The 140,619-nt window shown below is 53.1% G+C and overlaps 3 protein-coding genes and 1 non-coding gene across 12 annotated transcripts; 3 read left to right on the top strand and 1 right to left on the bottom strand.

Annotated features, from left to right (window-relative positions):
* The first annotated feature begins 28,405 nt into the window (after positions 1 to 28,405).
* ANGPT4 (angiopoietin 4) lies at positions 28,406 to 70,621 on the top strand. Of its 5 annotated transcripts, XM_026503195.4 has the most exons (10): positions 28,440 to 29,267; positions 52,075 to 52,230; positions 53,013 to 53,078; positions 53,752 to 53,873; positions 56,614 to 56,846; positions 59,122 to 59,237; positions 61,426 to 61,527; positions 63,007 to 63,173; positions 67,591 to 67,721; positions 68,623 to 70,621. In XM_026503195.4, the coding sequence occupies exons 1-10, from the start codon at positions 28,959 to 28,961 to the stop codon at positions 68,781 to 68,783; spliced, it is 1,563 nt and encodes a 520-aa protein (XP_026358980.1). In that variant the 5' UTR covers positions 28,440 to 28,958; the 3' UTR covers positions 68,784 to 70,621. The 5 variants fall into 5 exon arrangements, with proteins under 5 accessions (XP_026358981.1, XP_044241682.1, XP_057168596.1 ...); XM_026503196.4 differs by lacking the exon at positions 53,013 to 53,078 and having other exon boundaries at positions 28,406 to 29,267; XM_044385747.3 differs by lacking the exon at positions 67,591 to 67,721 and having other exon boundaries at positions 28,435 to 29,267; positions 68,623 to 68,731.
* A 5,182-nt stretch (positions 70,622 to 75,803) lies between these two features.
* FAM110A (family with sequence similarity 110 member A) lies at positions 75,804 to 111,259 on the bottom strand. 3 transcript variants are annotated; one of them, XR_008959385.1, is made up of 4 exons: positions 111,042 to 111,259; positions 81,405 to 81,519; positions 79,740 to 80,078; positions 75,804 to 78,768 (listed from the first exon to the last, which is right to left on the bottom strand). XR_008959385.1 is itself a non-coding variant. In XM_026503198.4 (2 exons), exon 2 carries the CDS (start codon positions 101,139 to 101,141, stop codon positions 100,254 to 100,256), a length of 888 nt encoding a protein of 295 aa, XP_026358983.1. In that variant the 5' UTR covers positions 101,142 to 101,236; positions 111,042 to 111,259; the 3' UTR covers positions 99,698 to 100,253. The 3 variants fall into 3 exon arrangements, 1 of the variants encoding a protein (XP_026358983.1); XR_008959386.1 differs by lacking the exon at positions 75,804 to 78,768 and having other exon boundaries at positions 81,405 to 81,522; XM_026503198.4 differs by lacking the exons at positions 75,804 to 78,768; positions 79,740 to 80,078; positions 81,405 to 81,519 and adding an exon at positions 99,698 to 101,236.
* Positions 111,260 to 126,506: 15,247 nt separating this feature from the next.
* LOC113258866 (small nucleolar RNA SNORD124) lies at positions 126,507 to 126,579 on the top strand. The gene has a single exon (XR_003317388.2). It is a non-coding gene; the product is annotated as a small nucleolar RNA SNORD124 (small nucleolar RNA).
* A 2,296-nt stretch (positions 126,580 to 128,875) lies between these two features.
* Positions 128,876 to 139,926, top strand: SLC52A3 (solute carrier family 52 member 3). Of its 3 annotated transcripts, XM_057312611.1 has the most exons (6): positions 129,456 to 130,143; positions 134,498 to 134,573; positions 134,729 to 135,339; positions 136,954 to 137,459; positions 139,078 to 139,201; positions 139,694 to 139,926. In XM_057312611.1, the coding sequence occupies exons 3-6, from the start codon at positions 134,773 to 134,775 to the stop codon at positions 139,904 to 139,906; spliced, it is 1,410 nt and encodes a 469-aa protein (XP_057168594.1). In that variant the 5' UTR covers positions 129,456 to 130,143; positions 134,498 to 134,573; positions 134,729 to 134,772; the 3' UTR covers positions 139,907 to 139,926. The 3 variants fall into 3 exon arrangements, with proteins under 3 accessions (XP_026358988.1, XP_057168594.1, XP_057168595.1); XM_026503203.4 differs by lacking the exons at positions 129,456 to 130,143; positions 134,498 to 134,573 and adding an exon at positions 128,876 to 129,317; XM_057312612.1 differs by lacking the exon at positions 134,498 to 134,573.
* Positions 139,927 to 140,619: the final 693 nt, after the last annotated feature.

The following is a 140,619-nucleotide window of genomic DNA, read 5'->3' as shown; positions in this document are numbered from 1 at the left end:
AAAAGCCCTGGCACATAGTAGGGCTTCACAGTGGTAGCTTGTGATACTATAACTCCTTTCATCTCTTCGTTTGCTCATCAATCTCCTTGACTCCAAATCATATCTGTCCCAGGGCACCTGGGTGGCTCAGCGGGTTAAGCGTCTGCCTTCGGCTCAGGTCATGGTCCCAGAGTCCTCAATCCAGACCTGGACGGAGAGCCTATTTCTCCCTCTGCCTCTGCCCCCCTCCCCCCAACCTGCGCGCGTGTGCTTGCTCGCTCGCTCTCTCAAATAAATAAAATCTTTTTTAAAAAATCATGTCTGTCCTGCAGCATAGATGTCCCTCCTCCAGGAAGCGTTACCTGATCCACTGTCTCTTCCTGGTAGAAGTTTTCTTCCTTGTGTGACTCAGTCCTCCCTCCTTCCACACTGTCCGATACCCTGGGGAATGGCTTGGGTGCTATAACTCTTTTGGCCAGGAGAGGGCAGCACTTCCCGGGAAGCCAGAGGGACCAGGCTAGACAACACTGCAGCAGGGCTGGTAGCTGTGACGCCCTACTGTGTGCCAGATATCACTCTGAGCGCTCTGCTTACTTTAGCTCACTGGACACAGGCGCTACCCTGGCTGCCTTCTGCCATCCCCATTTTATCTCCCCCCCCCCCTTTTTTTAAACCGTGGCTGTCTAAAGAGTTGAGTTGATCATTCTCAATTCCGGCAAACCCCTCTCTTGCTTTGTTTAATTTCCCTCTTGATGCCCCCTGTGCCTCCCCTTTCCCTTCCCACCGGGTACCCACTCTCACAAGTTTGTTCTGTGTCCTTTCGTGTGCGTGAATCCCTGGGTTTGCACATTTTTATTTACAGAAATGGTTTGGGGCCACACAGAGTCCCTCCTGTCTCCTTCCGCCTTTCATCCCCCCCCCCCCCCCATGTTTCTTAGATCTAGTCCTGTTGCTGGGTCGCCCGCTGGGGCTCACTCACCCCGGCATTAGACGGGGCTCCCTCCCTCCAACTATGTCACAGTCATCACTGCCTCTCGGGGCCCCTTTCTGGGCCTGCGGGAGAATTTCTCTGGGCTACAAATGCAGGGCAAGGGTGGCTGAGCCACTGGTATCCTCCTGAGGACAAAGCAGAAACTGACACCCCGCAACCCCCCCCCCCCACCATGGGATGTATGTGACATTCCTCAGGCACTCCTGGCTGCCCTAAAGGACAAAGAAATAGTTAACCTATAGAGACCACAATCCTGCAAGTCTTGAGTCTCCCTCAGTTTACAAATGTCTTAGGGTCTACAAGAACAAAGCATTTCTATCAATAACCTAGCTTCCGGAAGGAAATGTAGATACAATTAAACGTCCTTATAATCTGCAGCCTCCAGGAAGTTCCCGACTATCTTCATGTTAACGCCTTACTAGAGGGGTAAACAACCTTAACGTGACAACGGCAAGGCCTCGGGCATCCTGTGAATCTTCCTTAATATCTGAAAGTACTTTCTCAACCTCCCTTTTTCCTTACCTCCCCCAGCCCTATAGCATATAATCGGCCACCCCTCACAACCCAGGGCAGCCGCTCTTTCTGCTCACGGGTCCTGTCCCCGTGCTTTAATAAACCACCATTCTGCACCAAAGACGCCTCAAGAATTCTTTCTTGGTCGTTGGCTCCGGACTCCACCCCACTGAACCTCACCTATGTCCCACAACCTCATCACTACCACCGAGGATCGGGCCCAGACGGTAGGAGGTGGAGACCCCCCCTGGGCCTCCCCTCTAACAACAACAGTAATGCATTCACTTTCCACTCAGTTGATGACTTTGCTGGTTCCTTCAAGATCTCCGGGAGCTGTGGTCAAGGGCAGTGGCTTTGTTAACCCAACAACGTGCAAGAGAACAGTGCGAGGACCTGGGATTCCATGTAAAGGGGGTTCAGGAAGGGTGGGCCTCATTGCTAGATGGGCCAGGGCAGGCAGAGGGGCATCTGGAGAAATCAGGATGGCCAAGGTGCCAGTAATATTGATGAACACAGAGGAGGAAGCAGGAGGCCAGGACACAGCAGGAACAAGGATCTGGGGGCATCTTGCACTATGTCAGGACTAGTGCAAGCTAGGTTATTTCTCCACTCCTAGAATAAAATCCGTACTCCTCCCGGCCACAAGATCCTATCAAATCAGCCCCTACTCCTTCTCTGACCTATCTTCTGACCTGTCCTCCCTGCCCCCTCCAGCTACACTGGCCTCATCTTGTCCTGAAACTCACCAATCTCATTCCGGCCTCAGGGCCTTTGTACTTACTCTCCCGAACCCTCTGCCCAGAATGCTCACTCTTTAGATCTAGATCTCCATGTGGCTTCTTCCTTCTCTTCTTTTTAAAAAAGATTTTATTTATTTGTTTGTTTGTTTGACAGAGAGGGAGAAAGAGAGAGCACAAGCAGCGGGAGCAGCAGAGGGAAAGGGGGGAGCAGCAGAGGGAAAGGGAGAAGCAGGGTCCCCAACCTGAGCTGAAGGCAGATGCTTAACTGATGGAGCTACCCAGGCACCCCCTTCCTTCTCTACTTCTTAGTTCAAATGTCGCCTTTTCAGAGAGGTTTCCTGAACAATCTTATCTAAATAGCCCGTGCCCGCCCCGAGGCATTCTCTGCTTAGTGCCTGTTTAAATGTTTCTTTGTAGCCTTAATGTGATTTAAAATGATCTTGTTTGGATAAGAAGGCCATCCAGCTGCAACATCTGTCACCCCTTTTGATGAGGTCGGGGAATATAGGTGAGGTTCAGTGGGGTGGAGTCCGGAGCCAACGACCAAGAAAGAATTCTTGAGGCGTCTTTGGTGCAAAATGGTGGTTTATTAAAGCACGGGGACAGGACCCGTGGGCAGAAAGAGCTGCGGCCCCGGGTTGTGAGGGGTGGCCGATTATATGCTATGGGGTTGGGGGAAGGTAAGGAAAAAAGGAGGTTGAGAAAATACTTTCATATGTTAAAGAAGATTCACAGGATACCGGAGGCCTTGCCATTGTCAAGTGAAGGTTGTTTTTCCCTCTAGCAAGGCGTTAACATTAAGATGGCTGGGAACTTCCTGGAGGCTGTAGATTATAAGGACATTTATTTGTATCTACATTCCCTCCCCGAAGCTAGGTTGATAGAAATGCTTCTTTCTTTCTTTTCTTTTTTTTTTTAAGATTTTATTTATTTATTTAACAGAGATAGCGACAGCCAGCGAGCGTGGGAACACAAGCAGGGGGAGTGGGAGAGGAAGAAGCAGGCTCATAGTGGAGGAGCCTGATGTGGGGCTCGATCCCATAATGCCAGGATCACGCCCTTAGCCGAAGGCAGACGCTTAACCGCTGTGCCACCCAGGTGCCCCGAAATGCTTCTTTCTTGTCAACTGCTAAGACATTTGTAAACTGAGGGAGACTTAAGTCTTGCAGGACTGTGGTATCTATAGGTTAACTATTTCTTTGTCCTTTAGGGCAGCCAGGAGTGCCTGAGGAATGTCACATACGTCCCATGGGGGGGGGGGGTTGCGGGGTCTCAGTTTCTGTTTGTCCTCAGCTTGCCTTCGGTTCCCCCTTCACTTTGATCACCAGGGTTGTCCCCTTCCTCCCTCACTGCTACCCATGGGTCCCTCCTGAAATTGCACCGCTGGGTCTAAGAGGACGACCTTCCCCAATGGAGGAAGACCATTCTTCCATCAAGGGCATATGAGTAGGGGCACTCCCCTACCAGAAGCTCCAAACAAGCTCTCAAGGTCCATTTGCAGGAGAAGGTAGGCTAGTCAAGCTTCCAGGACTCCCAACACTCCCGACTGTGCATGGCAGTCTGCCTTCCTAAAAGAGAAAAACATAGACTAAAATAAAATGATCTTGTTTGTCTAAGTCTTGACCTCTTTATGTCTGCCCCCCCCCACCTGTGTTTGTCTTCTGAACCAGACCCTGCACAGGGGTCACACCCGCCTCGAGCACAGCCATCCCCCACACACTCAGAAGAGAAGCCAGTGGGTGGTAGACAGCCAATCAATATTCGTGGAATGAATGAAAGAGGGAAGGAAGGAAGGCTTCGAGAGGGTACCGAATCTCTCACTTCCTGAGTGTTTCCTCTGTGCCTGGCGCCGTCCACTCTGAAGATAGCCTTGTAGAGAAAGGATCTTCAGTGTGCCCATTTTACAGAGGAGAAAACTGAGGCACAGAGAGATTCCATCCCTTGCTTGAGGTCACACAGCTCGGGGGCGGGAGCTTGAGTTTTAACCTGCACATTTTAGCTGTTTCTTGTACTTTCCTTTCCACAGTAGGAAGGCCCCTTGTCTCACCTAGTCCCCCACTGGTCCTTCAAAGCCTGACCCTCACTCTCACACTATGAGGATGGACAAATGGACCCATACAGCCTCTACCCCTGCGGGGCATTTTAGAAACAGTTATCTTTACAGACATACATACAGTTTTCTTAAATATAAGGTTTACTGAAATATAATTGACTGCAGTAGATAAAACCTATCCCTTTAAGAGGTAAAGCTCATTGTGTTTTGACAAACATATACAGCTGATCTTGAACGACTTGGGATTTAGGGCACTGATGCTGATGCAGTAAAAAAAAATCTCCTTAATTACTCATAGCCTACAGCTGACCAGAGCCTTACGGATAACGTAAACAGTTAACACCTGCTTTGTATCTATATACACTGTGTATAGTATACCGTGTTCTTACAATAAAGCTGGAGAAAATAAAATATTAACAAATCATAAGGGAGAGAAAATACATTTATAGGGTTGTACTGTATTTACCAAAAAACCCCACATGCACAAGCGGCCCCGCGCAGTTCGAGCCTGTGTTGTTTAAGGTCAACTGTACCGTTGTGTACCGACCCCACAATCACGCTGTAGAGCACTCCCGTCACCCCCAAAAGTTCCATCACAGCCTTTTGCACTTGGTCTCCCCCACACCCCCAGTGCCCCCAGCAAACACCAACCGGTTTGCTCTCTGTCCATATGGTTTTGCCTTTTCCAGAAAGTCCCGTATGTGGAATCCTACAGCGTGTCGCCTTTTGAGTCTGGCTTCTTTCCTCGCACACCACGCCTCTGAGATGCATCGCTATTTTTGTGTGTATCAATAGTTCCTCCCTTTTTATTGTCCAGCTAGTATTCCGTCACGTATCCATTCACCTACTGGACAACTGTTTACCGTGCTTGGTGATTATGAGAAAAGCCACTCTAAGCATCTGTATATGATTTTTTGTGTGTGGACACAGTTTTCGTTTCGACTGGGTAAATGTGCAGGGGTGGGACGGCTGGGTCGGCTGGGTCATGTGGGAAGTGCATGTTTAACTTTCTACAACTTTGCCAAATTGTTTCAAAGCTCCAGTTGCCATGCACCCTGCACGGATGCTGGGTATTATCAGCTGTTTTTCCATTTTAGCCATCCTGAGAGGTGTGCCGCGGCACCTCACTTTGGCTTTCATTGGCATTTCTGACACCGTTAAATATCTTTTCCTGAACTCATTAGCCGTATCTATTTTTTGGTGAAGTGTCTTCTTAAATCTTTCCCTCACCTTATTGGATCATTTGTCTACTTATCGAGTAGTGAAAGCTCTTTATAAATATTCTGGACACGAGTCTTCTATCTGATATGACTTCTGCAAATATTTTCTCCCGATCCGTGGCTTGTCTTGTCATTTTCTTAACAGTGTCATGAGAAGAGAAGAAGTTTTACATTTCGATTAAGGCAAATTTAATCATTGTTGTGTCTTCCATGGTTCAGGCTTTTTGTGTCTTGTCTAAAATAGCTTTGCCTGATCCAAGGGTTTTGTCTGGATGTTTTATGGTTTTCGGTTTGACATTTAGCTCTATGGTGCATTTCGAGTTAATTCTTATGTATGGTGTGACATACGAGCTAAAATAATTTTTTTAACATATGGATGTAGAATACCATTTCACTTCTAGAAAATCATCCTACCTTCTATCCTCCTACAATGTGCAATATGGGTATTCCTTGCAACCCTGATTGAAAAAGGAAAACATTGGAAACAGCCCCATGCCATCCCTTGAAGCCTGGTGAAGTGCATGTTGCCACATCCGTGCAATGCAAACGCCGTGCAGGCATAGAGCTGGCACGAGCCACCTGCCCCGGGCAGCAGCACGGGCCGCTCGCATCCATCCTGACTGGCCAGTGTCCATGCTGAGCAGTTGTCTGATGTTTGGCTCTCATCTCGGTCGGGCGTCAGAAAGAACGCAGCACTCTTTATGGAGTGAAGTAGAAAGATCTCTGAAGTGTATTATTAAATAACAAAAAGAGTACAGAATAGGGTGTGAAGTTTGCCATCACTGGGTAAAAAATTCCTATGTGTGTTTCCAACATGCACATTAAACGTCTGTGGACAGATTCTCAAGGAATTAGTGACAAGGGTTGCCTCAGGGAAGGGGAGAGTCTGACGGACAGGGGTGGGAGAGAGACTCACTTTTCATTATGCCCCTTTTTGTCCCCTTGAGATTTTGTACTATGGCTATGTATGGCAGAGTCTGAAAAGAAATACAAACAAAAAAGTAAAAGCAACTTAAAAAGCCCCATTTTCTCCAGGGGTGGCTGGCCTGGGAGATTCGGTTCCATGTGCACAGCCCTCCACAGTTTGGGAAATCCTTTCCTGCTCCTCCTCAGCTTTCCCAGTATGCAACTGCTCTGCCGGGCCAGCTTGATGGGGAATGCTGGTTTCTCAGATGGGGAAACTGAGGCTCTGAGCAACGCGGACGTTCCCCAGGTCACCTGGCCCAAAGCAAGGTACCTTGTCGGGTATCTGCCAAGACCGGAGGGGCTGAGAGCCAGGGACGAGGGAGACCCGCAGTGCCCCCCCACGGGGAACCAGATGGGATCACTCGAGTTGTTGCTCAGAGCCAGGCCCATCTGGAAGCTATCGCCGCCCCTCATCCTGGGCTGCAGAGGAGGGGTGGGCGGGGCCCCCGACTCTGTGTGCATCTGTTCCTCATCAGGACTGGTGCTATGGCCCAGCTCCAGCCCTGGAAATCCCATTTCCCAGGCAGGCCGGGCCACCCTCATTCCAGCCACCCACCCCACTGGGACCTGAACAAGTTCCCAGGAGCAGCAGGCGCTGGGTTTCCAGTTTCAGGCCGTCAAGTCCCTTTACCTCTCTGGGCTTCAGGTTTCCCAGTGGGAAGGATTAAATAAGCCAGTTCATGCAAATCGCTTGGCACCGTCTGCCCTCCATAAACAATCACTGTGATGATCTTCTCATGCCCCCCCAGGTTTCAAGACGATACTATGGGGACCCTAATAGGTTCAACAACCAATGTGCCCAGCGCTGCTCGAAACACCGAGTATGCACTAACTCATCCAAACTTCACAACCACCATCTGAGCTAGATGTTTCTATTGGTTCGGGTTTTCCGATAATGCAGCTAAGGCTCAGAGATGTTGAGTAACTTGCCCAAAGTCACACAGCCAGCAAGGGGCATACCAGGATTCGAACCCTGGGGTATCGTGTCCAGAACCCCCACTCCAAAGCTCTCCCTTTACTGCCTCTGTGGACCCACACCTCTTCCCCACTGGTCCCCGATTCCTGCAGGTGACTGTGACAGTGTCCCCTCAGGTAGAGATGAATGCCCATCTCAACCAGGATTGTCTGACCAAGAGATGAGCCCCAACAGTATGGCCAGGAGAGGGTGCTCAGCCCTCTAGTTGCCTCAAACAGAACAAGAAAACAGAGAAGGCAAGCAGGCTGGGGACTGCCAGGATGGGGGAGTGAGGGCAGCGGACGTGCAGGTCTAAAACAGCCTTCCGGGGGCGTGGGATCTGACGGCACCCCACACCTCAAGAGCACATGCCATCCATCAGCTCACGTCCAGGAGTCTTAGAGAGACAGTGCCCATGTGGACAAAGAGGCACGGACCAGGGCTTTCCCTGCCGCCCTGTTAGAAACAGAAGGACCCGGGCCACCGCCCAGAGATCCATCAGGAGCACTGGCCCTACTGCCCGTGGCCCAGCCACACTGTGGCCAACTATGCAGTGATGAAAAAGCCTGACGCAGGGCTGCTGCGCTGACGGGCTCCGCCGAGATCCCATTGTACGGCGGACAAAGGGCGCCCGGGCTGTCTGTGCGCAGTCCGGGAGGGGCGGGCAGGGGCCTCAAGCCACTGGCCAGACACGGTTTTAACTCCCTGCTGGACACCCTTTCAGAACCTCTTTCACTGAATCAATAGTTGTTTTATTGGAACGATAACAACAACAACAACAAACCCCAAAGAACAGCATGCGTCTCAATGCGCAGTGCATGGGGCGGGGGGGGGGGGGGCTTAGCCATCACTAGCAAACGATTTGGAGCCCCTGGTCTGCTGAGTGCTGGGGTAGAGCTGGGAAGAGGACAATCAGGGGTCCTCCCCGGGGCTGTGGCCTCAAGTGCCTGATTGACAGTGGTCTCCATGGACATGATGGGACCGTGGGGGGAAAGCCACGTGAGGGGCTGGGGGAGTCTGAAGGCCAAAGTCCTATAGAGGATTTATCAAGTGCTTGCAGTGGGCCAGGCTCTGTTCTAAGCATGAACTCTTCTGTTATCATCCCCATGTTGCAGATGGAGGAATAGAAGCCCAGGGAGGGACCAATGAGCTGCCCACCCCACGCTCCCCTCACACCCCTTCCCGCCGGCCCGAGCACTGAACCACAAACTTGAAGCCCAGCTTGTGGTCCACTCTGGCCTCTGCTCCCTTGTCTCTAAGTCCTGTTCAGTCTTGGATGAGGGCAGCCAGCAGCCAGCGGCGGTGCAGCCAAGAAGGCTGGGAGTGATTAGGGCCCAGCCACATTTTTTGGACCAACGTGCCTTCTGCGTTTTAATCAAGTGGGGCATCGAGAGACCAGGTTGCTGCTCTCCAGCGGCTGAGGCAGGATGGCGGGATGGAAGGAGCATCTTCTCAGGAGAGGAGAGGGAAGCGGTGGGAGGATAGGACAGGAGCCAGGGTGGGGCAGGGAAGCACGAAGAATGTGAGGGAGGCTGGTCCCTTGGACCCAGATGAAGACCAGGGATGGCGGCTGGCTTTGGGGCTCATCTCCACATCCTCCCTCCCTCCTGCCCCCTTCCTGCTCTCTCTAGGCTCTCAAAGAATTCTACCTGAATAGTCATGCAGGCCTCAGGGACGATTTCTGGCCTGTCTTCTCCTGTGAGAAACCTCCCTTTTCAAGGGAGTAAAGCTTGGATCCCTGCTGAAGGGAGCTGGGCCAGGAGAGCTGCAAGGGAGAGAGGGGTTGGGTCCATCCACAAGAGGGCCGTCTAGCCCTGTCCCCACCCCTGCTCCAGGCAGAGCACTGGTGAGGTTGGTGATGGCTGTCCCTCAGGCTGGCTGGTGGGGGGAGAGTTCAGGCAACAACCAGGCCATGCTAAAAGCCAGAAGGGGCCTCAGAACAGATCTGCATTAATGCTAATAGCAACAATAACAAAAGCGATAGAATGGTAAAATAACAGTAATAATAGGAATTCCTAGCAGTTATGAGCACCCTGGCCATTGTACACTTGGTCCTCACCATAGCCCCGGGGACTGGGCCATCTTCATGTGCAGGTGTGGAAACGGAGGCACGAGGAGGTAAGTAGTTCACCCAAAGACAGAGAGCTGGGAAACGGTAGCACCAGACCAGCCCCCTCCTCAAACAGAGAAGAAGAGGGAGGCCCAGAGACAGGCAGTGAGCAGCCCCAGGTCACACAGCAAATTAGAGGCAGGGCAGGGGCTGTGAGGGCCCTCTCTCTCAGCACTGTCTGTCCCTTCCCTCCGCTCCACGTCAGGCTCTCCAGGAAGGCAGGAGAGTGCCCCCGTCATTCCAAGGGCCTGTGGATCCAAGCCTGGGCCTCGTTTTCCCAAGGGGTGCAGCTTCCACTGTGCCACGGAAAACAGAAAGACGAGACAATTCAAGTGGAGCAGGGGAGGTAAATTTGGGCTGAGACCCCTGTCTTCTCTCCTCCTTTCAACCCTCCCTTCCTGCACCCTCAGAGCTGGCACCCAGATGAATTCTTGTAAGGAAGTCCTCTACCCCTCCCACCATTGCCCACCCTAACTTGTCCTTTGTCCCATCCCAGTCCCCTCTGCAGCCTCACCATGTCCCCCCACCCCCGACTCCACTTCAACCACCCTGCCCTCCTCTGTTCCCTGAGAACAAGCTCATTCCAGCCTCAGGGCCTTTGTACTTGCACTTTGCACATGCTGTTCCCTCTGCCAGGAACACCTTTCCTTAGATCTTCATGTGGCTCCCTCCTTTCCCTCTCAGCTCAGTGTGTGTGTGCGGGGTGTTCCTCCAGCGTCCAAGTTCGCGGCACCACATCTTCCCCTGGCCCACCCGCAGCTTCCTGACTTACTGTCTTCATGTTACTGGTCCTCATCTGAACTCCTCTTGTTTATTTGCCTATGTGTTTATTGCCTGTTTTCCCCACGAGAATATCAGCATCACGAGGCTGGGGATTTCCATCTGTTTTGTCTGCTGCTCTGTCCTCAGCCCCACGAATAATGCCCGGCACAGAGTGGAAGGAAGGCCCAGACCAAGAAAGGGTGAAGGAGGCTAATGTCGAGGAAATGCTGCCCCTCTGAAGATTGCACCCTTTGGAAAGCATCCTCAGACCCCTTAAGGGGCTCTTCTGTTAAAATGGGGCTGACACCAACAGTGACTTCTTTGCTGGGTCATCGGGAGGATTCGGTGAGAGATCAGGCTTTGCAGCAATCGGCCCAGTGCCTGGCGAGTGGTAAGCACTCTCGAAAATTGGAAGCAACTCCCATTATTATTATTATTGTTTTTCTTCGTCTTTACCCTGACTCACTCGAGGCTTGGTGTCACGGCTGCCATCTGGCGGTCCAGGGAGGAGGGCTCAGGGAGAAGGGCCATCCATCCCCCATCCCGTGAGTCTTTACAGGCCACCCTGTGGCAGCGGATAAGCCAGGGCAATGTTAGTGAGCCCAAAAGGTCAGTGCACCAAACACCACAGAAGTTTATTTTTCACTCATCAAAAATCCAACATTGGGGCGCCCGTGGAGTGAGCAGCTCTCCCAAGCTATGATCCCCAGACCCAAGCTCCTTCCATCCCCTAGCCCCGCCCATCTTGTGCTGTGGTCTGCAGGCCCAGGTGCATCAAGCCCAGGGAAGGGGAAGGTGTGGCATGGAACGGAACTCAGTCACGTGACCACTCCTACGTGCAAGGCAGGCTGCGGAATATGGCCTAGCCGTGTGCCTGGGTTTGCTCACCCGTGGGTGGTTCGTGCTTCAGGCAGCAGCAGATTTTCTACCTGGGATCCTGGGATTGTCTGGAAAGGGTTTGCAGGGGAATGTGCCCTTGGCGTCGCTGCTGGCCACCGGGCCACTGGGGGCCGGACACTTGGTCCACTCTTTCTCACGCTGTCCTCCCCTATGGAGGGTCCTCCTGCCCCTCCCCCAAAGCCCCAATGTTACAGATGCAGGGGCAGAGAAGGAAGATAATAGTCTGAAGGAGCCCACCTGCTGACGTGATGGAGGAGGGTCTGAACTCGAGCCTGTCCGGAGCCAAAGTCTTACAGGAGGGGAGAGGACTGAGAGAAGGGAGAGGTTCGCCTTCCTCTTCTTTCAGGGTAGCAAGGATGGAGGTATGATAGGATGTGTTCAGGCAAGGTCATGGCCTGGTCCTGGGGCACAAAAAGGGCTCTGTGCCCATTGCTTTTAATGCAGTCTTTGTGGCTTGTCCTTTATCCCCAGGAAGACCCCTTAGCTGGACTTAGCTGGTTCCACTATCGGCCCCTCCACCTCCCCGGTGAAAAGCCTGGAAGATGAACAAGCCCCATGTTGCAGGAAATGATAGAAGAAATCTTAGGCCAAGAGCAAGGCGTCTGTTGTCTCCACGGATCCTGGGGTGGAGGGAGTGTACCCACCATTTCCTCCTGTGCTGGCAGACCCCCACTCCTTGCTGGGGAACCATCCCTGCCCATGCCCAGCCTATGCGGCGAGGGTGCTGGCTGCAGTGGTCATTGGCATATCCCATCCCTGCCGGCCACCATGGTTGGCTCAGCAGCGGGAACAGGACGCCATGGAAGCCACTGGGGCACCTCCCCAAGGATTTTATGGGGACTTGACCGAGACGTGTAGCAGCAAGAAAGCTTTTAGCTACAAGTAACGGGGAATTTAATGCCTTGGCTTAAACAATAGAGGTTTACTTTTCTCTCGAGGAGGAAGTCCGAAGGTGGAAGTCCAGCAGCTTAGCCAGGTCAAGGATGAGGTGATTACCCCCCCCCCCCACTTCTTCATGGTTGCAGAATGGTCCATGCTCTAACACCGTGCTTGTGTTCAAGACAAGGGACAAAGTGGGGAGGGGCAGCTCTGGCCACAGCTGCCCCTGTTATGGGAGCAACGAAAACTCTCCTCCAGGCTGACTCCAGTGTGTCTCATTGCCAGCACTGTGTCCTGTGTTCCTCCTGCCAGGGGCAGAAGAGGCTGGAAAGGTCAGTATTTGGTTATACAGCCTCCGTTGTGGGAAGAGGCTGATGGGAATGGGTTCTGGATCAGCCAACCCCAAGGCCTGCAGTGAGACATTTTTTTTCCCTCATGACTTGGTTCTTTGGGGCTGTGGGGAGAGGCTGGGAGGGCCGGCATCGAAGGCAGCCGTCTTGCCACCATGACTTGAGAGGTCATCCGGGAATGGAGCCGATTCTAGTGATGTTTGCCATACCAGATCCTGCCGTGCCTGAAGGCTGCTATTCTTGGATATAGCTATTACATGAATAAATAATAGCAATAAATCATTACATTTATATCTTAAATTTTGATATAAATGTAAAATGTTAAGCATAAGTATATATTTTATAAAATACTTTATGAAGTAGTTTATATACAAAATGTCTATATTTTATATAAAACGCTATATAGAGTTTTTTGTTTGAGCCCCCTTAGGCTGCACTTAACTTCTTTCTCTTGAGCAAGAGGGGCCTTGCTGGTGGAGGAAATAGAACTCAGAGTTTAGTATCAGGCCACCCAGGTTCCATCCTGATGCTGCCATGAATTTGATTTTTGCCCAAGTCATTCCACCCTATGATTAATCTGTAAAATGGGCTGTTGAGAACACTGAGCCGGACGTGACGCGTGAAAGGTCCTGCCGCAGAGCGGGCCCTCAGCTCACAGTACTGCCTCCCCCCTTCCTTCCACTCACTTAAATGGAGCTTGCAGAAGCTGGAGACGGATTCCCCAGCTATTGCTACAGCGTTTGTCAAAATCCCTCTTTCCCTTAGACAAAGCGCTCTTTGGGGCCGAGGACTGCGTCTGATTTATTTCCATTTCCACAGCCCATAGGCCGTAGGGGCTCAGGAAACATTCGACTTAGAGCATACAGTATTTCATTCATCCATTTAACAAGTATTTATTGGGCATCTACTGGTTGCAGGTATGTGGTAGGCAATGGAGATCCAGAAGTGAACGGCTTAGAGATGGTCTGTGCACTTCGGGGGCTCGCGATCTCATGGGAGAGCCAGAGAGCAAACTGACAAATACATTTAAAATATAAAGTCAGATAGTCAAGGTGCTATGAAGAAACCACAGTGGGGAAGGGAAAGAGTTTGTTTCCCAGGGCGCCCAGGGAAGACCTCTCTGGGGGCAGATATTTGAGCCTAGCTAGAATACTGAGATGTCCACGGTGGGGAACAGTGATCCAGACAGAGGGAAGAGCAAATACAGAGACCCCCAGGTTGGCCTTAGGTGACCTATGCACAGGGAATGCCTAAATAAATGAATAAACCTAATACAGAAACTCCTAGGCCAAGAACATTCCTCTCAACCAATGTGAAATGAAAAAAATACCCCACTTAGGAAAATAGGCCAATTTGAGATTTTCTGTCACCCATAGAACTTCATCTTGCTGCCAACCCCTCTGAGAACAGTTTCTGCCAAGGAGATGATATCTGGGGGGAAAATGTGCCTGCCCTCCAGAACGTCCAGGCCTGGCCTTGCTTCTACCTGCCCCATCAGCCCCATTGGGCGCCAGGCCTCGGGCTCTGGCTTCCCATCCACTTACTCACTCATCCCCCCACAGCCCCTACGACGCAGGGACAATGATCTCATCTTCCAAAGGCAGATGCGGAGCTCAGGAAGGTGAAGGGGCTGGCCCAGGATCTCTCAGTGCGAAGGAGGCCTGAGCCCAGAGCCCCGCGAGCCGCACGCCGTCCCACGGCCAGTGTGCACACAGGAGTGCACCCTCGGGCGCTCAGAGTCTGCTCCGTGCACCTTCAGTGCCCCGGTGCGGTACCTCGAGCCCATGCCTTAGTTTTGCTGAAACTCAGTTGTCCTAATGTGGCGCCACGACACCCTGTTTCCTGTGTGATCTCGGAGGCCGTGGTACAGGCCGTGGCCCAGGGAAGTCCTACCTAACCCGTCCTTGCAGTCACAACGGTAAGAGCAGTAGCAGTTCATGTCCTGGATTCAGCCCCTGCTCTTGTGTGAGGGATGGTGTGCGTTGATCCGGTGTCATCCCCAGCAACCACGTGAAGTAGGCAGATGCCATATTAAACCCATTTTCCAGGTGAGGACACTGAGACTCAGAGTGGCCAGACCCAACTAACTCCAGAGTCTGCTTTCTCAGCCTCTCTAGCTCCCTGCCGAGGCTGTTACGCTTGTCAATGCTGACATGACTTCTTATCAGCAGCAAGGTCGGATGAGGAACAGGTGTGGAGCGGGTGGGGGGGTTTGCAGCGTGGGGGGGAGGGTGTCAGGAATGGCCTCCGGGTGGAGGATGGGGCTTGAAGGATGGGAAATCCCCCTGCTCACACCCCTCCTGGTCAGCTGGGCCCCTGGCCCCTCGGTCCCTCCGCACTGCCGCCCCCAGCCCCCCCACAGGGGCAGCAGCACCACGGGGACCATGGACTTGTGAAAAGCAGGTTTCCAGCCAAGGACAGCTGCCAAGTTCACCTGAGCTGGAGGCGGGAAGCTCTGTATCAGGAAGTACAACAGGCCTTTGGGCTTGGGGAGGGGCTCGAACAAAAGGGATTCGAATTGGGCCCTTCCAAGGCCTGGACAGGTTTCTGGGGGGAAATGTGCAGGGCAGTTAGGGAGACCAGGGTCTAGGACAGAGAGGTAGGGTAGGGATCCCCTATGGCCAAGAAGACCAAACACCTGGAGCTTCCAGTTGAGGCTGGGCTCCCCCTGCTCTCATCCCCACATCCAGGACTAGGGCTATGGTGGGAGGGGTAATTCATGCGTGTAAGACCAACAGACAAAGTGCTCCTTCCTCTCGGCTCCTTCCCTACTCCAGGCCTGTGCTATGCCCTCTGCGGGAAGCTGCCTAACTCTCCACCAGCCCTGGGGTCCAGCTGAACCTGTCCTTTATCAAGGAAGTGGCTTCTGATGGGGCGCCTGGGTGGTGCAGTCGTTAAGTGTCTGCCTTTGGCTCAGGGCCTGATCCCAGGGTCCTAGGATCGAGCCCCACATCAGGATCCTCCGCTGGGAGCCTGCTTCTCCCTCCCCCACTCCCCCTGCCTGTGTTCCCTCTCTCGCTGGCTGTCTCTCTCTCTGTCAAATAAATAAATAAAATCTTAAAAAAAAGGAAGCGGCTTCTGACCCTGATTAGCTTAAGACCAGTGATCCCCGGAGCCTCCTTCCCAGCATTCGCCACACTGGAATTCATTTTCTGTCTATTCTTTGGTATCCTTTTCTTTTTCTTTTTTCTTTATTTTTAAGATTTTATTTATTTATGTTGAGAGAGAGAGAGAGAGCATGCAAGGAGGAGCAGAAGGGGAGGGAGGAGAGAGAGAATCTCCAGTAGACTCCCCATCGATCGGATGCTTAACTGACTGAGCCACCGCAGCTCCCGTGCTTGGTATCATTTTCTTGCCCTGAAATATGAACTAACGGGACAGCATTTCTTCTCCTCGTTTGTTGAATCCATAGGCTGGAGCACAGGGCTGGTCACCTACCAAGTGCTCAGGAAACAGGTGCTGGGCGCACGGATGGCTGTGTGGGTGGACTCATGCGTGTGTTCTCAGTAGACGGAGAGAGAGGATGCTAAGACCCCTTACGGAACCTTACCCCTCTTACGATTATTAAAGGTAACAATCATTAGCTATCATGTACTATGATTTTGGGTCTTTCCCTGAATCACTTCTAATGCTCACAAGGGATCGCACGATACGGTGGGTGGTGATTCGCATTTGCTGATGAGACACTGTGACTTGGACCCAGTCTTACAGGGAGGTAGGGGTCAAACACTTGGGTGATCACCAAGAGTCAACCACTTCCTTAAGACCTGTTACTGTTTTAATCAGCTTTGTTAAGGTATCATTTGCATACAGTAAAATTCACCTAATTTTATATTTATAGTTGGTGGCATTTTAACAAATTTGTACACCGTGTAGCTACCACTCTGATCCAGTAGAGAACATTTCCATCACCCCCAAAACTTCCTGCGTGTCTCTTCCCAGTCAGTCCCTTCTCTGGAGCCCCCCTCCCCCCGCCCTGGCCCAGGTAACTAGTGATCTGCTTTCTGTCACTATAGACTAGATTTGCTTATTCTAGAATTCGATATGAATGGAGTCACTCAGTAAGAAGTCTTTCATTGTTTCGTTTGAGATCCATCTATGTTGTTTTATGTGGCTATAGTTCATTCCTTTTCATTGCGGAGTAGGATTCCATTGTGTGGATATCCCACAATTTGTCTATCTATTCCCGCTAATGGGCATTTTCGGTTGTTTCCTGTTTGGGGCAATTATGAATTATGTTGTTCATAAGAATATTTGCATACCTACAGAGGGACATACATTTTCACTTCTTTTGGAAAAAATGCCTAGGAAGAGAATTAATGAGCTGCAGTGAATGTATGCTTAATTTTAGAAGAAACCACCGAACTGTTTTCCAAAATGGTCGTAATATTCTGCATTTCCACTCACAATGAATGAGAGTTCTACTCGCTTCAAATCCTTACCAGGACTCATCACCAACCTTTTTGATTATAGTCATTTTGGTGAGCGTGCATTGGTGTCTCACTGTGGCTTTTTTTTTTTTTTTAAGATTTTATTTATTTATTTGACAGATTGAGACAGCCAGCGAGAGAGGGAACACAAGCAGGGGGAGTGGGAGAGGAAGAAGCAGGCTCCCAGTGGGGGAGCCCGATGTGGGGCTTGATCCCACAACGCCGAGGCCCAACAACTGCGCCACCCAGGCGCCCCCTCACTGTGGTGTTTGCATTTCCCTAACGGACCGGTGATCATGAATGCCTTTTCATGCGCTTATGCACCATTTCTGCCTTTCGGTGAGAATTTTTTTTTTTTTAAGATTTTATTTATTTATTCGACAGAGATAGAGACAGCCAGCAAGAGAGGGAACACAAGCAGGGGGAGCGGGAGAGGAAGAAGCAGGCTCATAGAGGAGGAGCCTGATGTGGGGCTCAATCCTATAACGCCGGGATCACACCCTGAGCCGAAGGCAGACGCTTAACCGCTGTGCCACCCAGGCGCCCCCGGTGAGAATTTATTCAAAATTTTTGCCCAGGGGCGCCTGGGTAGCGCAGTCGTTAAGTGTCTGCCTTCGGCTCAGGGCGTGATCCCGGCATTCCAGGATCGAGTCCCACACCGGGCTTCTCCGCTATGAGCCTGCTTCTTCCTCTCCCACTCCCCTGCTGTGTTCCCTCTCTCGCTGGCTGTCTCTATCTCTGTCAAATAAATAAATAAAATCTTTAAAAACAAAAAACAAAAAAAAAATTTTGCCCATGTTTTTATTGGGTTGTTTGTTATCTTATTATTGAAATTTGAGGCATCTTTTTATTCTGGATAGAAGTCCTTTATTACACATTTTTTAAAAGATTTTTATTATTTTTAAGTAATCTCTGCACCCAACATGGGGCTTGAACTCCCAACCCCAAGATCAAGAGTCGCCCACTTCGCCAACTAAGCCAGCCAAATGCCCCTAGATATGTTTTGCAGGTATTTTCTCCTCATCTGTGACTTGCCTTCTCATTATTGTAATCATGCCTTTGGGAGAATAAAAGCCATGCATTTCAATGAAGTTCAGTTAGCCAGTCTTTTTTTTTTTTTTTTTTTTAATGATTTCTGCTTTTTTGTCCTATCTATGCAATCCTGGCTGAAGTGGTTTTTTTTTTTTTTTAAGATTTTATTTATTTATTCGACAGAGATAGAGACAGCCAGCAAGAGAGGGAGCACAAGTAGGGGGAGTGGGAGAGGAAGAAGCAGGCCCATAGCGGAAGAGCCTGATGTGGGGCTCGATCCCAGAACGCCGGGATCACGCCCTGAGCCGAAGGCAGATGCTTAATGACTGCGCCACCCAGGCGCCCCTTCTTCTTTTTTTTTTTTTTTTTAAGATTTTATTTATTTATTTGACAGAGATAGAGACAGCCAGCGAGAGAGGGAACACAAGCAGGGGGAGTGGGAGAGGGAGAAGCAGGCTTCCCAGAGGAGGAGCCCGATGTGGGGCTCGATCCCAGAACACTGGGATCATGCCCTGAGCTGAAGGCAGATGCTTAACGACTGAGCCACCCAGGTGCCCCACACACCATCTTCTTATATGGACAACAGGCCTATTGGATTCAGGGCAAACCTACTCCAGTATGACCTCATCTTAACTAATTACCCTTTTCCCCAAATAAGGCCACATTCTGGGGGTTAGGATTTCAACATATATTTGGGGGAACAGAGTTCAACCCAAAATAGGCTAGGCTGCCATGACAAACAGCACAACACAAGAAAGAATGTTTTTCTTTCTCGTGCTTCTAGTCCAATGGACAGCATAAGGTGAGCGCATCGAAACCTCACAGGGACCAAGATTTCGACCATTTGGTGCTGCTGCTCTCTTAACACAAGGCTCCTGGTTCTCTGCAGTCAGGGAGGGAAGCACAGAGCACCACATAAGGGTTCTTAAAAGTTACCATTCACACTCAGTGGTCAAAACAAGTCACGTGGCACACCTGACTTCAAGAGAGAGTGTCTGGAAGGACAGGACACCTGGAAGGAAATCCAGCACTAGATATGTTCCTACAAATGCCATTAAATACTTCAGTCCACATGATTACATGTACATTTAAATATTGGTACCGTCCAGAAAACCTGGAAGATGAGTCCGTTTGAGATAAGGAAGAGCGAGAGGGAGAACCAAGGGGAAATAAGGTGGGTCACAAGTCACATCTCAGCCCCCCAGGATGTTAACGAGGATCCCCTGGATATTGAGTCCTGTCCTGTGATACTGACACATGCCACCTCATTCCGTCTTCGCACTGACTTTGAGGGATAAATAGCCCAGTGTTCACAGCAATTAGCCGAGCAAAGGAGAGAGCTGACGGAGCTGTATCACCTTTTCCTGTCTAACAAACCATTCTCGAACTGCAGTGGCTTCGAACAGCAAAGATGGATTATTTCCCATGTGTCTGTGCGTCAACTGGACGCTTCTTCTCATCTGGGCCGAGGGGTCTAGGATGGCTTCACCACCAATCTGGGGTTGGTCCAACATCAGCTGGGGTGACAAGATGACACAACAAGATGAGACCTATGTCTCATCATCCAGCAGGCGAGCAAGGCTTGTTCCCACCTTGGTCCCAGTGTCCCAGGTGGCGAAGAGAACAGCCCCTCTCAAGCTTCCGGAGCCTCCCATTTGAAATTGTTGCATTGGCCAAAGCAAGTCACATGGGCAAACCCAGATTAGCGGGATGCAGAACCAGACCCCGCCTCTTGGTGGGAGGAGCTGGGAAGTCACATTGCAAAGGAGCGCGCTCGCAGGGACTGGAGGAATCTGCGGTCGGTTTTGCAGTCTACCGTGAAAACAAAGCCCAGTGTCCAAACACAGGCAATCAGTTAAGAAAATCCTGGCAGTGCCCTAGCAGAGGTTTTGCCACCATCAAACATGCGCTTATAGAAGAAATGTCTGCCGAGGACAGTAGTTCATAATGTATTGTTAAGTAGGAAAAGCAGGCTGTAAAATACATGTACCATTTCCCATCGGATTCCATCGGATTCCTCAGAGTAAAGCCCGTGATACCAAGGGATAGCAAGAATGCGGAGCAAAGGAACCCTTGTGCCCCACGGGCGGAAGGCAACTGGTGCAGCAGCCGCTTGGAAGCACAATTTGGCAATCTATTCGTGGGCGCAAGGGCTCGTGGGTAAGATAGCCACAGGAGCCTCGTGGGTAAGATAGCCACAGGAGCCTCGTGGGGCGAGAGAAGAACTGAACCACCCAAATGCCCATCTGCCAGGGGCGGGATAAATAAAGAGGCATGTAATTAGGGGCTGCAATGCTGACAGCAATGACAGGAAAGTGACCTAGACACAGGATCTCTATGTGTCTTTTGGGTAGAGCTGGAAAACAGGTGCTCGCAGAACGCCGTTTACATCTTAGTAGCATATACTTGAATTTCGAAAACACAAAACCAGTATACATTATTTATGGATACATATATATGGACCTATGGGTGTGAAGGGAGAGAAAATGAGACTGGGAAGCAGGTGGGAGAGTTGCCACCTTAACGTGTAATAATATTTTATTTCCTTAAAAATTCTGGAACAGATATGCAAAATGCTGGCATGTGCCCGTTTAGAGTAATGGGTATTTAGAGTGATATCATACGATCTTCTGCGTATTTCTGATTTCTTTTTTCAAAAGGTAAATCCAAAAATAAGTAAAACACAATAAAACAGAATTTAGAGAATATTCCAGTGTGTGTGTGTGTGTGTGTGTGTGTGTGTGTGTGTGTGCTAGAAAACCCACTCCCAAAATACATGCATCTATACGCAGAGGGAATACTCCAAAATGTGAGCTATGGTCTTTGCCTCCAGCTGGTGACAATACAAACTCCGTTTATTTTTCCCTCATGCTAACATGCATTTTCTGACTTTTCTATGAAGGACACGCTGTGCTTGTCTAAGAAAAACAAACAAAATATATAGGGGCATGCTTGTTCTCTGGGTCACAGGCTCTTCTGGACCTCCGCGGGGTCCCAGGTTCAAAAATAGATCTGCCCTCTGACCTGGCAGGCTCATGCTTCACATCCTGGAGTGAGTGCCAGACGCGGGCTCAGAGGCGGTCGAGCTCCCCAGGCCTGAGAAAGGATGGGCAGGCTGGTGGCCCAGGCTGAGCAGCACAGCCAAGAGGGCGCATGTCCTCCACCCTGGACCCCTCAGCCTCTGGGGCGGCAGAGCCAGGACACTCCCCCTGTTCAGAGGGGAAACTGAGGCCAGGATAGTTGCCCTGGGGAGAGACAAGTGTTGCTAACTGTAGAGGCAGCTGTAAGGGAGCCCATCTTGCTAGGACTTGCTAGATGCGGATTCACCCGGTGACTTTAGACAAATCCCGAAGCACTTCTGGGTCAATTTCTCTGGCAGCCCCTATGGAAATAATCCACTTCCTACTGCACCTTTCACTATCTGAGGGTCTAAAGGACATTTTCATGCCAAGAGATGCTGAATCTTTCCCATAATAGCAAGGATAATAATACTACCGACTCTTGAGCGCCTACGAGCTAAATTCTTAAATGACATTTTCTCATCCTACCCTCTTGAGGCCAACCGGGTTTTCAAACGACGTCCACAGCAATCTCTCCTACACCACGGGCTCTTCTGAAACCTTCCCACTCCCCACCTAGAGGCCGTCTCTTCCCACTCCCCTTCAGCTTGGGTGGGGCTTCTTACTGCCGCTATGAATAGCATGTAGGAGACTGACCCTGAGTGATTGGTGAGGCTAGGCCAGAAAAGGTCATTCGTCTTCTGTCTGATTCCCAGAGATGCTGGCCCTGGGAACCCAGGCCCCAGGCTGCGAGGAAGCCCCCGCCTCGCGTAGCTGTTCTCGGGGATGACCGACCGCAGCTGAGTGGCAGGTATGTGGATATGTGAATGGATAAGCTTTCAGAGGATTCCAGGCCTTCGAGCTGCTCCACTGCTGTCGGATGGAGTCGAGTCAAGTCATCCCATGGAACACGGCCAAAACTGTACACATATGAGTAACATCGAGTTGCCCTTGTTGAAGACCACTAAGGGTTGGAGCGCTTTGCTACCCAGCACGCGTAACTGGAAGACCCCCCGGCAGCCATCAACACCTTGCAAGTGAGAGGCTATTCTTCCTCCTCAGAGATGAGGAAGCAGAGTCTCACTGACTAGAGGGGAATCAAGGAATCAAGGTTCGGTCCCCGGAGTGAAGCACTCTTAACTGATAGGCCTGGGTCGCTGAAGTGCCCTCAAAACCCGGCCTTGGGTCCCTTCTGATACGTGAACTGCATGGTGGTTCTGGGTTTGGGGTGGCGGAAAGTGGAGGCAGACAGCAGCGGACAAACAGACGGTTGTCCTGAGCGGAGAGGCTCCCAGAGATACCGTGATTCTTGCTCCACGAGATCTGCCCCTTGACCTCTTGGGGACACTGACAGGCCATCCCCAAGGTGGTCAGCAGCCCCCGAGCCTCGTGCCAGGACTTGCCGCGCCGCCATAGCGGCCCCGCGAGAGGCCCCAGTGAGGTCCTCGGGGCCGTGCTTGGCGCATGCAAGAGGCTTTGGGGGCGCGTCGTCCTGCTCCCCTGGGAACCCTCAGTTATCACCCTGGCTGCTGAAATGCAGGGAGCTGAAAAGGAAGGGGGCTGGGAGAAGTGCTGGGTTTGGGGGATGAGGCCCAGAGTGGGAGACTCAGGCTTGTGGCTTCATCTTCTCCTTTGGATCCAAATACTCAAGAAGCCCCAAATCGGCACGTGATTCTCCAGGAATGATCTCGTTTCCCCTGCCTCTGTTCCCAGGAGCAGGAAGATCAGTGCTTCCAAGAAAATAGATTCCAGTGTGCGACTTTGGCCAAGTTGCCTCCCCCTCTGGGTGTTTTCTCACAAGCTAAACGGGAGGTAAGCACCCATGGCATCCCTGGTGATGCCAAGACTCCACTGGCTTGGGGTGACGGTGGCAGTGGGGGAGCCAGTTCATCTGGTGAGTCTCCAGGATGGAGAGGCCAGTGGGCAGGTGCTTTGCACCCTCAACACCCGTCTCCCTCTGGTCACTCTACCCCAGGTTTCCTTGAGAACCACCCTACCCTTCCCTCAGTCCCTCTCGGTCCCATGAGGTTGACCCTACTCCAAGGCTCCCGGGCTCCGGGGCTGGGCACATGGCCCAGCCTGACCGACCCAAGTACCCCATCCCTCTGGCTACAGTATTTGGTTCAGGAATGTCCATGTGACCCAAACCAGAACTTTCCCAAGAACTATCAGGAAAGGGGCACTCTGTTTCGGGAGGGGTTGCTAAGTCAATAGATTGGAACTGTTGCCAGCAATGGTGGAGGGAACCCTGGTGGGAACTATCAGAGAGTTAAGCCAACAGGAAAATAGGGGCCCAGAGCGGAGGAAAAAGAAGATTCCTGGTATCATTTAAGCATCTGGATCCAGCTATGCCTGAAGCTAGAAACCCCTACACTTTTCAGTTGCATCGGCCAACAAGTTCTCTTTTTGCCTAAGCCATTTGAGCAAAAGCCAAATTCTCCAGGTGGAGATAAGTATTTTCTCCATGTTCTGGCGGCATGGCAACCACAGGCAAGCAGAGGGAAAATAAACGAGGGAGAGGGGGGTTGTTTTACATATTCGGAGGCAAGACCCAAATAGAAATACCCTAGACAGAAAGTTCCTGCTGCCCCCGCCCTAGAAAGGGTGACTTCCTTAGTCTCCACTTTTGGACCACCGCTCCAGCTTCCACCTGATAATGGTGACTATACATTCAACAAACACTGGTGAGAACCTACTTATGAGCCCGACCCTAGGACAGGCCACAGACACAGAACTGGAAAGGTGGTCAATGCCCTGGAAGGGTTTTCTGATTAGAGGGGGACAAAGGTCTGCAAACAAGCCTTTATAAGGCAGGGTGATGCTTTGGTGGGGGACACACAGGCAAGGAGCATTGGGATCCCAGAGGCAGAGGGTCTATTCTCACTAAAGTAGGGAGACAATGTAGGAAGGCTTCTCGGAGGAGGTGATGCCCCAGGTAAGACCCAAAAGACAGGTAGAAGGAAGCCAGGGAATACAGGTGGAAAAGATGTATCCAAGCAGAAGTAACTATAAGAGCAAAGGCCCAGAGGCTGGAGAGAGCAGAGAGGGTGCTGGAAAGGAAAACCAGCTCCTCCTCACGAGGTGCAAAGTCTTAGGGAAAGAGTGATGAGGCTGGAGGCCAGATCCTGCAGGGATTTGTAAACCACTAAAAAGTTTGGCATTTAAAACTGAACGGTTTAAGCAAAGAGGTCAGGGGCTGGATTTGCGTCTTGGAAAAATCGCTTTTGGCTGCCGCAGCAACGATGAATTAACAAGAGTAAGTTCTGAGGCTTTTGTTCTCCCTTCGGCAAGAGATGAATCAGCCTGGCCTAGTAGAGTGACAGTGGGGGGAGGCGGGCATGATGGCATTATTGGGGTGTCATTTATTGAGTGGTTACTATGTGCCAGGCTCTGTGTTAAGCTTTTTACGGCAATCAGCTTTTTCATCCTTTGAACAACCGTATCAAGTCATCACCAGCATCCGCCCCGTGGGACAGAACCGGAGACTGAGCTCCGGGCAGATGAAGCATATGTCCTGAGGCAAGAAAGCCAGAACGCCCCCCCCCCCCCCCCCCCCCCGCCCCAGACTGGCTGGCTCTGGTATGTCCAGAATAGCGACGAGGGGGCAGGGGGAGGACAGGTCTTGCTGCGGGGTGGGGTGGGGCGGGACCAGGCTGGGGGAGGTTCCTGACTCCCAGGAGCAGCTACATAATTCGAGGGGCCCAGGGCAGAACCCAAGTGCTGGGCCTTTGTTCAGAATTGACCGAGCATCTCCAGACAGTGACAGCGGAGCCTTACACCTGAGTGTGGCCCTTCTAAGCGCGGCCCCGTGTGAATGCAGGGGTCGCACACCCCTGAAGCCAGCCCTGCTCCCAGGTTTTTGTCCCCGGTGCCTAGGGAAGGTTGGGCAGTTACCAGTGAAGGAAGAATCCAGAAGTTTGATTAGGGCAGAGTGGGGGAACAGAAAATGGGGAGTTCTGTTTGAGACCTTGAGGTTCACATCCAGGAGGATGGCTCTGGGTCCAGCGCTCAGAAGCGAGGTCGGGGCCACGCGCAGCACAGGGGCTACCAAGTTCAGGGTTGCCTTCAGCACCAGCACGTGAGCTGGCCAGCCAACCCCAGAGGGTGTCTCTCAGGGTCCTTCTCTGGGTCCCGCCGCTGGCCCCTCCTACCTGCTACCACCGAGGTTCCTGCGGCTTCTGGTTCCCATTTTCCTGAGGGCTGACAGGTTACTCTGTAAACCGCTGCCTCCCCGCTGGATTTCGCCCCAGCTACCTCGGACTCTGGCCTTGAGCACCTGTGTTTAAAGAGCTTCAGCAGCTGGCAGTTTGCAAACTTTCGCTAGAGTTCACCTCCGAGATCTCCGGGACCTGGGGAGGGTCTGCTGGAAGCTGTCTGACTGAGGAGGAGGGATCTGTAGCCCAAGGCCGTCCGCCCTCTGTCTGAGGCCACTGTCGTGTCTGTGTCAGCCAGGCTGGCTCTGCTAGTGCGGCCCAGGGAGGCTCCGGGGTGACCGCGCCTCCTGCCCCGCAGCCCGACTGGGAGAGCGGGCTCCAGCACCGCATTCACTTGTTCATTCATTCCCTCATTCCCTCATTCACAGACTCACTCGCTCATTCACTCACGCATTCGCTCATTCACTCATTCATTCATTCACTCCCTCATTCACCAACTCATTCACGCATTCATTCATTCACTTATTCATTCACTTATGCATTTACTTGCTCATTCCCTCATTCACTCACTCATTCGTTCCCTCATTCATGCGTTCATTCATTCACTCACTCATTCACTCACTCATTCATTCACTCGTTCACTCATTCATTCACTCATTCATTCATTCGGCAGATGTTGAGAACATACCACATAGAAAATGCTGGGGCCAAATAGAGAAAGATGAATAATTACACAAGTAATTCACCACTTAGCACCTTGAGAAGGGTTACAATAAAGGGTGGGCCCACGAAAGGGGATTCTGATTTACGATGTGAACAGGGCTCAGGGCCCGGGGTGAGCATGCGTCAGTCCCTTGCCCACAGCATTTCCCAGAGATGACTACGCCAACGGGCCTCCTGTCCTGTGTGCTCTTCTTGGGACAATGACCTCCGTGGAAAGGTAAGGTCTGTGTTCCCTGCCTTGAGCTGGGCAGACCCTGACCAATAGATAGGTGGTGGCAGAAGTTCCAAGCCTAGGTCATGAAATGCAGTGTAACGTCCACCTGGCTCTCCGGGGACAAGCGCCTTTGTAGCCCCGAGTGGCCATGTGAAAGCCTGAAGCCACCATGCCGGAGACACCACCTGAGGAGACCACGAGGGAGCCAGGTTGGGGGGTGGACGGCCGACAGCTGACAGCTGATGGAAGAAGCCTTAGGGATGACCCTCACTCAGCCACCCTCCAACTGCAACCTCATGATGGCCCGGCTGAGCTGCTCCTGAATTCCTGACCCACAGAAACCCTGAGAGATAAGAAATGGTTATTTTTGTTTTAAGCCACTAAGTGTTGGGGTAATTGGTTGACAGCCACAGTAATGGGAACACTGCTGAAAGGTGGGGGTGGGCGGACAGCAGTGCTCTGGACAGAGCAAGCAGCATGTGCAAAGGCCCTGAAGTAAGAAAGAGGTGCTGAAATGAAGGTGCAGAGGCTGCCAGGGTCATCTCCCAAGCTTTCCAGAACTCTTCTTTTGATCCTACCCACATTTCTCCAGTGAACAGGTAATCCTGTTTACTCCTCTTCACAGAGAGCCATTCACGTAATAATGGGACCTTGGGAAGAAAATGACATTGGTTCTTTCAGTCAGTAAGATTAAATGCATGGCCTGGGTGTGTGTGTGGTGGGGAGAGGGGGAGCTCCACTGCTCCCTGCAGTGGTGTAGATGCTCCCCGCAGTGCACAGAGGAGGGGACTGAGGCACGGGGGCGGGGGGTGTGAGGCGGGGGTGCACGTGGGGGCTGGGCTCCTGCACCTCGCTGAGGGATAAGTGGGAGGAAGTGAGATGGGCTGTAGACCCACCCGGCAGCAGAGCCTGCCCTCCCGCTCCAGCTCCAGGTCAAGCATCTCCAGGCTCTGTGACTTTGGGCAAACCCCCTCCTCTGGGTTTAGGTTTCTCCTCTGTAAAATGGGGACGATAAGGACACCAGCCTTGTTGGGCTCCTATGATGTGGCTCAACCAGTACAATCGTCGGGACAGTGGCCCCTTACTCTGGGCTCCTCTGTGCCAGGCACCAGGATAGAGCCCTGACCTGCATTCTTCCTCGCAGGGTTGGGGGTGGTATGACTCCATTTACAGTGGAGACAATTGAGGCAGAGGTGGGCCAGCAGGGTCCTGAGCACACAGGACATTCAGTGAATGCTGGTGACTGATAACCACTGCTTTTCCTTTTCCTGCCAAAGCCCCACACACCTGGTTTAAAGCTCTCAGTCCCCCGGATGAGCCCCTGGTTCCCGCTGCCCCCAAGCAGGCTGCCCCATTCAAAACTCCATAGGATTTGGAAAAACAATGGGAAAAAAACAATGCCAAACAGCTGGACGGGCCCCCACGCTGGGAAAAGCAGCAGAAGAAGGCGGAAGGCAGCACACCCGGGAGAGGCGCCAGCACTCCTGGGCACCTCCTGTCCAGCGACCGTGTCCCGCAAAACAAGTCCTGCCCTCGCGGGGTTTGCATTCCCGCGGGCTCAGGGAGCAGAAATGCCTAGTAACTATGACGCTGATCACAGCAGTCCAAGTATTTGGTGCCCACCCTCCGCCATCCCTGCTCTAAGTCGCTTAATTATCACACTCTGTGAAGTGGGTGGTATCATTTTCCTCAGTTCGCCAAGAAGAAACAGTGGCCCAGAGAGGTGAAGTGACTTGCCCAGAGTCACACACAGCTGGTATAGCCAGAATTTAAACCAGTAAACAGGTAAATGAGTAGTAAATCAAACATTCCTCAGTTTCCAGAAGGAGGACTGACGTACATTCATCACGTAAGAGACCGGAGTTACCCAGCTGACAAATCAGGATACGGAGGCACGGAGAAATTCAGCTGGCGGCGGGGGAGCGGGATTTAGAGGCGGCCCCCTCTGACTCCAGAGCTGGCAGACACTTCACCCCAAGCTATTCTTGCAATCCACTTCCCCACTCCAGCCAAAGGCAGTCCTAGAACAATCTGCCCCAGGACAGGACAGCCTCTCATTAGTGTCACAGCAGCGGAGCCAGAGCCACCCCAGGGCACAACATCCCCCCAGGCCCCGAGGGAGAAGGGAGGACCGGAGCCAGCTCCCGGCTACAGCGCCCACTTCCCCCACTTCCCGGGCCTCGAAAGGACTTTCTCTGTCTCTAGAAACAGTTTGGACGCTGCCTCCTCCCCGGTCTCACCCCTCTGCCCCCCCTTTGCTCTCTCTGGGGGTCACTTCGCTTGTGTTCCAATCCCGAACATGGAATCAGAGGGGGGAATGAGGGGAGGAGAGGGAAGGGAAAGGGGAGCTGAAACTTGAGATCCAGCCTTGGTGGGGGAGGTTGGAGAGAGACAGAGAGAGAAAGAGAGAGAGACAGGAAGAGAGGCTTCAGTTGCGTTTGGGGGTTTGGTGCGTGTGCGTGCATGCGTGTGTGTGTGTGTGTGTGTGTGTGTGTGCGTGTGTGTGTGCGTGTGTGTGTGCGCGTGCGCGGGGGGGTTGTTTTCTTTCTCAGAGGGAGGGCAGGCCTCCACTGGATAATAAAAGAACTCAGAGGCCAGGCCAAGCGGGGCAGCACGCAGGGCCTGTGCGGGGACAGGGCAGCCGTGGGCAGGGGCGAGGAGGAAGGAAGGGAGCAGGGGGAAGATTCGAGGTGAGGGGGTGTCCGCGGGTGGGAGCAGAGGCGGTGGGAGGAAGCCGAGCAGCTGTGGTATTTGGAACAAGTATAAATAGCTGCCTGGACAGAGCTCGGCCAAGCAGGGGTTTGTCGCTGCCAGGGCTCGGGGGCAGGCCTGTCCGCAGCTGGCCACGGCGCGCATCCTGGGCGCGGAGCTGGGCGCCTGGGGACCCTGAGCCCACAGCCGTTGCCGTCACCGTCGCCACCGCTCCGGATGCTCTCCCGGCCGGCCATGCTGCTGGGGGGCCTCCTCCTCGCCGTGGCCGCCGTGACCGTGGCTCAAAGGAGGGGGCAGGAGGCGGGCGGGCGCCGCCGGGCACACCGCGTCCAGCACGGCCAGTGCAGCTACACCTTCGTGCTGCCCGAGCCCGAGCCCTGCCCGCCGGAGCCGGAGGCTTTCGGGGGCTCCAACAGCCTCCAGAGGGACTCGCCGGCGGCCGCGCTGAACCTAGGGGACTGGCCGGCCCAGCGAGTGCGACAGCTGGAGAAGGTGCTGGAGAACAACACAGAGCAGCTACAGAAGGTAAGGGCTGGGCCGGCAGGGGCGCAGCGGGGGGAGGCGCGGGGGCCTGTCTCAACGGGGAGGTGGGGTGTCCTCCCCAGAGGCCTTTCCTGGCACAAAGTCCAGGCTGATCAAACCCATGTCTCTGAACTGTACGGACTGTAGTAATGAGGAACAGAGAGGGACAGGGATGGCCCTGATGCCACACAGCAAGATGAAGGCAGGCTCTGAGCTGGAAACCTGGCTCCCTCACAGCCATTCATTCACTCATCTGAGCAAAATCCACTGAGTTCAGATCATGGGCCCGGCCCATTCGAGGTGCCAGGGATATAACAGTATACAGCAGTACGTCCCCTGCTGGACTGGTGGGGGAAAGAAGCCATAAAGAGATGAGCGATAAATATCTGCTAAGTCAGATAGTGAAGCGAAAAGAAGGATGGAAGAGGGCAAGTGGTGACGGGGTGGCCCTGTGAGGTCAGATAATCTGAGAGGACTTCTCGGAGGAGGTGACGTTTAAACTCAGAGAACAAGTGAGGTAATGGAGCAGCCCACGTGTGTACCTGTGGGGAGGGCGTTCGCTACAAAGCGGCCACCAAGTGCAAAGTCTACAAGGTGGGAATGCAGTCAGGATGCCTGTAGGACCGCGGGGACCAGTACGGCTGGAGCAGAGAAGGAGGGGAGAAGGGGGCAAGCGAGTGAGCAGATCTGAGAGGGGAGGGGAGGCAGGTCGTGTCGGGCCTTGGGGGTCCCTGGGAGGACTTTGGCTCTTGCTCTGAGCATCGCCGGAGCCAGTGCAGGTCTTGGAACAGGGGAGACACAGCTGATTCGTTCTTTTTTTTTTTTTTTTTAATAATGATTTTTTATTATATTATGTTAGTCTCGTTCTGAAGAAAATACACCATAGGGGCCAGGGTGCACGCTGGGAGCCCAAGGAGGAGGCTGCTCGGCTGCCAGGCCAGAGGGGATGGAGGCCTGGATGGAGCAGGACCGGGCTGGGGACATCCTGCTTCATTCTGCAGGGGGGCTAATCGGCCCTGCTGGTGAACTGGGTATGGGCTGGCAGAGAGTGAGGACTTGAGGACACCCCACCCACCCCCCCGCCGCCAGCTGCTCTGGCCCAAGGCCAGGACCTCTCTAGAGTCTTCTGTCCTCATTCTTTCAGCAAACACTCTGAGCACCCACTGTGTGCCAGGCCCTCAACAAGGCACTGGGCACAGAGATGAACAAAGCCGGTGTGGCCCTGCCCAGGCATGGGGGCAGGAAAGGTGTCCTGCGGGTTCCAGGAGGGGGCTGGCAGGGGCGCCCAAGTAGGAGCAACCGAGGGAGAGAATGAGACCCAGGCCCCTGGTGCAGAAGAGAGTCTGAGCCGCGGCACAGGGTGAAGGGAGGTGGCCCGATTCCTAGAGCCGTCGGATGTATTAAACAGCACCCAGCCACTGGCAAGGTGCCTCTCCACGGAGTAGTGCCTTCTTACGCCTTGGTTTCCAAACTGTTCAGATCATGTGCCCAATCAACAAACAAGGTCCACTCCCCTGATAGGTACACGTTTATTTAATATTTTTGCACATGTACCCATATTAATATAAGTGCAGGGAATTAAAAAAATGAACTGGAACCTTCCATTTTCAAAAAGATGACCTACAAAATCATGTAAATTGAAGTTCTGATAGTTTCCTCCATTTTCCAAAGGATTGCCTAGAACACGCCCTGGGTTCAGCCATCCCACGGTGGAGAGACAGCCCCACACATACCTAACCCACGTGCTTTGCACACCCTTGCATATACGTTCATGTGATTGCACACTTAACCTCCTGTCTTATTCCTGCCCTGACCTCAGCCCCCCACTCACCATCTTCCCATCGTCCCTTGCCCACCTGCCCTCCCACCCACCTGCCCTGCGACACTGTCAGCCGGCCACCATCCCACCCCAAGCTCCCCTGGAGGAAGTTCTTGGCCTTACACGCTGGAGCCAACCCAGTGGGGGCTCCATGCGGCCCTGAAATCTGTGTGTTTCCCATTCCGTGAGGGTCATTCCAAACCTCACCTTCTTCTCAAGCCTCCATCTTTACTGCCGTCCTCCTGTCAACAGACCAATGACCTCCTGCTTCAATGGAAATGGGGACGAAGGGAGAGCCACTCTGCAGCTGGCTGCCCCACACTGGCAGGGTCACCCGTCCATCCACCAGTCCCCAGGACTTTTCTCCAGTTCAGAAGGAAGGGGTTCCTCCATGGGCCAAGGCCACTCTTCCTTCCCAGAATGCAGATCCCATCCCCCTGCAGCCCCTGAACCTCCCCCAGTCAACTATTCCCTCCAACTATCCCCTCAGTGTTTGATCCCGTCTAAGGATCTCCCATGGTAATAAAAAAAAAAAAAAAAAAAAAAAAAGGAAAGGGAACAGGAAGAGGAAGGAGGAGTAGAGGAAATAAGCCTGTCCCCCAACCCATACCCTCCGATTCTGGCCTGGCTCTCAGAAGTCCACACGCTCTGCCTCCACTTCCTCACATCCCATGTACTTCTTCCCCCAGAAGTCGCATCCCACATGCCACCTTCCACATCCAGTGGCCACGGCTCAGTCTTCCTCATACTTGATCTCCTGACAAATTTAATGTTGCTGACCAGTACCATCCTTCCAGAAAGTCTCCATCAGCAAGTCCTCAGCCACTTCTGACCTACCTCCCCACGGCTTTCCCTCCCTCCACAGCCCCACCCTGCACCGGCCACCTCCATCTCCTACCTGGACAGTCATCATGGCAGCTGCTCTGGGCTCCCTATTTCCATCCTGGCCCCCACAGTCCGTTCCCTCAGCAGACAGAGGGATCCTAAGTTAGGTCCTATCCCTCCTCTGCTTAAATCCCTCCTGGGGCTCCCATCTCTTTGGAATAAATCCTTAGTCCCTAGAACACCCCCAGTCCCAGGAGCCCACATGGCTCACCCAACCCCCCTTGGGTCTCTGCTTAAATGTCACCTCCCTAGAGAGGCTCTCCCTGTCCACTCCATTTAAAACAGACACCCTCCCTCTGTCACTCTGTATCCCCTCAACCCGGCTTTGGTTTTGTCTCTTAGCACTTCTCGCTACGCATTCGCAAAGCCCTTCTGTGGGTCTGTACGCTCCCAGACAGCAAGGATCACACCTGCTTTGTTCACTACTGAGTGCCCAGAGCCGAGCACATCGCCTGGCATTGATCAGGATGCATGAACGTCCTTGAGTCCCTCCGGTGGCTTTGGGCCTCCCCCACCCTGAAGTGCCAGTGTTTCCCAGGACTCCGTCCCCACTCTTCCTTTCCTCTCACACTTCATGGCACTGCCCCCAGGGCTGCCCCCACCGCTCCTGTGGCCCCATCTCCCACCTGCCCCATGATGATGCCAAATCGGCATCTGATAGTCTCCTGAGCCCCAAACCCATGACCCTGACCTCGCAGATGTCTCCCCCCGAGAGGCCATGGTGCCTCGACCCCGAAGCTGCCTGACACTCAGCTCTTCCCTCCCTGCCCACCTGTCTCTGTTTAAGGCCTTCCACGGCCCTGCGGTGTGCTTCATGCGCCCGGCCCCAGACAGCAAGCTCCCGCCCTTCTTGTGGCCTTGGCTTCTCTCCTTGTGGTGTATCCTCCAGCCTCCCCAGCTGCCACCCCGCTCAGGCCTTGTCACCTCTCCACTGGCTTCTCTACCCCAAGCCTCACCCACTCATCCCTCTTTGACTCCCCTGGGTGCCTGGTGCTTGGGCAACATTGGCTGAGCTGAAGGATGAATTTAAACCAGTGGCTTTCAGGCCGGGTCCCCCGGGCCTCCTCTTCCCCTTGAAGTGCAATGCCCTGTCCAGATGTCCATGGGGCACCTCGGGGCAGAGAGTGCCGGTGCGGGAGTCAGGCCGACCTGAGTTCACGGCCCAGGCTGGCACTTGGCACACGGCTGTGGATGAGCAAGTCTCAAGTTTGCCCACCTGCAAAATGGAGCAAAGGGCAGCATGCCGGGGGATGGCCGGGAGGACCACAGAGACGGCTCCCAGGCCGCTCTCAGCCCACTGCCCAGGCAGAGTGCGTGCTCCGTGAAGACCACACCAGATGCCGTGGATCAATGGGCGTTTACTTCATTCAACCACATCTGTAGTTTGAGCCTGGCACAGCGGGGGGAGGGCGGTTCAACCTCAGACAAGTCAGTCCAATGGCCCCAGTCCGACAATAGTCTGGGCTGGGAGTGTCGCGGGTCTGCGCTAGTGTTCTTCAGGGCTCCCCAATCCTGCCTGTCTCTGCTGGGGTCCAAGCAGGTGTTTACTCTGCCATCTCCTGGGTAAAGTCCCCTTGGCTGAACGCCCCCTTCATGCCCCTCGGGCTGGGCATATCTCGAGTCTTTGAAACTCGAAGACTTCTTCTTGGTTTCCGCGGTAACATCCCAGAGGAGGAAAAAAAATGATTTCAAAATATTCTGACGTAGAAGCACCGTCATCACCACCATTGCCATTAGGGATTACTGGGGATGACTGGAGAGGACTGGCCTCCCCAGACCAAGCTCTCGGCAAGATGCCAATCATCAGGGTGGGCCCAGGGGAGACCCGCCCTGCTGCAGGCCTCCAGTGGCCAGCCCCTGCTCAGCCCGTGCCCCTGACTCCAGCCCCTGCCCCCCCTTCCCCCGGCACGCAGGTGAGGAACCAGGCCAGGGAGGGGAAGGGATTGCCACAGTCAGCCAGCAGTGACAGCCAGCCTGGACCCTCACTCCAAACTTTGGGTCCTTTCTCATGACTCTGGAGGGTGCCAGGGAGGTGGGGGAAGCAAGAGCCGAAAGATGGTGGGGTGTTCCCTAGTGCCTCAGAATTCCCGAATCCCAGACACTCACTCTCTTCTCCCGGCCCGGAGCTGGCCAGCTGGCTGGTGTCCTCCTGCCTACGCTCAGAGACCACGGGCGGGGGAGGCGGGGGGCTCCCTCTCTCCCTTCTTCACTCCCTTCCCCTGTACCCCACCCCATTTCTTCCTTCTACTCTTCTCCCCTTCCTCCACCTCTTCTCTGCTCCCCCTCCTCCCTCCCCCTGGAAAGCCTCTGCCCTAATGACTCACGTCTGGAGTCCGCTATCGGTGGGCTGGGCCGCCCCTCAGCTCCTGGCTCTGCGCCACTCCTCATCTGGGCCGAAAGCTGCAGCCAGGAATGTCGAGGGGGTGGGCGGACAGAGCCAGCGGGGGGTGGGGGGGCAGGCTTCCCCAGCAGGCTGTGCAGCACAGGGACGAGTCATGTGGCCTCCTGGGTACACTGCCTGTGTGACCTAGGGCTGGCCCTGTGCTCGGTGCCTCATCAGAAGGACGAGAGAGTTTGATGCGGGCTGAAGTGAAGCAGAGCCGGGAAAGCATCTACCTGCCCCAGGTGCTCAGGGAAAGGTCCCTCTTGTTACTGTCCTCCTCTGAGTTGACCCCGGTCTCTGCCAGAAAGTGCCCTACTCTGCCTTCTCCCAGGCAGCACCCATTCTACAGATGAGGAGGGCAGGAAAACCAAGGCCGGACACAAGCACGCAGGCTCCCTGGCCCACCCCCAGCACCCGAGGGCTGCCCCGCTTCCTCTGAGCTGCTGGAGTCCCAGGGGCAGGGCAGACGTCAAACCCCAAAACCGTGGGGCCTTCTGTTCTCTCCCCTGTACCAGTGACGGTTGGCCCTCTCCACTCACCTCTGCATGTGTCTCTGCCTCTCCCTCTTTATCTCTGTGTCTCTTTGCCTCTTGTGGGTCTCTCTCTTAGGGCCTTCACGGTGGCCCTGACACTGCCTCTAACTCTGAGGGTGTCTCTGCCACTCGGTGACTCGCTCTCTTGTCTGGCGGCATCTCCCTGAGGTCTCTCCCTGTCTCCCTCTCAGATCCTCCTTCCCTTCCCACCCCCACCCCCACCCCCAGCCGGCCAGGCCAGCCCTCCGGCCTCCACCCTCCTGGGTGTCCACAGGCTCTGTCCACCCCGCGGGACCCAGGACACACAAGCCAATGACCAGGGCCCACCCCTCAGTCAGGGTGCTCCGCTGGGGCCTCTTTCTCTTCCCTCTCTGCACCCCAAAGCCAAGGGGGAGGGGGGAGGGGCTGGACAGGAGCCTCCCAACCTGGCACTGCCCCCAGCCTCTGCTGCTCACTCCAGATGCCTGACGCCAAACCTCACAAGAGCTCAAGACCTCAGGCCGGCGCTTGCGAGGCCCTGCCTGGCTGGTTGTGGGTCAATAGTGCATCCAGCAGAGCGCATCGTGGGTTCCTGGCCCAGCCCAAGACCCTCCCAGACCGGCCCGGGACTCCCAGCTGCCCCGGCCTCCCCAGGCTGCCCGTAAATTCTTGGCATTTTTGGCCTTCGGTTATCCAAACAAGAAATGAATCTCAGTTGCCGAACAGAATGTCTTGGGGTTTGGTTTCCTACCCTCACCGCTGGCTGCTTTCTAAGCAGTTTGGGGCTGGTTGGGGGGTAGGGGCGGGGGACAACAGCATCTGCTTCTTGGAGAAATGGGGTTATTTTTCCAAGAAGGGAGCCTAGAAATGGCTGACGCAGATGCCCTTGGCCTAGCAATGACCGAGGGAGCCACGGGGGCAACGGGCCCCGACAGGAACAGGTTTATTTGTTCAAGCTCTTTGGCCAGGCCATCCCATGGGGGCAGTGCCGTGCGTTTCTGGCTCTCTCCTCCGAGGCCCCACAGCTCGCTGGGCTGGGATGCACACAGACCCTCTCCCCCATTGTCTGCTACGCAGGAAATGTGAGAAAACAGACCCCCAGGTCAGCCCCCTGAGTCTGCACCTCTGGCCTTGGAGCGCTTGCTTAACCTCAGGGTCAGCTCTGCAATGTCTGGAATGGACCCAGAGTTGGGGGGGGTCATGTCCCAGTGGTGCCACTGACCAGCTGTGGGACCCCGGGCAAGACACCTGCATCAATTGGTTTCTCCATAAAGTGGACTAAAAACACTCACCGCCCCCTAGAGAGAGTGCAGGATGAAAGAAAGATCACAGAATTTAAGGCCAGCATTTATTGAGCACTAACTGTGTGCCTTGTGAGAATTCCTGCATTTGAGGGGCGCCTGGGTGGCTCAGTTGTTGGGCGTCTGCCTTTGGCTCAGGGCGTGATCCCAGCATTCTGGGATCGAGTCCCACATCGGGCTCCTCTGCTGGGAGCCTGCTTCTTCCTCTCCCACTCCCCCTGCTTGTGTTCCCTCTCTCGCTGGCTGTCTCTCTCACTGTCAAACAAATAAATCAAATCTTTAAAAAAAAAAAAAAAGAATTCCTGCATTTGAGTCTCACAGCGGGCCTCTGAAACAAGATTGTTTGCCCCTTAACAGATGAGGAAACTGAGGCACCAAGTGGTTAGGTGACTTGCGCCCAGGTCACAGGGCCAGAAAGAATGAGGTCAGATTTGACCCTCAGGCTGTCCGCTGGCAGAACTCACACTCTGGGCACTTAGGCACTTAGGCCAGTTTTCCAGACAAGTCCGTTTTGGCCTGGTCCCCAGATACCCAGCTGGGGCCTGCAGAGCAGAGAGGACCCTGGCCACCCAAGAGAAACACCATTGCTAGATTTTTCCCTTCCCCAAGAGCCGCTCAGTCAACGAGGGCTTCTGGAAGGCTCTCCTGCCAGAGCAGATTCAGTTAGCTCCTCAGCCAGCGTCAGCAGCTCTTGAAAGCCAAGGGGACCCAGAACCTCCACTTGGGCATCCTCGCCATTGTGTCCCCCATCCTTGGCCAGGGCCTAGAGCAAATCCCACAGAGGCAGAGCGTGGACCTTGGAGCCCCCTCCCCTCCCACAGACTCAATTTGAACCCCAGCTGCTCCCCTGCTTGTTGGCTGTGTGTTCTCAATCACTTCGCCACTCTGTGCCTCAGTTTCCTGATCTGTGAAATGGGGAAAGCGATAGAAGCCGCTTTGCAGGTTATCGTGATGACATGAGTTCACACACGCGCGGGGCTGGGTAGGTGCCTGGCACAGAGGAAGAGACGGGCGGGGTCGGGGACGGATGACAAGCCTGGAGCGCACGGCACAGTGAGGCGGTCCGCTTTGTAGCGAGCACAGGAATTCAACCGCAGCTTCTCCGCATCGTGCCTTGTGTGATCTTAGGAAAGTCCCCTTTTCCCCTCCCTGGACCTCAGTTTCCTCATCTGCAAAGTAGGGATTGTTAACACAACTACCTCAGATGAGGACAGAATAAGGCAAGCAGGTAGAGATCCGGTGGGGTCCATGGGCAAGATTATGACTGGGGACCCTGAAGCTTGGACAGAGGAGCAGAGCCTTGGAAGCTTAGACCAGCAGAGCCCTGTGGCCCTTCACTCCTGACTCCGGTCCATCACTCTGGGGTCTCCGGTGTGACCACCTGGTGGGGCTAAAGGAAGGAAGATAGACTACAAATGGGTCCCCTGCGAGCAAAGATGAGCAGGAAAGGGGCTGCAGATAGGGCAGCTGGGACCCCTCCTCCAGAGTTCAGTAGACCCAGGTTCCAGTCCCACCTCTACCTCCTGCCAACAACCTACTTGCTTTTCTGAGCTTTTGAACTTTCAGCGTGCAAACACTGGGCAATTGGGTTGTGTGTGAGGACACAGAGGGAAAAATCCCCTGTCATCCCAATTCCCTGGTCATCTCCCGGTTCATTTCCTTGCAGTTTATTCTCTGCATTTTAAATGTCTACGGAAATGTTTTAGAAGTACAAAAGATAGAGAGAAAAATCAAATAAAACTCCTCGTTCCCACAACCCAGCTTAAGAAACAAAAGCTTTCCAATGCCGCTCAGCTCCTTCCCCTCTCCTGCTTCCTCCCCCGCCAGAGAGGGTTACTGTAAATTCGGTGTGGGTAACATCTCACCCCACCCTAACCAATGTATAACATTTGTTTCCTATATGAATGGTGTCGCGTGATCTAGATCTTTCTACAATTTGCTTTTGTCCGATCAGCCTTATAGCTGTGAGAGGTAAAATTCTGCAAATGTGGGAAAGGCCTGAGCCTCAGCTTTTCCAGCTGTAAACTGGGGACAGCGGTAAGCTCATGCCTGGGTTTGCAGGAGGCCGAGATGACCAGTGCATGCCAAGGTCTGGCCCGCACCTGCTGCGGCTTCCGCTCGCGGGGAGGTTTCCCCTCTCTTCTGGGGCGAGTGTGATGCTGGGGCAGATGCAGACATCCTCTGGGCTGGGCACTGCCTGCTCTACGTGTCACACAAACACGATCCATCAAACCTCACAACATCCTAAACGGCGAGGACTACAACGATCCCCTTCTATTAAGAGGACACTGAGGCCCAGAGGGTTCGTGCGGCTAAGAAGTGAGGGAGGTGGATTTGAACCCGGTCAGGGGCTGGGTCCGGACCTCGTACGTAAGTACCAGGTGGACTGCCTCTCTATGCCCCCCATCTAACAGATGGGGACAGCGACCCTGGGCATGGGGAGTGACTCAATTATATATATTCACCCCGAAGTCAGTGGCAGGGGTTGGATCAGAATTCAGGGCTCCTGACACCCAGCTGAGGGCATCATGTGGCTCCTCCCTGTAGCAACACGACACACTGCCGGTCATGAACCTCGTGCCAAGCTAATGCGTGCTTACAGTTCTGAAGTTCCGAGGTTGCACGCAGGCACGCATGCACACGTGCACAGGTGAAATGTTGTTTCTCCATCCACCCAATCGCCCCTTCCACCGATGTTTATTGAGAGCTTGCAGCGCTAGGCATTGTGCGGGGATGAGGATTCCGTGGTAAGCAAAGGAGGCTCAATCCCTCCCCTCTGGGAGCGGGGGAGAGACACCAACCTAGTAATTTCTCATGTGTAATGATCAACCATGATACACGCTGTGAGGAAGGCCTCAACTGTTCTAAGGGTAGATCACGGGGGGACCCAACCTTGATGGAGGAAGGGCACCAGGAGGAAGGACAGAGCTGAGCTCTAAAAGGTACATTGGCTGTTCTCAGGCAAGGAAGGGAAACGAAAAGCATTCCAGGCACAGGGAATAGCAAGTGCAAAGTCCCTGGGGTAGAATGAACAAGGTGATTTGGAGGAAGTGAAAAGCATTCTTTGTGGCTGAAGCATAGAGAGCCAGGAAAAGTGTGCTCGAGCTGAGACTGGAGAGCTCATTAGGGACCAAACCAGTCCTCCTGGGCCTGACCCTGCTCTCAGGGATCTTGCGTGCTGGGAACTGATGGAACCACTTTTCTGCCCAGCATCCAGTGAGGGTTGCTCTACAATGGGCAGTGGCTCTGGACATCTGGGCCTGCTCCTCCCCTTCTTGCCTACTCCTGATCCCACCTCTGTCACCCTGTTTTCAGGGTCAGCCTCAGACAGCAAAGATCCAAGATGGGTGAATGGCAAGAGCTCAGCCATTGGGTTCAAATCCTCACTTACCAGCTGTGGGCAATGCCGGGCTCTCCAGGCCTCTGTTTATTCCTTTGTCGAGTGGGGAACAATCACCCTTTTCCTCCAGGCTGCTGGGAGCCAGACAAGAACAGTTACACAGCGGAGTTGTGCTGGCAGGAAAGCCTGGTGCCACATGGCGAGGTACCCCAGCAAGGCCTCCCTCGGTCTAGAACCTGCTTGGCTCTGTCCCCCAAGGTAGAGCTGGGTCGGGAGGCAGGTGAGCGTGCTGCCAAGAGATCACTTTAGTCAAGGAGACTTTGCAGAAGTGTGGTCTGGTCGGTCTGTTCCCAGACAGCCCGGGTTTGCCCATGACAAGCTGCCTGGCCTCTGACACGTTGCTCAACTATACCGTGCCTCGTCTGTAAAATGGGCTGATAATAGCTCCCACCACAGAGAGTGGCAACAAAGATTTAATAAGCACAGTGGCTAGAACAGAGCCCAGCACACAATATGTGCCAAATACACATTTGCCAAGCAAAATGGACACACCACCCCATTCTGTGTAAGGGCTGGCTCTCAGACGGAAGCGACGTGAACAGTTACGAGAAATGTGCTTCTTCACTTTCTCTCCATTAAATTCTCAGTCTCTGCACAACGGAGAATAAGGAGGACTTCTCGAATGGGCCCCATTTTAGACAAAACTTCCAAGATCAAGGTTGAGACACAGACAACCACAGAGGGATAGTAGAGCCTTAGGAAGCCAAAGGCCCTGGCAGCCTGTTCCCATCTTCTGAGACGCACCCCAAGTTCAGAGAGCAAATGCAGGCCCGGCCTCCCCTCCCCCTACTCTCCCTTCCCCACTCCCCTCCTCTTCTCCCTGTGGCTTCTTTGACTTGGACAGACACTGGGCAACCCAAACACCCCCCCACCCACACACACACCCACACCCCCCCCCCAACACACACACATACACACACCTCATACGAGGCGAGACTCAGAGAGCAGGACGGCCACAAATATTCGACAAATATTGGTAAGCCCCTACCACGTGCCAGGCACTGCACTAGGCCCGGGGGCGACACCAGCGAACAGGATGGAAGACGCCCAGCCCCCGTGGGGCACGGAGTCCAGCACTGGCTTCCTTTATTCCCCTGGCCCTCTGCCAAGCGGAAACAATGAGCCCCATTTTCTGACGAGGCCGCCGAGGCCCAGAGAAGCTCCATCCCTGGCACAGAAAGGAAATGGCAAAGCTGTGACTGGACCAGTGCCTGACTCGGAGCTCCGGGCTCCCGCTAGACTCAGGGCTGCAGCGGGAAATTCGGAGAAGGCCGGCCTGTGCCGGGAATTGTGGGCCGAGCCGAACTGCGCCTCCCTCCACAGCAGCCCGCTGCTCCCTGACACGCTCCACCCCTGGCCCCCTGCCCACTCGCTCTCTGCGCTCTTGGAGCCCTGACCCAGAAGAAGAGCCGCAGAGGGGAACGCAGCCAGGAGGAGGGCTGGGTCTGGCTGCTCAAAACCGCAGGGTCAGGGCCTGTGTGGGCCCAGAGGGGAGGGGGGGGGAGGGGGGCAGGGCAGAGGGGGAAGGGCCAACCCTTGGCCACTGGGCTCAGAGCCACAAAGTCAGCCTCGTTGCAAAAATGAGGAAACTGAGTCGTGGGGACGGTGGGGCAGGGGTGCGGTGTGCCCAGCAAGGGGGGTGGCGTCTGGAAGCAAGAGGGTCTGACCCTGCGACCACCGCGGAAGTCGCACATTCCTTACCTATTGTGGTACGACACATTCCCCTCAACACGTAGCGGCACAAAAGAACCACGCACAGTGATCGTCTCTCCATCTCCGAGGCCAGGAGCCGCTTGAGATGGTAGCTCTAAGGCCAGTCTTTGTCATGCACTTGTGCTCACGGGCCAGCCGGGGCTGTGGTCCTCTGGAGGCTCCCCTGGGGCTGGAGGACCAGCCTCCGGGCAGCCCACTCCCAGGGCTGGTGGGTCAGTGCTGGCCCACAGTTGGGGGGGGGGCTCCATTCCTTTGCAGACAGGCCACTCTGCAGGGCTGCTTGAGGGTCCTCGGGACACCGTGGCCTGTCCCCGCAAGCCAGAGAGCCAAGAGGGCGCAAAGCAGAAGCCAAAACGTAGTGACGTAGCCCTGAAAGCCTCCCTCGGACATTCCTACCATGGGTCACAGTCGAAGGGGCCGGTCCCCGCCCAGGGAAGGACCAACGAGACATGGCATGCCTACCAGGAGGTGGGGTCCTCGGAGTCTGGCTGCCTCAAGGCACCCAGGCAGTGGTGAAGGGTGCGCTCTCTGGAGCCTGAAGGCCTGCGTTCCGAGCCAGCCTCAGAAGCCATGTGACATGGGCGACAGGCTCCGCTTCTCCGTGCTTCCTTTCCTCACCTGCAAGATGGGGATGATGAGAGAGCCAAGGACGAACAGGGCTGTATTTGTCGGGTGCCAGAGGCCAGGCCCACACACACCTAGTGCTTCGGAGACCTGCCTTCGGAGGAGGTCCCGGCCGCTGGGCAGAGCCTGGCCCACCCCGCAAGCAGGAGCGAGGCCTGCTCCGGTCGCTGCGCTCTTCCCAGCACCCCGCACAGGTCCCGACACATCTGAGCCAATTTGTTGACCAGATGAATGAGTGTCATGGTCATTTCTAGAACATTTCTCCTGAAGACAGTGCAGTCTGGCTCCCTGCCTTGCTGCCGGCCTCCCTGTGCTGGGCTGTTCAGTAGCGCACAGTGGCTGCCCTGGCCACCCCTCTACAGTTGTCTCTCCGCTTTCTGGCTTTCTGGCCTCTGTGGCCTCGCCTCACCTCTCCCAGGCCTCTAGCTGGAGCTGGGGCTCGGAGGGGAGGTCCAGACTTCTTTCCAGTAGCCAATTATGCACCCTTGACGTAAAACCGACCTATTCGTTCTTTCAACAAATATTTACTAAGTGCCTCTCATGTGCCTGGGACCGGTTGAGGCACGGAGGATGTGGCCGTGACCATGGTGGCCGTGACCATGGCAGCCCTGCGCGCCTGGGGTGGATACTTCCGGGGAAAAAATGGACAGCTGGGAAATCACTGCTGTGATTTCAGATGCATGGAGTGCTGTGAAGAGACCAGGCAGCCGCAGTGGGACAAGGAGGAGGGCAGGGGCTCCGTGTTTGCCTTTGATGGCGTGGCCAGGGAACACGTCTTGGGGAGGTGATATTTGTGGGGAGACCCGAGAGTCAGAAAGAGGCTGATGGAGTGCTCCTGAGCTCGAGGCTATGGATGTGTGTTGGGAAGACTCGGTTAGGCAACTCTCGGGCTCCCGTGCCCCCTGCTGCAGCCCCCAGGGCTCCTCCACCAAAACCAGCACTGAAACCGCAGACATGACCTCTGCCAAGGGCCGTTTGTTCATATCACAAGTGTCCACACCCTTGAACTCGGCAGTCCTGCGTCAAGGGACTTTGCCTGATGCAGCCTTGCAGGAGAGCTAGGTGACGTGTGGGCAAGGATATTCCCAGCAGCCCTGGCATGATGGCAAAAGCCTGGAAATGACTGCAGTTGTCGGGGACCCGATGCGCAAACAGTGGTGGCCACAGATGGAGGACCATACAGCTGTTGAAGCCGTGAGGCGGGTCTGCTGGATGGACGTGCGACAGCCTCCTAACTGTAGACGCGGAAGCAGCAGGTGCAGACGGGGAGCTGACGTTTTATGAGCCCGAAGTGGGGGGGATGTGAGCGTGCTCGCTGCAAGCACATGCAGCCAGTGTCCCTGGAAGGGAACCCCGCGCATCCTTCAGTGGCCTGTGGGAGGGGACCCAGGGCAGGGCTGGCAGAGTCGTTAGCACTCCCCATCCTTTGAGTCTTTGGACTTTGAGCAATGTGCTCATATCACCTATTCCAAAACAAAAATTAGAATTATACAACTACACATTTAAATTGAAACACACACACACATACACACACAGCTATCAAAGTTCTGTTCTTTCAGATTTTCACATGTCTGGCTACACTGGGCCACTAGCTCCTATGTGCAGCCTCCTACAATGGGCTTTCCTGATTGGGGCCTCAGTTTCCCCATATGGGAAATAGGGCTGGCTGTGTGGTCCCTCCCATACTTCCTGCCTGGGCTCGGGTCTCTGGGTGGGGGTGGAGGGGCTGCTTTCCTCTACATCATCAGGCCAGGTTCTAATCTCTCCCACCCTGCACCCTGGGGCCTGGGTTCAGCCTGGCTGGCTTCACCCTACTTCCCCCCACCCCCACCTCTAGTGCAGCCCAGTTTGAACCCTGCTCTTTGGGGCCGTTTTGCCTGTTTCCAAAGCACAGACTTTTTTTTCTCCTGGAAAGGAATTTACAAAGAAGCCTGGGTTTCTCTATTAACACAGGAGCCACGGCAGGTTTTTGAGCAGAAGGTGCTGTGACCTGGCTTAGATACACTGGGCTCTTTCTGGCTGCTGGGTGAGGCACGGACTGGGGTCTGGGGAGCATGAGCAGGGGCTGAGGGCACAGCACGATGGGGTGGCGAGGCTGGGAAGCCGCACAAGAGATGATGGAGGCTGGGGTGCCTGGGTGGCACAGCGGTTGAGCGTCTGCCTTCGGCTCAGGGCGTGGTCCCGGCGTTATGGGATCGAGCCCCACATCAGGTTCCTCTGCTGGGAGCCTGCTTCTTCCTCTCCCACTCCTCCTGCTTGTGTTCCCTCTCTCGCTGGCTGTCTCTATCTCTGTCGAATAAATAAATAAAATCTTAAAAAAAAAAAAGAGAGATGATGGAGGCTGGGCGCGGGTAGAAACAGTGGTCAGCTTCTGTCTATGATTCCAGAGTAGGGACCACAGATTGGATGTGGGCTTGCAGGAGGAGGAGTGAAGAAGGGCTCGAAGAGTTTGGGCCTGAGCCATGAGAAGGATGGCATTTGCTCAGAGATGAAATCATTTGACCAAAGTCCCGTAGCTCAGAGCTGGGGAGCTGAGACCAGAAACCATGCTCCCGGCTGCCTCCCTGCAATTTCGTGGGGGTTGTTTTGGGGAGAATCCCTGGCCTTTCTGTACCTTAATAGACACCCCAGCTCATGGAAACCCCTGTTTCTCTTTCGGTCTGATTCAGGCAGAAATCTGAGCAGGGGACCCAGAAACTCAGGCAACAGGCAGAAGCCAACATCAGGGCTTGCCTGGCTCACTCGTGCTTTGTGCTCCCTGGCTGGAGGGCTGCACCCCGGTCCTGCACCCAGTGAGGGGGACAGGGCTTCCACCTGCTTAGCTCCTGCCTTGACCCTCCTGTGCCCGCCAGATCTGACCTTCTGGCTTCCAAAATCAGCAGACCTGGGTATGACTCTAGGGTCTGCCGGCTTGGCAGGTGACCTCAGGGAAGTGACTCCGAGCCGTCATTTACTCATCCATAAAATGGGGGTCAATAGCAGAGCCTCCGTGCAGGGGGACGAGAGGCAATTTCTAAGGCGCCAAACACAACTGGCAATCTTGGGGTGCCATAACGAGTTACTGGGACAACTGCCATCCCCCAAAGGCCCCCAACTTCTGCCCCCACTCTCACTCCTGGCAAAGTCCCACCAGCAAAGGACAGAAGGACCAGAGGCTGGGACAGATGTTCTCTACCAGGACAGAGCCTCCAGCCTTCCCAGGTGTGCTGCAGGCGGAGGTGAGCAGAGCCCCCACGATGACAACAATAGCAACAGCTAAAGTCACTGTGCGCCCAGCACGCGCCAGGCTCAGTCTCACTGATCCCCCCCTCCGAGTCTCATGTGGTAGGCCCCACTACTGTGCCCATTTTACAGCTGGGGAAACTGAGACTGTGAGAGACCACACAGCCAGGAGGCCTCAAAGCTAGATATAAACAGAGGCCGTCTCCAGGCCTGCAGGAAATAAGTACAGTTAAAGCAAGATGAAGATTCCAGAATCTCTTAAGGGGTGATGCAAGGAGAACCTGCTATGGGCCAGGTACCCTCTGGCTTTTTGTCCAGGTGTCTCATTTATCCTTCACACTAATCCCAAAAGGGGGTTTCTTGGTTCCCCCTGGTTCCCCATCTGACAGATAAGGAAATTGAGACTCGGAGCAGAAACACTCCACTCAGGTCCTATGGCCAGTGAGTGGAGAAGTTGGGATTCATACCCAGAGCCTAGAGATCTCATGCTAGAAGCCTTTCCGGCCTCTGGAGGGGTTGCTGCTGGGCCTCATTCCCCTCCAGTGTTCTTCTCACCCAGGGGACCAGTCCCGCACCCTCCTATGAGATCGTGCCCACAGTGACTTGGGGTTAGACACTGTGCAGAGATGCCCTTGACTCCCAAAGGGTCCCACAAATGTTGTGGGAACCCCGGGCACCCACTCCAATGCAGCTCTGGCCAGCTGGGGTCGTGATGGTGGGCTCTCCCCTGCTGGCCTTCCCTGCACAAAAGCTGGAGGTGACAAGCCGTGAGACAGAGCCACACAGTGATATTTATTTCAAAGCTGATTCTTCCAGGAGGAGAGGTGTCCAATACATTCATTCATTCTACCAAACGAGCATCCACGGAGCACCTATGAATTGCCAGACACCCTCCGAGGCTCCAGAAGCAAAGGCAGGCCAGTCCCCCTGCACTCTGGGGGGGAGTTGCTCCACTGAGGGGGCATCGGTGAGAAGGGTCTGCAGAGGTCTTAACTTTCCCTGTGCCCTGGGCCTCTCTGGCATCTGGCAAAGCTCTGGACCCTCTCTCTGAAAGATTTTTTCAAATGTAAAATTAAATGCATTGGTTTACAAAGGAAACACATTGCCTTGAGATACAGATTATCTAAATACTTCTTAAACAGTTGTGATAGCATCCTCTCTTGCTCCTGGGCTAATACAGTAAATAACAGAATCCAATGATCTAGTGCCCGAGACCTCACAATGAGTGTAAACAATATGTCCTGAAAGTCCGCAGTCACTGTGGTGAGACACGAGAATGTCTGGGGTGTCTCCTGGTGACAGTCACGGGCGTTGGTACGACCACGGTAGCAGTCTATGGCCCATATTCCTTGCCGTGGGAAGGGCTCGGTTCAGCTAGAGATGAGCGGGCCCACTGCGGCAAATGTTCTGCATCTTGCTGGTCTCACCCAAAAGTATAACTGGGACCTCTTTTTAGATCAACCTCCGATGAAGGTCAACCTCCTTCTTTTTAACAGTTGCCTGGTCATTCATGACAGCCATACTGGGGTTGGTCTTGTGCTGATTATGTAATAAGCCCCAGACCCTTTACACAGGTCGTCTCAGGAATCCTCCTCCTCCCGACATCGCAGAGATAGGAGCCGTGATGACCTCCATGCTAGAGAAGAAGCCCAGACAGGTAGAGGGACCTGCCCAAGGTCACACAGCCCCTAGTTTGAGAGCTTTGATTCAAACCCAGGCTCATCAGCTACAAAGCACTAACTACTCTTTGCTCGTTGGCTTTTCTCTGTCGTTGACAAAACGCTTTCCCAAATAGGAGCCTCGTGCACCATTGTCCAAGGAAGAGACAGGCAGGGCAAGTCACTGTTATTGACCTTCTTTCTGATTCTCAAACACGCCAGACACACTCACACCTCAGGGCTTGTGCATTCGTCTTTCCCTTTGTCTAGAATTCCCTTCCTCCTGACTTTGTCACAGCTGGCAAGCCTCTCAGCACAGGCGGCCCCTCCAGTGAGGGGTGCCCTGCCACTCTGGCCTAACTCCCCCTGACCCCACTCGCTGCCCTGTCTCGTCTCCTTCACAGCATTCATCACTACTGGAATTTCACCGATGACTTCGTGAAAGTGCGCTGGAATCAGAAAACTCGCCGATTTTGTTCATTCCTGATTTCCTGTCCCCAGCACCGGGCCTAGCGCAGGTGCTCACGAGATTCCTGAGCGGTACATAAATGACGCTCAGAGGGTGAGGGGTTTGTTTGAGAAACTCTATTTATCGTCATGATACATACGTTCATACGGGACATTTTCTAGAACCTTGTTTCGGTGGGTGTGTTCTTTACTGACGGGTAGTCCACACGGTGAGGCGCAACTTTCTAGCATATGGTTCTCTGAGTAGTGACAAACGTATACAGTCGTGCAACTGCTGTGACAGTCATGATATAGAACCTTGCCAACATGCTAGAAAGTTCTCCTATGACCCTTTGCAGTCAGTCCCCAACCCCGGACCCCAGGCCCTGGCAACACAATGGATTCCGACTTTTCCATCGATGAAATCCTACAGCATGTAGCCTTTCGAGTTTGGCTTACTTCACTCTGTATCATTCATCCTTGGTGCGTTGGGTCTGGACCAGACCCAATCCCCACCACGCAGGCCAACATTACTCACCAGAGCCCAGCATGGCCAAAATGGGCCCATCTGGCCCAAATTACCCACCCCAGGACCCATGCTGGTGGGCGGGTGTGGCAAATTGGGTGATGGGCCCCAGCTGTGGGTGGCCTGGGCCCCACCCAGCCACTCGAAGCCACAGGACAAGTGGGGGACCAATGCATGTACTTAGGGAACTCCTGTCACTTGAGATGACCCCTAAGCTACCCTGAAGAAGTCCCTGGGCAGGGAGTCGGGGATCTAGCCCACTAGGTGGTGACCTTGGGCAAGCCTTCTGGGCCTCAGGGTGTCCACCTGCAAATGAGAGGCTCGGGGGACACGTGTGAGAAAGTCTCGTCTCAGGACTGAACTCGCTATTGGTCTGCCCGGAGCCGAAGCTCTGGGCCTGGGAGTCTGCATTTTGCACCAGGCTCCGGGAAGTCTGTGACTCGCCGGAGAGGGCAAGGGCAGCCTCAGTATAGCTCTGCCTCCCCTATCCCTCTGGGGCGCCGCGGCAGCCACACGTTAGCAATCCCAGGGAGCTGACAGAGGCGGGTGGGGAGCACCCCTGAAGCCAACCCATGGGGATGACAGTAGCCTGGCCCAGGGTGCAGGGAAGGGAGCAGATCCAAAACTTGTATTGGGATCATAGTGGCCAGAACCCCCTAGAGGGTTGAGTGCAGCGGGTGAGAAAAAGAAGCATCAAGGATAAGGTCTGGGTTTGGGGCCATTTGCCATGGGAAAGGTGGGGGGAGGGAGGGGGAGTCGGGTAGGGACGCAGAGACAGGGCAGTGGGAGCTGAAGAACCAAGGGCTCCACGTTAGATATTTTTGCCTGAGATGCTTGTTGGAAGCCCACGTGGAGATGGCGAGTGGGTGGCACTTTGAGGGGAGAAGTGTGGTGGGAGGCGGAGCCGTGCAGTCAGCACATGACAGTCGTAGGACCAACAGGAGTCCCTGCACCCGGGCTCCTGATGCATTTGGGGCCCTGAACACTTTGGCATCTGGTCCTGGGTGAAGCTAATAGACCCCTTTTCAGAGAAACACTTTTAAATGTGTAAAATGAAAGCATAAGCACACCCAGTGATGTTGCCATTGTAACCAAAATAGCGAATATCAGGTCTGCTCTAGTGGTAGCATTATGCAGGGTGGGTTGGAGAACGTCCATCATTCTGAGGTCCTGATGCGCCAAACCAGTATTTAAGATGCTGCAACAGGGGCGCCTGGGTGACTCAGTTGGTTAAGCGTCTGACTTTGGCTTTGGTCATGATCTCAGAGTCATGAGATTGAGCCCTGCGTAGGGCTCCCTGTCAGTGGAGAGCCTGCTTCTTCCTCTCCCTCTGCCCCTCCCCCCACCACTCATGCTCACACACTCTGTCTCAAATAAATAAATAAAATCTTTTTAAAAAAAGACAGTCTAATATTTGCACTGTGGTATGGAAATAGTGGTGATTTCTACTGGTGATGAAGTCGCGGGATTAGCTAATGGCGCTATGGTTTGCGGCCTCCACTCAAAATTGAAGGAAACGCCGAACTTTACTTAAAGGTTATTGAACCAAAGAGTGTTTTCTCACCCAAGTTCATGGACGCCCTGAATTCTCTTTGCAGACCCTGTGGTCCCCACTATGGACCCCTGACCTAGGGAGAGAACGTACAGAGAGACAAGGGCCCAGAACTGGGCCGAGAGCCCCCTGACATGTAGGAGCCTGGTGAAGAAGGAGGCAGAGAGGGGTGACCATGGATAGGAGAACAACTAGGAGAAGGAGCATCTGGGAAGTGCTTCCAGAACTTGGGAGTAGCCATCTGCCCTGCGTGCTGCTGAGCGGGACAGTAAGAGGACATGGAAGGGTCCCTGGGCCTCCCTTGTCTAGGAGATGATGACCAGGCAAGTTAAGGAGAGAAGGGGGTCCTCAGGGTTGGGGAGGCAGGCCAGGGAGCACAAGATTTATGTGTGTATGTGTGTATATATAGATATATTTTTTAAGGATTTATTTATTTGAGAGAGTGAGCAGGGGGAGGGGCAGAGGGATAGGGAGAGAAGCAGACTGACTCCCTGCTGAGTGCAAAGACTGATTGTTGGGGGGGGGGGGCGTCTCACCATCCTGAGATCATGACCTGAGCTGAAACCAGGAGTCAGGTCAGATGCTCAAGCCACTGAGCGGCCCAAAAGCGCTCCAGTGTGGGTTATACGTTTTTCTTGAACGTGGTAAATACACAGACTTTCTTATATCCTTCCTTGTGCTTGTTTGTATGTGCTCAGTACACCATAATAATACTGGTAATGTTTTTAGAGGCGGGGGTGAGGATGGAGGTGAGAAACTGGAGGCAACTTGAAGAAGTTTTGCTGTTGAGGGGACCAGGGAAATCAGAGGCACAGCTGGGGGGACTGCGGAGTCAAGAATTTGTTTTTGATGGAAGCGGCTGGTGCATGTTTGTCTGTTACAGGGGACAGCGGTGCGGGGGGCTGATGGGGCAGGGGAGGAAGGAAGGGGCCACAGGACAAAGACCTGAGAAGCTCCGATGAGCCTGTCCCCTGGTCCTCAGTCCCTTTTGTGACTGCGCCCCCCCAGGAGTTCTCACACTTGAGAAACCATCAGATTCACCGGGATGGTTGGGCGCCACCCCAGAATTTCTGATTCAGTAGGTCTGGGTGGGACCTAGAAATCTGCATTTTTAACAAGCTCCCCGGTGTGACTGCTGCGGGGTACACACTTTGAGAATCACTGCGGTAGTCAGTACCGGCACCGCTCACATGCGCCCCCTCCAGGATCTGATGTTGCACTACAAGGGAACACGGGCCTTGAAAAGCAGGGGTGGGAGGAAGGGATGGGAGCAGACTGTTAAGACAGAAGAGGGGAGGGGTGCCCTGGTGGCATAATCCATTAAACATCCAACTGTTGGTTTCCGCTCAGATCGTGATCTCAGGTCCCTGAGATGGAGCCCGGCCTCGAGCCCCATGTCAGGCTTCAGACTCAGTGTGGAGTCCACTTGAGATTCTCTCTCCCTTTGCCTCTGCCCCTCCCCCTTGTGCGCGCGCTCTCTCTCTCTCTCTCTCAAATAAATAGATCTTAAAAGAAAAAAAAAAAGATGTCAGAGGGGAGAAGAGACCAAGGAGGAAAGAGCTAGAGCCTGGCCCCCCAGCCAAGGTCATCACCTCTCCCTGGGGAGTGCCGGTCTTCCCAGGGACCCTGGGAGCTGCCCTGTCTGTCAGACCTCCTGGAAGACTGAGCAAGAGGGCAAGGGAAGGAGCCAGGGCCAGGGGGTGGGGGTGATGGCCAGAGGCCAGCATGTGTGCAGAATGGAGAGGGATTGGCCGAGGGGCACCGGCTCTCTGCCTGCGGGCACTGAGCCCTGAGAACACACTGTTCACCTTTGCAACTTGATCCTGGTCTCATGCCAGACTGGCTTCAACTGCTCTTGGGAAAGAGAGCAGCACTGTCAAAGATATGAATGTTAGCTCGTGGGATCCCAGAACATCTGAGCTGAGAGAACCCTTGGAGACTGTCCAGCAGATGGAGGGGAGCAGAAAATAAAAGTCCAAGCTGGGTGAATAGACCTGCAAACTCTTGTAATGGGCATGACACTAGGAGCTCTTCTCTGACCCTTGCTGCTCCCTGCTTTTCCATCAATTCATTGAACACATATGTATTGAGTACCTACTGGGCGCTAAGCATTGTGCTAGATACAGAGATAAAGGGGTAAGACCCAGTCTCTAGCTTCATGGAATTGACATTCCAATGGTAAAACAGACAATAGACAGATAAATATGTAATATAAACTTGGGGAGTGATAAGTGGTAGGAAGACACCTGAAATGACATGAGGGAGTGAGCCATGTAGATGGGGGTGGGAGGGAGGGAATTTCCAGGCAGAGGGAACAGTATGTGCAAAGGCCCTGAGGTAGGTGTGTGCTTGCCTTGCTGGAGGGCTGTCTCAGAGGCCATTGCATCTGGAGCAGAGTGTGGGAGAGGACTGGGAGAGGAAATCAGAGTGGGAGCAGAAGGCCAAGTCATGGAGGGAAGACTTTGCCTTTTCCTGTAAGATAGGAATTCTGGGACGGTTTCTTTCTAGCAGAGGAGGAATTTGATTTGACTTAGGTTTAACAAGATCCCTCGGGCTGCTGAGTGGAGGATGCATTGTGCATGGGACAAGAATGGAGGCAAAGAACCCAGGGAGGAAGCTACTGGAATAGTCCAGGTGAGAGGTAATGGTGGCCTGGCCCGGCAGGGAGGCCTGTGCTCTTTGCTCTATGTCCTTCATGAAGACACAGGAAGGGACAGGAACCTTCCTCCAGCCCCTACCCATGACCCCAGCCCACGGTCTCCCCACAGCTAGAAAGGTACATCCAGATGAACTTGAGGTCAGAGCTGGCACAGGTCCAACAGCACATGGTCCAGAACCAGACAGCCACCATGCTGGAGCTAGGCACCAGCCTCCTGAACCAGACCACCGCCCAGACCCGCAAGCTGACTGACGTGGAGGCTCAGGTACGGAGGCCAAGCAGGTGGCGTTGGGGGGGGGGAGGGGAAGGCTGTGGCCAGCAGGGCTGGCTTACAGCCTGGGTCATCTTGCCTTGACCTCTGTCTCTGGGTAAAGTCTGGGCCTCCTCTGGGCCTGTAGCACCCTGGGGCCCTTCCCTGACGACCCTGTCACGAAACACTCGGACCACCAGGCCATGCCCCTGGGGGAGGGCCCTGGGCTAGGTTCTTTTGCCTCTGTGACTCCGGTGACTCCGGGTCTGGGCTGGGCACTGGGATGAGAGGCGGTAGCAGCACTCGGGGGTTCCGAGGGCTCCAGGGAAAGATGGTTCATAGAGAATTCATTCAACCTCACGGGGCCAGCAGCTCTGAGACAGGAGGCAGTGGGAGCAGCAGAAGGGGAGGGAGGGAACAAACGTATCAACAGGAAGGTGAGTACATGAATGGACAAAAAGATCGAACGACAAATAGGCAGGTGTCTGTCGAAGTCCTACTATGTGCCAGGCACGGTGGGAGGTGCCCGGTTCTAGCTGAGAGCCGCAAATGAAACAGACACGTGCCCCACCCTGTGCATCTTCCTTTCTAATGACCCCCAGGAGAACGAACAGGATAAATAACCCACATATGTGAGAGGGTGAGAGTCTCAGGAGAAAACGGCAGCGACAGGAGGGAGGGAGTGTGCGCGAGGAGCGGTGAAGGGATGGCTTGCAAGTTTAGACAGGGAGTTCAGGAAGGCACTGTGGAGAAGGTAGGATCAGAGCCAGGCTCACCAGGAGGGCCTTCCGGAACAGGGAGAACAGCATGTGCAAAGGCCCAGCAGCGGAACCGTGCGGGCAAGCTCCAGGAACATCCAGGAGGTCAGTGCAGCCGGAGCGACCAGGGGGAGAGGGGTGGGCAAGGGTTCACAGAGGCCATGGGGACAGAGGACATCGCAGGGCGTTGTAGGCCATCATGAGGACTGGAACTTTTCCACTGCGTGTAGTGGGAACCACAGGGAGATTCTGAGCAGATGGGCCGCATTTTAAAAGGCTGCCTTGGACGGCACAGCAGAAGAAGGATTGTAGGGGACAAGGGTGGGGGCAGGGAGCCCTGTGAGGAGGGTAGCACAGGACACAGGGCAAGAGATGACGGAGACCAAGACCAGGGTGGGCCGGTGGCGGAGAGTGGAGAGTGGTCAGGTGCCCATTTGGAAGCCGGATCTGACAGGACCTGCCGGTAGATTGGATTGGAGCGGGAGGGGCTGGTCAAGGCAGGCTCCTCCTGGGGCACGAAGTGGCGCCTGCTGTGTGCAGTGACCGGGAAGAGCAAATTCAGGAGGCAGACCATAAACTCAGCTGAGCTGTGAGTGACTGAGTGAGTGAATAAGGAATGAATAAAGGAATGAACGACTATAGGAACGAACTGCTGGGAGGATGGAAATAGGTCAGCACATTGCTGGAACGGCAGAGCCCCTGGGCAGGCGGGCGGCTGCCAGACGGGGCTCCTGCAGGGTCTGCGTCGCCCCCTTCCCCTTCCTATTTGCTGGGACAGGTCCTGAACCAGACATCCCGCATGGAGATCCAGCTGCTGGAGACTTCGCTGTCCACCAACAAGCTGGAGAAGCAGCTGCTACTGCAGGGCCATGAGCTCCACAGGCTGCAGGGCCGCAACAGGTGGGCGCTGGTACCCTGGCACCGGCCGGGGCTGGGGGCGAGGGCCAGCCTGGGACCCAAGTCGGGTGGGACCCAGGGGGGACACCAGAGCCAGGACTGGGCTGGGGCTGGGGCTGGGGCCAGGGTTGGAAGCCGTATTTGGGCTAGTGCCTGGGACAGGGGCTGGGGCTAGAGCTGGGGCCCCAGATTAGGACTGAAGGGAGGGACCATTTGGGGGGCTCAGGTGGAGGCAGAGCTGGGGGTAAGGACTGAAACCAGGGCTGGAGCCCAGACTCAAGCTGGGAGGGAAGGTGGGCCCTGGGGCTGGGCTGGGGGCCAGACAGGCACCCCTAGGTGGAGACAGGAGACAGACATTTCCCCAGGGTCTCGGGACACCCTGATTCTTTCTCCATTCTTTCTTTTTTTTCTTTCCTCCTTCCTTCCTTCCTTTCTTTCTTTCTTTCTTCCTTCCTTCCTTCCTTCCTTCCTTCCTTCCTTCCTTCCTTCCTTTGTTTTAGAAATTTTTAACAGCTTTATTGAGCTATAGTTTACATGCTGTACAATTCACCCTGTAAATTTTTATTTGATTTACTTATTTGTAAATAAGTAAATCAGATCTTGTCCACTGATTCCCTCTCCCAGAAGCAACCACATTGCCAGCTTCTCGTCTACACTGGCTGAGAGTCTCAGCATTTGTAAGCAAATACCCTTGGGAGGAACACCCTGCAAATTACAAAGAATAAAAGAGTCATGGGGTACAGATAAGGCAGAGAAATGGACATCTGAGGCTGATTTCATCTTGGTTTCGAGCTGAGTGGAGGAAAACTGTCAAGGTCAGGGTGCTGGAGGAGGCAAAGCCTACACACCAAAGCAGCCAGGGGCCTGTGTACGGGGCAGGGGGAGGGGGATGTTATTGTTGCTCACGTGCTGGGTCAAGATAAGGCCGTTGGGTCCACCCAGCTCCCTCTGATCTGCGGGCAGCTAATGATAGTTTGTCCACCCTCTTATTCTTATGTTCCCACCCCAAGCTGGGGGAGGGCAGGGACGGGGACAGCCTGAATTGGCACCAGGTGCCTTGAAGTCAGTGAAGACGGAGGATGTCCTCAGTAAGCACTTGGCCCATGCAGACAGCTAAAATTCTAGAATTCTAGAGTGTACCCCAATTTTTTCTCTTCCTCCGGCAGAATTCGGGGCTCAGGGGAAATTCCTTCTGCCCTGACTAGACTCGTTCTAGTCTGGAGAATGGGTCGGCATAACCTCATAGATCAGAGAATGTCTCTTTCCTATCCAATCCCTCAGCCACGCCCCACCCACAGCACAGGTAACCCCTCTTCCTAGCTTCTTGTCCTCTTCCATTCATTCAACCAATAATTGTTTTTTGAGCTCTTAACCACATGTGAGACACTGTTCTACACACCGGGGTTACAGAAGTGAGCACATAGACAGAAATCCTTATCCCCCAGCAGACATTCTATAAGCTGACATTTGGGGGTTTCCTATGAGTATGTAAATATGTGTGCCTAGGCCTCTTTTTGCCCTTCTTGAACCCAAATGGAGCAGACGGCTCTTCTGCCCCCCTTTTTTCCAAGTATCCTGGAAACTGTTCCATAATTGCACGATGCACTTGCCCACTCTTTTCTCTAACTGCTGCGTGTTCCACCCTATGGCTGTGCCCACACTTATATCCCCAGCCCCCAATTAATGGGTATTAAGGTTGTTTCCTGTCTCTTACTCCTGTTCAATGCGAAGCCCCCAACAATGTCCCCATACCTCCTTGCACACGCGCCGGAGCAAGCCAGGATAAAATGCCAAAGTGGAAGAGTTGAGTCAAAAGCTTTTTGCTTTTTCTAAAACTCTTCAAAAAAAAAAAAAAAAAAGAAGAAAGAAAGAAAAGAAAAACTCTATGACAAATATGCTCCGTGTTTAGTATATCACCAGACAACAGAGACCTATAAAACAAAAGGGAAAGCGGATTCCCTCCAGCCTCCTCCATCTTCCTCCCTCCCAGTCTCCCTCCTCCGGGACCCGCTGGGAAAGAGGAGCCCCACTTAGGGAATTGTCTTCACTTTCTCTATGAGTTCAGGCAGCGCCGTGTCCTTCCACGTGTCTTTCCATGCCTTTCCTATCAGCTCACCGGGTTCCCGCTCCATTTTTTCTTTCTCTTGTTTTGTCTTCGCACACGTGCGACTGGACTGGAGGCACCGAGGTGCCGGCGCAGTTGTCTCCACGTCCCGGGCATCCTTCCAATTCCGTGCAAATGCGCTCTGCCTCCTTGCTCTTCGTGGTTCCAGAACATTTCCAGGGACACGGAAAGAAAACAGACTCAGCCAGCTCTGGCTGTTGGACATTAAGCTGTTTCGCTTTTCTCTAGTATAACCAGTCTCCCAAGGGGCACTCTTCAGCCTGCTCCCTGGAGGTTATCTCCTGAGAGCGGACTGCTAGGTCAAAGGGCAGGCATACTGGGGATTTGTAACGATTTCCTGGCTGCCAGCAAGTCCTCCCACCCGCACCTCTTTCTTCTGTGCACCCCAATCCATCTTCCTCCAGAGCGGGGTATCTCTCTCCTCCCCTCCTCACTCTCTGCCACCGGTGGGCACGTCCCCCCCCCCCAAGCTGTGCAACCCCGGGCAGGACGCTCTACCTCTCTGAGCCTCGGCGTGGATCTGTTCCGCGGGGTGCCCCCCGGGCCCCAGGGGCTAGCGCGCGAGTGTGGCTGCGCGACGGGGACAGCGGGCTGACGCGTGCGCCCCCCGCCCCGCAGCGCGCTGGAGACGCGGGTGCAGGCCCTGGAGACGCAGCAGCAGGCGGAGCTGGCTTCCCTCCGAGGCGAGAAGGAGCGGCTGCGGCGTCTGCTGGGCCGTCAGAGCGGCGCCCTCGCGGGCCTCGAGCGCAGCCTGCGCGCTGCCAGCAGCAACTCCAGTCTCCTGCAGCGCCAGCAGCGTGAGCTGCTGGAGTCTGTGCAGCGCCTGGTGCGCGTCGTGGCCCAGGAGCCGGGTGAGCGAGCGGGGTGCCTGGGGCGGTGCGGGAGGAGGGCAGGGGAGGGGAGGGAGACCCCGCTTACCCTCACGGCTCGCTCCCACCCCCCACCTCGGAAGCCACTGACGGCGGGGGCGGGGGGGGGGGGCGGCCCGGCCCCTCTCCCAACACCTGTAAAACAGAAACAACAACAATCAATAATAATGGTGAGGATGAGAGTCCCGGGAGGAACCAATCCAGACTCTACCCCCTGACTCCATGAGTGACCTTGGGCATGCCCCGTCCCTCTCTTGGCCTAAGTTTCCCCATCTGTTTAACGGAAGTGAGGCTAATAAGGATGCCACGAGCCCAGACTGAACAGTTTGGGTTCCAGGATCCACACGCTCCATCTCCCTTGCTCAGACTTGCCCCACCCCTCCTCTGGCCTCAGTTTCCTTATCTATAGAACGGAGAGGTTAGACTCACCGTTCCCCAAGGACTTCTCTCACCCTGTCGCCCTTGTCCCTAAGCCCAGGAGGGCCAAACAGAAGTGAGGAAGCATCTTTGGTCCTAGCTTCTGAGAAGGGAGAACAATGCCTGGGTCCCTCTCCCCAACTCTCACTGACTCCTTCTGGTGGGGCCCACTTGGGGTGGCCAAGGCATTGCTGGTTTTGGCTTCAAACACTCAGTCAGCAAAACCCTTATTGAGCACCCACTGTGTGCCAGGCCCAGTGCCGGGTGCTGGGGATGCAGCAGTGGACAGCGTAGTCTTGCAAAAACACCCACCTGCCCTTCTCTGGGTCTCTAAGGGAAGAAGGAGGAAATGCTTATTTTTGAATACCTACTATGTGTCACTATGTGCTAGCAGTGTTCTTGAAATTTCCAGGCCACAGAAGGCCTGAAAGGCTGTGCCGAGGAGAGAGCACATGAACCTGGGGACAGCCAGGAGCCACACGACGGTTTTGCACCCAGTGGGACTATGTTTTAGGAAGCTCAATTGGAACAGGGCAGTGGAGAATGGCTGGGTGAGAGAAAGAGCTAAGAAGGGCTTTCTACTCCTGCTGGATCGCCATAGCAGGAGGCTGGGAAGTCTTTAAGGCACAGGGAATCAGGCAATAGTGATGGGTTCCAGGCACTATGGCTGGCAGTGATTCGGGGCCAGAGAATGGCACCACGGCTCTGTCTAAGTCGGGCAGGCCCTGCTGGGTTAAGGGATTTGAGGCCCCAAGGAAGCCACAGGCAGGAGAAGTGGATACCTTCCAAACCATGAGATACAGAATGACCCGAACCCATCACTGGCTTGTGCGTAGCCCTGGCATGGAAGCCGCCTAAATGAGTCCCATGTGTGGGTGTATTGTAGCTCAGCCCCAGATGCAGGCCCCGGCCCAAGGCCTCTCCGCACAGACTCACCGCTAGCCCAGGCTCCAGCTGTGACCCAGGGTCTGCTCGCCAGTCTGGGGAGAAGGCTGCGTTGGGCACCTTGCCTCAGGCACCTTTTGCCCCAACACCCAGTCCCTCTTGCCCCATGTCACCAGAGAAGGGCACTGTGGAGTTCTGCGTCTGGGCCAAGGCTCTAAGGCTCTCGGATGACCTAGAGAGCAGGAAGGCTCTGCCCGTGCCCCCAGCTAAGGGCCCTTGAGTCAGTTACCTTACTCCTGGGCCTTGGTTTCCTGGTCTATAAAAGGGGGGCAAGACCTCCTTGGAGTTCAGACCCCAACTACCTCTCCTGGAAGACTCTAGCAGCCTCATCCTTGGCCTTCTTGCTTTGAGTCTCATCCCCTCCAGTCCCTGTTCCACACTTTGGCCAGAGCATTCCTCTTCGGCACAGCCTGGGCTCCTCATCCTGGCCTGCAAGGCTGACCTGGCCCCTGCGGAAACTCAGCCTCATCGCTCCTTCCTTGGTGACCCTGCCCGTGGCAGCTTTGACCTACTTCTGTCAAGTTCATCAGACAGCCAGACCTCTCTCTGGCCGCTCAGCTCTGCTCTCATGGGTGGTGGGTCATTTCCTTCCCTGGCCTCCACCACTTCCCCTCACTGCACCGTCCTCTGCACACACCAGGACTGTTCCCACCTTGGAGCCCTTGCACTTGCTGTTCCCTCTGCCTGGAACAATTTCCCCTTCTCCTAGGTGGCACCTGCTCCTTATCCAGATCCCAGCTCACAGTCACCTCCTCTAGGAAACCTTCCCAGGTCTGATACCTCTTCCTGTCCCCGGCACCTCTCAGCCCAGAAGCCGGCAGGAAGTAGTGCGCACCCGGCCCCCTCCCTCTCTCCTTCGCTTACCTCCAATTGCTTTTGCTTTGTCCCATCGCAGCCTCTGTGAGGGCAGCTGAGCAGGTGTTCCAGGACTGTGCAGAGATCCAGCGCTTCGGGGCCAATGTCAGTGGCATCTACACCATCCATGTGGCCAATATGACGGAGCCCAGGAAGGTTAGGGGACCGCCTGGGGGCTGAAGCTATCTGAGGGTGTTGAACCGAGGGCGTCCCTGGCAGGCCACCCCTCATCAGCTTCCGGCCTTATCCAACATCTGAGATATCAGAGAAGGTGGGGTGACCAGAGGTCCGAATGTGGGGGTAAAGCGGAAGTTCCCGGAGTTGGGGTGCATCCTTCTCCTGCAGCTTCTCCAGAGATGCTTTCAGTTAGAATGGCAGAGAACAGTTCCGTGTTGTGTAAGGTAATGCTAGCTGATTCAGCAAATCAACCCTGAAAATCCAGGGGCTTAACACAGAGAAGTTTCTTTCTTTCTTTCTTTCTTTTTTTTTTTTTTTGAAGATTTTATTTATTTGTCAGAGAGATAGAGACCACAAGCAGGGGGAGCAGCAGGCGAGAGGGAGAAGCAGGCTCCCCACTGAGCAGGGAGCCCGATGCAGGACTCAATCCCAGGACCCTGGGATCATGACCTGAGCCAAAGGCAGATGTTTAACTGACTGAGCCACCCAGGCGCCCCAAAAGAAGTTTGTTTTTAATTAACATATACTCCGGTTGAATGCAGGTGTTGGGCTCTGCTCCGTGTGGGAAATTAGGGACCACGGCTGATAGAGATCCCACCATCTCCAGTGAGGGTTTCCAAGGATGCCCTGGGCTTTGAGAACACGTTATCGGATAGATGAGGGGTCAAGGGAGAGCGTGGCTATCAGGAGGGAGGGTTTGGGGGCCAGTCCCAGAAGTGAAAGAGTATGGGGAACAACTAGCCAGTCTTCACAACTCCTAATTCCCTGTTCGATTTCCTTTGTATTCCTGTATCGGTTTGTCTCCAGACCATCTTTAACGCTTCACACATACCTGCTCCACTCCTCCATTGACGCAGACATCAGGCCCTCACTTTCTACCCAGAATTGCACGTTTTCTTTGTATTTATTTTTATAATTACCTGAATAAAAGCGAGTGTTAGAGTTTTCAATTTATGATACTGGTAAGATTTCCTTTCAAAATACAGTTAATCTAAGTATTTAAGGTTTTTAAAAGGACATGACTTTTTAAGTAAATACCCTACATGAAATTAAGTCAATTCAGCTATGGTGGAATTCTGGGAGGCCAAAGTTCTGGGATCATACCTCTGCTTTACTTCAGTCTTGCTTGCCTTGAGCAAGTCCCTTCTCTCTGGACCCCAGTTTCCCTTCCTGCACCCTCTGCTAGTTCCACAACAAATGCCACTGTCTTCTCTCCCTGAGCTGGCCTTTACCTTGTCAGAGCTGCTTCCTCCACTGGAGGTGCCATTCCCCTTGCCTGCCTGTCAGGCACATGCCAAGGCCCTGTTCTAATGCTACCTCCTCTGAGAAGCCTCCCAGGGTTGACCAGTGACTCCTTCTTAGGAGCTCTCCTTGTAGCTACCCAAATGTTCATAATCAATTGTCTGCCTACCCTATCATACCCCTTCCAGACCAAGCCAGCCCTGAGGGTTGATTTATTTCTGATTTGTCTCTGTCATCTAGTATGGGACCAGGGACCAAGTGTGTCCTCACTGAACACTGAACATATACTGAACTGGCTGGAAAAATGATATGTGAACAAAGATTAGGCTGAAAGAGGAGATTATGATGGATGGCAAGCTCTTTGAGAGAAAGACTCTTTCTGTCTTATCCAGATTGGCATCCCCGTGCCATGAATGGAGCTTTGTATGTAGGAGGTGCTCAGAAAACATGTCTGCTGAACGTAATAACATTTCCTGAGTCTACACTGTGTGCCAAGAGTGTTACATCTCTCGGCTTTTAATCCTTACACAACCTCACAATAACAGCAAGGGAAAAGCCTCCACTTAGTGAGTTCCTGGTATGCCCAGGCTCTGTTCTTTAGATGGCTCAGCTTACATAGTTCTCTCATCAAGCCAATTTGCAGGTGAGAAACTGAGGCACAAAGAGGTTAAGGTTTTAATACTTTGCATTTTATGAATGAGGAAAGGAAGGCTCTGAGGGGGCACCACTTGCCCACGACTTTAGAGAAAGGATGACAGTAAGTGGGAAGTATGAACCTGGATACTTCTGACACCCTTGACCACCAGGCTCACTTGTTGCTCTGTAAAAATGTCGGCCAACTCAAAATTGGACTGGCCCAGACCTGCTTCTGACAGCTTCCGGGGGCTTCCAATTCCCTCCCCCACCACCACCCAATTCCTTCCAGGTGTTCTGTGACATGGAGGCCAATGGAGGCGGGTGGACTCTTATCCAGCGCCGGGAGAATGGCAGTGTGAACTTCCAGAGGAACTGGAGAGATTACAAACAGGTAACACTGCTGCCCCAGGAAACGGCTCTTCAGCCCTGAAACCTGGTGGATCATAGAGAGGGCACCGGTTTGCCCTCGACCCTTCCCAGAAAAAAATCAACCCACTAAAACCAACCACCTTCAAACAGATTTTCCCAGGGCACATTCACTGTCAGGGACTCCATCACCGGAAATCGAACCTTCTTTTTGCAAGTTCTGACACATATCCTAGGAATACAAGTTTAACTTCATTTTTTTATTTATGGAAAGATTATATATACATATTGCTTAAACTTTTTTTAAGAATACAAAAAAATGGAGCAGAGGAAATAATCTCCCCTGCCCACCCCTGGCTGCGTTGCTTAAACGAATGTCCTTGTCTTTGCACACATTAATCTAATCACATTTGCAGGAGAGATTCTTTAACATGGAATTGCTGGCTCAAAGACCCATGCGTTTAACAAGATGAGATGTAATGCTGGATTATCTTCCAATCTGTTAGTTATATTTTGAATAAAAGATTTTTGGCAAGCTGACTTAAAAGCTCTTAAAGTTTCCACAAGCAAAAGAAATAGAAAAAGATACGTGGAAATGCAATGATATCATTAGTTGTGTCTGCTTACTGTTCATTTGATAAATACTTAAAAAAAAATACCAAATTAAGATAGGAGTGTTCTTGAGCCAGTTGGGTTTTAAACAATTATTGAAATGGCAAAAAAAGAAAGAGGATACTCAGACGCAGAAATACACAAGAGCCCTGAATATTGATCATTAGGCTGATCAGCAGCGCCTGTGGCTAAAATGGGTAGTGGGGCTTAGGTGCCCCTGTCCTTGGTGCTGAATTGTTGCTCTGGCTGAGGCCATTGGTTTCTCCTCACCCTGGGACACTGGTGACACCTAACGTGCTCAGCTTTGCATTTCTATGTTGCTGAAATCTTGCAGCAGCTGCCATGTCACTGAACAAAGTTTGCTGTACAATTTATGCAGCTGATTAAAATCTTTAATTTTTTATTGAGGTTCTACAGACAACCCGCTAAGTACACAAGTCTTAGGCCTAAGATATTCAGTGGATTTTCACATAGGTATTCACCCATGTGATCATCATTCAAAGCTAGGTATTCAACACTGCTGGCCCCACAGAAGCCCTCCCTGTGCCCCCCAGTGCCTCTGTGTGTCCCAGTCCATACTCCCCCCAAAGGTAGTTGCTATTCTGACTTCTATGACCACAGATTCATTTTGCTTGTTCTTAAACTCCGTAGAAATGTGATTTCAATTATTTTTAACAGAACTTTACACTTAGAAAAGTCTTCGTCCCTTTGCCCCAGGAGGTGGGGAACTCCCATCCCTAGGCCTGCCTACACTGTCCTTTATGGACTTAATCATTAGGCAAAGTGGTTTTGGATTAAGTGGTGTTGGAGCCTGGCCCAGCCCAACTCCTCAGCCAGGGGTGCAGCCTCCCATCCCAGCATGACACCCACTCCTACCCTTCACTCTCCACAGGGCTTCGGTGACCTGGCCGGGGAGCACTGGTTGGGCAACGAGGTCGTGCACCAGCTCACCAGCAGGGCTGCCTACTCTCTGCGCGTGGAGCTGCAAGACTGGGAGGGCAACGAGGCCTACGCCCAGTATGAGCATTTCCAGCTGGGCAGCGAGGGGCAGCTGTACAGGTGGGCTCGGGGCCCAGGCTGGTGGGCGGGCCAGGGTCCCGGGCTAGTGGCTGTAGAGTCTGCACCAGGGGTCAGTCCCTGGGCGTCTCCTGTGTCTACCATCTGTCCCCCATTTGGGCACACGTCACGGGATCTGGAGGCGGCTGGTTAACACTCAGCACGTCCTAGCCACTGGGTGGGGTGGAGAGCATGTCACTGACGCTGCCGGCCCAGGAGCAGGAAAGGGCCTTCTAAGGTCAGTCACCCCGAGTCAGCCATATTACTGAGGCCCAGAGCAGGGAGTCCAGGCTGTCCTGTGCTGTGGGGTGAGGTGGAAAGGTCCCTGGCAGGGAATCAGGGAACCTGAGCTCATTCTGGCTCTGTTCCAGCTCGCCTGTGAACTCGGGCAAGTCAAGGTTTTCGCTTCTCTGTACCCCTGCTTCTTAACTGCAGGATGGGCTTAAATATGAGTATCATGTAAAATCATCAAGGTCTCCCACACCTCCCTTGGCATGGTTCTTAGGTCTCTAAAAAGAGCATTTATTGAGTACCTACTATGTTCCCGGCATATTCCTCCATTTAATCCTCCTCCAACACTCTGAGGTAAGCACTGCTGTACCTACTTCAGCGATGTGGAAGCAGCCACAGAGCTTAAGTCCCCTGCCCAAACTTACAAGTTAGGTAGAGCTTGGATTTGAACTCCAATCCGTCAGCTACCAAAACTCAGGGTGTCTCCGCTACATGACGTTGCCTCTCTGAGAAACTCGAGGTTCTTGGAGATAAGACTGGGCCCTGGCTGTCTTTGAAAAGGACAGAATTGAAATCATACACTCACACTCAGAGGTCTGCAAAGGACCTCATGTGCCATCTGGGTCTTCCCATGATGCTAGAATCTCTTCCACAGCCACGGTCATCATCCAGCCAGGCTGGAATACCCCCACTGACAGGAAGGTCACTTCCTCCAAAAGAATCTCCAGTGGCTCTCTGTCCTTATACACTTCATGTCTAATTCCATCTTGGGGAGCTTTTCAATGATGTGCCCCACCCCTCTCTCTTCTTATTAAATGTCCCTCAATCCTCCAGCTAAGGTGTCCTGACATCCTCCTTACGGGACCCACCCCAATCTGATCATAGTCTTCCTTAAACTGCAAGGTTCAGAGCTGAATGAACCATGTCTTGGGTCTGGGCTAGCCAGGGCTTGGCTGGATGCCCTCTTTACTCCTCAAGCTCACCAGCGAGTCACCATAACACCCTGCTGACTCCTATTTAAGGCACCAAAGCTAAGGCTTAAGTCCTGACTCCATCCCTATCTCCCTGAGGGACCCTGAAGAAGTGCCTCCGCCTTCTCATCTGTAAAATGGGTGCCTTGGGTGCACCTACCTTATTCACCGTGTTACGAAGCTCAAATGAGATACTGCACATAGAGCATTAACACAGTACCTGGCACTTAGTAAATGCTCAGCAAATAACATGGTAATTGCTGTCCCCAAGGCAGCCCTTCACACGCTTGGTGGGCCTGCTCTGTGTGAGTTCACTGCTATTCCTATCCCCAGTGTCTGGTTCACAGTCCAGGGTGTCCTGTGTGTCTGGGGGTGAGCATGCGCACAGGCAATCCCACACTCCTGGGAAGACAGTAGCTGCCTATGGGAAAAGCGCAGGGGCATAGAGATGCTCATGCAAACAGGGAGGACTCCCTGGAGGAGGTAAGGCCTATAAAGGGTAGGCATCCTCCAGACAAAGAGAGAATAGGAAGGGCATCCCAAGCAGAGGGGATGTTTGGAAAAAAGGCAGACAGAGAGTTACATCCCGCTGGCCACAGATGCCCCAAACCCGAGCAAGTCTCTATCAAGATCATAAGGAAGAATCCCTGCTCGTTCAGGAAAAGCTCGGGAGCCTGAGGGTGGAGATCCTGGAAGACACAGGCCTGGAACCTACCAGAGAAGGGCCAAGGAGAGGGCGACAGAACAGACGCTGGCCCCGGTGCCCCCGCCATAAAGTGGGCCGGCCGGTGAGATGGGGAGAGTCCCCACAGGGAAGCCCAGTCAGCCCTGGGGCCTGGGCGTCAGGGGCAGGAGGGGCACTCCTATGTGTCAGACACAATCGTGGGGGCCTTCTGGAGCCTGGCTAAAGCACGCACATTAGCCTGCGAGAGCAAGAGGCCCACAGGGAGGGAGGAGAAGAGACACGGACAGGCATGGGCACACGCAGACACCGCGCGTGCCCGCCAGTGGTGCCCACACAGCCAGAGCTGCGTACAGGCGCGGGATCTACACAGACACATGCAGGGGAACCCGGGGGGTGCACGGACACACATGCCCATGCGGAGGGGCTCACCACCCCTCGGGGGGACGTGCTTGGGCCTACGGAGTGCACAGACTCGCACAAGTGCACAGCTACGCGAACGAGCACAGACACACACCCAGACACACGCAGAGGTTCTTCCCAGGTAACACACACGTCATCCGGGCACAGGGACAGGTGCCAGAGCACACGCCGGGACTGGCCAAGGATCTTGCTGCACAAACTCCAAACACACAAATGCTCGCACCTGTAGACACACAGACCCCACCCACAGATCCACAGACACGTGGAAAACACACCTTGTGTGCCTAGCTTGGGAATACCCAGAGACGTGTGTGTTTGACATCCCCGGGCTTGAGCCATGAACATGTTCAAAGTGCATCTGAACGATGGGTCCCACGGGGCTTCCTGGTCCCCTACTTGAGAATTCTCCAGAGGTCACAAGATCCCCATTCTGGCTCCCACAGGGGAGGGGAAGAGAGGCAGAGCCCGAGCTGAGGACTTGGAGACAGTTAGGGAGGCCAGCGCTGCTGAAATGACCTCGTGAGACCCATCGGCTTTGTCTAGCCCTGATTCCACACACCTCAGACTGAACGTCACCCCAAACCTCAGCTTGAGCCCCAAGCCTGACCTTGAACTGACATCACTGAAACCTCAAGGGGAGCCTCTAATGGCCACAAAGAGAAGCCAGGACTATAGGAGCCAGTGGGCGAACCTGCCTGTCCCCACCCCTGGGAGCTCCTGGCCAGCTGGGCTCCTTTACAGGGGGGCTGCGACACCAGTCATACAAGCCTCAGGCCGCATGTTTAAGGGCACAGTTAGGGCTTCATGGTTAGGGCACCTGGACCCTGCGAGCCATGTCCCTGCCTCACTTACAGACTGGCAGGGCCCATGGTGGGCGGTGCAGGGGCTGAGCCAGGCCCCACGCCCAGGCCCCACATTCCCTCTTGTCCCACTAGCAGCATCTCCCAGGCCCTGCCCTGGGGGAACCAGAGCTGCCCTGAGCTGCCCTGGCTGCATCTGGGGTCCATTGTTCTCCACCCGTAGGACCCTCTTAATTTTTCCCAAAGCAGGTCCCCGCCTCAGCTGCCAGGGCTACAAGCACCCAACACCCTCTCCGGTCAGGCTGGGCCAGAGCCCATGGTGGCCGTGTGTCCAGGGCGGGAACGCGGGGACAACTGCCAACAAGCCCTACATGTGATGAGTGTCTGCCGCAGGCCCGCACCGCTCTGCGCTCCTCGCACACCGAAGGCCTCGGATCACAATAACGAACGAGGTCGTCACGGATAACATTACTGTCGTTACTATTTTAACAGAAGGAGAAACTGAAGCTGGCGGGTGAAGCAGTCTGCCCACGGTCATGCCGCTGGCGAGCTGGCTGGGATTCGAATCCAGACATTCTGTCCCCAGAGCTCAGGGTCGTAATCACCACACAGCCTTGGCCGTGCCCCCCAGGATCTCATAGCCTGGCAGAGAAATAGAAACCCTCCCCAGCTGGCTGCAGATGTGCAAGTCACAGAGCTGGGGATGCCCTGGGGCACCGATCCATGTGGGCTGGTGTGGTCAGGGAAGGCTTCCTGGAGGTAGAGGGCTGGGGTTGCAGGGTGGTCAGCTGGGGAGCAAAATGCACACAGCTCCCAAGGCAGGCCACCATGGGCTGGGATCTGGCTCTCACCCTCTTCCATTCTGAGGCTTGGGGCAGCCTCCCTTGGCTCTCAGGATCTGTTTCTTCATCTGTAAGATGGAAATACTAGGGTGTTTGAGGATGCCAGGAACAGGAGCTAAGCCACAAAATGCCCAGCACACAGTAGGTGCTCAAAAAAATGTTAGCCATTGTCCTCATTATTAGTAATAATATTTTGATCCTTCTCATTCCTGTCCAAGACTCGGGTTCAGTGAGATGAGGGAGGCCTGGCACATAGCGGGTGCTCTGTCCCTGGGAGGCAGCAAGCAGGGAGGGCAATCCAGGGGCAGGGACAACCCAAGCACCCTAAGCTGGGGTGCCCCCTCCAGAACAAATGGAGGGGAGCCCCAGCCTAGGACAAATCCTCTTGAAGGGGGGGATGGTCGTTCTTCAACTAGCCCCGACCTAACTCTGGACTGTGATCTCCCATCACCACCTCCGGGTGGCCTCCAGGCTTTCTCTGAGTGGGTACAGCGGTTCAGCAGGGCGCCAGAGCAGCCTGGTCCTGCAAGGCACCAACTTCAGCACCCGTGACGCAGACAATGACAACTGTCTCTGCAAGTGTGCCCAGATGCTGTCCGGAGGTGGGTGTGGGGGCCTGAAGCCCCGCTGGCCCACAGGTTCACCTGGCTGGACACCCCCTTTACCTCCCCACCCAGGTCTCGTGCGGCCAGGTGCTGTCGGGAAGAGGGTACAGGTCGGGGTCTCAACCACCCATGGGCTGGCCTGGCCGCACCCCCCCGCATCCCTTCCCCCACTGAGTTCTTGAGGTTCCCTCCAGTTCTCTCCTCATCCTAACACAGGCACCACCGATCTTCCTCTGAGACTGGACTAGGGGAGCACTGAGGTGGGGTGCAGCGCCTGATCAGTCCCAACCCCAGGCCTGAGAATCTGCTCCCCCGGCCAAGCAGGACCAGGATGGGGAGATCTGGGCAGGAGAACAGAGGGGCAGCTCCCCACCAACCCTGGCTCCAGTAGTGTTCCTGGGGAGGGACAGAGGTCAGAGAGAGGGAGATGGGGTGAGTGGGAGACACAGAGACAGGGAGAGATGGAGACGAGAAGGCCAGCAGGACATAGACACACAGAGCAGTGGACACAGAGAGCTCCGTGGGGACAGAAGTCCAGAGGGGGAGATGGAAAAAGACAGATGGACACAGTATGCGAGAGACAGACCAGGAAAGGCAGGGAAACAGAGACCAAAGAGAGACAGAGACATCAGACGGAGCCCCACAGAGAGACGGAGCCCCACAGAGAGACAGACACGAGCTCCGGGGCCATTGAGGTACCGCCCTCCAGAGCCTGCAGGCTGAGCAGAGGGCCTGGGCGTCTCCCTGCCGCCCCCACGCCCATTCCACTCGGGCCCATCTTCTGTGAGCTGGCCTCCCGGAGGAGGCAGCAGCCCTGATTAGTCCCAGGGGTGGGGGGCTGCCCTCACCCCACTGGCTGGCCCCCGCCTCCCCAAGCCTCTTCCTCTCCCTCCACCAGGATGGTGGTTTGATGCCTGCGGCCTCTCCAACCTCAACGGCATCTACTACCCAGCTCGCCACCACGCGCGCAAGCTCAACGGCATCCGCTGGCACTACTTCCAGGGCCCCAGCTACTCGCTGCGGGCCACGCGCATGATGGTGCGCCCCGTGGGCATCTGAGAAGCAGCCGCGCCTGGAGGCGGGACCCGGAGGACGAGCCGGGACTCAGTATCCCCTGGACAAGCTGGACCCCAAACACAGGACACAGTGCCAGGGCATTGTCCTGGATACCCTGGGTCCCCTGAGCCAGCCCTCCTTGCCCAGGAGTCAGAGGGTCAGCTGCCTCCCTGCTCCCCTCAAGTTGTGAAATGGTGGGTAATGGGGGGATCCTCCCTCTACAGTATCCCTCTGTCCTCTTCCCTTCTGTCTCCTGCACGGGTCCCCTGCCAGCTTGAGGGTCACAATACCCTGAATGAGCTGAGAATTGACTTCATGTAGGTCCTCCAAGAAATACATGACTAACAGTCCACCCCTCCTAGGCCCCAGTGTCTGGAGCTCTGACCTGGTCTCTTGGGGGCTCCAGAAGATCTAAAAAGGATTTCTTTACCGCCAGTGTGTCCTAGAATGTGTTCCAGAGAGAATAACTCAGGCTCTCCTCGAAAAGTACCTATGGTCAAGTGAGGGAGGGAAACACCAGGTTAAATCAATATGAATGGGCATTCTTACCTGCAGGACTTGTCAGAGCCTTTAGTGAGGTCATATGCTTTTTGACTGCCTGTGAAGAGGTAAGAGTGGGCCACTTTCTCCAAGTGTCCTTATCTGAAAATAGGCCCTCTTTATCCCAGAACATCTCGGGGCAGATGCCCTTGGAAAAAGTTGGTTAAATGTGACGAGAAGGAGTCCCATCTCCCCACCCCCGTCCGCACTCACCCTTTCTAGCTACAAGAGACACAGTGATAGTCTCAAACAGCCTCTAAAAACAACTGGAAGAAGCTTTGGTTTAAAGAAGACACACGTCACCCCTGAAGAAGGGTCTAGAACTAAGTTTCCAGTCTGCTATGGGCTGGGGTTCTGCCAAGCTCCTTCTGGCCTCAGGAAGCCAGATCTCCACCTGGAGGCTACCCTCTCAGCACTCCCTGTAACCCTAGCTCACTTTGGCTCAAGTTCAGGGAGTGTTGGGGACTGTCCACTCGGCCTTGGGCAGAATGCCATTTTCAGATCCTTCCAGCCTCCAAGCCAGGACCCTAGCCCTCTCCTCCCACCTGATCCAACAGTGATCCTGCAGCTGGGGTTCAAGGGAGGTGGGAGTGTGGGGCAGAGCCGGCCTTGGCCTGGGTCTGGGAGACCAGGGGCTCCCCAAGAGCTTCCTTTGGAGGACAGGGTCAGATAGGGGCCACAGCCGCTCTGCCACCCACCCCCATCACTGTCACCCTCCTCGGTCCTGATAAGGCCTGCACATTCCTGCCATCTTCAGCCAACACCCAGAGCAGCCGAGACCAACCTGCTCTCCCACTAGGGTACACCTCTGTCTTCAGGAGGTTTTCTTCTGGATGAGGCTGGGGTGGTGGAAATGGACCACCTTTTCCCACATGTCCTTGAGTCCCGCCTCAGCCGGTCCCCTGAGCAAAGCCAGCCAGATTAATGCCGATCTCTTTGAAAAGACCAAAGGATGGGGTCGCCAATGGTGGCCTTTGAGGCAGGAGGGAAAAGTACTGAGGGGCAGGTGCTGCCCGGAAGTCCCACATGGCCTCACACAGCCTTTGCTCGCAGGCCTTTATTTAGTATCTACTGTGTGCCCAGTCGTGCTGCGGGCGGGGCTCTGCAATTGCACAGACCAGCTCCAGCTCCTGGACTGGAGGCTGGTGGCTCAGCCTCTCAAGGCCTCAGTTGCCTTGTCTGTGAAATGGAGATGACGCGCCCTCCTGGCTGGGCCATGGCAGGAGGCGACGAAACCCTGTATGTCAGCTTTGTAACAGGGCTCGGTATGAGCAGGCGCCTAATAAAGGTTAATTCCCAAAGAGGAAAGCGGGGTGAGGAAATTCACCCCCAAGTACATGCCTCCCTTCTTTGGGACCCAAGTAAGGTGAGCATTTGTTTTCGAATCCATGGCATTTACGTTTGTACCACAGAACTCATCGGCCAGGTGCGCGCTGGAGAAGAAATGAAGACAGAGCTAGGAACCCCAGAAACAGACTCCACTGGGTGGGATGAGGCCCAAATCCCGGTCTGTACTCGTTTTCTAGAAAAGGCTGAGAAGCTGATTTGGGTTACCCTCAGATGCCTGTTCTTAAATATTCATCCTTCCTTCCTACCCTCCTTCCTCCTCCATGCCAGGACTCTCCAGCACAAGGGATAGAAACCCGATCCTAAGGAACGGATTGACTCACATACCAGGAAGTCTAGGGGTGGATTCAGGCACGGTTAGATCCAGGGGCTCAACCAATATCCCTCTTCACCTCTCAGCCCTGCATGCATCATGTTGACTTTACTCTTGGCCAGGTTTTCTCCTGACAGGTGGCTCCAGCAGCCCTGGGTTCACGTCCTCCCCGCTGAGCATCCCTAAGTCAGAGAGTCCCCTGTCCCTGTGATTCCAGCAAAGGCATGATTTTCTCCAGCTGGAACTGGTCCTCCTGTGCCCATCTCTGCACTTATCCTGTGCGTCTGATTGACCAGACCTGGGCCACCTGATCATGCCTGGAACAGGGGTGGGGTCAGTCCCACCCAAGTCACGTGGACTAGCAGTTTCCAGGCATTATTTCCAAACTGGCAATCACTTTACTTCCTTCCATCCCTCTGACTCCCATTTCCCTTCTCCCCGTCTCTGCCCCCTTCCCAGCCTCCTCACCCCCAAGGCCGGGCCCCAGGCTCCAGCTCACCCCGGAGTTGCCCCAAACTATGAAGGACACAGCTGTGACCTGTCCAGGAATGTCAGACCCCGGTTCACGGTCCTGGCTATGTCCCTGGAGCAGAGTTCCTGGCCCTCTCTGAGCCTCTGTTTCCCAACCATGCAATCAGGACAGAGCAGCTGCTGACCTCCATAAGCCCCCAGACAGTGATGCTGAGCCACCGAAGCTGCGGACAAGACCAGTGGAAGGACTCTGGGCAGCACGAGGCCCCTGTGGGGGCATGGTTGGTGTGGCCTTGGCCCTGGCTGGATCTCCTCGGGGCCCCTACGCATAGGAACTGGCTTCTGGGGTACCTGACTCTGCAGGTTCCCATGCAGAATCCTTGTCACCTCGCCCTACACCAGACCAGCGTTCTCCCCATTGTAGTGATGGAGAAATTAGAGCTCAGAGAGGGCAAGGGTTTCATCCAAGGTGGCACAGCCAGTCTTGCATCTATGAGCTGCCTTCCTCGTGCAGGCCTCTCTGGGGCATCTTGGCACCAACCACAAGAATACTGGAGTAGGGTCCCCTCTACTTATTTCAAAGACTGAAGGAAATTTCTGGAAAGGTCTCCAAGACCAGTCTGCCTTTACCACGGACACCTGATCACATTGTTCCTAAGGTCTGTGTGTGTCCCCAGCAACAGCAGATCCCACACTGAGGGAGAGAGTCACTGTGCACACCCCAGAGCCATGGCTGAGGTCAAAGGTGGCCCTTTGCAGGGAGTAAGGGAGCAGCCAGCATCAGGATGGTCTGTCTTGCTGGCTGGGGCGATTGGACCCCATTTTCAAGATTTTTCTCCCCCTGGTGTCTGTGGGAGCCTTCACCTCTCCCATTTAAAGATGCTTCCGAAAGCTAAGAGCGTTGCCTTGGCAACAGCAGCATCTTTCGATGGGGCAGCGCTTGGGAGAATGGGGTCTGGTCCAGGCCGTGTCCAGCATAAGCGTGTTACTTCCTTGTGTTAGATGAATGAGGGGTTGCACAGCGGAAGTTCTCATGGGTCCTGAGGTCAGGGAAGTCCAAAGACCTTTAACACCCAACATGTTCCTGCCCTACCCTGTCAGGACTCTCAGAGCCTCCCTTTCTCCGTCTGCACACTGGGGAGCCTGGGGGCTGGCTCACAGGGGAATCATGCGGATTCCAGGTGATGGTGGACATCCAGGCCTGGAACATTCACTCATGCATTCATTCCTGCGTGCGTGCATTCATTCACATAGCAAGCATGTGTTGAGGATCTGCCTGGGTCAAGGCCAGTGGGTGATGGGGATGGAGCAAACAAGACAGTCCTGTGCTCACAGAACTTAACAGGCTAGAGAGAGAGGCTGGCCCAAACCAAAACTTTTAGTTTGTAAAACTGAGTCAAGGGCCTTATTGTGTGGATGCCCTGCACTGGGTGCCAGTGGGGGAGTCAGAAGGAGGAAGAGAAAATAAGGGACTTGCCCTCAGGCTAAATGGGAGGTTGGGAGTGTCTCCTCCACGGGGTCAACCAGGGGGACGTGGGGGGAACACGGGGCATGACTGTAGGCCTCCTCTGTGCTAGTTTACATGGACTATCTCTGAATCCGAATGGGTTCCAGGATTACCCCATTTTACAGATGTGGAAACAGAGACTCAGAGAAGTCACATGCCTTGTCCACAGTCTCACAGTGACTTAGGGTACAAGCTGAGCTGCTGTAACAAGAAGACCCCAAAATTCAGTGGGTTAAATATTTTTCTTCCCTGTAAATCTGGAGCTGAGCAGTCATGGCTGGTGGGCCACTCTGCCATCCTCAACCACAGCTTCCGTCTCCGGCCCGGGCGGCGGCACCCAAAGGTGCCATTTTGCACCTGGCAGGAAGGGAAACAGGCCATCCAGCACCGCTTCCCCTCCGGCGCATACCCTCTTTACCCCGGAGTCATCTTTCGCTCAGAATATCCCAGCAGTCTCCCAAGAGGGCTCCCTCTCCAAGTTTGCTCCCTTCTGGCCTACAGCCATGTCACTTCCCCTGCCCGAGACCTTCAGTGGCTCCCCAGTACCCTGTGCTCAGCCTGCAATCAGGGCTCTTCACAACCCAGCTCCAGTCTTTCTCCAGCTCCACCACTGCTCTGTTCTTACACTGCAGTTCAGAGGCTTTGGGCCTGACAAATTCCTTCTAAAGGATCCCAGGGGCCATCAGTTGCCCCGGAGGATTGTCCATTTCCACTGGACTTTCACGTGCCGGTGGCATGGAATTCCGGGCCCAGCGTGCGGGGGCTACTCTCTGTAAGTCATACAGTGTATTGGTTCAATCCTCTGGTTCTGCCAAGAGCTGGCCCAAGTCCACTTCTGCTCCTTGCAAGGATAATTTAAGAGCCTCCAAAATCCCCGTGAGGGCTTAGTAAATTGCAAGGCCCCTAGGACAGGGCCTGTACGTAGTAAGCTCTCTGTGACTGGTCTCCAGTTACTTCTCTATGCCAACCCCCTGACGAAGAACTTCCCTTAGAATCTCCACAGAAGCCCCATAATGACCTTATGGGATAGCTGCTATTATCATCTCGTCCCTTTCCAAGTGGGGAAACTGAGACCCAGAGAAGTGACGTCACTTGGCCAAAGTCACACAGAAAGAATTTACAGAGGTGGCTCTGGACCCAAGTCACCAGCTCCAGAGCATCCTTCTCCCGGAATTTGTGTTCCCTGTGACCAAGGTTCAAGGAAAACGAATAAATGCATAAGCCGTTGCCAAGCTGAAGCTAGCCAGTGCTTGAAGCTCACACAGGAAAATAAGGCCCGCTGTCCCTGCTTGAGCCCCCTGGGGCAGGGACAGGACCTTCCTTCCTGGCTCTGACTTCCTGACTTCCCTGCCCTGCCTTCAGAACACTTGGCCGCAGGCTCACCGCCCCCAAATCTTTTCTGAGTAGGACTTTGCTTTCTTCCTTGTCAACCTCCTTGACCCGTGCACTGTGGCCTGGGCAGGGGAGGGATAGGGACTGGCTACTTGAATCTGGGGAGACTGGAAACCTCCTGGCTGACCAAAGCTTCTTCTCTCTGCCCTCACCCGCCCGTTGGTATCCGGGAGAGGCATCGGGACCAGAGCTGCCCAGGTCTGGCTGTGTCGGCAAATCAGAAGCCTGGACCAACCCTTTCTCTGTCTGGACCCCACTCTGCTCATCCATAAAGAGGGCGCGAGCAGCCCGGCTCTGCTGGCTTCACAGGGTTGCCATGAGATTCAGATAAGGTGGTCCCTTCCCTCATCAAGTGTTTACTCACTACTACGTGCAGCAACTGTGCTAGGCACTGGGGACACGGCCGTGAACAAGACAGACCGACACTTACCCTAAGGTGCTTATAGTCTGGGGTGGGTAGAAAGAGACAGAAATTCGATACGAATTAACCAAACCGCCTGAAGTACAATGAATGTGAGAGGGGAAATATATGGCGCTATTGGAGCGAGGGCGCCAACTAGTTGGGGAAGGCATCCTTAGAGGATGAGGAGGAGTTAGGTGAAGAGGAAAAAGAGGGTTCTAGGCAGAGGTGACAGCACATGCAAAGGCCCTAGGGCTGGCCCAGGGGAAGGCTCCAGAGCATTCAGAAAGGGAAAGAAGCCAGAGGTCTGGTAGGGACTGAGGTAGGCAGGCTTTTGTGGGCCAGACTGAGAAGAGGACACAGAAGATAATGGTCTAAACATCAGGAGGCCAGCACCGTGGTGTAGCCCAGAGCCTACAGGCTTCCCCATCCTCCAGCGTGAGTGTGTGACCTTGAGCAAGTTGCTTCCCCACTCAGAACCTGGGTTTTCACTCCCAGTGAAATCGAGATCATGATACCTATCTTGCCAAGGCCTTTGAAATTAGAGGAAATCTATCTACTGTCTGTGAACGACCTGTCCCAACACAAGAGACCGCTCCGTAAATGATGTCCTGTTCGCAATGCAGCCCCTGGCATTTACAGGCTTTCCCATTATTTCCTGAACATTTGTCACTGCTGAAGCTTGCTAGCAGACAAGTGGGGCTGGACCTCAAACGTTTGGGAGAAGGTTTTAAACCGATAGAAGCCAAGCCACGCCTTTGTTCTTTTCTTGTCGTTTGAGAAAGGACCCCAGGGTTACACAGGAACCTCGTTTGAGAACGATAACCCAACAGAAAGGTAAAAGAGCATCTAACACACCTGGCATCTCTGCGACAGGGTCTGATGAGTAAAACAGAAGCCGAGGACTATAGAACGTATCAGCCCCCACCTGGAAATGCCAACGGGAAAATGCGTAAATAATGGTATATCCATACGTGGAAGGGAGTATTCACTGGGAAGGGCGCTAGGGCAGCTTTGAGGGGACGAGGACTGTTTGTTTCTTGACCCAGGTGAGGGTTACGCACACATGTTCCGTTTGTGAGAATTCACCAGGTTGTCCCTTTCTGCGTGCATTTCTGTCTCTGTATGTTTCTCTATGTGTACATAGGTATGTCGGGAGGGGAGGTTACACATACATAAATACACTGTAAACACAAAGCCATTTGGGGAGAAAATAAGAGCATAGAGAGGAATTACTTATGCGTTTAACCCTTTGACACAGTATCCTCACTTCTAGGAATCTGTCCTAAAGGTACATCACACGCACGAAGTGATTCATTGCAACTTCATCTGTATTAACCAAAGATGGGAATCAACCCAAATGAATACCCTCCGGTGCCTTTATTTCTGCATATCAAACTACACCAACCTCAGAGGCAGAAAAACAATAGCCGTGGACTTTATTTTGCTCATGGATTCTGTAGGTCAGGATTCCAGACCTGGGAGTTCTGCAGGGGGGGCATGTCTCGATGCCATGATGGTTGAGCTTCAGCCATCAGATGGATGGGGCGTCTGGAAGGTGGGATGAGGTTGGGGAATGCTGGGAGGGGTGGGTGGAATCATCTGGAGGCTTGGTTTCTGTCACCTGGGCTGGGATGACTCCGAGGTGAGGCTTGGGGAGGACTGCTGACTGGAGCATCCGCACAGGCCCTCGCCCCCATGCCTGGGGCTTCCTCACAACATGGCGGCCGCATTCTGAGCGGAAGCATCCCGACAGCAAGCATTCCAAACAGGACCAGGAACAGAATTCGCAGGGCCCAGTGCAAAATGAAAAGGTGGAGCCCCTGGTTCAAACCTATAAAAATGTGCTTCTTCCTTTCTTCTACAGTCTCTCTCTCAACTCGTCATGGTGTTTTTATTTACTATTTCATGTTGTTCTAATAATTTTTTGTTTAATTTACATTATTAGCATATATGTTTAGCATTCATCTTTATAGTGTACAATGACAGTTCTGAACACAGACATGAGAGCATTTAACTCATACGTGGAGTCACTGAAATTACAGCATTGGTATTTCAGAGCGTGTGTGTGTGTGTGTGTGTGTGTTTTATTCTTACCAGGACTGTGGAAATGCTGCACCAAACTGATGGATGACTTTTATTTCACTTCTCGATGTGCACACCTTCTAGCAACACTCTCTACCTCCTGCTTCTCATGGGTCAGGAAGACTGAAAGGAAAGGGAACTAGGGGTGCCCTGTCCCTTCCTTCCTTTCCGGGTCATCATCCTCAGTGCAGGTGGGTGGCTAAGACAGGGAAGTAACACGGATAAGAAAGGATATGATCAGCTTCCTGGGTTGTGTTCGTTTCCTGGAATGCCAGTGCCTCTTTTCTGTGACCAAAGGCACTTCTGGTTGGAAGAGAAAGCCTGGACTCTTTGGGCTGTGCCCCTACTTACTCAACCACAGACATCACATGCTTACCTTGTACCCACTTGGAGTCCCTCCGAAAGTCCATGTGATGTGAGCTCGCTGGAATTCTATGCTGATGTGGCATTGTGAACACTGTATGTGAACGGTGGTCCTTACTGCGTGTTCTGCTCAATGCATGATCCACTGTCCCATCGGACTGCACTTCCAATACATAAGTCCAAAGACACACTCATTAAGAATTTCAAGACTGCTGCAGAGCATGAAAAATAGTGAATGACCCTTCTGAGCACAGGGCCCTATGCCACTAAATAGGTCGTACATCCACAAGGGCGTCCTTGTCCCTAAGCCAAATGGACAGAAGGCACATGGCCTTTTATGACCTAGATGCTAAATCACATTATAAAAGCATCATTTCCACCTATTCTACTGGTCAAAGCACTCACAGAGCTCCAGCCCAGATTTGGGGAGTAGGTCATAGACCCCCACCTCTCAATGGGAAGGTGTCAAAGAATATACAGCCTTTTAAATACACACACACACACACACACACACACACCACTTCAATGGAATTCCCTTCAATAAAGGTTACACTTCCCAGACTTCTTTGATATTAAAGTAGATCATGTGCCCAGAAGAGATATCAAGTCAGGAAAATGGGAAAGCTGACCTACCAGAAGGTGGGCCCCTTTGCCCTCCGCCTTTTCTTTTATCTGAGGTGCAGGTGTGATGGCTGGAGCACCAGCAGCTTGGACCATGAGGTGAGCTGATAGATTGAAGCCACAAACTGGGCTGGAGGCAGAATGATGGAAGGAGCTTGGATTTCTTTTTGATTGCGGAGCTGCCATGCTAGCCCTAGACCACCTTACACAGTGCAAAACAGACTTTTATTATCTTCAAGCCACTGCTGTTTAGGATTTAAAATCTTAAACGATACACATTTTTCTCAGGGAATGTGAGAAGATGTGAGATCCTAAGAAAGGCGCCCAGAATGCTGCCTGGTACTAACTCCACTGTGATTCTCCTACAAGAAAGGATTTCTAGAGAAAGAATTTGTTTGTCATGACCATTCTGGCCCTGCATCATGGCTGATGGAATCTTCTCAGAACTCAAATAAAATCAAGTTATTCTTATGTTCAAAATCCTTCCGTGGCTGCCCATGGCCACCGGACTCCAGGGTAAAGAAGATAACTCCAGGGGCAAGGGTGGGGAGCATCGGACACCTTGCTCCCTTTCCAGCCTGGTCTCCCACATTGCTTAGGACTGATGCTATTTTGCTTTCTGACGAATGCCAGCCTGTGCATGAGGACAAGAGAAAAACAGGGTCTGGGGATGATGTCTGGTGTCTTGAACCAGTTTCCACCCAAAGCCAGCATCACTGCGGACTTTTCAGCACCTTGAACCAAAAGAAGCTCTGTCTGGCTTTGTTCCAGCGATTCTGAGTTGGGTTTCTGTCGCCTGCAGCTTAGAAAAGCCCAACAGCACAAGAGCACAGCTGCGAGGGGTTTCAGCAGTCAGCAGAGGGTGCCAGGTGTCCGGTGTGCTCCTTCCCGGGCTTCACAACGAAGTCATGCTGCAGTGACCCGTCCTGGACAGCTATTCTCATCTTTTCTGAAAATCACAGACAGGGGCACCTGGGTGGCTCAGTCAGTTAAGCATCGACTCTTGGTTTTATCTCAGGTCATGATCTCGGGGTCGTGATCTCAGGGTCGTGAGATCAAGCCCTGAGTCAGGCTTCCCCGCTCAGCATGGAGTCTGCTTGAGGTTCTCTCTCTCCCTCTCCCTGTGCCTCTCCCCCAGCTAGCTCACGCTCTCTCTCTCCCAAATAAATAAATTAATTAAAAAAAAAATCACAGCCAAATGAGAGCTTCCAGAGCCCCTGCTCTGAGACAACACTGCCCTGTGAGTAACCCCTGTGGAAACGTTGATGTGGGACGTACTTGCTCATTACCTTGACTGGGGGGGTGGCTTCACAGGGGCACCCCTGTGTTAAAGCTTATCACATGATTCACTTTTAATATGGGCAGTTTATCACATGTCAATTTTACTTCAATAAAGCTGTTTAAAAAAAAGAAAAGTGACTGAATTAGACACTAGATAAGATACAAGCTATTGCTTTCTCTTCATGTCCAAAGTTCCTCAGACACAGCGTCTCCCAGACATAGAGGCTGCCATTTGGAGTCCTCACAGCTCAGCATGTCATTGTCCCTGTTCTTTAAAGATTTTATTTATTTATTTGAGGGGGGGAGCAGAGGGAAAAGGACAAGCCGATTTCCTCACTGAGCACAGAGCCCGAGGCTCGATCTCAGGACCCTGAGATCATGACCAGAGCTGAACCCAAGAGTCAGATGCTTAACCGACTGAGCCACCCCAGGCGCCCCTGTCCCTGTTCTTTAAATGAGAAAATGAGATAAAGTGACTTGCTGTGATTTTTCCGTTCTGCCCCGGCTCCTTAGAAAGCACCTCACAGAACTGTAGTGATTGATCCAATGTGGCACAGGTAGGAGGATTAGCGACTAATGACCATGTATACGTATTATTTTTCCTGATGTCACTTCACCTTGGGGAAGAAAACAACTAACCAGAGTTGAGATCCAGGGGACTCTTCTGGGTGACCGCTGTCCTCGGGCCACAGGGTAGGAGGAGCCGTCCGTTCTCTGCCAGGATGGCCCACATCCAAGGCCTTTCTGGGGACTCACTGCCTTCAGGCGAGGGAACCCAGCGCCCATGTGTGAGCGGCAGGCTTTACTAGGTTCCTGGGATGTTATGATTTATAATAAGAAACATAGAGATTTGGTCTCCATCTCCATTTCTGGCACACAGTTCCTAAATGCTTGGAATTTCCTGAGCGATAAGATCCAGGAGAGTATCTTTCGTCATATTTGGTCGTTTATCATTGGTTCCTGAAAATGCTCCCAGCCCTGCAGGTGAAAGGAATTTCTTTTTAGTCACCTGGGTGTTTGTTAATGAGGTGACTCTCTGGGAAAGCCCCAAGGCTGGGGGCTGGTTACCACGGGAACCAACCAGGCTCAGACTTGGGGGCCCCACCCCACACCCACCTCCGGGCAGTGGGCAGTGGCGAGGAGCTGGAGGTGGAATCCTTGGCCAATGGCCCATGATTTCATCAATCATGCTTATGTAATGAAGCCTCCGTACAAGCCCCGAAGGCCACGCTTCGAGAGCTGCGGGGTTGGTGAGCGCGCAGAGCAGTGGGTAGAGGAACACACCCCAGGGAACGTGGAACCCACATACCCTGCCCCACGCACCTCTTCCACGCTCCCGAGTTGTAACCCTTTATGACAAGCAGGGGATCGAGGAAGTAAACTGTTTCCCGGAGTTCTGGGAGCTGCCCTAGCGATTCATCAAACTAGAGGAGGGTGTCTTGGGAACCTCTGCTTGATAGCTGGCATTCAGAAGCACCAGAGACAACCTGAACTTGAAACTGGCAGCTGAAGTGAAGGGAGGGCGGTCCTGGGTGTCAGAATGGACTCAAGCCGTGGAACACCCAGCTGGTGTCGCAGAACTGCTCGATGCCAGGAAAACCCTCCCGTCTGGGCTCCGAAGGGAAGGGGTGTTGTAGTGGAGTGTTGAGAGCCCAGGGGCCTCATGCGAGGGTGGCCTTCCCTTCCAGCTGCCCACAGCACCCCCACCCAGGCAGCCTGGCACAGGGACCACGGTCTCAGGTGTTGTCGACTCACATGTCCCCGGGCAGAAGGTCTCACTGTGGGACCTGCATCCTCTTTCCTCCGGATTCCCCATCCCCAAGCTGTCCCAGGTCACAAGGGTAGCTTCAGGCCAGAGGCCAAACCCTGGAGTGATGCTGGCCCTCCTGCCCCAACTTCACCTGCTGCCCGCCTAACCCCCAGCCTGGCCCCTGAGCCCGCCCCAGCCCAGCTCTTCAGCCCTGAGGGCCCAAAGCATATAAGGATGCAGTTACTTGAAGTGATCCCAGAAGTCGGACAGAAAGCCCAGAATGGTTCCCTTTTCTACACATATGCATTACACACACCCACCCACAGAAATGGAGATCCACAGATCCGTGTGTCTGACACCTGCCTCGGGATAATCACGTGCATAGGCATACTACAGAGAATGTGCCCACAGCAGCCCATAGGCTGTGAAAAGAGCTGACAGATCGAATAAGCACAACCACTCAATATCTGTGTGACCTTGGGCAAACTACACACCTTCTCTGTGCCTCATGTGTCCCCCCCCCCCCCCGTTAACAAGCTGGTAATGAGACCCACCTGTGGGGTCACTGGAGGAGTGAATCAATGCACAGGGCTCTTCGTGTGTGTCCTGCCATGGATCCCTTTGGCATCGAGTGAAATCATGGAGCCCTTCTCAGAATGCCGTTTTCAACTGCTTGAAATAAAATACATTGAATTATGAAGGAAACAAATCATATTAATTAAAAACATGGTCCTCAGAATATTTTTAAAGAACACAGCTGTGGTATAGTACTATACACGCTTTTTGGTGAACGCTTTACTAACAAGCTCTAGCGGTCTCAAGGTCTCGTAAGTGCTGTAACTGCAAAGCAATGCTGAATGCTAACGGTATTCAGAGATACCCGCAACCACTGTGGTAGGATATGCAAGTAGCTGTGATTTCTGACGGTGGCCGTTCCAGGCACCGCTGACACTGTGGCTGGTGTCCCATGTTCATTGAAGGAAGTGCCAAATTTAATTACAGGTGAATGAAGATGAATCCCATTCATGGACCCCAGTACGACTCCGGGTTAAGAATCCTTGAATTAAGACATTTATAATGCTTAGAACAGCACCCGGTACATAGCAAAAGTTGATAAATATTATTATTACCATATCTTGTTAGTAATATAATCCATTTATGTATAATTAATACTGAAACTGAGATTAAGATATTGTTAACGGAATATGTAAATGGGAAAGGAAAGACTTGTGGGACAAGAAAAGTACCTAGAGATGCCCGCCCGATTTGAGCAGGAATGAGCCTGTGGCTCCAACTAGAGTAATATCTGGAGATCTTTAGGGAGAAGGAATCCTCCCGGACCCACCAGCGTTGATTTCAACTGAGAAAGAGACAGCAGCCCCGACATCCGGGAGCCGGCTTGGATGTGAGAGGCTGAGCTTGATACTCATAGTAACAGCCGACGTCCTGTTGAACAGAAACCAAGACAAGGTTCTCTGTGCCTGAAGAGCCAAGACAAAAGCAGGATCGCCCGGTAATTACATCTGAACACGACAAAACTCGACCATTTTCAAGCCACCAAAATGACGGCGCAGGCCGCTGCCCCGAGGGATCCAGGACCTGTGGCCTCTGCAGGACTCACTCCGAGCCTCAGTCCTACTTTCGCCCGCCTTCCCTACAGAGAAGGTTTATCAGGAGCCCAACTGTGGAACTACTCCCACTTCCTGAGAGCACGCAACCTAGAGGAACACCGGCTTCCTTAAACTCTCCTCCAGATCGCCTAACACAAGCCCAAATCCCATAACAAGCCTTTTCCAACAGCCTCTCCCCGAGAGGCCTCCGAGCTCCCCACGGGTGCGCATTCTCTCTCGCTGCGATGAGTCATCAACCCGACTTGTCCGACTCCCAGAGCGCTCCCGGTGGTCTTAGGCTGGAGCGCCTGGACAGAAAAACACTGGTTTGTGTAGACGCATACAATGGGCTCTCAGCTCCTTAAGCGTATAGTGCTCAAACAACTAGGGGCGCCTGGCTGGCTTGACTCTTGACCTCAGTGTCGTGAGTTCAAGCCCCACACTGGGTGTGGAGCCTACTGAAAGAAAAGAAGAAATCTGAACACAGTTTTCAAACAACTAAAATTTGGGGGGAAAAACTACAAATTAAATACTAACACACTACAAAACTAGTTATTAGCATTACTAATCCACTCAAGTAGTTATATGTACTGATCCCGCCTCACTCATTCAAATTCACCACCTCCCATGAAATCAATTCTGTGCCCATGTAGGATGAAGTTGGACATCATGTAACAGAAAACTCCAACAACACAGACTTACGAAAGAAAGTGGCTTGTGTAAGTCCCCCACGATGTGCGGGCTTAAACTAACCGGGGGTTTGTTCCTGACTCCGTGGGTTGGCAGTTTGGACTGGGCTCAGTGGGAATGGCTTGTATCTGAGCTCATCTCTCGTCTGCAATCAGCTGTGGTGGGAGGCCTCCCTCCCCTGGCTGCTGGCGGGCTGTGGAGCTAACTGGGCCACACACCCTCTCATCTCCACAGAATCGGCTCAGCCCAGATTCCAGGGACTCAGGTCCTGATGAGGGAAGCTGCAAAATCACATTGCATCACATTGCAAAGGGGTGAGCACACAGGAATCGGAGGAATTTGAGATCATTAATGCTCAGTTTGTTTTTCTCTCATGTCAAAAAGTCTGGGGAGCCAAGTGGAAAAAAAACTCAATGACCAAGGTTGGAACAATTTGAGTGAAAACATAAAGTTGTATTGAGTTATAACCCAAAGAATAAAATAAACACCCGTGAGTCCGTTCTGGAATGTGGATATATTCAAATACGATATTTAACAAAGCAAACATATCAAATAAATGATTCAGTAAGTTAGTAGATGGATGGATGGATAGATAGATAGATAGATAGATAGATAGATAGATAGATAGATAGAAGAAATAAATCTCTTGTGCAGAAGAGCTCCAGGCAATTTCCATAAGATGTTCCACCCTTAAGGAAGGGTAAATGAGCCCCCATGCCTTAAGTGTGGGCTGCACATAGTGACCTGGTTCCAAAGAGCACAGCACAAAAAGAAAGAAATAAGAGTAATTTTGGGGTGCCTGGGTGGCACAGCGGTTGGGCGTCTGCCTCCGGCTCAGGGCGTGATCCCGGCGTTATGGGATCGAGCCCCACATCAGGCTCTTCCGCTGTGGGCCTGCTTCTTTCTCTCCCACTTCCCCTGCTTGTGTTCCCTCTCTAGCTGGCTGTCTCTATCTCTGTCGAATAAATAAATAAAATCTTTAAAAAAAAAAGAGTAATTTTCCAGTAGAGAATCTAACAGTGATCGAAGTTCAGATCTATACAGATAAGTCGCGTTGGCAGTATTTACCCTTGAAAGAATATGAGAATAGCCACTTTATCTCTGTGTTCTTCCTCCCAAAACACATTCCCCTGGTCTAATCATAAAATCTCCAGACAAATCAGGCACAACATACCTGACTGGTACTCCTCAAAACTGTTTAGGTCATTAAAAACAAAAACAAAAAGTCTGAGAAACTGTCACAGCCAAAAGAAGCCTGAAAACACAACGACTAAATGTAACGTGGTATCTTAGATGGGATCCTAAGACAGAAAAAGGACGTTTAGGAAAACCTGAGGAAATCTAAATGAAGTATGGGCTATTTTTAGTTAAGAATAATGTAACAGTATTGGTTTGTTAATTGTGACAAGTGTATCATACCAATATAAGATGTAAATAATAGAGGAAACTGGATGGGGGCTATATAGAAACTCTTTGTACTCTTTGCGATAATTCTGTGAATCCAAAGCTGTTGTAAAAAAAATCAAAAGTGTATTTAAAAAAAGAAGTCTGAAAGATCAGTCCAGGCCAGGGTATTATCAACATTTCACATTTCGGCAAGTTTTGTGTTGCTTCATTCTTTTTTTTTTTTTAAATTTTTTTAAAGATTTTATTTATTCATTTGACAGAGAGAGAGACAGTCAGTGAGAGAGGGAACACAAGCAGGAGGAGTGGGAGAGAAAGAAGCAGGCTCCCAGCGGAAGAGCCTGATGTAGGGCTCGATCCCAGAACTCCAGGATCACGCCCTGAGCCGAAGGCAGACGCTTAACGACTGAGCCACCCAGGCGCCCCTGTGTTGCTTCATTCTTATCTTGTGGCTTCATCCTCAAGATCAATTCTTGACCCAAAATGGCTGCTGGGGCTCCAGCCATAATGCCTGAGTTCCAGGTAGGAAGAAGTGAGAAAGAAGGGCAAATCGGCTTTCATCCCAGCTGCATCAGTGTCTTCCAAGGATATTTCCCAGAAATCTCACCTAACAACTTCTACTCATTGGTCACCAGTAGCTGTGAGAGAGGTTGAGAATGTAGTCTTCTAACTGTGTACATTGCAACCAGAATAAAATCAAGGTTTGGCCTACAAAGAAAAAGGAGAGAAGGGAATTCCATAGACAACTGGCAGCCTTTTGGGTACTATTAGAATTCCATTGAGAGATGAGAAAAAAAGAACTTCAGAGAAATCAGTGACTTGCCCATGGTCTGAGGACCAAGCAAGGTGGAAGATGGATTTGACCTCAGAAGCTATAACTCTTAAGCCTATGGCCCTAACTACCGAGGCACTGATGCTGCCATGGCACTGACGTAACATTAATTCAGTGGTAGGGGTGATGTCGCTTTGCTAAACCTGAATTGCCACCAGCAGTGTGAATGTGGGACACTCAATCATGCAGCCATTTCTGTTGGTTCGTCACACGCTTCCGCCCAATTTCGTGTGCTAATGACATTATTCTCCCACCACCTGGCTCTATTTCAACCACAGCAAAAATTCCTTCCCACCCTCTACCCCTGCAGCACCTGGGCTTCACTTAGCAGGAAATTCATCTTTACATATCAGAGCCACCCCTGCCGTTTTCTCATCTCTCAGAGCTGGTGACAGTGGTCAAGATCACAGGCTCTGCAGTCAGCCTGGGTTCAAATCTTGGTTGCACCCTTTGCTCGCTGTTGACTTTGTGGCAAGTTCCTTCACCTCTCTGTGCCTCAACTTCCTGATCTGTGAAACGGGGATGACAATAGTCCTTAACTCATAGAGTTATTGTGAGGGTTAAATGAATACTCCATGAAAAGCGCAAAGCACAGTGCCTGGCCCCTAGTTAGTGCTCAGCAAATGTTAATCCAGGGGGCCAACACGATCCCAAGCCCAAACACAATCTCAGCAGCACTCACCTATGTTCATGCAGACGGTGAATGAGACGCTTGAGTTCCTTTTCTAGGGTTATCACCAAAATGAAATCAAACCATTTAAAAATCCCTCTGGAGAACTCATTAACCACCATCCCCATATTTCCCCATGTATCAGCTTGGAAAACGCTGATTTAGAGCAAAAAGCATGGGCGTTTCAGATCTGGCTCAGTCTCGTTCTGCCATGAACTTGTGCTGTGACCTTGGAAAGCCCCTGTCACTCTCTGGAATCGGTTTGCTCGATGCCCGAATGGGACGTTGATGCTATTGCAGAGCCAAATGGGACAATTAATTGGGAAAGGAATCTGTGATCTGTGACTCGCTGGTGGACCTGAGGTTCGTCTGGGGGAAACGGGTTCTGCTGCTAATGACAGACTACTCCTGCCCACTCCAGTAACTGCTCCCCCTCAGGGCTGGGACCTGCAAGACTCAGGAGCTCCCCAGAGTCTGTCCTAAACCTGCTGTGTGGCTTTGAATAAAGCCCTCCCTCTCTCTGGTCCTCAGTTTCCCCATCTGCTCATGGAGGTCCCCACCCCTGGTTCGATCCTACTGGACCACACAGGGAGGCTAAGTGATTTGCCTAAAGTCACATGTGAAGAACCAGACTCAGATTCCAGTGCTCTTGATGCACAGAAGCACCCCAAACTGCCTGCACGGACCAGAGGGGTCACGGCTCCATGCCATAGTCAGCCCTCAACCCCCAACAAGGCTCTGTCCCCCCCAGGCTCCACATTGGCCAAGGGGAGTTGGGTGACAAACACCAGAGAGTGACTAACCAAGAAGGCCAGCAGTGGACTTATGGGAAGGGGTCCCCCGGACGGGGAAAGAACAAAGCCCCAGCACGAGAAGTCAGGCATGTGTAGGGGCCTCAGCGGCAGGGCCTGAGGCTGTCCTCTCTAGCATACTGGCCAGGGGTGACACATCTCCAACCACCCTCTGCCTATACGCCCTCCATTCAAGTACCACCTTCCCAGGAGAGACTCTGGCCTGCCCAGCCTGCAGTCAGGGGTCTGTGACCGCCAGGGGGGCCGTTGTGCGCCGAAGGCAGCAGGCATAATTCAAACGCGGCCAGTGCGGACATCGCAGTGATGTCCACCCATTTGTGCCTATGACACACGTTCCCACCTCCAGGCATTTGCACAAAGCTATTGCCATCCCTCTGGAGAGAAAAAGGAGGCGTTCCCAGAACTGGGAACAGAAATGAATGTGCATCGTTGTTTCCCAAAACCTGCCTGTGGGCTTAGCATTTAGAAGCACCGTGATACTTGCGGCCTGGTTTCAGATGGTGCAGGGCCAGAGAGCTGGGGGGAAAGAACTAGTTTTGTTTGACCAGAAATATATGCAGGCCTGGCCCAGCCCACAAATGTTTGTCTCCAAGGAAACTAAACTTGCCTGGCCCTGGGGTCTCCAGCCTGTCGCCCCTTCCAGCAGGCACTCGGAACGATGAGGATGATGATGGTGGTGGTAAAACCAGCTGAGAGTTTTTTGAGGCACTCGACTAGGTCTCTGACCCGCATTTCATGTAATGGTAGGAATGACTAATCGCTCCATTTTACAGGTGAGAAGACTGGGGCTCAGGGGGCTTAAGTGACTTATCCAAGTCACAGCTAGTTAGAGGCAGAGCCGGAATTCGAACCCCCAAATGGCCAACTGGTAGAGCTACAAGGGCCCCCCAAACACATCTAGGGCACAAGATCATTTCACAGATGGGGAAACCAAGGCCCATAAGAAGGTGGAGCTTGGGGACATGAACTTGTGCATTTGCGGTGCTCCCACCAAGAGTTTCAGCACGTTAGCTCACTGACTATCTGGAGAAGGGCACTCTTGCTCCCAGGTAACAGACAGGACACTGCAGCTCAGCCAAGGGGCACCCCTGACCAGTGTCCTGCAGCTGGTGAGCAGCAGGGCTGGGACCCTAACCACAGGCCCTCTGACCTAAGCCTGCGCTTTGTCCTTCTCGCCTGGGTCCCAGATTTGGGCCTGGCTCCCGCACCCTCAGGACCTGTTCTGCTGTGGGGGTGAGAACCCTACCTCCAGGCCACCTGGCTTGGCCCAGCAGGGAGCCTGCCTGAGCTTGCTGCCCCAGGAGCTCAGGGTATTCAGTGGGTGGCCGGAAGCCGGCTCTCTGGGGGGCCGGGGCCCTGATAGACAAGGTGTTGGCAGAGGGGCTCATACCGCAGCCTCTGAGGAGATGAGAGGCCGGGCCTGGCGGGGCCTCTACGGCTGGGGCAGCTTCTGCCTGATACTGTCTCCCTGCAAGAATCAGTGTTCAAGTCCCAGAGTCTCTCTGGGCCTCAGTTTCCCCATCTGTACCTGAGGAGGTTGGACTCAGTGGCTGCTAAGGACCCTCGTAGCTCTGACGTTGTAGGATTCCAGGATGCTTGTATCAGTCATCTATTGTTGAGTAAACATTATCACAAACGTCGTGACTGAAAACCACACCCTTACGGTTTCTGCAGGTCACAAGTCCAGGCGTGGCACAGCCTGGTCTCTACTCGGGTCTCTCGGGGCTGAAAGCCAGCTGCCAGCAGGGCGTTGTTTCTTTGTGGAGGCTCAGAGACCTTCCGGTGGTCAGCCAAGTTCAGCTCCTGGTGGTTGCCAGTCTGAAGTGTACATTTCCTTGCTGGCTGTTGGCCGGGGGGGTCACTCGCAGCCCCTAGAGACCACCCCAGATTCTATCACCCTTCGTGTCCTCTTTCCCTCGCCTCCCACGTCCAGTACTTGCCCTGTCGGCTCCACTCTCAGAGCAGATCCAGAATCTGTCCGTCCACACCCTCTGCCCCCTCCACCCCAGTCCTGCTCCTTCGTCTCCGGCCAGGACTGCTGCAGTACCCTCCTCACTGGCCTCCCGCTGCCTCCCTGGCTGCCCTGCGGCCCATTCTCCACTGGGCAGCCTGGCACGGGGGAGGGTGTGCAAATACAAGTCTGATCCTGTCCCAGCTCTGCTCAGAAACTGCCTGTGGGTTCTCAGAGTAAAAGCCAACGTCCTCACCGTGACCTACAGGCCCTACCCCATGCAGCCCTGTTACACACTGAGCCCACCTCCAAGCCCTGTCCCCCCCACTCACTCCACTCCCACCACCCTGGCCTCCACGCTGTTCTTCTGCCCCAGGAGCTCAGGGTATTCAGTGGGTGGACCACCCAGCAAACACAGCAGGTGCACCACCCGCCCAGGTCCTCTGCCTACAACAGTCTTGCCACAGGCATCCATGAGGCTTCCCTTGGCCCCTTGCAGTCTGCTGAAATGTTACCTGCTTGCTGAAGCCTGCCCGGACCATGCTATTTTATTGTATTTTATTTTTTTATTTTATTTTATTTTATTTTATTTGACAGAGAGAAAGAGTACACAAGCAGGGGGAGCAGCAGAGGGAGAGGGAGAAGCAGGCTCTCTGCTGATCAGGGAGCCCAATGTGGGACTCGATCCCAGGACACTGGGATCATGACCTGAGCTGAAGGCAGATGCTTAAACCGACTGAGCCACCCAGGCGCCCCGACCACGCTATTTTAAAGCACAATCCAGAGCACCTGGGTGGCTCAGTCGGTTAAGCATCTACCTTCGGCTCAGGTCACGATCTTGGAGTCCTGGGATCAAGTCCTGTGTTGGGCTCCCTGCTCAGCAGAGAGTCTGGTTCCCCCTTTCCCTCTGCCCCTGTCCATCTGTGCCATGGACGACTCAGCAATGAAAGGAGACAGACACACAACAACATGGGTGAATCACAAACGCCTCACGCTGAGTGAAAGAAGCCAGATGCCATCCGCGTGACCTGCAGAAAAGACAGATCCAGTCCTTCCTAGAGAAGGACAACTGACCCGGCCGTGTCCCAGCTGGGAAGTGGGGCGGGAGCCAGGACTGACCGCAAAGGGGCAGAAGGGAACTTTCTGGGATGATAGAAATCTTCTAGAACTCGTCTGTAGTGTATACAGATGTATACAATTGTCGAAACTCACCAAACCATACACCTAAAATGGGTCAGTGGTGTTGTATTGTCAGTTATATACTTCAGGAGAAAAGAAAAAAGCCTAGAGTCCTCCCACCTCCCTTGCTGGCTTCATTTTCTCTGGAACATTTCCACTCTGGCATGCACTGCCTATCTTCCCACTAGAAAGTCAACTGCACAGGAGCGGGAACTTCTGTTTTGTTCTCTGCTCTGTCTTCAGGGCCTTGAAGAGCATACTGTAGGTACTTCATTAATATTGGATGGATGGATGGATGGATGGATGGATGGATGGATGGATGGATGAATGGATGGGTTTAGTCCCTGAAGGCTCAGAGCTAGTTGATGGGGATGGCTGTTGAAAGTGTCCACACACCCACCTGGAAGTTGCTAGACAAACACCAGACCAGTAGGGCCTGTGAGACTGTGGGAAGTGTCATCATTCCATCCGGGGCTGCGTCATCACTCGGGCATTTGGACAACGCCATCCTGGGGCTGTGTCATACCCACCACCAACCCTGGCAGGCGGCCCAGCCCAGAGCCTGATGCCCATTGGCTGGCGTTTCCCGTGGGTGCTGTGCGTGTGGAAACCAAAATATTACCGTAGCGGGTGGAGCCACAAAACGAAGCCGGGCAAAACCCAAAACGTGGCCGGTGGCTGCTGTATGGGGGGAGGGGCAAGCGACCGGACCTGCACATCTCATGTCTGCCTGTTTCAAATCTCTTGTTTCAGCTTTATTTCTCTCAGCTTAAAATTTTTTCCTTTTCTTTTCTTCCCTTTCTTTTCTTTCTTTCTTTTTCTTTTTTCTTTTGCATAGGGAATACATTCACATGGTTCAAAATTCAAAAGTTACAAAATTAAGACGTGAGTCTCTCCCCCACCCCTAGCTCCAGGCAGCCAACGCGCAGGGCTCCCAGTGTACCTCTCCAGGGAGATTTTATGCCAGCAGGAGAGTGCGGGGACCTATATTCCGTTGCCAAAAAACAGTAGCTCGCTGCGCGTGTCCTTCCGCGCCTTGCCTGTTCACCAGCGCAGGCACCCTGCCGTTCACATCAAGGGCGCGCACGGCATCTTTCCGACAGCTGCATGGGATTCCATTGTGTGGCTGGGCCCAAGTTCCTTACCCACTTCTCACTGATGGCCCTATTCAATTGTTTGTTATCACAAACAATGGTGAAATAAATAACATTATCTACACTTTGTATGGGGTCATTTTTACATTTAAATAATGACTTATCTGCATTTAAACAATGAGAGAATAGCCTACTGATTTTTTTTTTTAAGATTTTATTTATTTATTTGACAGAGATAGAGACAGCCAGCGAGAGAGGGAACACAAGCAGGGGGAGTGGGAGAGGAAGAAGCAGGCTCATAGTGGAGGAGCCTGATGTGGGGCTCGATCCCATAACGCCGGGATCATGCCCTGAGCCGAAGGCAGACGCTTAACCACTGTGCCACCCAGGCGCCCCTGATTTTTGAGATCTTGACTCTCCTGAGAACTTGGAAGCTTTGGTCCCCCCGAGCCCACATTGGGTGTGTGTGTTATGGGGGGGAGGGGTGATCATGGGCTGGGGCAGGCCCTCTCCATTCACACTGCCCCCACCCCGTTTCGCCAAGAGGAACACCAAGGCCCAGACAGGGAGTGACACACCGGCCTCAATAAACACCATTGGGTCTCAAGGAGCCCTGAGGGGTGAATGCTGGGGTCTCAGCAACCTGCAACTCACCTCCCTCCCTGCCTCTGCCCTCCCTGGCCATGGGACCTTGGGCACATGGCTTCACCTTTCTGAGGCTCCTTTGGAGGAAAGGGTGAAGATGCCACTTCACAAGGGCACTCTCTCCCAGGCCTGAGCTCCCGGGGAGAACTTGGCTCTGTGCCGGGCACATGGTAGGTGCGTGGGGCCTCATAGATGTTCCTCAGTTGGTGTGTTTATGTGATTCTTCCAACGGTTTACATGCTGAAAACTGGCAACTAATTCAATTTTTTAAACCTGGTCAATGCATAAAGTTAGGCCTGATAATGTCGGGGATGAAGGGATTTATCCTAATGACAGACACAGCGGTGGAGGGATGGGGGGACCCAATAGTCCACTTAGGAAGTAGCAAAGGTGGGATTTGAACCCTGGCAGCCTGGCTTTAGGTGTTACCAACCACCACCACCAGCCCCTATCAGAGACCAGAGACCCAGGGGGCCAGCAGTGAAGGAGGGGACAGATAGTGAAGCCCAATGGCAGTCATGCCACCCCAGCACACACACATGCACACGCACACATACACACACGCCGGCAGGGCAGGGCTGGGCCAGTCTTGGGTTCCAGTTGTAACTGCACTGCGTGCTAGCCCATAACCTCCAATGAGGCAGCTGTCCTCTCTGAGCCTTGGTGTCCCCCCTGGTAAGGCAGCTCCATGCAGGGTGCGACTAGACACAGACCAAGAAAAAGTTCTGCAAGCTGCCAAGGCTGCAGGCATGTAGGGATGAAGGGATCTATCCTGCCGGTGGACTCTGAGGGAGGATGGGTAGGTGGGGAGGGAGGTTGGGGACATCCAACAGGCCCGGTGTGCCCTTAAGAACCTCCCAGGGCTGCCTGGCCCAGCTGTCAGGAAGCTGCTATCCCAGCCCAGCGCCAGGCTGGCAGGCTCCAGACAGAGCCCCCTGGCTCCGGCCGGATGACATAGCGAGGGTAGGGGCCAACCTAGGGGTTGGGCGAGGCTATTTTCATCCCCAGAAGGGCCAGGGAGAGGAGCCCAGCTCCCTTCCTCCCTGACAGGGCCCTCTCGCCTCCACAGAACCTGCCTAGAGACCACAAATGCCTCAAAGCACAGCTAGGGAAACCAAGGAACAGAAAGGTGAACAATTATCAAGGTCAACCGGGACTTGAACCCAGACCTCCTAATTTCCAGGAGCCAGTTCCTTCCTGTGTGCCTTTTGCTCACTCATTCTTAATCCAGCAAATATTTATGGAATACCTACTGCTCCCCAGGGGATGGGGACACAGCCTAGAGTAAAGCCAAATCCCTGCCTCCTGGAGCTGCGTTCTAGTAAGAGACAGAGGCAAGAAACGGATCATGTGGCTTCTGTTTACTGTGAGTCAGGGGCTGGTATGTATTTTTCTAGCAAGAAAAATAAAACCAGGATAGGGAACTAGTGACTGCTGGATGCTGATGGTTTAGGTAGAGAGGGCAGTGAGTGGGTGGGTCAGAGAAGGCCTCTCTGAGGAGGTGACATGTGAACAGAGACCTAAATGAAGTAAGAGATTGAGTCATGTGGATATCTGGGGTAGACTAGACACTGGCAATGGAAGCAGCAAGTGCAAAGGCCCTGAGGTAGGAATGTGTCTGGTATGTTCCCGGAACATCATGGAGGTAGTATGGCTATAGCAGAATAGGTAGAGGGGATATGGGAGGGGTAACAGGAATCCACGTCATGAGGGCCTGGTAGAGCACAGTTAGACCTCTGGGTTTCATTTCAGTCTCCCTAGCAAGATCGACCCTCACATTGTTCAAAGGCTCCCATAACCCTACACGGTCTGGCCCTTGTGCTCCAGGTCCAGCCCCACCCACCTTCTCTCTGTTCCTAGAATCTACTCTCACCACAGGGCCTTTGCACAAACTGTTCCTTCAATCTGAAATCCTTTTCCTCTCCTATCCCCTCTTCTGTTTAACTCCTACCTATCCTTCATATCTCAGCTCAAATAGCTCAGGCTTCCAGATCTCCCTGGCCAGGTCAGCAATCCCTCCTTACTTCCAGGGCCTAATGTCAGTGACCATAAAATAATTGGGATGGTCAATTAACACCTGTCTGCAACCAGGACCAAGCTCTCCAAGGGCGGGTGTTCAGATTCATTTTGTTCACTACAGTGTCTCCAGGGTGTGCCTCACACGAACGCACCGACAACTACGTGTGGCATTAACAGATGAATAGCACAGGAACTTTACAAAGATTGTCTCCTTTCAGTCCATTCTCTCCAGTTTGTGAGGCTCAGAGAGGTGAGACAGTTGGCCAAGGACAGAGAGCAAGTAAGCAACAGCACCAGGAAATCCAGGGTTCTCTGATCACCACACTGGGGACTTTCTCTAGGCACATATAGGCTGTGCTAAATGGAAAACCAGCTGCAATCACTCCCCCATGCTTGTTCTTATGCCCTTTTGCAATGTGACTAAGAGATGGAGTCTATTTCCCGACCCCTTGAATCTGACTCGGCCATGTCACTTTGGCCAATGGAACATTAGCACGAGCAGTCTTTGAAAAGCTCGTATGCCTTGGAGCTTGTCTTCTCTTGCTCAACGTGGAACTCCAAGATTACCACGTGAATGGGCCCAAGCTAGCCTCATGGAGGTGAACCTCACAGAGGTGACGGAGGCACCCCTCACACAGCCTGCCAACTGCCAGACATGTGGGTGAGGCCCTCCAAGACCAGCTGACTGCAAGCACATGAGTGGGTCTAGGTAAGACCAGAAGAACTGCCCAGCTGAGCCGAAGCCTGATTGCCAGTTGATAGAATCTGGGACTAATAAATTGTTATCTTAGGTCACTGGGTTTAGAGTGGTTTGTTATGCAGCAAAAAATAACTGATACACATAACCTGTGAACATACACTGTGTTGACCACACCGGCACACATACACACATGCACGTAAATGTACGTAAATGGCCTTCTATAGAAAATCTGCCAGCACCCACATAGACACACCCCTTAGAGGTCACATGCAGACACTTCCCAGCCATCACCCAACCCCACACACACCTCTATTCAGACCACTATTCAGGCTCACATGTCAATAGATACAAATACATTCTGGGAATGGGTAGGTCAACAACACCCAAGCGCTATGTCCCTGGTGCCGCCCAGCACAGTGCAGGGTATGGAGAAGGACTCAGCAGACTTTAGCTGAACAAATGGATGAATAAAGTAAAGGGCACAAAATGAGCCATAGGTTGGCATAGCGAGGAGACGGTGCTGAGAGGTTCCTGTGGGTAAATGGAAAGGCCGGGCAATGGGGGTCACAGCTTCAGTTTTTTGGGTTTTTTTAAAGATTTATTTATTTATTTATTTATTTATTTATTTATTTATTTATTTGACAGAGATAGAGACAGCCAGCGAGAGAGGGAACACAAGCGGGGGGAGTGGGAGAGGGAGAAGCAGGCTCACAGCAGAGGAGCCTGATGTGGGGCTCGATCCCATAACGCCGGGATCACGCCCTGAGCCGAAGGCAGACGCTTAACGACTGCGCCACCCAGGCGCCCCCACAGCTTCAGTTTTTAATCCCTCTGAGAGACCCATTGGCAGGGACACCACGGGGTGCTCACAAATGCTTATATTACAGCTTGTACTTTTGCTTGAGATTCTATTTTGAAAACTGGTCCTACTTTTTTCTTTTTTAAGTGGTGGGGTGGTGTTAATGAGCACTTGAAGGGTTTCAGGAAGGAAGCTGGAACCAATACATTACTTCTATGTGTAACTATGGGGACATTGAGGATGTCAGAGAATTAAGAATGGGTTGGTTATAAGGAAACCACAGGAATGAAAAGCAAGGCATGTAGCAACTCCAGGAAAAACCAAGAGTTTCACAAGAAAGGAAATGTAACCATCACATAAGATTTGGCTTGGCAGGAAACAATATTTGTATAGTTACAATAGAAATAACACTAAATATTCACTTAATGGAAAATTGTGATAAACGTAGATTAAAAGGAAAGGAGAGTGAGAAAAGTTAACTCTTCCTTGATAATAATTATAAAAAGAAACATTTTTGACCATTTCCCGAGTAATTATTCTGGTGCACTTTACACATTAAATCCTCATAACAATCCAATACCTTAAATATTCTCCTTACTCTCATTTTGCAAGTGAGGAAACTGAGCACAAGGAGGTTAAGTCACTTGCCTGGGGTCGTAGGGCCAGGAAGGGGAAGGGCTGGGATTCAAACCCAGGCAGTCGAGCTACAGAAGCGACACTGTGAAGACATCAGACTGGAAAGTCAGGCAATATTTGTCTAAAATTAATTCAGAAAAACACAGGAAAAGCATCTTACTTAGAAATATGGAATAAAGTACCAGCAGAAATAGTTAAAAGAGTTGAATGTGGCTGTTTTGGGGGTCGGGAGTGAGAAGGACACGGCAAGGAAATGTTTTTTATTAGCACTATTTAATTTGTACAGATATATAGACATATCCATGAGCTAGGGACAGGAACTGACAGAGGAGGGACATGAGGAACTTCCATGGTTATGGTGTTGCTCTATATCCTGACTGGGGTTTGGGAAACAGTACGTATTTGTCTAAAGCCAGCAAATGGTACCTTTAAGATCTGTGCATTTCATAGGTTGTAAGTTTTACACACACACACACACACACACACACACACACACACACGGGGGGGGGGGGAAGAACTGTAAACAAATATTGAGCTCTAATGATATGCATGCCCAAGTGCCTTTAAGGGGAAGCATACTGATGTTTGCAACTTACTTTGAAAAGCTTCAACAAAATAGGTTGTCTTAATAGATGGATAGATGGAAAGATGCCTGATAGAGCACATCTAACAAAATAGGAAGGACCGTGCATCCAGTAGGTGGGTATTTAAGTGTTTGCTGTCTCATTCCTCCAACTATTCTTTAAGTTTGACATTTTTCTTTTTTTTTTTCTTTTCTTTCTTTTTTTTTTTTTTTTTTTTGAAGATTTTATTTATTTATTTAACAGAGATAGAGACAGCCAGTGAGAGAGGGAACACAGGCAGGGGGAGTGGGAGAGGAAGAAGCAGGCTCATAGCAGAGGAGCCTGATGTGGGGCTCGAACCCAGAACGCCGGGATCACACCCTGAGCCGAAGGCAGACGCTTAACCGCTGTGCCACCCAGACGCCCCGTTTTGTTTTTTTTTTTTAAGATTTTATTCATTTATTTGACAGAGAGAGACAGCCAGTGAGAGAGGGAACACAAGCAGGGGGAGTGGGAGAGGAAGAAGCAGGCTCCTAGCGGAGAAGCCTGATGTGGGGCTCGATCCCAGAACGCCGGGACCACGCCCTGAGCCGAAGGCAGCCGCTTAACGACTGCGCCACCCAGGCGCCCCAAAGTTTGACATTTTTCTTAATGAAGTATTGGGGGAAATAATATGAATGCATTATCTGAAAAACAGTATTTTTTTAAAACCTGAACGTGATGTTCTGTCTTGGACCTGGGAAGACCCACACAGCTCTAAGCCCATGTGCAGGTCTATGGGGGGGGGGGAGCAGCTGTCACCCTGCTCTTGCCTATGTCCCCCCCTACCCTGGGATTTAGAGTCAGGGCCCTATAGACTAACTCCTCAGTCCCACCCTGCTCCCCCTGGACACAGGGTGTGAGGCAGGATGGGTGTCTCCTCTCCCTGGTCCCCTTGCGTGCCTCTGTAGCAGAACCAGAACCATTTCACCAGGGAAATGAATAGGGCCCTCTCGCTACCTCCCATACTCTGCCAAAAGGGTACACTGAGGCCTGGCAGGTGGGGACAGGTGCCTTTCCCAGGGGCCCATCACACCTTCATGACAGGCGTGAGCAGCCAGATTGCTGGGCTCCCAAGCCCACGTGTATATAATTAGCGGCTGGGAAATAGATCTGGGAGCAGATCTCATCTCTGCCTAATTAGGGGCTGGGCAGCTGGGGCCAGTCTGGCCTGGGGGCGCTGCTATGGAAGCCAGGCAGCCCCAGGGGAGGGGGCAGCAGCTGCTCACTGCCCCTTGCACTCGGACTGCAGGCAGAACAATAGAGGGGCTGTTTCCGCAGATCCCTGAGGCGGGCAGAAGCCCTCACCCACTCCCTCCACAGATCCCCCCCCAACAGGGGAGGCTGATAGGCTCCAGAATTCTAGCAGAAGGGAAACCCTCCTGGAACCAGGCACCAGGAAACACCTTCCCCACTTCCAAGAATGCCTCCCTGCTCTCTTCCCAACAGACCCTCCCAATGCCCTTCTTGACTCCCCCGGCCCAGCTCCTGGGAACAGGTCTGGTCTTAGGGCAGGAGTCGTTGCCCATGTGATACGACCATGTGTTTGCTGCTTCGCTGCCCATTCCCTTCCACCCGACATAGCAGGACCTGTGTCTGTCTTACTCACCGCAGGCGCCCAGCAGATGCTCGGTAAAGGGACAGTAGGAAAAGCTGCCAGGACCCAGAACAGGGAAGAGAGGACAGTCAGGGAGGCAGAGTGCCACTGACTGTGGGGTGTGACCCCAGGCTGGAGCGCAGACCCTCTCTGTGACGGCTCCCAAACCACTACCCCTCCTGTTCTCAGATAGACCCTGGAAAGGTACCTTGAAGATTCAGTGACGGGATGAGTGTGAAGGGTCTGCACCTAGGACTCAACCTCCCACAGGAACAAGGGGTCTCCTGGCCCATCCCCCACCAGTCCTGTGATCTAAAATGCAGCCAACACACCCACTTTCTTGGGTTTCCGGGGGGGCTGGCAGCTCGCAGGAAGGGGCAACGCTTACTAAGCACATTATTCTGGCCATGTTGCCTGGAGGAGATGGTCCTTGCCACCTTAAAGGACGTCTCCTCTGCAGAGCCTGCCCAGATTATCCCTCCTGACGCCATCACTCCTTTAACTTGGGGACCAGGAGGCTCAACTCCCACGTTGTCAGTCTTGCTGGGTGCCTGTGGGCAGATTATAGTCCACCCTGTGCCTCAGTCTCCCCATCTGTATCATGAGGGGGTAGATTCCATTCTCATGAGCTTGAACACCAGTCTCATCTATAATCCAGTTTCCCCGTGTTTCCCTGAACCATTCAGGCCCAGCCCAATCCCCTGGGGGCCGATCGTACACTATCAGACAGACAGACAAACAGCTGGGCTGACCTGGATGTTTGTCAACAGCCCAACGGAAATCTCCTCTTTATGCTTAAAATAAAACTTACATCAAACCTGTCACCAGGGCCCCCATTAGAGCTTCCTGTTTCTGAGTGCTGCAGCCAACGCAGCCTGCGGGAGAGGAAGCACCACCCAGCCCTTCCCCACTCCCACCCCGGGGGTGGGCAGAGGCCACCCAGGCTTTCACTCTTTGTGTGCCCGGCCCTAGCCCCGGCTGCACTACGAGCCAAGGTGGTGTCTCCCAGCAGAGACCGGCCTGGAAGGAGACAGGAAAGAGGTGAGACCTCAAAGCCCAGTGTCAGCCATCCTTCCCCTTCCCCCAGCCCCCTGAGGCCCAGAGAGGGAGACTGGCTTATCCCGGGTCACCCAGAGTTGGAGGCAAGCTGGCTGCCTGTTTTGTGCTGTCCACCCCCAGTCCCTCCTCCTCTAAGAACCCCTGTTTCCAACCCCCAGTCTACAGCCTGTGTCACCTCTAGTTCAGGGTCTGTGCTCTTTGAGCTGCCTGCCCCCTTGGGAACTGGGCAGCAATGGGAAGGATCCATGCAGCCATCAGCTTTTCCCCAGCAAGTGTCCTTTCTGATGCAGGGGAAAGACCTCAGTTCCAGCTCTATCCAGATTCACTCTGTGGCCAGACCCAGTTTCCTCCTCTATGAAGGAGGCCCGCAGGCCACCCAGAGGGGTTATGAGAATCCCCTCAGGTCTCAAGTCTCAGGCTGGGCCAACCATGGACTTCATGACTCCCCAGATCCTGGGATGAGCAATTAGGGAGTTCTGAAGGCCCCACCCCAAGACGTCTCCCACCCCTTCCCCTTGTGAACACAGAAGAGTCTGATGACCCAGCCCTTGAAAAACAAGCATTTGTGTTTATTAACCAAAGGGAGGGAAGTCAGAGCAGTACAGACTCCTACCAGTCCCTCCTGTAGTCTACCCACCTAGACCAGGCTGCCAAGGCCCTGCCCCCACCCAGAGCAAGTTCCCAGGGAACCAGGGCCCACTGGGAAAGGAAGAGGAAGTCAGCAAAGGTTAGAGGCCAAGGAAGAAGGAAACATAACCACTAGGTAGACAGGCCTAGTAAGATCCTTTGGCCCCTCACTCTCAGTGGAGAAGGCTAAGTGGCCCAATTCCAAACCCACGGGAAGAACCAGAGAGGACTCGTGTCAAAACCCCTACACACGAGGGGTAGAGGGTGGCCCAAGGTCAAGAGGCAACTCTCTCCAGGGTCAGTCCTTGCCAGACGGATGCCGGTCCAGCCTCTGAGCCTCTGCCTCCATACTGAGTTCACACAAGGCAGCAGCCTCCGGTCTGCCCCGAGCCAGGGCATGGATGCAGAAGGGGTCAAGGGCCAGCCAGCTGCCTCTCTCAGATCTGTCCTGTGGCAAATGCCGCGTCTACTGGAGGCCTAGCCCTCAGCTGCTGGGGCATCCCGCGCCTGCCGCAACCCGTACAGCCACTTGATCACACGGGCGTTGCGCTCCACCACCGACACACCATAAGGGACGCGCTCCCGGGCCCGCTCCTCCACAGTGGCAGAGCTGCGGCGGGAGCAGTCCCCCTCGGAGCTGCCGGGCCCGGCACTGGGCCCAGCCAGGGAGACGATGTCTGAGCTGGCCCGCGCCAGGTGGGCCACACCCAAGCCCCGTGCCTCCTCCGGGTCCAGGCCACAGAAGTTAAAAAATCGCTCCAGGTCAGCTGCTGCTCTGGAGAAGCGCTCACTCAAATCCGACTTGGAGCGTTGCAAACCCGGGGGCCGTGCTGGGCTGGAGGCAGTGGCAGTGCCAGGCGATGGGCAGGGCCGGGCAGGGGAGGCGGGCAGGGGACGGACATCCACTCGGCGGACGGCAGCCGTACTGGGTGGCGGGCGTGGAGGGGTGGCCGGGGGCACCTGGTGGGCTCCTTCTGTCCATCCAGGGGTACGGCTGGACTCGGCAGGGGATGAGGGACTATCACACAAGTCGATGAGGCTGCTAAGGATGTCCAGGTCCAGCTGGGGCCGGCGGCCAGGTCCAGGCAGGACTCGACGGCTAGGTGTGAGCACTGTGCGGCGAGTCCCAGGGCTGAAGAGTGGCTGTTTGGACAGCAGGGGCTGCACAGGTTCCTGGCGGGTGTTGGCCACATGCAGGCTCTTGACGTACTTGGCCTTGTCGGCCTCCAGGCGCTCCACGGCACTAGGTTTCCGCGCTCCACCATCTGCTGGCCGCCGTAGCAGGTAGCCAGGGACTTTGGTCCGCAGGCGGAAAGGTAGGGCAGAGGTGTCCCGGGCTCCCGGAGTCAGTGTGTCCACAGGCATGGCTGTTACATACCCCAAGGGCTTCGGTCTGAGGAGACCAGAGAAATGAGGAGACAGATCCAGGCAGAAAGTTGGCAGCTGGATGCCGGCAACGGCTGCAGGGGAGGAGAGAAAGAGGCTGAGCACGCTCAGACAAAGGCTCGGCCAAGACTGAAAGGGACTGAAGATGCCTTCCCTATTAAAAGGTAATAGCCACGCCCCTAGTTCACAGGGAGCCAATCAGCAGACAGAAAGCCACCACTGGGGCCTGTGACTCCACCCACACGCCCGCCTCCTTCTCAGAGGACCAGGCCCAGCTGAGGCAGAGAGAAAATAAAAAAGTGCCAAAGAAGAAAGACGTGAGCGGCCTGGGCAGAAAAGACAGAGCAAGCATGCTTTGAAGGAAGCAAAGTGGGCTCCAGGCCATATGCTGGGCACCAGCCAGCTTAACCTCAATGGGTCCCCTTAACAGTTCTATTTTGCAGATAGGGAGCTCAAACAACTTGATGCAGCTAACCCACCAAGTTGATGGCTCTGCCCCCTTTGCTTCCAAGCAGGGAGGTGCTGGTGCACCTGGCGACCCAGAGAAAGGGCTCCAACCGCCCACGCTACCTGGACTGCCCCCAGGGAACCTGGTACCACCTCTCACCCCTACCCACCCAGGCAGGAAGCTGCCCGGTGCTATTCACCCGTCCAGACATGCCAGGCCCCAGGCATAGCAGCAGAGCCGGTGGAGGAGGAGTGAAGCCCAGTGAAGCCCAGACGCTCATCAGCTTCCAGTATGCGACTTCAATGACAGGCCCACCGTGATCCAAGGATGCCAGTCAGTTAGAAATGTCAGCCCTGAGCTATGCTGTTCCAAGAGATGCCAGAAAAGCCCGCAATCACACAATCCTGCTTGAGGGCATCCAGCAGACCCTAGATCTGCCAGCAGCCAGAAGATGGGCACCCATAGGCAAGGGGGTCCATGCCCAAGTGCACAAGTGTCCACATGATCACCTAGGCATCAGGCCAGCCCTGATCCTTTTTCCAAGAAAGGGCTGGAGCCACAAAGTGTCCCCAGCCAACTCTCCCAGAGATGGGCCACAAGAAAACCCACAGACCAAGTCCTGAAACTTCTCATCTGTAAAATGAGAGAGGAGGACTTTATCTAGGTAATCTCCAACAGGACTTGTCATCTACACCTGTGTGGTCTAATTCAATGCTACTAGCCACATATGGCTACTTGACTTAGCTTTAAATTAAATAAAAACTTATACTTCAGTTCCTCAATCACGCTAGCCACATTTCAAGTGCTTAACAGCCACTATACTGGTCACTGCAGCAGACAGTGCAGATCAGAGATCTCCATCCACAGCAGAAAGCTCTATGGGACAGCCCCACGTGGTCACCCAGAATGACATGAGGAGAGTCTGGATTGGGGTGGGAAGGCAGGGGTCCCTACTGTGTGCTAGACATTTGACACCATCCTCTCCTGGAATCCTCCAACAAACCTATGAGAAGGGTCACTGTCATCTCATTTCACAGTTGGAGAAACTGAGACTGGAGATGTGACCATCCTAGGTCCCAGAGCGGATAAATAAGCCACAAATGCCTATGAAGCCTAATTCGCTCATCTATTACGTTTATGTCATTTTACTCTTTCTTCCCATTCCTCTAAAATATCGGCTCCATGAAGGCAGGGGGTTTGTCTGTTTTGCTCACTGAATCTGTTTTGGGACATTGCTTTCAACACACAATAGGTATTCAATAAATTGTTATTGAATTGGAGTGTCCACGGGGACGAAATGCGAACGGGCAGACCTTGGATGAATCAGAGAGGGACACATCCAACCCCTGCAGGCACATGGGTCCAAGGTGGTAGGTATGGAATGTACGAGGAGGCTGGAAATCCACATGTGCATGAACACTCCAGATTCTTAAATAGCAGCTTACCCGTGGAGCATGGAGCAAACGTGTCTCCAAACAGATCTGCTCTCCCCACCCCAATCTCGCCCCCAGTTTGAGACCTCTGCAAGGGCAGCAATAGCAAATTAATAGAACCTTGGGAGCTGTTGGCCCAGGGCCAGAGCTGCTCCCAAGGCAGAAGGGATAGAGTAGGTGGCAAAGTAAGGCTGCCCCACTCGGGCGACCCTCAGGAGACCTCAGGCAAGAAGGGTCTGCCAGGAAAGGCAGCCCTGCTGAGCGCTGTCCAGGTGACTAGACTCTGCCCCACCCCCGGGCCGCCGCCTACCAAACCAGTCCAACCCGTTGGCGGCGGCAATTCCCTCCCGGGCACCATCTGGGGAAACAGAGGGAAGAAGGAGGTCAGCTGGGTAGGGCCAGGGCAGAAACTCCGCGCCCTCGGACCGACCTGCTGGCCGCAGAGCCTCCCCCCGTGGCCCGGACACATGCAAGGAGCCAAACCCGGCTTGGAGGCCGCTGGCCGCTTCGCCCACCTGCCCGCTGTGCGCCCTGCTCCAGCAGCTGCGCGTCTTGCGCGCTATGGTTCCTTATCTGAAATGCGGTTAAAAATAGACCTGAGCCTCCAGGTCTCCGTGAGGATGGAGAGATAAAACAGGTCGAGGACTTTCCCAGCGCCTGGCCAAAAGACTGCGCTCCAAGAACTGGGCTCTTGGTTTTCATGATGACTATGACGACCCAACTCTCAGACCGCGCCCCCCGCCCCACCCCGGCAGTGGTCTCTAAGCGCGCTCAGAACCGCCAGTCCGAGCCGGAGCCGCAGACAAAGGAGGCACGTGATAGAGGTTAATCCTAAACTGATCTGATAAGCCCCATTTCACCGGAGGGCAAACGGAGGTGTGATGGCTGCTGCGAGTTACAGACGGGGTCCCAGTCCCCAGGGTGGGACTTGTCCTCTCTGAGGCCTCCTCTCAACGACAGCACCCCACCCACGTATTTCAAATGCTACCCACAAACGGCTCCCAGAGCGCCAGCCGTGAGCCCTTCTCTTTGTCATCCCCGGGGCTTGCAGCCCCACCTTACCCCTTTCCCTCCTGCTTCCCTGGAGTCAGCCTTAATAAGGGTTGGGGGAGCTCAGATCCTCGGTCTGGCTTCTGCCCTGCCCCCCTCCGGAGCAATCTTGGAGACTCCCAGCGGAAGAGGAGACCGAGAGCCCGCCGGCGCGCTGTGTGACTCTGGCCGCTCGCCGCCCTTCTCTGAGCCTGGGTCGACCTGGCTCTTAATCCAGGGGGCTGACGGCAGGATTCCTGAGGTCTCGTCCAGGCGGGAAGGTGAGCCCCTGCCCTGTCCCCGCCTTCCCGAAAGGGAGGGGTGGCGGGGCAGCCCCCTACCCTGGCCCCGCGCCACGGGCCCCGCACGTACCTGGCTGCGCGCGCGCCGCTACCGAGCGCTCCTCCGGCCCGGCCCACCTGGAGCTCAGGTAACACGAGTTTGCGCAACTTCCGGCGGCCGTCCCGGGCAGGTGAACCCGCCGGCCCAGGTATCACCCGAAAGGGAAGAACGAAAGCCAGGCAGGGGCAGGAACCTGAGCCCAGGCGCGCCAGCAGTGGGCTCGCCTCGGCGCGGGGACCCAGTCCCAGCCGCCCCGACCTACCCCGGGAAGCTCTCCCGCGAGCCGGGGCCGCGCATCTGACAGCCGCACTGGCCAGAACCGCACGTCCGGCAGCCTGCGCGGGCAAGTGCGCCCATCTCTGAGAGGGCAAAACTGAGTCCCCCTCCCCCACAGCCGGAAAGCCCCCGTTAATGTTGACTGTGCCAGCATGAGAAAGTGCTGTTCCTGGTATTAATTAACCCATTTTAATCTTCCCAACAACCCCGGTGAGGTGAACGCTGTTATTATCCGCCTTTGACTAATGGAATACTGAGGCTGGGACAGGCCGAGCCAGTTGCCCAAAGTCACCCTGAGGAGTCCGACCTGGGCACTTTCCCTCTAGATCAAGCCTTAGTGCCACCCCTTTCTACCTGTGTGTCCCTGAGCAGGTTGCTGGACCCCTCTGCTGGACCCCTCTGGAAAGTGAGGAGAGTCTCACCTTCCAGGCCTGGGCAGTGTGAGTTCCTACAGAAACTCGGTGCAAGCTGGGAACATTTAGTAACAACGGCAACAACAGTAATAAGAATTACTAGAATGTTTGAGGTCCAGGCACTGTACTTATGTAAGTCTCTGGAACCCCCCCCCCCCAGGGAGGAACTATTTAATCCCCATTTTACAGATGAGAAGCCTGCAACACTGCAGGAAGGAATCCTTGGGAGGGACAATAATTGTCTCTTCTGCCAACCCAGGCCCTATTATGTCACGTCAGGCAGCACCCTTGATTAGGCCAGTTTCCACTGGGATCCTGAGGCCCAGAGAAGGAAGTGCCCACTAGCCTTGGGCCTGAGCCCCAGGGAAGCCAAAGAGGGCCCAGTTCCATGTCTGTGCCCAGTGGGGGCTGCACCCGGATTGGGGTGGAGGGCTATGAGGGGAAGTGACTCAGAACAACTCTCCTCCCCCTGGGAGTGAGTCAGCTCTGAGGCCTCCTCCAGGCCCTGGAGCCTGATTTTAGGGGAAAGAGGGAGGCCAGCCTACAGACCATCATACCTCACAATGTCCTGCTGGGTCCCTGCCTGGCCCTCTTCTGAGGCAACAATGGGGGAGGGAGTGAGATGGGGGAGAGGGCTCGGTCAGGCAATAATAGCAGTAAAAGCAAAGAAACAATAACATTTTCATAATATAACAGGGAAGAAATTTTCTAAGTGCTTTCTCAGTACCTGGCACTTTTCTAAGCTCTTTATATATGTTGACTCATTGACTCCTCACAGTCACCCTGAGGTACTCCTATTACACTCATTTTACAGTTGAGAAAGCTGAGGCACAGAGAGGTGGGGCCACTTGCCAGAGGTCACATAGCTGGTAAATGGCAGAGCCAGGATTTGAACCCAGGAGCTGATTTGGGGGAGTGATGGGAAGTGGAAGAGACAGACTCTTCAGTGTTGGGCTTCAGCCCCTCATCGAAAGACTCTATAGCCTCTGTCTCAGGGTCCCAGAGGGAGAAGCCACCTTAGGAAGCATTCCTGGCTGTGGGCCGGGGTCTCAGATTCCTCAGTTGTAAAATGGGGGTAAGATGCCAATATTTTCCCAACAGAAATTAGATCTCTTATGGCTCCACATCACCTTAGAATAAAACCCAAACTCTCCACTTGGTCCTCAGGCCTTCCAGGATCCAGTCCCTGCCCTCCCTCCTACCTCGTCTCCAATCTTTTCTGCTCCAGCCACATAGCCCTCCCTGCTGTTCCTGAACATGCCAAGGTCTTTCCTGCCTCAGGGCCTTTGTACCATCTGTTCTCGACTTAGAACCTCTTTCTTAGCCCACCTCCTTCAGGTCTCACCTCCTCAGAGATGCCTCCCTGACTACCCTGAGGCTCCTGCCAACTCTCTCACCCAGTTGTTACCTTCCACACACATCCCACCCTGTCATTTTAGATATTCACTTATCGATCACTCGTTTCCAGTTTCTGTATTTTCATCCTCCAGGGAGCAAACACACAGGTGTGTGCAGGGCACACCACTGACTAAGTGGCAGGACTGAAACCCAGGCCCCCTCAAAGACCAAGGCCCTTCAGCGCCAAGCCTCCTCCCAATCCCCAGTCCCACCCAGATATTCCCCCATTCCCCCCCCCTCCAGCCTCAAGTCACGCCCACTCAAGCTGGGCCCTGGCCACTCCTAGATGAGCCCTGTTCTTTCTCCAGAGACATCACATCCAAACCTTTGCACATGCGGGGTCTGCTGCTACAGTGCCCTTCCCCACTCCAGCCCCACGGCCACCTCTGTAGCATGGACTCTGGGACCAGCCCACCGGGGTTCACATCCCAGCTCTGCCAGTGATTAGCTAGGAGACCCTGAGTAAGATAGTCAACTTTCCCAGGCCTCAGTTTCCCCAACTGTAAAACAGGACTTATAACAGTGCCTCCCTCCCAGCCTGTGCATGACAAATGCCACCAAAATGGGACGCTGTGGTGCCCAGCTCTTGGGTGAGGACTTCGTCACCCAGAATGTTGACCCACTTCTCTCAGAGTCTACGAATCTAAGCACGCAGGGCCACTTCGACAGACGTTTCTTCAAAGAAAGCGTCCAGATGCCCAATAGGCACGTGGAAACGTACTCAACCTCTGCGTCATTAGGGACACGTAAATCCAAGCCACAGTGCGATAACATGTCACACCCACTGAGATGACCAATACCGCAGCAAACAAGCAAGCAAATAACAAAAAAAACCCAAAACCACAGAAAATATCAAGTGTTGGTGAGGATATGAAGAAACTGGAACCCTCTGCCCTGTGGGTGGGAATATAACATGGCGAGGCCACGCTGGAAACGGTATGGCTGTTAGGGAAAACTTGTAAAAAAGAATCACCATCGGACCCAGCAATCCTACTCCTGGGTGTGTGCACAAAAGAACTAAAACCAAGGACTTGAACAGATATTGTACCCCGATGCTCATAGTAGTAGTATTCATGATAGCCCAAAGGTGGAGGCAACGAAGGGTCCACGGACAGATGTACAGATGAACATACGATAGAATATTATTTGGCCTTTATATGCAAGGAAGTTCTGACACCTGCTACAACATGGGTGAACCTCGAAAGCATACTAAATGAAATAAGTCACACGCAGAAGGACAAATGTTGAGGGAAAAAAGGGCAAATATTGTATGATTTCACCTACATGAGGTATGTAAAGTAGTTAAATGCATAGAGACAGCAAGTAGAAAGGGCTTTCCAGGGACTGGGGGGAGGAGAAAATGGGGAGCTGGTGTTTAATGGGTACAGAGTTCCCATTTAGGCAGATAAGGAAGTTCTGGAGGTGGTGAGGTCCGCACACAGTGTGAATGTACTTCAGGCCGCTGAACTGTACCTTACAAATGGTTAAAATGCTCGATTTTACATTATATATATTTTTCCAAAAAAAGAAAAAGGGAGTCCAGAGTCTGGAGCCAGAACCCCCAGATTCGCATTCTTGCTCTGGGAGACCTGGTCCAAGTTACTAAACCAAACCTCTCTCGAGTTCAGTTTCCCTTTGTAAGGTAGAAAAAAACAGCCGCGGTAACTACCTGACGTCACAGAATTGAGGGAATTAAATGTGAGTGCGTGTTTATAAAGTACTTGGCACGTAGTGAGTGCTCCGGAGGCGTTAGTGATTATTCATTCTTCGCTGAGGGGGCGAGAGGTGTGATTTCGATGTTTAGAATTTTCATGACACTCTGCACCCCCACCCCAGCCCTTCCTTCCACCTGCTTCTCTCTTTCCGTTCAGCAGAAGCCAGGGCCTGACTTTGGTGGAGACAGGGAGGCCCTCACCTGCCCCAGAGGAGGATCAGGAAGGCTCCAGGCAGCAGGGAGGGGGCCGGCCAATAGGGCAGCCCGGCTCGATTTCAGCCCAGCTGTCCGGGTCAGAGACACCCAGCTGGGCATCCTCCAGGGCCACGCCAGGCCCCATGCTATTTCTGGCGTCTCCGCAGACACTCATGCCCCGGCCTGCCTGCAGTCAGCCTTGCCCAGGGCACCCTTGCACACATCTCAGCAGGCTGAAGGAGGGCTGTGGGCACGGGCGCCTCAAGCACTGATCTATCAGCCAACGGACAGCCCAACTCCACCAACTCAATTATCTGTGCCTCGGTGTGTATCTGAAGTTGCAAAATGAGGACAAAGGGACTTGCAGTGGAGACACAGAGAGAACGCGTGCAGTGCCTCAGGGAAGGGCCTGGCTCACAAGGATGGGGAAGGTGGAGGTTGGGGCAGACTCAGGGGCAAGTCCACTTCCTGTCCCGGACTGCCTTCCTCCCAGGCCTGAGTTCACCATCATGGCTTCTTATCCCGGCCCAGAGACGTGAAGAAACTTGCCTAAAGTCACACGGCAAGTCAAGGGCAGATCACAGACTGGGCAGTGGTCTTATGATTAAATATATAATCTGTAATGACATATATATATATATATACACACACACACACATACATATATATATAAAATCTTATGATTAAATATATAATCTGTAATGACATATATATATATACACACACACATACATATATATATAAAATCTTATGATTAAATATATAATCCGTAATGACATATAATCTTACATATTTATATTTATATAAATAATAATAAATATTATTATAAATAATATATATATATAATTTTTCAACCAGGTGCTATATGCCCATGACTCAAAATTCAAAAACTAGAAAGAGAATGAAGTAAAAATAAATTCCTCCCCACTCCTGTCCCCAGCCACCCAGTTCCCCTCCCTGCAGGCGCCACTGTAAACCAGACAATTGTGTGTCCTTCCAGGGAGATTTTAGGCAGACACAAGAAATAATAAGCATATATTCTTTCTACTTTTTTACACATATGGTAACACGCTGCATGTACTGTCTTCACCTTGCTCTTTTTACTCAATAATACATGTTTTAATAATGTTAATATATTATTAATTCTAATATATGTTATTAATATACTTAATAATACAGGTTGTTCAATAGCATATGTGGAGGCACGTCAGTCCCTAAAGAGCCGTCAGCCCCCGCGGATGACCACTTAGTGTGTGTCCAGACCTGCCCCATTACAAACCACCCTGCGGCCGTCACTGCACCTACACTGTGTCGCCAAGAAGTGGAACAGCTGGGCTGGGGACATGCTTGTGATCGTGACAGAGACGCTGCACTGTGTTCCACAGAGGCCACGTGAGTTGATCTCCACCAGCAGAACACACAGCAGATAGTCAAGAACGGTTAACTGCCTGGGTGGCTCAGTTGGTTGAGTCTTGGTTTCCGCTCAGGTCATGATCTCAGGGTCCTGGGATCTTGCCCCCTTCCTGGGGGTTGGGCTCCCCTCTCCCTCTGCCCCTCCTCCCGCTCACACACTCTCTGTCTGTTTCTCTCTCTCTCTCTTTCTAAAATAAATAAATCTTTAAAAAATAATAATAACTGTTAGCTTTAGTTATCTTGATTAGAGGTTTTGGCACCCCTCAATTTTGGCCTGGAGGCAACGGCCTCACTCGCCTCACGCTAGCCCCTCCTCCTATCACATTCCAGTCCAGGAAGATAATCAGCTCCCTAATAAGTGAAATACATAGGCCATCAGATGGGTAAATGCCACTGAGAGAAACAAAATAGACAAGGGGGAGGGCAGGGTATATGAAGTCAATAAATATTTGTTGAAAGAATAAATGAAAGACTTATTTTCTTTCTGAGTTCCCAGAACATCCCCAGGAGGCAGGCCTGGTCTAGGTCAGATGCTCCAGCCGGATGCGTCCCGGCCCCATCCTCAACTCCAAAGTCTCTGGTGACGAGTGGCTTCGGGTTGAGTGGCTGCCTCTACCCATTCCCCCAATCTGGGGCAGATTCCCAAGAATCTAACAGCGGCTCCAGGGCCAGAGCACCTGCTGCCCACCTAGCATCTAGCCCAGAAATGTCAGTCCTGCCGAATGCCCCCAGAACAGCCCTCTGAGAGAGACAGCACTGCGATTCAGGACCCCGTGGGCAGACGGACCCCAAATGAGCCCTGAGTCTGACCTCTGGCGTTCTGGAGAAGGGAAGACAGCTGCCCAGAAGGGGCACCCACAGGGCGGTGCGGGAGCGGGGCAGGAGGGAGGTGATCCAGCCAGGGCTCCGGGGCTTAGCAGCCTTGCGCCTAAGAGGCTGAGAAGGTGACCACCAGTTGCGCGTCTAGGCCCCTCAAGGCAAATCTAGATCTACCCAGACTGGAGACTTCGAGGTGGAGCAGAAAGACCCGAATTGAATTCTCCAGCAGACCTCTCTGGGCTAAGACACTTGCCCCTCTACCCCTCAGCGTTCTCCTCCGTGAAATGGGGTACCACCGCCTCCCCGCACCTAGGATGCGGGGAGGACGCCGACAGCAGGCGCTCGGTGAACGGAGCCCCCCAGACCCGGGCTCGTGCCCCAGACCACCCGCCCCCTCACCTGGAGCCCGCGCCGGGCAAGTCCTGGCTCCTCCTGTGCGGGTCTTGGAGAGGCTGACAGCTCGGACCCGGGCTGGGAACGGCCGCGCGTAACGCGGCTCGGAACTGCTGGGGGCCCGCAGGAGCCTCTTCGGAACTGCTGTGCGCACCGGAGTTGGACGGGGGCACCGGACTGTCCCAAGGCCCCCGCCAGAGCGGAGGTCCCAGCGGCGCAGAGGAAGGGGAAGTGAGCTCGCCGCTCTCCCCCCCGTCGCCGGAATGGTTTGCCCCGGACATCCTGATTGGTTCCTCGCTTCCGTTCGAACGCCGCGCCGCCCGGGTTGCCAGGCGACCGCTTAGCTTCGGCCCGGAGAGTGAGCGGCCCGCCTCGGCAGCCCAGCTCAGGCTCGGCTCAGCCCCGCCGGCCTGCTCTTACCGCGGCGCTGCAGCTCGGGAGGCTAGTTTTTTTTCCCCTTGACGAGGACTTTCTCCTGGTCCCCAACAAGATGAGGCCCCGTTTAGGGTCCGCAGCTAGTCTCCAGTTCCGACTTTGCTGCTTGCTGTGTGAGCCCGGACTAGCCCCTTTCCCTCTCTGTTCCCCTAACTGCACAGGGGAAAATTGTAAAAGTGCATACCCAGCAGTCCTGAACTTTCCTAAGGAAATGGCCTAAGATATGGGCAAAGATTAATATAGCCCAGTGTTATTTACCATAGGGGGGGAAATGGAAATAATTCCAATGCTCAGCAAAAGAAGATTGGTTTTATAAATTCATCCTGCAGAAGAGCTAAGTTTATTGAGCTTTTTACATGCCAGGTAGCTTCACATGACATAACTCTTGTCAATGCTCATGGCATAACCCTTTGAGATAGGTGCCTTTAATTATCCCCACTTCCTGATGAGGAATGTTATGCAGTCATTAAAAATGATGTAATTAAAGATATTTAAAGTATGAGGAAAATGCAAAGAAAGCTTTTTAAAAGTGTGTTTCAAAGCACTATATACCCACAACTATGTATTAAATACGTAATTGTAATATCACATGTATTTGTGTATAACTATTTATAATAGCAGTTCAGGGGCGCCTGGGTGGCACAGCGGTTAAGCGTCTGCCTTCCGCTCAGGGCGTGATCCCGGCCTTATGGGATCGAGCCCCACATCAGGCTCCTCCGCTATGAGCCTGCTTCTTCCTCTCCCACTCCCCCTGCTTGTGTTTCCTCTCTCGCTGGCTGTCTCTATCTCTGTCGAATAAATAAAAATAAAATCTTAAAAAAATAATAATAACAGTTCATTTCTCTTTTGTGTTTTTGTGGATTTTCCAATTTCCAACACTTATTATGTCAAGAAAAAAAAACACATTTTAAAAAAGGATTGGAATAAAATAACTCTAAGTACCCTTCGAGGTGAGGAAATTTCATAGCTGTGAGTCACTGTTTGGGTCTAGGGCATTGTTGAATTTGGAGCCAAACTGTGTTTTCTAATCCAGATGGTGACTTTCATTCTTTGATTGGACTGTCAATGATTGAGCACTTACTATATACATACCTTGGGCCGGAGGGGGAGAGGGACCAATAATATATCAATCGTTAACAATGACTGCATGTTCTGGCATGGACACCGATCAAATCAGAGTAGATACCGTCATAACCCGGGAGTCTGACTATATCTGTGAAGACCAGCGAAACAGCAGATGTGACGCTAACTGCCCTCTGCTCCACCGGGCTGCTCGAGGCTTTCCACGTATTTTCTCAGTTGACTTCATTACTATGTGGAGGGAGAGATACTTCATTTTATAAAAGAAAGCACTAAGGTTTGTCTGGACCCCGCAGGAGTCCTCTGAGCCGTTCTGTTATGTTGCCATGCACAGCGCCTATTGGCAGCAGCAATGAGGAAAGGCAAGGAGGATCCTGTGATCATAAAAAACACAGAGAAAACTGAGCAGGGGCAGACCTAGACCGCGTACTTCCTGAGGCTTACACAATTTAGGGAGATTTGTTTAAGGAAAGAACTAGAAAATTACAAATATAAAATTAGGTAATAAAGTGATTATTCGGTTAGAAAGATAAAAGAAGGGGCGCCTGGGTGACACAGCGGTTAAGCGTCTGCCTTCGGCTCAGGGTGTGATCCCGGCGTTTTGGGATCGAGCCCCACATCAGGCTCTTCCGCTATGAGCCTGCTTCTTCCTCTCCCACTCCCCCTGCTTGCGTTCCCTCTCTCGCTGGCTGTCTCTATCTCTGTGGAATAAACAAATAAAATCTTTAAAAAAAAAAAAGAAAGAAAGAAAGAAAGAAAGAAAGAAAGATAAAAGAAACCTCAACAAACAGCAAATTCCACAAAGATTGCAAAATCCAGAAAAATAACATTGTTTCTGTGAATTACATAATTGGCATACCTCCGTAATACTTTTCACAAACAAGCTTCTTCTGTCTCAATGGATACATTTCATACCTCTCCTCTACTACATATTGGTGGTATTGGGCACTGTAAAACCATTCATATTTATATATTGAGATATGACCTCTGACCCTGCACTTTCATGTCACAGTGTCAGTGGTGGCAGATGTCACAACACACTTCAGTGTGCTAGGTAGGGGTATTCCTGGAAGTCATCACCAGTTGGTAATAACTTTTCACAAAAGTGACTGGAAACAACATAAATAAAACCACTAAACCCCCACAAAACCCACACTAAATGTCAAGGTCCCCGTGGCCAAATCCCCAAAATGCTCACACTCACTCCAACATCATCTGAGACGAGGGGAAGTCAGAATGGAAGGAGATGGTGGTTTTAACAGAGTGAGGTTTAAATACCTCGCTTTGGCAAGTTTTACAGAAGCATATGACCCTGCGAACACATTGCGAGGGAGCCTGCCAGACCTTAGCTTCCCTGTCATTAAAATGGGAATGACAACAATGGTGTCATGGTTGGAGTCTTCTCTGAGATGTACAACTTTAATCAGGGGTTGGGAGATATTTGAGATGCTTGGATAAAGGTCCTGCTGATCCTTGCATCTTCAAAACTTGCCTCTGCCCTACCCGCCCCAGAGTCTAAAACAAACAGGAGAACACAAAAATCCTGAGCCTTATTCCCTCAGGCAGACAGAGGGCAGAAGGAACTTCCCCTGGACTCCAAATGAGGCCCCATGAAGAAGACATTCTTGGGGCACACTCAGATTCTAGAACTCTGAGCATCTTCTCATGCCACCAGCATATTGGCAATGCTCCCTGTCTTCAAGGATTTGTTAAGCCCCTGGTGCCAGCTCACAGTGATTAAAACCACCCCGGTCCATGTGGGGGTGGGGCGGGACAGCCCACAAGAAAAAGAAGGTGGACAAGCTGTCATTAGTGTGCCCAGATAAAAGGGAGCTAGACGATCGCTACGGTCTCATCCTGACCCAGCCTGTGATCAACAATAAAACATCTTGTCCCATCCGCAGGCCTGCAGCTGCTTCAGTCCCTCCTCCTGCACCCGACCTTGGCAGTGTTTTCTCCACTCAACTTGAAACGGAGATGAAATCAGCCTCGGACACCAGCTCCCTATCTTTTGTGCACCCCCCACCCCCATGGCTGTATTTCCTTTTGGCAGGTGGAACCTGGCCCTCTGGAGGCCTTGAGGTGGTTTGAGAGGCAGGCACTGGGGTGAACTGGAGACCACGGACAGTTCCTGGGTCTGAACTTTCTGGTCCCAGGAGAGGCAGCCTGTCAAGCCCGCAGGTGAGGCCTCATGAGAGGTTCTAAGACAGAACAGCCAAGCCAAGCCCCCCCTCCCCCAGTTCTTATCCACCAGAAACCAAAAGAGAGATGAAAAAAAAAGATTCTTGTTGTCTGAAGCCACTGAGTTTCGTGATGATTTGTTACTCGGCAGTAGATAATACCTAGGGACTTTTGCAAATCCCAATGTCCAGGTTGCAACTCCATCTGAACCTCTGGGAGAGGGGAGGGGACATCAGGTTTCCTCGAGCAGCCAAGGTTGAAACCCCGTGGGGGAGCTCCTCTCAGCTTCCAGCCCAGGCGGCTCTCCCCTGGGCTCCCACAGCCCCCTGGGCCAAATGGCTCTCCCCTGGGCTCCCACAGCTCCCTGGGCCAAACTGGCCTGCGGCACGTCCTCTGACCTCACAGTCTGCAGACTTCGTATCAGGTAAGCAGATGTGATGGTAGCAGCCAGCTGACCTCCCGGACAATCCCACGGTGTGCCACCTGAGGAAGGGCCTGGGGAGCATAAGCATGGCTCTCCAGCTGGGGCTCTTGTCCCTGAGCTGCTGCTTGGGCTGGGCGTTCCTCTGCCTCTCATTTTCTGAACCTCGGCTTTCCGTCTGGACAATGAGGAGACAGCAGCTGCCAGTTTGGAGAGAGGACTCTGCAAGTTGCACTCACCCCTGCAGACCTCCCCTCTTCACCTCCTCTCGGCTGGTTCCAGGATGTATTTACTCATTCAACAAATATTTTCTGAGCCCCTGGTCTGTGCCAGTTACTAGGAAGTGAGATGGGAGCACGGGAGTCACATTCTGGTCAGGGAGACACAACAATAGAGGAGTAACTGCACCAACAAACGAGACATGTTATAAATAAAAATAAAGCAGAGTAAGGCAACGGGCGTGATGGAAAAGGGGCTGCTTTATGGTCAGGGAGGCCTCTCGGAAGTGAGGCCTGAGGCGTAAAAAAGAGGCAGGGACGCCTGGGCGGCTCAGTTGGTTAAGCAGCCGACTCTTGATTTCGGTTCAGGTCGTGATCACAGGGTGGCGAGATGCGTTGGATTCTTGCCGGCATAGAACCTGCTTAAGATTCTTTCTCTCCCTCACCCTCTCCCCCTGCCCCAAGAAGAGAGAAGGGGGAAAAAAAGAGACAGCCATGTGGGGGCTTCTGGGTGGCTCAGATGGTTAAGCGTCTGCCTTTGGCTCAGGTCATGATCCAGGGGTCCTGGGATCAAGCACTGAGTCGGGGTCCCTGCTTGGTGGAGAGCCTGCTTCTCCCTCTCCCTCTGCTATTCCCCCTGCTTGTGCTCTTTCACTCTCTCTGTCAAATAAATTTTTTAAAAAAAGAGAGAGAGAGAGAGACAGCCATGTGGAAATCTAGAGAAAAGCTGAGAGGGAAAGCATGTGCAAAGGTCCTGGGGGCAAGAATGAGTTTGGTATATTTGAACCAAAAGGCCAATGGCTGGAATGGAGGGACAGGAAAAGACTGATGTGAAATTGCTCTAGGTCACAGGGAGGTGTTTAGAATTTAAAGATAATAATAGAAAACATTTTAAAAGGTAACATTAACACAAAAAATGCCCATAAAAGTCATGTTTTTAAGTGAAAGATAATTAAGATTCCACATGTAGAAAATTGCTTTCATTTTCTATTAACACTAGTCAAATTCTAAAGGTGTGTACAAGATCTCTTCAAGTTGGATGTTAGGATACATGATGCAAAATGTGAACTAATTTCCTTTGCTTCCAATGAAAATATTTTATATGCTTTGCAGTAAGCTATAATTTATGATGAATATTCAAATATTGAAAAATGTCAATGAGCATTATCGGGCAATATTCAAATAATGTAATGTTTGAATGTCCTGGCAAGGTGAGAGCACTACACAGAACCACGTGCCAAAATTGTCAATTAAAGGACTTATTTTGCTTCTCAAACTTGTTATTTCTTGGGACATCATTTGTCTAAAGTATATTATGCATATAAACTTGTAACTATTCATTTTACTTGCAAGAATGACTCACCCTTAGCAGCAGACAGAACCACGAGCACACACTCACGTCTGGCTCCAGTCACACGCAAGACGATCCAGTCAGATGGTGACCACTTCTCTCCTACACACTCCTGACCTGGTTTCTGAAGGTCGTAACCATAACCTCCAACCCCACTCGTCAGTATTTCTGCCTCCAACTTGACATGAATGGATTCCTTCCAACCGGCAATGTCTCTGTGTTGGTCACCGAGCTTTCATTCCTGCCAGGTAGCTGTATTTTCCCATTTTCCCAATTTCTCAACTGATTTTCTCAAAGATTGGGATTTGAAAAAATATACAAATATCCCAAGCAACGTTAAGAAGGAATTCCCACATGGAAACCATAATATACACTATAAAACATGGATTCAAGAAATAGTCACCATATTCCTGACTGTGATTATGGTAGCTAAGAAGTGGCAGGGTGATGAGTCTATAAAGAGAAATAAAAGGAGCTTAAATCGTAAAAAAAAAAAAAAAAAAAAAAAAGAATAAGAATTTAAAGATACAAAGCAGCAGTCCAAGACCACGATCAGGAATTCTGGGGTCGGCTGGTCAGGGTTCCGATCCCAGTTCTACCACCCACCTGTTGCCAGACTTGGAAAGTTCCTTAAACGCTGGACTTTTCGGCCGCTTTGTCTTTAATGGACATAACTGCGCCTGCATTGGAAGGAATTCCCTTGAGTCCCCATAATGCCCGCAAGACCCTTAGCACAGGACCTGGCCAAAACACGGCCCAATAAATGCACTGCGTCCTTGCTGATGACAATATCAAAGGGTCTACAGCCCAACCGTGGGGGCCCCTGGTAAATCCCAAGCCCTGGCAGAGAGCATACACGCTCACACCCTGGGGCCAGCTGAACGGGGGCCCAGTCTGGAATAAATCGGGGCTTCCAGAAATCTTCTGGGGCTTAGAGACAGGCTGACAGCTGCAGGAAGCAGGAGAAGGAGCAGATAGGCTTGAGGATTCGGCTGGATCTGGCCCTGAGTCCCCATGGCTCTCTACTCCCCCCGGGGTGGGGGGTGGGGGGAGGGCAGGGACAAATTTCAAATCTGAATAGCCCAGAATGTTTTTAATCCTGAGGTCTTCAAATCCTTAGAATCCCCTCAGTCTAAAACTCTAGATACCCACCACACTCTGCTCTTAGACCGTGTAAGTGAAATGGTCTTCGGGTCACCATCCAATGTGGCAAGAGGTGGTGGCTTTCACAGACTGAGGTCAGACCCAACCGAGCGTTTCCCGAAGCAGGAGATGGAGGCATGACTGTTTTAAATTATATGCATCAGGGATGCGTGGGTGGCACAGCGGTTAAGCGTCTGCCTTCGGCTCAGGGCATCTGGGATCGAGCCCCACATCAGGCTCCTCCGCTGGGAGCCTGCTTCTTCCTCTCCCACTCCCCCTGCTTGTGTTCCCTCTCTCGCTGGCTGTCTCTATCTCTGTCAAATAAATAAATAAAAAATCTTTAAAAAAATAAAATAAAATAAAATAAATTATATGCATCAAATAAATCCTGTAGGGCAGCGCTGTCTACCCAGACTCTCCGTGAGCGTGAAATGTTCTGTATTTGTCCAGTACAGTGGTCACCAGCTGCTTGAAATGTGACTCATACACCGAAATTTAAATTTTATTGAGTTTGAATTCATTTAAACAGCTCTTTGCCACACAAGGGCCAGGGGCTATTGTTAGCACAGCCCCTGAGTGAGAGCTGTCTTCTCTTCGAGGCTTTCATTCTTTCTAGCCTCAGTTTGCTGTTCCTCAGTTAGCCCCTCCCTTATACATGCTCCGTTTCACCACAAGAGGGGCCCTCAGACTCAGGGCCAAACTGGAATTTTTATTTGATTCTTTTTTTTTTTTACATTTTATTTATTTATTTAACAGAGAGAGAGAGAGAGAGAGAGACAGCGAGAGAGGGAACACAAGCAGGGGAAGGAGAGGAAGAAGCAGGCTCCCAGCGAAGCAGGGAGCCCCATGCGGGGCTCGATTCCAGGACCCTGGGATCATGACCTGAGGCGAAGGCAGACGCTTTCTTTATTTGTTTCTTTATAAAGAAGGCGCCCCTTTATTCGTTTCCTTATAAAAACTTGTCTTGTTAAAGGAAATTTAAAGATGACAAAATTCGCCAACTTCAAGTGTCCACTTCCCTGATTTTTGACAAATGTATACACTTGCACTCACGACAGTGGAGACGTTTCCAGCACCTGGGACCCCTCCCTCCCCCTCACTCTGGCAGCCAGTCATCTGCCTTCTTTCTCAACAGTTTTGTCTCTTCTGCAATATCATATAAACGAGTCGGGCTTCTTCCGCTTGAAGCAAGACTAGAATTTAATAACATTGTTCTAGTCCCATTCTATTATTTTTTTCTCCCCAGAATTTTTCTAATGATGACAAGTGATACTGAATTTCCACTTACAGAGATAGTATGAGATGTCTTTTCAAATTAAATCCATTTAAGCAAAGGAAAGCACGTTCCCTTTAAAGACTTGAAGTTACTAATAGAACATGTGGATTATGGGTATAGCAACAATTACAAGACCGAGACCCAAGTCACTCCTCTTTGGAAAAGCAACTCAAACCCACCTCTGCATGTGACACATGGGGAAACCAAGGCCCAGAGGGGGAGGAGGAGGGGGAGTTGATTGCCCCCCACCCCCATCACATCAAGCAGGTGGCAGAAGCAGGAGGAGCTAGTGCTGCCCAGAACAGATGGCAGAGGCTGGGAGGAGAGGCTTGGGTCCCCCTTAGGGTTAGGGGGCTGTCCCCTCCCCCACTCTTGGGCCTGAGCTAATGGAGCTGTCCCAGGTCAGAGGCTGGGCCTGACAGATGGGATTCTATAGGGGAAAAGGGTTCAGAGAGTAAGGGGCCTTTGTCCTCCTAGTGTCCCAACCCCAGATGGCAGGGCCAGGCCAGAGGCAGGTGGAGAAACAGGGACCCTCTGGAACTGGAAGGTCATGGCCTGGAGACAGAATCTTTGTCTGTCATAACACCCAAGACCCTCCACCCAAGGGACTGGCTCAGGCCTCTCCAGCTTTCAACTTGACCCCTCCACTCCCCATGCAAATCAAATGCAAATGAGCCCACAGCCGCTGCCCAAACCCCGCCTCCCTTTCCCTCTTGCTGGGGCCCATCCCACAGGTCCCGACACCCAGAGGGGCGGGAAGCCCCCCCCCCCCGCCCCCCGCCCCAACCCTCAGCACGTGCTCAGGCCCTTCCCACTAGGGCTGGGCCTGAAATGGGCTCCGCTGACCGGTCTCTGCCTGGACGCTGCATCCGCTCTGGGCTTCTCCTGCCTTCCCTCCCCCTGTAACCCCTGTGGCTCCTCTTTCTCCCCCGACCACTGTGGGCACGGAAAGCGGAGAGCGATTGTCTTGTTCACCACTGTAGGAGCTCAGTAAATTTGTTGAACGAAAAAAATGATGATTACTACATTTTCCACTCTAATCTGTCTGCCTCTTCAGGGCTCTCCGTGTAGATATTTGGTCCTTCCTTCCTTCCCTCTCTTCCTCCCTCCCTTTCTTCCTTCTCTCACAAATATTTGTTGATTCTCTACTATGTGCCAGGTGGTGTTCTAGGCATGGGAAATACAGGCAAGGCGCTGCCCTTGTGGAACCGACAGTCAGCGGGGCGGCAAACAAAAACAAGAAAACAAGTATGTAAAATAGCCTCAGAAGTTACTCCTGGTGTGTAAGGCAGACAGGAGCTGTGGAACAGTGTTCCAGGGCCCTGCTGAGAAGGTGACGTTTCTCCGAGCCGAGGCTTGGGTGAGAAGGAGCTGGCAGGGGAAGAGCTAGCGGAAGGCATTCCTGGCAGCAGGCACTGTGTCGGCAAAGGCTCTGAAGGGAGAGCCGGCTGGGCAGAGGGACAGAAACAGGTGCAGGAGTGAGGTCTGAGAGGAGGCAGGGGCAGGCCAGGCCGGGCCAGGAGGGCCAAAGGTACCTTCTATTTATGGCAGAAGACGCTGGCTTTCATCAAGTTTTCTTCCACAGTAAATCCATTGTTGGGGCACCTGGTGGTTCAGTCGGTTCAGCATCAGACTCTTCATTTCTGCTCAGGTCACCAGCTCAGGGTCGTGAGATGATTCTCTTCCTCAGGGCGCCTGGGTGGCTCAGTCGTTAAGCGCTAAGCGTCTGCCTTCGGCTCAGGGCCTGATCCCAGGGTCCTGGGATCGAGCCCCACATCAGGCTCCTCCGCTGGGAGCCTGCTTCTTCCTCTCCCACTCCCCCTGCTCGTGTTCCCTCTCTCGCTGGCTGTCTCTCTCTCTCTGTCAAATAAATAAATAATATCTTAAAAAAATAATAAAATAAAAAGACATTCTCTCCCTCGCCCTCAGCCCCTCTCCATTCCCCAGCTCGTGGGCATGCTCCCGCTCTCTTATTCGCACTCTCTCTCTCTCAAATAAAGAAATAAAATCTTTTAAAAATAAAAAATAAAATAAAATAAATGAATAAATAAGTAAATCCATTGTCAACTGTGAAACACGTTTTGGGGACAATTGGGGAAGTCAGTTGTGGACTAAATAATAGCTATCAGAGAAATATTAATATATTAGAGCGAAACAATGCTCCCGTGTCATGTGGGGTAACGGCCTTATTTTTTAGAGAAGCAGACTAAAGTATTTGAGGTGAAAATTCATAATATCTATAATTCATATGAAATTATCTCAAAAAGAAATAGAGGCAGCGCTCTGGGAAATGCTAACATTGATCCGGAGTTGACGTATGGTTCATAATGTCATTCTCTATTTTTCTGTGTGTCTAAAATTATTCATTGTAATAATTAATTAATTGATTAAAATTATTCAATGTCATTCAATGCAAGCCAATTGACTTAAAGAAAAACACAAAAAGGAATGATGAGGGCAGGGCCTGGGTGTGGTCGCAACTGTGAGCATGAAATGAGACAGGAAAGGCTGAGCCAGAGAGGAAGACCTTTCTGGGCTGGGCAAGCCAGGCCTACGTGCAGCCCCGTGCAGCCCTGCGCTGTCTGAGGCCCCTTCCACTGGGACACCCTGATTCTCGGCCCCAGTGCTGACCTCTGGTGCTCTGATGGGTTCTAGGGCCCTTGCCGCTGGATGCTCCTCTCCTGTTCCCCAGGATACCTGCTCTCAGGTTTGGGGCCCAGCAGGAGGAACAGCTTAGCTGCCCCCAGGCCCTGAGAGGCCAGACCGCTCTGCCGGTGTCTGCAGGGGGAAGGGGGCAGAAGGACATAGCCTCTTCCCATCAGCCCATCTCACCCTTAGGATCTGGGCCTAAGCATTGCCCTCTTGTACTGTCTACCTCATTGGACAGGCAGGGACATTGAGGCCCAGTCCTGACCCAGGTCTCCTGTTTCCAGGGCCTGGACTCTTCCTGAGGACCCCGGACACATAATCCTACAGAGGGAAGAGGGAGAGAAGAAGGTCTGGTACATCAAAACAGAAGCTGAAGTCTGGCCCTCAGCAAGTCGGGTCGTAGGCAGAGGGGGCTCCTTCCACAGGCCAGGCACAAACTAGGCCCAGGATCTCCACTGTGAACAAAGCAGACACAGTCCCCCCAACGCCGAGTGGACACTGGTGGGAGATGGACACTCCCACAGTGAATCAGTGAACACACAACATGCTATCCAGGGCACAGCCAGCAAAGCTAGAGAGGCATGAGGAGGTAGAGAGCGGCAGTGACCAGATTATCTTAATTTAGGCCCACCTCTGAAGGCTGAGATTGAGCAGACACCTGAATAAAGTGAGGGAGGGGCCATGGGGCTACCTGGGGAAAGAGGGCATGTGCAAAGGCCCTGAGGCAGAGAACAAGTTTGCCACCTGAGGGGATGGCAAGGAGGCCAGCGTGGCTGGAGTGGAGAGCACTGGGCAGAAGGGAGGGCCATATGGTCAGGTGTAATGGGGCAGGATAACACAGGGCCAGGCAAGTTCTGGATTGGAGAACTGAGCAGGGCTGTGAGGGTTCTGAGCCAGGCAGGAAAGGCTCTGACATGTTTCAAGACTGCCCCTTTGGCTAAGAAAGGGAGAAAGCAGAGAAAGGGAAGAAGTGGGATTGCCAGTGAAGAGACTACTGTGACAGGTGGCAGGACATGAAGGCGCTGGCCAGCAGTGGTGACAGTGGAGGGGGACAGAGTGGCCCAATTCTGGATCTGCTAAGGGGTGAGATGTGGAGTATGGAAGGAAAAAAAGGAGTTGGGAGGGAAGATAGCAGCACCATTTTAGAGACCTTGCTCCTTACCATATCCCTAGTGCATGGAGCAGAGCTGATCTCAATCAGTAGTTACTAGAAGTGAAAAAGCAAATAAAGAATCCCAGCCTCAGGTTCCCCCTTTAGACCAGCCTGGCTTTTCTTTTCTCAGCCTGTCAGAAGGCGACCTCTGCTGGTCAAATATGGAAACTGCAAGTCCTCAGCTTGGGAGTAATAAGGGACCAGAAGAGACCCTGGAAGATCCCCAGCTGGATAAAATCAGAGACCACACCGACCCCACACCCATTTTACTGATGAAGATACTGAGGCCCACCTAGGGTTCAGGTCTGATCTTCATCTCAACGGCCACTCCTTCTGGTCTCCCAGCTATTGTTTTCCAGGGCTGAGGGTGTCTTTCAGGGGGCCCCCCCATACCCTCCCATAGGATGCTGGGAGTCCACCCTAGGTATTCCTAGTTCCTAGGAAGCATCATGCTGCCTTGGCTTACATTCTGGGTCGAGGCACTTCCCAAATCCCCAAATTAGCGCATACCACCCCCCACTTAGCTGGATGAGAAATCTCTACCCCATCTGGGCTGGAATTTCCACCATCTTTCACCCATGGAACCCTGCCCCTGGGCACCTGGCAGAAATCTGACTGCAAGAATGCATCTGTCACACATATCCCTCCCAGCCCAGTGACTCCAGCTTGAGTAAAGGACATGATCACCCATCTGCACCCATTCAGAAGGCACCACAATTTCCCCCACTTTCAACTCTTGGCATGCCCTTGAGCTGTCACTGTTCTTCACACAAGATAAAGCCAAGGAGAGGGAAGGAAGTCCCAGGTGTGTTCTGAGCAGAACAGGGGAGGCTGTCACCTCCCTTGAGCTGCATGTAAGACCTCTATTGATGCAACACAAGACGGACTTTGAGGTTTCTTTTATTTTTTCTTCATTTTTCTTTTTTTTTTAAGTAATTTTTAATTTTGGCCTACACAACTAGCAGGGTTTAGACTCCCAGAAAATTAAACTATTTCAGGTAAGGCTAAAGTCCTCTTTGATCACTCCCCATCACCCTTCCCTTTCCCTGACCCCTTCCACACACACAATTTCAAAGGTTACTGCTGCTGCCAATTTGAAATTCCTCCTTCTAGATTTTTTCCTATGGATTTATATGCTGTAAACACCACACACAGACACACACAGACACACACACACACACAGCCCTAATAAATATGTAGCATTTATTTGTGGAATTGGTGTGGGATTATTTGGTGTGGATTATTGTGGAATTACTGTGAAATTATTTTTTTCACACAAATGGAATCATACTGTACGTATTTGTCCTGTGACTTTTTCCTCCACTATGTTCTGGGCTCTTGAATTCAACTCACAGATATGGGATCATAGTCACTTCGATAGGGGTTGCTTCGAGAAACTGGCCCTTGTAGAGAGCAAACTTCTTTAGAGTCACTCTCAGAAGCTCCTCTCTCTAACCCTCTCCAACCCTACGTCTCCCTTTCCCCCTCTCGCCTGCTCATCGTCCTCCCACCCCCCACCCCCCACCTGTTCCTCACCCTGGCACTGAAACCCTACAGGACCCCCTGAGCGAAGGTCCTAATTCCCCAGATTCCCGGGAAAGGGTCATTTGTGGAGGTGGTGGCTCCCTGCGCCCTCTGGTGGCTTCTATGGGTAGCTGCAGCGGCGCCTCCAGCCCCTCTTCCATTCACCCATAGACCCATCTGGAGGCCCTGCCCACCCACCACCTAGGCGTGAACCTTCCCGCGCCTGCCCTGGGGGCCCGGTCGCGGATTAGCTGATCTCCGCTCTGGAAACCCTCTTAGTGGAATGTGAGCGCCCTTGTGACCTGCCTGAAGAATGTACACGTTTGAGAACTCCCGGAGGGCAGCTCGTTGTGGGAAACTCGTGCTCGTGGTGCACAGCCTCTGGAAAGCAACTGGATGATCTCTGAGTGTTGTAGTTCACTGCTAGGAGTGGATTCTTCAGGTATACTGCACATCAACAGACAGACAGATTGCCAGTGTTTGCTGCTGCATTGTTCTCGGTGGTAAATTATATGTGCCCAGCAGTGGGGGGCCACCTAAATTCATCCCAGTGCACCGGGATAATGGATTCACCTCTAGTCCTGCCCTCCCCCAGCCTGGGACTCTGTCCCTCTCAGAATGCCTCTACTGGCTCCCCCCTCCCCCAACTCTGCAGCCTGCCTCTGCTTGCCACTCCGGGTCCCCCTTGCCCTGCTTTCTTTTGTCTACCGACCGCATCTAACGCACTAAATAATGTCCTTACTTATTACGTTTCTTGTCCCTCTCGCTCCCCAAGAACGTCAGACCTCCAAAGACAAGGGCTTTGTCTCTTCAGTTCAGTTTTAGGTCCCAAGCATCTCTCACAGTGCCTGACACCGTTGGTGTAACTGAATGAGGGAACGAAGCCCCCCGCCCCCCAAACCCCCTCCGTGCTCATCAAAGCCAAACACTGAGACCAGGTTTGCAGTAAGAAAGAAGTTTAATTTGCAAGGCAGCTAAACGAGGAGATGGGGGCGGGAGGGGAGACTATCTCAAATCTGCCTGCGGGAGGCGGGGGGGGGGGGGGGGGGGGGGGGGGGGGGGGGAGGAAGGGGTCTTGAGTCTTTACTGGATTTTCGGGAGAGGGTGGACGGGGATGGGACTGGAAGCTACAGAGAGTGAGGGAAAGGTGAAGGCCTTGTCGATCTACGCAGGCCTCTCGATTCAGGGGAAAACAGCTCACACAAAACAGCTCACACGAGCATAATGATAAAATCTGAAAATTTAGTTTATTGATCTTCCTTTATAATACCTGGGTTTGAAAAGCCATGAAATGTATTAAAATCTAGGAAAGTTTGCTTCAAAAAAAAAAAAGAGAGAGAAAGAGAGAAGATTAAATTCTTAAAGAAATCAGCGACGCTGTACAGGTGTTAGAACTGAGGAATGTTGTTCTCAACAAGTCGACAGGGCAAATACATTTATGAATGCATTTTGTATCCGTTTATTAAGTGTCTGCTCTGAGCTCAGCACCGAGCTAGGCTCCCAGAAATACACACACGCCACGTAGACGGTGCAGCTGTTGCCAGGATACTGTTGCTGAGCATTTGTGTGTTGTTGTCCTGTCCTTGTCACTGGCCTATAAGCTCTTAGGAAAAGCTATATAGTCTTCTATGTTCCCCAAAGTGCTTCCCACAAAGAACTCAATTAATGCATTTTTGTTTTTTTATTTACCAATGGAGAAAAAAAAGAGAGAGAGAGAGAGATGGGGCAAAAAGGGTATTCTTTTTTTTGGGGGGGGGGGGAGAGAAAATCCCAAGCAGGCTCCACACCCAGCACGGAGCCCGACTCAGAGCTCGATCCCACAACCCTGAGATCATGACCCAAGCCAAAATCAAGAGTCTGATGCTTAACGGACTGAGCCACGCAGGCACCCCAAAAAGGGTGTTCTAACAGAAGAATTCATATGGAAATTTTGGTGGCTTGCGCTTACTGTAATTACTTAGAGAACGGTAAGCAGTTCTGGCTGGAAGCAAGAAACGCTACATATAAGAAAGAGCAAGTGATAAAAGTTGTCATGGTTACGGGACGATGTTCCCATTGCGACTCAAGAAAAGGATTCTGAGCCTTAGAGCTTTGGAGGAGCCACTTGCTGGCCCGGTCCAATGGCTGGGGCGTCATGGTGTCGCATCGCTCCGGGGAGACTGAAGATACCTTCGTTGCTGACCTGGTGGTGGGACTTTGCACTGGGCAGATCCAGACAGGGGCACCTTGCCGGTCTGAGCGCTTGGCCAAGTACAACCAGATCCTCAGGATTGAAGAGGAACGGGGTAGCAAGGCTGAGTTCGCCGGCAGAAACTTCAGAAACCCCCTCGCCAAGTAAGCTCCAGGCAGCGCACCCCGAATCCTGAGGTCCTGAGTCGGCTCATTAGACCTCTGCTCCCCCCCCCCCCCCCCGCCGCCGGCAGCTCAGTGCCCCAAGCCGAGACTGGCCAGGGCCTCTGCTAGTCAACTGCCCTCTCCCCTCCCTGTGATGTTCTCACTGCTTCCTTAGAACTGCTGCAGAAGCCACTTGACCATCTGGAACCCTGCTGGAAACCCGAGCTCTGTAATCGTGTGATTGGCCCAAATCATTGTTTTCTCACCTCATTTCCCACCCAGTGTCTGGAGCCAAGTCTGTCTACTTTATAATCTTGAGGTGTCCACAGGCAAGATCCCCAGTGGTTTTGTGTGCAGAATAAAAAGGCCTCAGTGACCCATATAAAAAAAATTTAAAAAAAAAGTTGTCATGGTTTATTGGTCCCAGCTGAGAAAGGACGTAAATGTGAGGCTTAGGCATTTTTTTTAATTTGGTGAGCAACGGGGGAGTCCTTGCGGGTTGATAATAAAGATATGTTTGTTTGTGTTTTTTTTTTAAGATTTTATTTATTTATTCGACAGAGATAGAGACAGCCTGCAAGAGAGGGAACACAAGCAGGGGGGGTGGGAGAGGAAGAAGCAGGCTCCCAGCGGAGGAGTCTGATGTGGGGCTCGATCCCGTAACGCCGGGATCACGCCCTGAGCCGAAGGCAGACGCGCCACCCAGGTGCCCCAAGATATGTTTTTAAATTAAAAATAAAAATACCACAAGAGGCACCTGTGAGATGGCGAGAAGGGAGTCCACAGCAGCTGGGAGCCCTTCGGTGGGAGTCAGAAAGGAACATCAGTGGGTGGGAGGGATTTGGGCCAGGAGCGGCCTCTCACTGCTGGAGGCCTGGTGGCGGCTCCCCTGGGGAGCACATTCTTGTGTCCCCACCACCCAAAGTGCTCCTGAGCCCCTGCCAGCTCAGAGAGGGGTCCGGTGTCCTCCTCTGAGCTCTGCTCACCTCTCATCCCAAGCATCTGCCTGGAGAGCGATCGCTCCTCAAGCAGATGAGTATTTCAGAGAACAAGGCAGAAAGGGGCCGAGAATTCTCAGGGGAGGGTTTACGGTAGGTGCCAGACCCGGCGTGAGCGCCAGTTGGAGTCGGCTTCGAATCTGACCCTGCACTTCCCAGCTAGAGCACCTCGAGCCAGTCACTTCACCTCCGTGAGTCTCAGTTTCCCCATCTGTAAAGTAGGGACTAAAAGTAGCATCTGCCTACTGCCTAGGATTCCTGAGCGATTTAATCAGATATGAACTATTACTAAGGTCCGACAGGTGTTTGTCAGTGGACGTCAGAGACCAGCTCTGCCGAGACTCTTGACTTCTCTGGGCCTCTGTTTCCTCATCTGTATAATGGGATCATCATACTGTCTCCCCCCGAAAGGCTGTGGTGAAGAGTAAATGTATTCGTGCCTGTCAAGCTCAGGGCTTGGCACAGAGTCAGCTTGGCACACAGCGGCTGTTAGGATTTCTGCCCTACCGGGAAGATGCTATTAATACCCCCACTTTCCAAGTGACTTGCTTGAGCTCCAGTGTTTGAACCAAGAGTTTCTGCTCCGGGGAGCCCTGTTCTTGTGCGAAAGGAATTAGGATGGCCCTGGGGGAGGCCAGAGCCAGCCTGGGCAGGCCGTCTGCCTTCTAGGAGTCAGCCCTCATAAAACCTGGATGGCAGGAAGCACTCGCTGATAATGTGAGCCTTTTACTGGTACGGTGGTATCATCGGGATCACAGGGACTGGGCCTCTCGGGCGACTGCAGACACACAGTAGGCTCTTGGTGCCGGGGACAGCCCCGCCCACCACCCCCTGCCTCTCCCCCTCCGCGGGGCTGGGCGGGGCAGGTTAATACTAACTGGTCTGCCTCCACCCCTCCCAGGCAGAGCCACTTGGGAACGGGACCAGCAGGTAAGGAGGCCTTGCTGGGTGGCTCAGGGCTGTGAGACACAGCTGCAGATAGCAGGGGCCGGCTGGCACTGGGCACTGAGGGTGCAGGGGGCACTTATCTGGGGACAGCCAGTGGTCTGTGGTTTTTCGCCTGGTTTCAGACTCCTGGGCTGGAGGCTGGAGGGATAGAAGGGAAGAAGGGCTTCCTCCTCTGTGGTCAGGTTGGAGCTGGCTTGGTGGACTTCAGCCCCCTCCTTCCTGGGTCAAAAGACTGGACCCCCACTGACCTCTGCCCGGCTGCGTCTCCATGCCGCTGGGAAGTCTAGACGGCTGCTCCTGCCAGGTTGGGCCGGACTCTCACCAGCCTGGCATAGGGGCTGGGGGTTGGGATGGGCACTGAAGGGAGGCTGCTTCGCCAAGGTCAGCCTCGTGGGAGGCCTGCAGCCCTTCCAGGCCCTGGGAAGGAGGAGGAGGAGGAAGGGAACTCAAAGTCCCTGCCAGCCAGCCTGGGCTCGCATTATCTCCTTGCTTCCTCCCTATCAGCCGAGCCCAACAAGACGGGGACATCCCCACACCCTTTCTTCGATGGAGAAACCAAGACCCAGAGAGGGTGAGCAGCCGGCCTGAGGACACACAGCCAGTGAGCACAGGCCTGGATGACCACCACAAGCTGAGATGGGGGGAGTGGGGGGGGACACGGTGTGGGCATGTACTGCCTCCTCTCTGGGCCTCAGTTTCCCCACATTAGTGAGACGGGAACGTTGCGTTGGAGGAGGCTGGGGGACTCTGATGTGAGGAGAGGTAAGGGAGGGCCTCCTGAGCCACAAGGATGGGAGCGGTTAGGTGAGCGTGGTGACTGAGTGGGGCCAGGGTTCCAGCACACCCAGCTGCTCTTCTCCCTCTGTCTGCTCCCCTCCTGCCCCCTGCCCTCTCTGCCCCACCTCCTCCTCCTGTCCTGCCTCTGTCCCTCTGTCACTCTAGCTTCGGTTCTCTCTCTCTCCCTGCTCTGTCTACTCAAAGCCACCCTTCCTCCAACCCGAACAACCTCCCCACTGTCTCATGAGGACAGGCCAGGTCCCACATCCCAGGCCCCAGGCAGGGGCCTGCAGGATTCACCAAGGACTCTGGGACAATACTGACTTGGACTTGTCCAGGAGCGGGTGTAGACAGGGCCCACACTGCTGGCTGGCACTGCCTGGGCCACACTGGCCGACTCAACCCACAAGGCTGAGGCAGGCTCGGTCGATGGCCCAGCCCTTTGCAAACCAGGTGGCCACCTGGACCCTGGAAGAGAGATGGGGCCCTGCTCACAAGGAGATGATATTCCAGTGGGAGCAGTCAGCACGCAAATGATAAGACACAGATAAAGCTCTGCAAGTGAGCGGTTGCCGGATAACACGGTGGGGGAACAAAGCGGGCCGCGCGGGATGGTCAAGGTAAGACAGGGCCCTTTCTGCCGGCTGGGGCAGCAGGTGGCCCAGCCACACACTGAGGCCACACTGGCCTCCAGCCCCACTCCCTTGGGCCTGGGACTCTCAGCTTTAGATACAAGAATTTGAAGGAAAGAGACACGTTTGCGGGGGGCTGTCCTGGCTCCGTACCTGGCGCACACCTGCCATGGGGTGGGTGAAGCCTTAAGCATCTCTTCCAGAGCCTTAGGTTTCTGGTCCCCGAGCGCCCCTGGTGGGCCCAGAAAGCAGCCGTGTCTCCCAGTCTTATTTCTCCCCTTCCCAGCCCATGGTGGGGTGGCGGAGGTGGGGGGGGTGAATGGAAAGGGATCTGGCTCAGCCCCTGCCACCTCTTCGTAACCCCCTCCCTCCTGGACTCTACTCAGGCTGGCTGCAGAGTCAGCCGTGCCTAGGTTCCAATCCCAGCTCCCAGGGGGCCAGCTGGGTGACCTCGGGCAAATCACTTTTCTGAGCTGCATTAACTCATTTATAAAATGGAGATGGTCATACTGCCTACCTGGGGATTGTTGTAAGGATCCGATGGATAATGTGTGTAAAGTGCTTGGCCAGTAAATGGTGGCTACTGTTAGAGTTCTTACTATTGTTGGCATTACTCTTTTTTGCCTGGATTACCACACCAGCTCCCTAAGAGATGAACAGGCTTCACTCCTCCTTCTGCCCTGGCCCCACATTACTCTCCTCACAACAGCCAGTGTGCTTCTGCTAAAACACAGTTAAAGCCAGTCCTCCCTCTGGCTAGGAATGGAGATTTGGGCTCAGAGAAAACACCCAAACTCTAGCCTCCAGGGCCCTACGTGACCTGCCCACCCCCCACCTCGCACTGCTGCAGCCACCCCAGGGCCTTTGCACTTGCCGTTCCCTCCCCCTGCACCACTCTCCCCTGGCCTGGCTCACTCCCACACTTCCTTCATGTTCCCTCTGACAACCCCATTTGTGATGGCTGGCACCCGCTCCTCCCAGCTCTGCTTCCCTCCTACAGCCCTTATCACTGCTGGCTTGCTCTAGATTTCTGGGTTTTATTTCTCTCAGTGACTTCTCACACTTTCCTGAGAGCAGAAATTACTGTCCAGCACACAGCAAGTGGCCAGTAAATACCGGTCGAATGAATGAACAAGAACTGCAAGGTCACTATAGGAAAAAGAGAAAAGAGCTATGTACTCTTAAAATTAAAATATTAAAAATATTAAAAAATATTCCCAACATACTCATTGCAAGCCACTCCCGTAGCGCTGTGAAGCCACCAGACCTCTGCACATGCAGCCCCTCTGCGAGGACATCCTCCTACCATTGTCACTGATGGCTGTGTTCCCCATCAGTGGGGTCCTTGTGTCTCCCAGGTCCCGGAGCATGGGGCACTTGGTGTGGCTGCCTGGAAGCAGGCCCGGGCAGGAGAGCCACAGAGGAGATGGGTCACGCTGGGCCATACCACCGTCACGACTGTTTTCCGGCCAATGGAAGAGACTTGCAGGGCCAAATCACTTCCCCCAACTTGCACAACCATGTGGTGCCTGCATCAGAACCCAGACAGCTCAGCTCTGTGGGGTGTGGGGATTTAGTCTGTCGGTGCTCAGAGCCTGTTGCACATGAAGGAGTCCCAGGCTCCTCACCCGCCCGTCTGCCCCTATCTCCCCATCAAGCCCTCTGCTCCAGTCACACTGGCCCAGGCTCACGCCTGCCCCAGGACATTTGCACAAGCAGTTCCCTCTGCCTCTATGTTCTTTGGGCATTTTTATTCTTTTTTTAATTAAAAAAAATATTTAAACATTTGATCCAGCTGGAATCCTTTTTCTCAGGGGTGAAGGATAAGAAGTAAGAAAGAAATCCAGCTTTATTTCTTTTCCTCCAAATGACTACCATGGCAAGTCTCACTTTCTGACTGGTTCTAGGCAAGAAAACCACATAGTTATAAATGCATAACTGGATATCTGGCTGAACTCTCATTATTTTAATAGCTTTTCAGATGATAAAAGTAACCATCTTTAGCAAATCCACCTCCTCCCTTGAGTTATTTACTTATTCCCGTTTATTGGAAATATCATTTATTGCCTCCTCTATTTCCTTGTTTATTTTACACAACCTTCTGCCGTCAAGGCCGAGAGCAGTGAGTCACCACCCCGCCGCGGCCGCGGATTGCGCTGCTGCTTCTCCCGGCTTGTCTGGGGCTGTGAGGGAATGTTACTCAGCATAGAGACACCCGCGGCTGCTTTGACTCCGCTGGGAACTACAGTATCGATGTGAAATGACCCGGGGGCTTAATTTATACCTTTGGCGTCAAATCCCATATTGAGAGCTCTTTGTTTCTCTCTCATGCCTCCCTCCCTCTCTCTTTCTCTTTTTCTCCCTCCCTCCCTCCAACTCTTTGCAGTTCTCTGAAAGACCTTTGTCCCCAAGTCTACGCTTAACCTTTCTACGCTTAGCCTCTCTACGTCACTTCAAGGTGTTATTTCAACAACTAATCCTATTTGATCTTGGTTTTTGATCAAATCCCGGTTGGGGCAGGACCAGAGTTTCTAAGTCGGGACATCAAGAGTAAAGGAGACAAATGTCCTCCTGAGTTTGGGGGCTGCTATAATCAGTCTCTCTATATCCTTGAACATCTCTCTCTGTACACTTGGCCACTGTTCTGCTGTATATACAATGAGTAGCTTAAACAAGACAGCAGCTGATTTACAAGGTAAACAGCGTTGAACAAACAAAATAGTTCAGTGGCAGGCGACACAGGACCGGTGTGGCAGCTCTGGGTCACAAAGCCTTAAGGTCTAATCTCCCTTAGCCCCCACACCATCCTTCTTAGCACAGAACGACCACTGGGGTCTGGCCCTCACGTCTGAGTTCCAGAGAGCAGGACAGAGGAAGGACGGAAAGGTATGCTCCCTCATCTTGAAGGAGACTTCTCAAAGTCCCTCACAACCTCACGGGCCTGGCTTCAATCCGCTGACCATTGCAAGGGAGGCTGGGAAATGTTCCGCTTTAGCGGGGCGGCTATTCGCCCAGCCAGAAATCTGGTCTCTGTGACAACTAAGGAAGAAGGAAAGAGTGAGTAATGGGAACAGCTAGCAGCCTCTGCCTTGGAATATCATTCAACCTCTACCTTTTTGTCCTTCCCTATCGTTTGGAACATCAGAGGCGCAACTCTGCCTGGGCTGGAGCAGGACAGCTTTCTTTCTATGGGATTCTCCCTCTTCTGTACCACATTCTGGTCTCAGGCGGGAGTGGACAGCCAAGAAGCTGCACACAACTGACCTGGAAAAAAGTCCTCCCCATGCGACAACTGCCTGGAACTTCCCTCCCTGGGTCCTCTGGGGGGCTAGGGGGGCAGAGCCAGGCCTGTCTGTCAGGCCGGCCTCACAGGTGAGAGACCAGAGCTTAAGCCACCTGCCTAAGTCCTGTAGACAGACGGTGGGGGAGCAGGACAGAAAGCAGGCCAGAATGCACTCTGCTCAGCGGAAGGAGGAAGGGAGTTCATCTGGGGCTGAGAGTCAGTTCTGTGTGTGGGAACCCGGAAAGGAACCGCTGGGGTGTGGGGACTTTCCCAGGTGAGGCCTAGCCACCGGGATGGGATGCTTCCGTAGCTTCTAGAAGAGAACTAAGCTGGGGGGGGGGGGGTTGGTCAGGAGACCAAGTGCTGCAAGGACCCTGCTCCAAATCCCACCTCCCCAGACCCCAACTTGTTTCCCATCTGTAAAGGGAGATGATTGGCCCCATCAACATTTCTCTCCAAAGTGGTGCCTCAGGGGAAACTGTTTTTTTCCTCTTTTAAAAAATTGTAATTGTCATGTATTAATTTTCATGTGAATTGGACAAAAATGACCATGTCCCCAAACCCAGCATTTCACCATGAGGGTGACAGCTAGCCCCCTTAGTGAGTGCTTACTGTGCTCCAGGCCCTGTTTAAAAAGCATTGACTCATTAACATATTTGCATATCATTACAAACCATAAAGTCAAGACTGTCATCCTCTATTTACAGATGAGGAAAAGGAGGCACAGAGGCAATGTCACTTGCCCGAGGTCACCCTGCTAGCTGGTTGCAGAGCTGGGTGCTAGCCCAGATCTTTTTGTATGTTTAAGGCTTGTTTGTACCTTTTCCTCTGAACTGTTCACATCTTTTGACCACTCATCCGTTCAGTCTTTTTGTTCTTAATTTCTACACGCTATTTACGTAAGAGGAAGATGTTCCCTTTGTCTGTGATTTACACTGCAAATATTTTCCCTCAGGTTGTCATCTTTTGATCTTATTGTTGGTATTTCTGGCCTTTTTTTTTTAGGAAGGTGCTTTGTTTGTTCTTGGATTACTTTTATGTGTTTTCATATTTACACAGTTTCGTGTGTCAGACTTTTCTTTGGTGGTCTCTGGAATTATGAGCTGTGGTTAGGGAAGCCTGCCCCTCTGGAAAGGTTAGTTATAAAAGAATCTGTCTGTGTGTTCCTATCGTAAAAAGCCAACTTGTTCTTGAGAAGGGGAAGGATCAGGGAAATCCTGGGCTCCACGGCATCGTGTTTCGGCGGACAGTGACCCTCACTCGGCATTTTTCTCCCCGGCCCCACTGCAGGCTGATCTGGGGGGCGGCGGCTTCAGCACAGCACAGACATCACCATGGCTCTCCTGACGCACCTGCTGGTCTGCACCTTCGGGATGGGCTCCTGGGTGGCCATCAACGGGCTGTGGGTGGAGCTGCCCCTGCTGGTGACGGAGCTGCCCGAGGGGTGGTATCTTCCCTCCTACCTCACAGTGGTCATCCAGCTGGCCAACATCGGCCCCCTCCTGGTCACGCTGCTCCATCACTTCCAGCCCAGCTGCCTTTCCGAGGTGCCCATCATCTTCACCGTGCTGGCTGTGGGCACCGTCGCCTGCGCCCTCTTCGCCTTCCTCTGGAATGTCACCTCCTGGGTGCTGGACGGCCACCACAGCATTGCCTTCATGGTCCTCACCTTCTTCCTGGCACTGGTGGACTGCACCTCCTCCGTCACCTTCCTGCCCTTCATGAGCCGGCTGCCCACCTGCTACCTCACCACCTTCTTCGTGGGCGAGGGACTCAGCGGCCTCCTGCCTGCCCTGGTGGCTCTTGCCCAGGGCTCGGGTCTCACCACCTGTGTCAATGTCACTCAGCCACTAGACACCACCCCAAGCACTGCAACCACCGGGAGGACTGTCTTTCTACAGGTACCCGGCATGACCCATTACGGCGCTCCATGCTTGGTCACAAGGAGGGCCACGCAGAGGGCTTGTGTTCTTGACATGGCTGCACGTCAGAGCACCTACCTGGGGGAGCTCCTGAAACACAGCAGTGCCCCCCCGCCCCCGCATCCAAACCAATGAAATCAGACCCTCTGGGGGCTGGAGCTTCTCTGAGACCCTTGAGGTCGGAAGTGTGTTGGAATCTGGAGTTTCAGATTTTAGAAGACACCTGGCCTGGTCTGTCATAGCACCTGGGACACAGCAGCCCAGGGCGGTGACGTCACTGCCTGCGGCAGGGGGGGGGCGCATTCCTGCCCGGGGGGGGGGGCACATGAAGGCTGTAAATAGACTACCTGCGTTCAAGTGTGGCTGCCAATGGAGGCATGCAAAAAATCTGAACTTTCAGAGCTTTTTGCATTTCCGAATTGCAAAACAGGGATGGTGAGCTTGTATTTATTCAAAAGTCCCCAGCTGATACTAAGGTACTTGAGGGCTAAGAACTGGAGACTCTTTTTTTTAAAGATTTTATGTATGTATGTATGTATGTATGTATGTATGTATGTATTTGAGAAAGAGAGCAAGTGTTCCCCGAGAGAGAGCACAAGCAGGGGGAGCAGCAGAGGGAGAGAGAGAAGCGGCTCCCCGCTGAGCAAGAAGCTGGACACAGGGCTCGATCCCAGGACCCCATGAGAATGACCTGAGCCGAAGGCAGATGCTTAACTGTCTGAGCCACCCAGGCGCCCAGAACTGTAGACTTTATTTTATTTTTTTTTTTAAGATTTTATTTATTTATTTGACAGAGAGAGAGACAGCCAGTGAGAGAGGGAACACAAGCAGGGGGAGTGGGAGAGGAAGAAGCAGGCTCCCAGTGGAAGAGCCTGACGTGGGGCTCGATCCCAGAACGCCGGGATCACACCCTGAGCCGAAGGCAGACGCTTAACGACTGCGCCACCCAGGCACCCCAGAACCGTAGACTTTAGACATTGCTTCAATGCTTCATGTGGTTAAAACATTCAGCTTTTTTCCACCCCAGGGTGTTGGACACGTCCCATAACGCCTGGCATCGTCCAGACCCCAGCAGGCCAGCCATGGGTGCGAACCAGGGGCCCCGGGCCGCCATACCCTACAAGCACTCCACCTGGAAGTGTTTGAATTAGTTAAGACATGTAAATGTTCTGAAATTTCACAGGCATGGTCTAGGTGCACGGCGTCTCTTGAGAAGAGATCTGGCCACACCAGGCCACATCCCCACAGGGCAACCTGGGGTGGCGCTGCCCCTCCTCTGGCGGGATTGGGGTCACCAGCCCCTGGAGGGCGGCAGCGTGGGAAACGGTATAGCTTCTAAGTCCGAAAGAAGCAAGCGGACTGGCTTTGCCACATACTCCCCGTGAGCCTCAGGGAAGACGATCCGTTCTGACACCCCCAAACCCTCCAAAACTGGGGCTAATGGTGCCACTGCACAGGCCGCGAGGAGGCAGCTTTCCCGCCCTTCCTTACTAACAGTGCGCGCTGTTTATCGGATATGATTTTGGTGCTGCTGTTACCTGTGTCCCAACATCCCCCAGGGAGCTGACTGACCCTCGTTTTGTCTTTCTCCAGGGGGCTAATAGCACTTTGGGGACGGACCTGACCGGAACGACACGTTCCGCCGTCCATCTAGAAAGCCGCTACCTCCCGGCCAACTTCTCGCCCCTGGTCTTCTTCCTCCTGCTCTCCTTCATGATGGCCTGCTGCCTCGCCGCGTTCTTTCTCCTCCAGCGTCAACCCAGACCCAGGGAATCTTCCATAGAAGACCTTCTCACCTCCCAGGTCACCCTCCACTCCATCCGGCCACGGGAAGGGGACGACCTGGGCCCCCCAGACCCAGGGCCTAGCAGCAAGGCCCAGGGGCTTCCAGAGGAGAAAACGGCCTCCGACCACCCAGCCCACCTGGCCTTCATCTACGTCCTGGTGGCCTTTGTGAACGCGCTCACCAACGGCGTGCTGCCATCCGTGCAGACCTACTCCTGCCTCTCCTACGGGCCTGTGGCCTACCACCTGTCCGCCACCCTCAGCTCCATGGCCAACCCTCTCGCCTGCTTCCTCTCCATGTTTCTGCCGTACAGGTCTGCCCCAGCTGGCCCTGGGGAACTCTTGTTGGGATCTGTTTCATTCCAGAAGTCAGAATTCCAAACCCCAACGGTCAGGTTCTGCGTACAGAACATGGTTTCTAGGACTTGACTGCCTGGGTTCAAATCCCAGCTCCACCACTTCCTAGCTATGGGGTCCCGGACAAATCACTTCTCTTTGTGCCTCAGGGATACTTATCTGGAAAATGGGGATAATAGTTCTACCTCCTAGGGTTGCTGGGAGCATAAAATGAGCTAATTTGGTAATGATTTTAGGCAGTACCTGTGTATGGCAGGTCCAGAGGTGTTGACGGGCCACTGGCCCTGGAGGAGGAATGTGCAGATAGGAGCTGAGGGTCCCATTTATAAGTGGGAAACCTGAGGCTCACAGAAGGGGTCTAATCTCGTGGTCTAATTCCCAGCATTTCAGCCCTGCCCTCCCGCCTCCAGCTCAAACTGGCTCCTTTACAGCCGTAGTTCTGGAAGACTGGCTAGGCAAATTGATAAATGCACATCGAGCCAGCCTAGATGGGGACCCAAGATTTCAAATTTTAGTACACAACCGAAGTGGTTCTGTGGCAGGGGTTCAGACCCTAGGAGGAGACACCCGGACTTTGAGGTCATGAAACTTGAGGGTGCACAGCCTCCCAGCCCCCGCTCTGCCCTGCGTGCCCTCGTGGGCCTCTCTGACCTGCTCGCACCCTCCTTCCCCAGCCCAGGAAGGAGGGAGAACAAGATAGGAGAGTCAGACAGAAAATGTCACATTGCCAGAAACCTGAATTTTCTCCCTTAGGGCTTGAAACTGGAAGGAGGCTGGAGATTTCTGGGGAAGTGGAAGGAGAGGCCACTGATGTGTGGAATAGGAGGGCCCAGAATGTTAGAAATACCCAGTCTGAAAGCCAGGGACTCCAAGAATCTTGAAGTAGAAAGAGTCCTTAGAGGCAGGGGCAGGCCCTCCGCTCCCACCCAGGACTTGGTGTTCTGAAAAGCGTGCACAGGGAGGCCCCGGGGTGACGACCTGGGATACAGGACAGGGTCCTCCATTGTCACACCGATGGAATGCATCCAAGCCAGCCATCAGGAGGGCCCTAGATCATGTAGACCTCGTGTTGTAGATGACACCAGAGGGGAAGGGGTCATCTGAGGTCGCACAGCACAGCCTGCTGTGCCAGGCTCCAAGCCACATTCTTGTCAGGCCGGCTTCCTGGCTGAGGCTGGGAATGTTGCAGGAGGAAATGGCAGCAGACAAAACACTGGGTGGGGCCCCGGGCCAGACCCTGCACGCTCTGTTCCATGGTTCCGGCAGCCCTGAAAGGCTCCTCGCGCAGGTGAGGAAGCAGGCTCAGGGGCCAGTCCTGCAGCTTCAATGGGAAGTAGGATCTGAACCAGGTCCCCGCAGCAGCAGTCCATTCTCTTTCTCCTGCCATGAATGCGCAGGGTGACTTAGACCCATGTTGCCCCTCAGGAACCTCATTGACCCGCTTGAGCCAGGTGGCCTGGAAGTTTCCACATGGATCTGACCTCTAACCCTAGAGACGCTGACCGTTCTATGCAGTGCCCAGGGGAGGAGAGGCAGAGGTCCTCTCCTCCATTCTCCTCCTCTACTCTGCCCTAGGTCTTTGCCATTCCTGGGGGTCCTCACCGTGCTCGGGACTGGCTTCGGGGCCTACAACATGGCCATGGCCGTGATGAGCCCCTGCCCCCTCATGCAGGGCCACTGGGCTGGAGAGATCCTCATTGTAAGTATCTGGCCTGTGGAGCTGCCTCCCTCCCTACCCCTCCCCGAGCCAAGGTGCTTTCTGTTGGCCAAAATCTTTGTGTTTGCTTCTGAAGGAAGCCCCAGGTGGGGTTGGGTCCGGGAAGGGGTGCTTCTCATTCGGGAATGGAGGCTTAGAAAGATGAGGTGGCTGGTCCAAGGTGACATTCCAACCTCTCCCCTGAATGCTACACGCTTCCTGCCATGTGTACCTCCGCCCTGGCCTTCTCCCAGATGCCCCTGACTTGATCATGGGGGGACACAAAGGCTGTTGGGTTCTCCTTTGCCCTGGAGGTGTGTGTCAACTCATGGGGCCCCCTTAGCCGTAGGGGATCGCCCCCAAAGACTATTGACCTTAAAGGTTATTCCATGCGGTTCCCTGAGCCCAGTTAGGTCACCCCGCAAGCATCCTTCTCCCCTAGGGCTCACCCCAAAGCTCCCTTCACTCTGCATCTCTGCCGCCCGGTATTCGCAGGTGGCCTCGTGGGTGCTGTTCATTGGCTGTCTGAGCTACGTCAAGGTGATGCTGGGCGTGATCCTGCGTGACCGCAGCCGCAGCGCCCTCTTGTGGTGCGGGGCGGCGGTGCAGCTGGGCTCCCTGCTCGGAGCTCTGCTCATGTTCCCGCTGGTCAACGTGTTGAGGCTCTTCTCCTCCGCCGACTTCTGCAGCCTGCAGTGCTCCGCCTAGGACGCCTGGCGCAGTCCAGTACAGGACCCTGACCCGCCCCCATTACTAACACCGTCAACTGGAGCAGGGCACACGCCCAACGTCACAGGGGGAAGTGGCGGGGAGCTGGGAGGCAGAGGCTGAGTACTTAAGATCCACGCCAGCTCCCCTCGGGAACGGCGGAGAACGCCACAAGGCCTCCCACGGGACCGGGAACTGCAAAACACACCCCTACCCCGATGCTGTGTCTCCGTGCCCGCAACTCCATTGCAGAACTCCTTTGGACTACTGAGAGAGAGGGCAGGTTTGCAGACCCAGCTGGAGGCAGGCTCAGGGGTGTCGGAAGGGAGACCACTGAGAGGGTGAGCTAGCCCTCGCAGGCTGTGTGACCTCGGGGAAGTCACTTATTTCTCTGTACCTCGGTTTCCTAAAATGGGGATTATGATAAACAGCACCTACCTCACGGGCTTAGCACAGGGATCAAGGGGAGAAGTGCCCAGCATGTAGCAAGCCCTCGTGGGCCATTTCCTGATCTGATGCCCAACGACAATAACAAGGTAGAAGCTGGCCTACACAGCCGTCAAGTGGCCAGGGTGGTTGAGAGATGACCCCTGCCTCGTATCCCTTTTCCCACTCTCCTCGCAGAGAAGCTTCTCAAAGACAGATGGCAAACGGTGAAATCCTGGGCATCCCGACTCCCCAGCTGCCAATATGGATGGACATTGTACCCCTCA

Source organism: Ursus arctos, unplaced genomic scaffold (assembly GCF_023065955.2).
Source record: "Ursus arctos isolate Adak ecotype North America unplaced genomic scaffold, UrsArc2.0 scaffold_16, whole genome shotgun sequence".
Classification (NCBI taxonomy): Eukaryota; Metazoa; Chordata; class Mammalia; order Carnivora; family Ursidae; genus Ursus; species Ursus arctos.
Note: the sequence above shows the minus strand (reverse complement) of the source record. Positions and strands in the feature narration are given on the sequence as shown.

Excerpts from the sequence above, each read along its gene's own strand:
- FAM110A (XM_026503198.4), bottom strand. The coding sequence starts at position 101,141 with ATGCCTGTGGACACACTGACTCCGGGAGCCCGGGACACCTCTGCCCTA.
- ANGPT4 (XM_026503195.4), top strand. The coding sequence starts at position 28,959 with ATGCTCTCCCGGCCGGCCATGCTGCTGGGGGGCCTCCTCCTCGCCGTG. Across the intron at positions 29,268-52,074 it reads ACACAGAGCAGCTACAGAAG|CTAGAAAGGTACATCCAGAT; the intron begins GTAAGGGCTGGG and ends GTCTCCCCACAG. Across the intron at positions 56,847-59,121 it reads CGTCGTGGCCCAGGAGCCGG|CCTCTGTGAGGGCAGCTGAG; the intron begins GTGAGCGAGCGG and ends GTCCCATCGCAG.
- SLC52A3 (XM_026503203.4), top strand. The coding sequence starts at position 134,773 with ATGGCTCTCCTGACGCACCTGCTGGTCTGCACCTTCGGGATGGGCTCC. Across the intron at positions 137,460-139,077 it reads TCCATGTTTCTGCCGTACAG|GTCTTTGCCATTCCTGGGGG; the intron begins GTCTGCCCCAGC and ends ACTCTGCCCTAG. Across the intron at positions 139,202-139,693 it reads GGGCTGGAGAGATCCTCATT|GTGGCCTCGTGGGTGCTGTT; the intron begins GTAAGTATCTGG and ends CGGTATTCGCAG.